This window comes from Crocodylus siamensis, chromosome 4, assembly GCF_052110815.1.
Source record: "Crocodylus siamensis isolate JL-2025a chromosome 4, ASM5211081v1, whole genome shotgun sequence".
NCBI lineage: Eukaryota > Metazoa > Chordata > Crocodylia > Crocodylidae > Crocodylus > Crocodylus siamensis.
The window spans coordinates 168,919,047-169,063,225 of NC_143398.1; the positions used below are offsets into that span (position 1 = coordinate 168,919,047).

Genomic DNA, 144,179 nt, shown 5'->3' on the forward strand with positions numbered 1-144,179 from the left:
CTAGACTCCATTTCTAGGCAGCCCCATGGCGGCAGCTCTTTCCAGAAGGTGCCACCATCAGCTCTAGTCCCATGCAGACTGGCATGGACCAGTGCACACAGCCCTAGCCCTGGGCTTGGCCCAGCCTGTCCTGTACTCACTGTGGACCAGGAGGACCCATGCACACCAGCCTGGGACCCCCCTAACTCCAGTCCCAGGCTGCCCATGAGCTGTGGTGGCAGCAGCCAGAGAAAAATTGCTGCTGGGCACATGGGAAAAGTGGGACAATATAAAACCTCCCCCTCACTCCTGTCAAGTCCTTCTTGTTGAAGCTATCAGATAGCTGATCAAGATAGTCAATCAAGATATGATCCAGCCTGGGTGGTGCCATGGGTGAATCTGGCCTGTGGGTGGGAAGCAGCATTGACAATTGGGGCTTTGCCTTCTCAGCTGGCTCCTTCCTGGGGGCCTGTGGGGGTGTGGTACCAGGATGAGCCTGGGGCTTCAGCTGCAAGAGTACTGGACACAAGTGGTGATATAACCTGTGTGCTAAAGAATGAAATGTATTTAATTGGAGCAAAAAATTAACTATATATATGCACCTCAGTAGGAGAACCAATGCGAGGCCAGAGGGGTCTTGAGGAGAAATACGTATGTGTATATGTGTATGTACATGTATACATTTTATTTTTTGTATTTGTATATACACTATATACACACACACACCCGCCGCCGCCGCCACCGATCCCACCGCAGCGCCTCTCTCCCGCGTAGGTCCCCCGACCGGGGCGATTGCTCGGCGTCTCGATTGCTGCTGCCTTTTCCCCACTGCTCAGTGGCATCGGCCGCCGATTGGGCGGGGCTGAGGCGGGGCTGCCCGCGGTTGCTAGGGGCGGGGGCGGCGGCGGCAGGAAGCGGCCGGGCCGCTGGGCGGTGAAAAGCGGCGCGGGGCGGGCCGGTATCTCCTTCCCATCCCCCTTCCTTCCCTCGCGTGCGCGGCGTTGCTGGCCTGTCCTGCAGCGGGGTACCGACGCGAGCGCCCGGACGAGGAGCTGGCGGCGGGGAGCAGGTGAGGGTCCGGTCCGGTCCAGTCCAGTCCTGCCCGCGGCCGGCTGCCCTTCCCCCCTCTCCCCCCCCCACGGGAGGTGTCACGCGCCGCTGAGTGTCCCTGTCCCCGCGGGCCGGAGCTCCTGCCGCCGGCGCGGGGGGCTTCGGGGCGCGGTCCTCGCCAGGGGGTGATATGTGATCTTTACGTGTACACGGGTGTGTCCACACACGCATGTGCACATACTTTGCGTGTGTATACGTAGATATGTATAGAAACACAGTGCGAGTGTACTCTGTGTGTGTGTGTGTGTGTGTGTGTGTGTGTGTGTGTGTGTGTACACACCCACATACCTGATGCATATATCCGTGTACGCACATGGGTATGTATATCTATATGTGTGTGTATATACACAAATTGTGTGTGTATGCATGTGAATGTGTGTGTATTTGTACACAGTGCATATATATATATGTATACACACACACACGTATATGGATATGCATGCACTGTACGCATGTGTGCACATGTGTGTGTATATGCATGCATGTAAACGCACAGGTATATGTACATACGCACAAACATACACACACCATGTGTATGTGTATATATACCTCTGTATGTATGTGTCTGTGCATGCATGCCATGTGCATTGAGAGCACCTCCATGGTTTGAGCTGCTGTATGAAACATTCCTGAGTACTCAAAATATGCGAGCAGGGTACACAGGGAAGGGAGGGCAAGCATCACTGCACTTTAACTGTGTATGTATGAGAGAGAAATAAAACAACATACACACATATATGAGAATAATTTTATATAGAAATAAATCAAACTTATATGTGCATGTGTGGACATACACATGTGTATGTGTATCTCTACATAGCTCTGTATGTGTTTTTAGCAGAGTTGTGTGATAGCATTCTGGCCAACAAAACAGGGCTTAAATACACAGGGCTTAAAATAAGAGGCCTGAGGAGGATCCTTAGTTGGTAGCCTCCCTTATGTATGCAACTTTAGCAAAGGCTTGTTCTAAATATTTGCAGACAGTTATTCTGTCACCTTAAGGTGGGAAGAAAGCAAACCGTCTTCCACTTTCTTTGGTTTCTTCTGTTAAATTGAGTTGGGGACTTCTTCCCTCCCTCCATCCCCAGGGCTAATTTTGATAATTCTAGAGAATAACTAGCAAAAAATAAACCAAGAACTTGTTTCACTTGCATATTGGATCTCTTGTGCATACATTGTAGTTTGTGGGCTTTTTCCCCCTTTTTCTTTAACTGCTTTAAAAACAAGGAAGTTGTGAAAGGTGCAGTTGATCTTAAGAACCACAGCTTGCACCATTTTAATTGGTCGCTTTGAGTACTTTTATATCCTCCTCATTTCCTTAAAGGCAGAATTTGGGTATTAAACTGTAATTTGACTGTCCCATTCTGTTTTCAGTTGTGGTTGCAATGGTCGGCTAAAGAAACACAACTCCTAAACTACCTATAAAGTAGTTGGAAAGATTGAGGAACACTTATTGATCCTTTTTACCTTGTTGCTGTCTGACCTGTGTAACTTGTGAAGCTGACTCTGTTAATTCTACTTCCTGTTAATAGGGGACAGTGAATTTTTGCAGTGAGAGGTAGAGGCAGTACTGCTGTCTGCATCTGTAGCCAAGATGCGATGTGAGAGTAGAGTAGCTCCCATTTTACCTCTTTGCATTTAACTTTATCAAGTCAGCTAAGGCACCTGATATTGGCTTTGCTTCATAATATTTATGGAAATACTTGTTTGTGATGCACAATTTTTCTTTTTCCAGGACACATGAGATGGCCACAGATGACAAACAGTCTCCAACACCGGACTCTGTTAGTGATCTTCCTCGTTCACCTAGTAGTCCCTCTCATCTTACTCACTTCAAACCCTTGACTCCTGATCAGGATGAACCTCCATTTAAATCTGCCTACAGCTCATTTGTAAATCTCTTTCGTTTTAGCAAAGGTAAGCACTTATTACAGAGCTATTGCTTTTACTTCCAGGTAAATGGGTATCTTGCTTGAGAATCTTTAGTTAGGAGCAGGGCTTCAGACTGGTGGCCAAACGGATGATTAAGGAAGCTTCTGTGAGAAGCTTTTTATACTGGATGTAACATGAGCTGGATTCAGTCTTGTGGTAAAGGTGATTAAGTCTGCTGGCAGTGCAAAGTGCGGAGTTGAAGCCTACTTGCAACCTTTGATCTAGCTTCATTGAAAATCTGCAGCTGCCAACAGTGGTTGAAGACAAGCCAGCAGGCAATCCTCTGAATGACCTTCATAGCAGAGCTTTTTGGAACCCAGAGGGGAAAGTAAAGGTCCTCTTCTCTGCCCCGCAAGCATTTCTGGGATGCTGTTTGCCTAGTGAATTCAACATCTCTGCTTGGTGTGAACTCTACTCTGGCCCTACTTTTCTTCACTCCTCATCACCTGTGAATTGGCACTATATCTTTGGGCTTCAAATTGTTATAATTCATGTATAGAAACTTAAAAACACCGTTCAAAAGGCATATTTTTTCACAGTTTCAGTCCTACAGAAAGCTGTGTAACATGACTGGGCAGTAATGTAAAAAGGAATAGGGGTGGTGGGAGGGCTGCTTTGCGCAGCTTCAGCAAGAAGGGCTTCACAGCAGCGAGGGGAGTGGTGGCCACTTTTCCCTTGTGCCCAGCAGCAGTTTTTCCCTGGCTGCCATCACCATAGCTCATCATGGGTAGCCTGGGACCTGGGGTGGGGGGATTCCAGGCTGGTGTGTGGGGGTCTTGGTTGGTCTAGAGTGGGCACAGGGCAGGCTGGGCCAGGGCCAGGGCCAGGGCTGTGTGCTCTGGTCCCTGTGAGTTTCCATGGGACCAGGGCTAGTGGTGGTAGCAGCCGGAAAGAGCTGCCACTACTGGGCTGCCTAGAAATGGAGTCCAGCCACACAGTTACGGCAGCCCCACTGCATGCTTGGGGCGGTGGGATGCACTAAAGGTTGGATAGCGCCTGGGCCAGGTGGGACCAAGGGACTGGCTGCAGGTTGGATCCAGCACACAGGGCATATTTTTACCAAACCTTGGTTTAAGAGTTTCTGGCATGGGTAAGAGAACTGTCTCTGATCTTAGAACCTGCTCCCTTGCTGTCAGTATTGCATGCCTTCCCCTCTCCTGCACTTCCTCCCTTGCAGTGTTTGTCCCAGGAGCCAACTCTGTTTGTTATGCTGTTATGATAGGGCTTTACTTGGCACCTGGGTTTTAAGCATTCTTCCCAGGAAAACTTCTGTTAAGCAGAAGAGCTTGGAAGGAATGGTGGAAATGTTTGGTTTTGTTCTGGTATTGGTGAAATTACACTGAGGTGAAGAAGAAAACAGTATAAACTAACAGAGGGAAAACGAGACTCTTTAATCACTGGAAAAAACAAAACAAAAAACTGCTTCCCTTGGGTAGTGGGGAAGATTTTTCATAAAATGGTTAGATGTCTTGGGTTATTAACTTAGGACATTCTGCTTTTCATTCTGTTCTAGATCTGTACTTGTTTTGTTTGGGGAAGGACACAAAACAAGCACACACCAGTCAATGGGTCCTGTTCAGTGAGTCTAGTCTAGTCAGTTTAATTAACTGAGTGTTGGATAAGCAAATTTTAAAATAATGTGCTTATCATTTTTATGATAAGCACAGGGCACCTTAACACTATTGGAATTTACTGGTGTGAAATTTGCTGGTGTTTGGTGGTGGGAATGAACAAGTGACCAGCTACCTACTGTAAGATATGCTGTTGCAAGTAGTTAGCTGGGGAGACTGATATAACTAGCTTGCGTTGAGAAAACAGGATAGAAGTGGATATCTGATGCTTATACTAGTGTAGCTTCATAGATTTCATAGACATTAGGGCTGGAAGGGACCTCGGGAGATCATCGAGTCCAGCCCCCTGCCCAAAGGGCAGGAAGTCAGCTGGGGTCATAGGATCCCAGCAAGATAAGCATCCAATTTACTCTTGAAGGTGTTCAATGTAGGTGCTTGAACCACCTCCGCTGGCAGACTGTTCCAGACCTTGGGGGCTCGGACAGTAAAGAAATTCTTCCTCATGTCCAGCCTGAAACGGTCTTGCAGGAGTTTGTGACCGTTTGACCTCGTCATCCCTTGGGGTGCTCTGGTGAACAGACGTTCCCCCAGATCCTGGTGGTCACCCCTGATAAACTTATAGGTGGCCATCAGATCACCCCTGAAATTAGTGTTCCTAGAATCATAGAAAATTAGGGTTGGAAGAGACCTCAGGAGGTCATCTAGTCCAACCCCTTACTCAAAAGCAGGACCATCTTCAACTATATTACCCCAGCCAAAGCTTTTGTATAGCCAGGCCTTAAAGACCTCCAAGGATGGAGATTTTGGATAGCCTGTGCTTTGCTACTCTCCTGGTGAGAGAGTTTTTCCTAATATGTAACCTGAATGTCCCTTGCTGCAACTTAAGACAATTGTTCTCTCTTCTGTCATATACTACTACTGGGCACAGTCTAGCTCTATCTTCTTTGTAACTGTCCTTCAGGTAGTTGAAGGCTGTTATTCAATCCCCTTAGTCTTCTATTTTGCAGACTAAATATGCCCATTTCCCTCAGCCTGTCTTTGGAAGTCAAGTGCCCCAGTCCCCTGTTTTTGTTGCCCTCGGCTGGACTGTCTCCAATATGTCTACATTCTTTTTATAGTGAGGGGCCCAAAACTGGATGCTGTATTCCAGATGTGACCTCACCAGTGCCAGATAGAGGGGAAGAATCACTTCCCTTGATCTGCTGACAAGGCTTCTACTGATGCAACTCGGTATGCCGTTAGCCTTCTTTGTAACAAGGGCACGCTGTTGGTTGATATTCAGTTTACTGTGCACTGTAACGTCCAGGTCCTTTTCTGCAGAGCTGCTGCTTAGGCAGTCAGTCCCCTGCCTGTAGTGGTGCATGGGATTGTTCTGCCCTAAGTGCAGGACTTCACACTTCTCCTTAGCAAATCTCCTGAGATTTCTTTTGTTCCAGTCTTCCAATTTGTTGAGATCTCTCTGAATCCTAGCCCTACCCTCCAGGACATCCCCCAGCTTGGTGTCATTTGCAAACTTGCTGAGGGTGCAGTTCATTCCATCTTTTAGGTCATTGATGAAGATATTGAACAAACCAGCCCCAGAACTGACCCCTGGGTCATGCCACTTAATACTGTCTGCCAGCCAGACATTAAGCCATTGATTCCTTTCAGCCTGATGATCCAGCCAGCTTTCCGTCCACCTTACAGACCATTCATCCAACCTGTACTTCCTTAGCTTGCTTGTAAGAAGGTTGTGGGAGACTGTATCAAAAGCCTTGCTAAAGTCAAGGTACATTACAGCCACTGCTCTTACACATCCACAGACCTGGTCTTCTCATCATAGAAGGCAATAAGGTTGGTAAGGCAAGACTTGCCCTTGGTGAATCCATGCTGACTGTTTCTAATCATTCTATTCTTCAAGCGCTTAGGAAAAAAAAAAGATTTCTTAAGCACTTGCTCCATGGTTTTTTCAGGAACATAGGTGAAGCTGACTAATCTGTATTTTCCTAGATCTTCCTTCTTCCCTTTCTTAAGTTAGGCACCATATTTGCCCTTTTTCACTTCTTGTAAGATTTTGTTCTGGTTTTATAGCTTCATAGTTGGTAGGATCGGAAGGGACCTGAGCAGATCATCAAGTCCGACTCCCTGCCATGGGCAGGAAAGAATGCTGGGGTCAAACGACTATGGGAAGGTGATTATCTAGCCTCCTTTTGAAGACCCCCAGGGTAGGAGCAAGCACCACTTTGCTTGGAAGTTGGTTCCAGATCCTAGCCCCCCGACTCTGCCTTTTTAATGTCCAACCTGAACCTACTCTCAATCAACTTATGGCTGTTATTCCTAGTTACTCATGGTAGTGCTCAGGGGAACAGGGTCTGTCCTGCTCCTTGATCCGGGTCGCTAGTTTCAGTTCTGTGTCTCCTTAGCCTTCCTAACAGCCCCCCTACAGCCTTGAGCAATTATGGTGTAATCCTTCTTGGTGATGGCCCCTCCCTTCCACTGGGTGTACACCTCCTTTTTAGTTTTCAGACGATCCTGAATGCCTTTGGTGAGCCATGGGGGCTTTTGAGCACTCTTGGCCCCTTTGACTTGCATCGGGATTATTGCCCTTTGGGCTCGGAGGATCATCTGCTTAAGGAACAACCACTCCTCTTGGACTCCCAGCTCCCCTCCCCTCCCCTCTGGGACCTCAGTCCCTCCCCGACTAATCTCCTTAATTCATTGAAATCGGCCCTCCTGAAGTCTGGGGTTCCTGCCTTGCTGCAAGCCTTTGACGCCCTGTGCTGGATGGTGAATTCCAGTAGATGATGATTGCTATTGCCTAGGTAGTCAAGAACCTGCAGCCCCCTCACCAGGTCATTGCCTGTGGCCAGGACTAGGTCCAGTAAGGCATTCCCCCTGGTGGGACTGTGCACCTCCTGGGTTAGCTGGAGGTTCTGTATCTCGGCTAGGAACCTACGTGAGCGGTCAGACCTAGGTGACTGCTCCTCCCAGCAGATGTCTGGGTAGTTTAGCTCACTGAAGAGTTCCTGGCTAAGCCAAAGTATTCTTCTGCCATACGTGTTAGGCTTCCTGTGCATTGGCTTGGTTTGTTTGTGTGCTGTCAGTAAGGTTTCTTTAAAGTTCAGCTATCTTTCTTGGACTCCTTTTTGCTTCAGACTGGCCTCCCATGGGATTCTGCCCATCAGTTCCCTGAGAGAGTTGAAGTCTGTTTTTCTGAAGTCCAGGGTCCTTACTCTGCTCTTCTCCTTCCTTCCTTTCCTCAAAATCCTGAACTCAGTCATCTCATGGTTGCTGCTGTCCAGGTTACCATCTACTTCTACGTTCCCCACTAATTCTTCCCTTTTTGTGGGTAGCAGGCCAAGAAAAGCACAACCTCTAGTTGGCCTCTCCAACTCTTGCACCAGGAAGTTGTTTCTAGCACTCTGTCCAAAAACTTTCTGGATTGCCTGTGCACTGCTGTATTGCCTTCCCAGCAGTGTTGCTATATCCCTGATTTATTTTTTTTTTCCTATCCTACCTCCTCTTCAACTAACTCCTGTTTTGTGTACCAGCTGGGCATACAGTTGGGGACACATCATATACATTGTGCATTGGGACACATATGCATTGTGCATTCACTCTTTCTTTACACTGGTGTAAGGATAGGGTACACTAGTGTAAATGCGTCGTATATGGGATTAGAGACTGTAGGAATATACTTGTTTAATGGAAATACTTCAGCCATTTCTGATCTGACAACATCAAAAGGTATGCCTAGCCAACCATAATTAAGGAAGGAGTACATTTCCTTGCATTAGATCAGTGGAGGCCAACTTTCCTGGCATGTGTACTACAGATTAGCTCTATACCTCTGCAAGTGCCATTCCAATCCCTTTCTCTTGCCCAATTTGCTGCTCTGCTTTCTGCTCCCTGCCCTATCTGCCACTGCTGTCTGTCCTGTCCCTGATCTGCTGTCTCATGCATGGAAATCTATCTATATCACTTGTGTTGCAGGTTGGCCACCCCTGCACTAAACAAATAAGGTTGCAAAATTGTATATTTTAAAGCAAGGCTGTCCAATGTTAAAGCTGCTGGGGGCCACATGCCTCGCGGACTGTACTGTTGGGGCCCCAAACCACAGAGGCAGCACTAGTGGGGAATTATGAGCCCTGTACACTGGTGTGCACACAAGTTGGTCTTTCCTCCCCCACTGCAACATGCACATGAGGCAGGATGCTACATGGGAAAGCATCTGTCCATCTGCCATGTCACAAACTAGGGGGAATGCCTTACTGGATCTGGTATTGGCAACAGGGGATGACATAGTAGGGGACCTACAGATTGGTAGCCATCTGGGGGACAGTGATCACCTAAAAATACAATTCGACATAAGGCGTCGAGTGGGTAAGGTAACTAGTAGGGTGAACGTGCTGGACTTTAGGAAAGCTGATTTCGGTGAACTCAGGCGATTTAGTGAAGGACGCACTACAGAGTAGTAGTTTTGAAATGATGGGAGCCCAAGAAGGGTGGCTGTGCCTTAAGGAAACTATCCTTCGAGCACAAAGCGAGACGATCCCCGTGAGAGGTAAAAGAGGGAAAGGGGTCAGGAGGCTTCCCTGGCTGACCAGAGAAATCCAGGGCAGACTAAGGGCCAAAAGGGGAGCACATAAAAAGTGGAAACAGGGAGAGATCACCAAAGAGGAATATACCTCTTCTGCTCGTGCTTGTAGGGAGGCAGTTAGACAGGCCAAAGCTACCATGGAGCTGAGGATGGCAACCCAAGTAAAAGACAATAAGAAATTGTTTTTTAGATATATAGGGAGTAAAAGGAAGGCCCAGGGAGGAATAGGACCTCTGCTAAATGGGCAGAAACAATTGGTGACGGACAGAGGGGACAAGGCTGAACTCCTCAACGAGTTCTTCGCCTCAGTGTTCCTAAGCGAGAGGCATGACAAGTCTCTCACTGGGAGTGTAGGGAGGCAGCAGCAAGGCACCAGACTTCCATGCATGGACCCTGAGGTGGCGCAGGGTCACTTGGAAGAACTGGATGCCTTTAAGTCGGCAGGCCTGGATGAGCTCCATCCGAGGGTACTGAAGGCACTGGCCGACATCATTGCAGAACCACTGGCGGGAATATTTGAACGCTCGTGGCGCACGGGTCAAGTCCCGGAGGACTGGAAAAGGGCCAATGTGGTTCCCATTTTCAAGAAGGGGAGGAAGGAGGACCCGGGCAACTATAGGCCAGTTAGTCTCACCTCCATCCTTGGCAAAGTCTTTGAAAAAGTTATCAAGGCTCACATTTGTGAGAGCCCGGCAGGGCAAGTTGTGCTGAGGGGAAACCAGCATGGGTTCGTGGCAGGCAGATCGTGCCTGACCAATCTAGTCTCTCTTTATGACCAGGTTACAAAACGCCTCGACATAGGAGGAGGGGTGGATGTCGTATACTTGGACTTCAGGAAGTCCCACCCCATACTGGTGAACAAGTTAAGGGGCTGTGACTTGGATGACTGCACAGTCCGGTGGGTGGAGAATTGGCTGGAGGGTCGCACCCAGAGAGTCGTGGTGGATGGGTCGGTTTCGACCTGGAGGGGTGTGGGCAGTGGGGTCCCGCAGGGCTCGGTCCTTGGACCGATACTCTTTAATGTCTTCATCAGCGACTTGGATGAGGGAGTGAAATGTACTCTGTCCAAGTTTGCAGATGACACTAAGCTATGGGGCAAAGTGGACATGCCAGAGGGCAGGGAGCAGCTGCAAGCAGACCTGGACAGGTTAGACAAGTGGGCAGAAAACAACAGAATGCAGTTCAACAAGGAGAAATGCAAAGTGCTGCATCTAGGGAGGAAAAATGTCCAGCACACCTACAGCCTAGGAAATGACCTGCTGGGTGGCACGGAAGTGGAAAGGAATCTTGGAGTCCTAGTGGACTCCAAGATGAACATGAGTCGGCAGTGTGACGAAACCATCAGAAAAGCCAATGGCACTTTACCGTGCATCAGCAGATGCATGACAAATAGGTCCAAGGAGGTGATACTTCCCCTCTATCGGGTGCTGGTCAGACCGCAGCTGGAGTACTGCGTGCAATTCTGGGCGCCGCACTTCACGAAGGATGCGGATAATCTGGAGAGGGTCCAGAGAAGGGCCACTCGTATGGTCAAGGGCCTGCAGGCCAAGCCCTACGAGGAGAGACTAGAGAAACTGGACCTTTTCACCCTCCGCAAGAGAAGGTTGAGAGGCGACCTGGTGGCTGCCTATAAGTTCATCAGGGGGGCACAGAAGTGACTTGGTGAGTATTTATTCACCAAGGCCCCCCCGGGGGTTACAAGAAATAATGGCCACAAGCTAGAAGAGAGCAGATTTAGATTGGATATTAGGAGGAACTTCTTCACAGTTCGAGTGGCCAAGGTCTGGAACGGGCTCCCAAGGGAGGTGGTGCTCTCCCCTACCCTGGGGGTCTTCAAGCGAAGGCTAGATGTGTATCTAGCTGGGGTAATGTAGGCCCAGCACTCTTTCCTGCTTATGCAGGGGGTCGGACTCGATGATCTATTGAGGTCCCTTCCGACCCTAGCATCTATGAATCTATGAAAACCTGCTCTGTTCTGGTGGAGGTCAAGGAGTGTTTGCATGTTTCCCTGAATTAGGTTTACTGATACAGTGTTTGGTGTCTATAAATACTAAAGATGAGCAATGTTTAATTTTGAAGTTTGCATAAGTTATAATTTTATGGGTGTAGTTTTATGCTCTTGTATGATAGCCAGTCAAAGAGCACTTCCGGAAGAACAAAAGCTGTTTACACCTGGAGGATTGAAGTCCAAGTAGTTGGGAAAAGAAAACTCTGAGAATTTACAGTTGCCTAGTTATGCATAATAGGTGCCAACGTAAGGTATCACAGCCTAACTCAGGCAGGGAATTAGTTTTTAAGGAAAATCTACCCAAATATTTGATTAGAACTGGAAGATTGGGTTTGTGATCTTTGTCTGAAAGGCTGTAGATATTCTTCCAGTCATAAATGGGTCAGTAAAGAAGCCTGAGTGGTAAAAGGATATATGTTATGGGGCAGGATGTTATATCCATAATAATTGGGAGCATCTCAGAGGTGTGCACCCAGCTGCATCCAGGGTCAGGGCATGTCACATGGAGCAGAAGCCAGGGGAGGGAGGGGGAGCATCGAGCTATTGGAACGTTAGGGCAGTGGCAATCTGGGTGGGAATCTGAGGGCTGCATGTGAACTTTGTCAGTGGGCCACCAGTTGGACAAGCCCTTTTTTAAAGAATGGGGCAGAAGGACTTTTGGAGTAAGGCACAGAATGAGCATCTTGTTGAAACAAGCAGGAATCTCTCTTGCCTGTGTTGAACCTGCTGTCTGAAAAGGTTGAATTTATTGAAAGATTGTATATATTGATGCAGCCAGAATACTTGAAAAACTGTTTTGTAAATCCGGAGTCTTCAAAAGACTGAGTCTGGTAATGGTGAGAACAATTCCTGCTTCGTTTATGTGCAGAAATTACATCTGTTCTAATTTGTGTTCATATCTCTTAATAGCGAGAATAGACTACAGAATGAGACCAGTTCCTGCCTTAACCTACAGGTTTTATACTATTTCTTCTCTTCCAGTCCTGCCCTGTGTTTGTGTAGTACCTAAGTCAGCGGGACCCTCAATCCAGATGGGCTTCTTGGACACTACTATATTTTAAACTAAGTATCAGCACAGTTTCTGTGGCTTCAGACTTGCATGTGATAATGAATTTCTGTCATGTGACCAGCTGGTTTCTTCTGCCTAGATGATGGTAGGCTCTCATCTGCTGCAGAGAGAGCAGAAACTGGATCGAGTGATTCACAAGCACTGAGTGGGACATGGGCCAGTCCTCAGCATCCCTCCCGAACACAGTCTCTGAGGTCGCCTGTTCCTTATAAAAAGCAGCTCACTGGTGAACTACAAAGAAGGTCTTCCACAACCTTAGGTAAGGCAGCACAAAGTATTAAAATAAGGTATATGTTAATTGTTTGGTAACTCTATGAAGGGAGGTACAATCTCCAGCTAACAAAAGCATGGCAAGGAGCTGACTTGAACAGTTTCAGTAGCTAGTCTAATGCCACGTAAACTGGTGCAAAAACTGAAAAGCAAGATTATCTGTTCAGGATCAAGGCACAAAATGCCCTTCTTCAGATCTGGAAAAGCAGCAGCAAGAGCCTAAGTACCTGGTTAAAAAAAATTGCTTTTGCTTTAGTTTTGGTATGTAAATGAAAATCTCCGTTTTAAAGGAGTAGAGGGCAGCAAACCTTTGAAGTTAAAGAGGAGCAGCTACAGACCAAGCAAAGGGTGGCTGATATGGATATATCTAATTACTTAAAACAGTGGTGCTTAACTTTTTTGGCTGATGGGCCAGATGGGCAGTGCTTGATCTGTCTGCAGGCTGGATCTAGTGGGGCCTCATCTGGCTGCGCAGGAGGCTGTGGTGGGGATTGGCCTGGCCCCAATTTAGCCATGTAGTGGAGGAGGGCTTGGCCCAGCCCTGTGGGAGGCAGGGGGATTGGCTTACCTCAGCATGGCTGGGTACAAGGAAGGGGAGTAGCCTGGCCCCCTTGGGGAGGAGAGAGCACAGCCCAGCCCAACCTCCTGGCCTAGAGGGAAGGGGGAATGACCTGGCTTTGATCTGGCCATGCAGGGGCAGCGTTGTGGCCCAGCTCAGACCCACCCCACCGGGCTTTGGATTCTGGTAGCAGGGAGGGGTAGCAGTAGTGTCACTGCTCCCCCACTGCCAAATTTCCTAATCTGCGTGGCGTCCAGAAAACTGGATTCTAACGCTCTGTGGCTGCATTTGGCTCAGTCTGGAGGCTGAGCACTGCTGGCCTAGAAGAATATCGGTTTCATAGTTGGTAGGGTCGGAAGGGACCTGAGCACATCATCAAGTCTCACCCCCTACCATGGGCAGGAAAGAATGCTGGGGTCAAATGACCCTGGCTAGGTGTCTATCTAGCATTCTTCTGAAGACCCCCCAGGGTAGGAGTGAGCACCATTTCCCTGGAAGTTCGTTCCAGCTCCTAGCCGCCCTGACAGTGAAGTAGCACCTTTTAATGTCCAGCTTGAACCTACTCTGTCAACTTATGGCTGTTATTCCTAGTTACTCCTGGTAGTGCTCAGGAGAACAGGGACTCTCCCATTGCCTGCTGGTCCCCCTTTGTCAGTTTGTAGATGGCCACCAGATCCCCTCTCAACCTTCTTTTGTGGAGGCTGAACAGGTTCAGGTCCCGTAGCCTCCCCTCGTAGGGCCTGCCCTGCTGCCCCTGATCATGTGAGTGGCCCTCCTCTGGACCCTGTTGATGTTGTCCTCATCCCTCCTGCAGTGCGGTGCCTGGAACTGGACGCAGTACTCCAACTGCGGCCTGGGCATATGTTGCATAGAGTGGGAGGATCACCTCCTTGGACCTGCTTGTGATGCATCTGTGGATGCATGACAAAGTGCGATTAGCCTTCCTGACTGTGTCCCCACATTGTCGGCCTGTATTCATCTCGGAGTTGATAATGACTCCAGGATCCTTTTCTGCCTCTGTGCTGACAAGAAGGGAGTTCCCCAGCCTGTAGGTATGCTGCTGGTTCTTCCTCCCCAGGTGCAGCACCCTGCATTTGTCAGTATGAAACCCATCCTGTTTTCATCCACCCACCCCTGTAACCTATCCAGATGTGTTTGCAGCCTGTCCCTCTCCTCTAGTGGGTCCACTTTTTCCCCACATCTTGTTGTCATATGTCTTTGTCCTCTTCCTTGCTCTCTAACATAGCTCATGCTGTCTACCTGCTGCTAGCTGTGGTTAGGTGAAGCAATTGCTGTTGCTGTCAGTTTCTGAAGATGTAAAGTACCACAGGTGTATGGGTACAGAATGACTAGATCAGTGGTTCTTAACTTTTTCTACCTGAGGACACCGTGGTAGACTTGATATCCTCTCCCCTCCATAACTCTTGTGAATTGAGCGGCATTCTATTTCAATAAGTAATTTATATATTACAGTCTTTACCTCTTTGAAGAGAAGCCAGGCAGTTGGGAGTGGGGAGAGCAGTCAGGCAGGGACAAGCTTAAGCCTGTATTTATTTGTTCACACCTACTAACACTCTTCACAAGCATCTGGGGATATTCTGGTTGAAAATCTTGGAGACAAATGCATTGTTGGGTATGAGGGAACTAAAGGTTGCCATAGTACAAAGTTTCTTGGTTTTACCTGGGTCTGATTTTGTTGCTGCATTATTTCAGTTCTGATTCAGGTGTCTGATCGAATTTCAGTGGAAGTCCAATAAAGTACTGTAAACCAGAACAAAGCTACAGTGAATTGGATTTGTATTCTCTAGAATAGTGTACAAACGCATCATTATGCAGGCAATCTGTGATTAGCTCCCTGATGCATTTTTAGAAATGCCCCATAAATCTGGTAAAACAAATCCAGTTACAAGCTGTGGAAAAATGAGCGGTGGAATTATCAGGAATTTACTTTTGGAGCCGTTTTTTTTTTTTTTGGAAAAAAAAGGGTCGTTTCTTCCCCAGGATATTCTAAAACCTTGTCTTGCAGGTTGACTTGGTCTTCTAGTTTTTTGGTCACTTTTTTTTTTTTGAAAAATACTGAACTAAGAGTGCTTCCCAGAACCTGAGACTCTATACTTTTAAAATGAAACAAAACAGGATGGAGGCCAACTTAGACTCTGAAAGATGCAGTCACTTTTTCACTGGTATTTGCAAAAGCTTTTATGGTCCGAAACAACTTTTGATGTTTGTGGGATCTAGTTTCACATTCTCTTGTAAATCTCACTAGGTGCCTAGCTGCCTATTTAGCCCTCTAACTATTGTACATCTAGCTCTTTTTGTGAAGATGGTTGTGTCTCTTGTGACTGTGTTAAAATTTTCATGGTTTAAATAAGCAGGTAAGCTGAAGCACAAAGAGACCAGATGACTTGTCTAGCTCTTAGGGAGACGGTGGTGGGAGGAAAAATAGAATGTGTGATTACCGACTCAAAATTCTGTCTGCGATTCAACTGTGCTCTCAGTGTACTTGCTAGATGCATAGCTTTACAAATTTCATGGACACCTTGTCCCTACATGTCCTTGTGATGCTGGCTGCTCAGTAGGTCATTGCTGGCTGCGCAGTAGCTTTGCATTATGGTTCATGCCATGCAATGTTACTGCACAGGTAAGGGTCTTGTGGATGCAACCACTAATGCTGTTAGTATTGGTTTTAACACAGGAGGAAGGTAGGGAGTGGCAAGGACATTTAATGGAAATAAAGTAAGATTGCTGGGGAGGAAAAAGACTGAAGAGGAAGTTCTTGTCAGGCAAAGGAGAGACTTGTGGTGGAGGAAGGGAGAGAGGTGACCAGACCTAAAACTTGGATAGCGTCTCCTAGTTTTAGCTGTAAATGTTCATGGGACACTGAGATAATCCTCTTAAATGTTATACTTAAAGCATAGAGATAGTTCAGTTCATAAAGACACATACATTAAAATTGCATTTCTGTGCTGCTGTCTTGCATATAATCTAGAATTTCTGATTTTTTTTTTTTCTTTTGTTTTGTTTTTTGAACCACTCCTTTTTTTTAAAGAGCATTCATGTGTAGGTAGCCAAGCACAGGTATGAGGGCCTGGCTTTTGGGGAAGTTTTGTTGCTTTATTTCAATTTTATCTCCTTTTAATCTGCAAATTGAGGCATTACAACCCTGAAAGCAGTTGCTGGATAACTGGAAGCTCCTGTTGGACACAGGGCTGAAGTCAATATTTGAAGTAATACTTCTGTTTTCTTGTGACCTGGAGGATTAATTAAACGTCATTAAAATGTTGGACCCAAATACTATAGACTACTGGTTCTTAACCTTTTTCTAGACTAAATGGCTTAGATTAAAAAAATGCCAACTCTTATTTTTCTGGAGTCAAAAAAGAGTGAAAGCCAAAAGGGCAATTCTTCTGTTGCAAAGAACTTGGAAAGACCATGGGAGGGAAGAATGGCTTTAACACTGTAAATTCATATTTGAAATTTTTGGGTTTATCTTGTGAATCATGTTTGCATACCTAACAGCACCCTTAGCACCCTTGGAAAAGATGTCATGGCATTCTGGGGTGCCATAGCATCCTGATTGATTACTGGAGTAAGCAATAGTCCAGATATGGCCCTGAGTTTAGCCATGTGATACTGTTAGGTGAATAAAATCTCTAAAATGTCAGGTGCTCATTTAAAAAAAAAAATAAAAAAATTCTAACTTCCCATTTCTGTTGCAAATCTCCAGGCTTTGGACAAAGCCCCCATTTCTTTTTTCTTTGGGGCTAATTGAACCTTTGGGAATAGGATTATCCAGAAGAGTTTTTTTAGTTAACTGTAGTGCTTTAGGAATCTAAAATGAAGTCCTCTTCATCCACTGCCCAAAACTGAAAGCCTGATTTGTACTGTACAGAAGCAGTTAACTGATGTAGTTTTGTTAGCATTGTGGGCAGGAACGCTGACATCAGCAAGATATAACGCAGTAAACAAAAAGCTGCCATGTCTGTTTCTGCTGCTGCTTGTACGAGGGAGGGAAAAAACATAAAATGCTAGCCAAATGGAGAATGACAGAACTGGTAAAGAACTTTGAACTGTCCTGAATAGCTAATTGTATAGGGAAAAATAGCTTTCAGTTTCCATTTTTAATATTCAGTAGAAAGAGATGTTACATGATGAAACGAATGATGTAAATAATTTGGAGAGAGATTTTGTATCCTAAATACCAAAGATGTTCAACTTTTTTATTAGCTTCAGCTTCTAGTAAATGAAACAAAGTGCAGCAAGTGGGAATTTCTGGGTAAAAATAGCTTTAAACTATATGAACCATATTTTTGCCTGTTTGATTTTAATTTATGAATGCACTTTATTTGTGTTCTAAGTGTATTGATTTTCATGAGTAGTTCTAGTTGGATACTACTAGACTAAATTAAAATTCCAGGCTGCAGTTGTCTTGTGATTTCACTATTCTGCATTTAAAAAGGAAACTTCAAATGTGTGTCCTGGAGGGGTGGGAAGGCACTGTTTGAACTTGCATTTAGTCTCTAAAAAACATTGGTATGACACTTACAATAATTTTGGAAGATAATGCAAATCATTAAGTTTTCACCTAGATTTCTAATACATTTTAAGTAGGTATTTTATCTGTATAACCACATCTTCATTTCTGGTTATTACAAACTCAATCTGGCATAAACAAGTCTTTTTTTAAAGTAATAATTCATCTGTTAACTTCCTAAACTGCGTGTTCTACTGAACTTACCTTTCAGTGGAGTTTTGCATTATGTGATGTAAGCGTTTCTGAGATTTGGATGAGCCTATCTGCCCTCCTTCCCCCATCTTTTCTCCATTCTCCAGACAATCAAAGGAAAGTGGAACCCTCTCTTGGAGGTCATGATCCTCGAACAGCAGTTCAACTAAGGAGTCTCAGCACAGTCTTAAAACGCCTCAAAGAAATCATGGAGGGGAAAAGTCAGGTACTGTATTAGGGCTTTTCAGAAATTAGGTCAATTAAAGCATGCAGAAATTTTAAATGTTACAGGGCTTTGTGTTACTTTTTTCCACTTGCAATTCAAGAAGCTGAAAAAAATCATGACACTTCCTTGGTGATTTTCATGTAATATTTGTTGGAACAGAATAAATAAGCACAGTGGTTGAGTAGGGGTGGGAGAAATAGAGAAACAGTTCAAGCTGAATTCTGTTTTTGACTTAATTAATCACAGAATTCAAGGAACTGCAGTTCCTCCCCATCCTGTAGTTTTACAATTCCATTATTCCAAATTCTAGCCAAGAGCAGATCAGGTATTGTAAAAATAGTTGTTATTTTACAGTTTTGGAAATCTGAGTTTCAGGATGCTTCTAGATTTAAGTACGCTCATCTGATGTTGTAACAAACTGACAACACTTGTATAAAAGACTGCTCTATTAGGTGTTGATCTGGCTGAGAGAAGGTTACATGGGTTCTGCTAACTTGCCCCCACTTCTGCCTTGAGGCTGGCAGTATAAAAATAAAGGTTGGGAAGAGAAATCCCTGTGAAGTCACATAGGTTGGAGGCATGATGTGTCATGTTTTATTCACAACATGATACAATGCTGAGGAGGCACAAATCAGGATTCTTAGCACATGAATTTATTGGAGCTGACTCTCTACCCCGTCACTTTTTTATCTATCTAATGATGAGTGAACTGGAAATCCAGACAACTGATTTGTAATATTTTTGTTGCCATCCTGGAAGAGAAATCTGATTAGTAAAAGTGCAAGCTATCTTGCCACTCCCACCATGTTCTGGTCTCAGGAGAGGCCTCAACCTCTCATTTCCTTTTTTGCTAGCTACAGTTTGGCAGGGTCTAGTCACTAGCATTTAGATGTGCACCGATACATTGGTCCCATATTGTATCAGCACTGATTTTAAAAGAAAGAAAATTGACATTATTGGCAGTTGGCCTTTTTGGCTGATGTGGCTGAAAATGTATCTGATAAATGCTGCATGCGTGTGCACAGCTGCAGCGCAGCATGCAGGTGGCCTAGGTGCACGCCCAGCAGTGTGGAGAGCAGTGTCTGGCTGGTAAGGCTGTTGTGGGGAAAGGGACATGGGCAGACCGAGGCCCCCACAGTGAGGGAATGGGGCTGGTGCTGCACAGCTGGGGCAGGATGGAGTTGTGGTTGCTCCCACCCCTGTGTATGGATTTGAGGGGCACATGCCCCCCATATCCTACTGGGGTACATGCAGTGACACTTCCCTTCCCCCCCCCCACCTCCCCATGGCCCCTCCCCCAATGAGCTGCAGCTCCATCCTGTGCCCTGTTCTTCCTCAGCTGTTCAGTGACTGCCCCTGCACCAGCCCCGCTCCCTCCTTCACTGCGGTGACCTCTGTCTGCTTTCCCCCCCATGTCCCTTCCCTTCCCCTACACCAGACTTACCAGCCAGACACTGCTGTCTGTTGCCAGGCTGCTGGATTGGTATCTCCTGATATGATTTGTTTAAAAACTGGCCATCGGTATTGGCCCCAAAAATCTCTATTGGTGCAATCCTACAAGCATTGGAATAGCTCTGTTAAGATTTTGAATTCAGGAGCTTGGGATCTATCTCTGGTGTGTAGCTGGGTCTGCTACTAAAAAGCTGCTTCCTGTTGTTCTTAACTTTAGGCAATCTTTATGGTTCCTGATTAGACTTCAGGGGAACTGAGGAAAGTAAATTAGCTGCCTTCTTTGGGTAGTTTAGCTTGCAAGGAATACATTTAACTTTGTTATGCATGCTATTGGTTCCTTCTACACTGGCCAGGAGAACTGAGCTTTATTTAAAAAGATCAGACAGGTCAGTGTGGGGAAAAAACGAAACAAAATGGAGTTCAGCTGTGGCACTGGCATGCTGCCTCCAATATAAGGAAGGAAAGCCTAAACCAGTCTCATTACAAATCGGAACTAAGGCAGGAATTTGTTGTACAGGGTTTTGACAAAAATGTGTGTCAGGTCCTTTGGAAGAAGACTTAAGGCATTTTCCAAGCTCTTGAGGGATAACCATGGCTGAACTCATTACTGTTAATGGCAATCAAGCTGTGATTGTTCAGTGCGATTTGCTATTAGAAGTAGTGAGCATGCTACACACGAGGCTCTGTCAGTGTGGCAGTGCCTGTATAAACTGCTTCACACTATTCCATCAAAATGTGTCAGTACTTGTGTTGTCTGGAATGACTAAAGCTTTCTTCCGCTCAGGAGCTGGTCAAGCTATACAACAACATCTTCATAAGGGGCACATGGCAGAAGGTTGTACTGCATGGTCTAGACTTGAGAGAGCCATTGAGGGACGCTTGGTTAATTCAAAGTAGAACCTGGCCTTGAATGCCCTCTAACATGCTGCATTGCTAACTTGGGAAAGGTACTTCCAGTTCAGCTGCTTCAAGCCCTGTAGAATCTAAAAGAAGGGTGGGCAGTTGGGCTTGTGTCCCCTGCCCCACCTCCCCAAACCTTCAGAAAAACTCCCGAAGTGGCTCTTGTCCATATTTGGCTGGGATGGGACTGGGGGTGGGTGGGGAGCAGCTTCCAGGAGTGGGAATGGCAGGCAGGGCTGGGATTGCCAGGTGGTGATGGCATGGGGCCAGGGCCTGGGGCAGAGCCATACTCCAGTGCCTATGCAGCTCTGTGATGGGCACCGGTTTTGTGGGCAAGAGCTGATTATGGCTTTGCCCCCAGCCCTGCTCTGTCACTGCCTGGTGATCCTGGGGTCTCCATGGAGACTGGCCAGGACCAATGTAGGTAGGCAGATGGGATGGGGCCATGGGTGGGTCGGGGGCTTTGTCCAGGGCCGGATCCAGGATCTTGAGGTAGTGACAGCATGGGGCCGAGACCCAGGGAAGAGCCATGATCTGCTCTCTGCCTGCGAAACCTGTGCCTGTCAAAGGGCCATGTGGGCAGCAGATCATGGTTTGGCCCCACCCACACACTCACCACTACATGATCCTGGCCTTGTTTGCCCATGGCCCCATCCCATTCACATGTCTGGCCCTGCAGTTCCCACCCTGGCAGTGGGTGCAGGGCAGACAGCCTGGGGTGCCCAGGCAGTGGGGCCAGGTCTGGCAATGGCAGCAGCCAGAAGGAGCCGCTGCTGCCAGGAAGCGAGTCTGGCCACTGTGCTGCCCCTGCCCCACTGCTCACCCGGGGGTGGTGGGACCAGTTGCAAGCACCAGGGCCCAGGCTACCCTTTAAACCAGGGCTGGGTGGGACTGAGGGACCTGCTGCAGGCCAGACAAAATCCCTCAGTGGGCCATCTGGATCTAGCTGTATTTTGCCCACCCCTGTTTTAAAACAATGTTTATTGCACAGGAAGTTGTTTTGTAATGTATGAGATACAAGAGCTCAAAGAACATTGGCTTTCAGGCTTCAAAATCTGTTGTCTTAAGAAAAAACCCTTCCAGTTTCTTCCAAGGCATATTTGGGGAGAGAGGTAGAAGAATGTTGTTATTCTTAGCTTCATGGTTTCCAAATATTTCAAGAATTCTGAAAACCTCCATGTATTGAAGAGTAAACACTTTAGAAAACACTTTTTTTTTTTTTTGGTTTCACTGACTGAAAACATTGTAGATCAGTCACTTTTTTTCTAGAGCTACTTTCTGGCTGCTTCCCCCAAGCGCGTGCCCTCCCCCCCCCCCCCGGGAAAAGCTTGTTCCTCTAAGTTCAGTTTGGCTGTATAGCCCACAGCTAGAACTGAACTGTTAACAAAAAGTATGCCATCATACCCAGTATAATCATGTGAAGCTCAGCAATCCCCTCCCCTCTCCTTGCCTCTTGATGTTCATGGGGGATGGATCCAGCCTCATAACAGTAATTTGTGTTGCCTATACCCAAGGAAGAAGTGCATTCTGCATTTCAGACCCTTTTAAAATGAGAATTAAACCTTGATATGTGTACCCATATGCATTTTATCCTGTTCAGTGTCAAAGTTGTCATAGCTTGCTGCATTTGAGTCTCCCTGTTGGTTTTTACTTAGCCACTGATTGGGGTTCTCCAACTCACAGCTATCCAGGACAAAACTAAAACAGGACAGATAAAATTTGATATCAAAGCCTTTTGTCAAAAATCTGGATGTCAGAATATTCCACCCCCCCCCTTTTTTAATTTCCTGTAAAGCCTATTCGAAGTGATGATGTAGAGCAGTGGGGGCCAACCTTTTTGGCAGGCATGCCACAAATTGGCCTTGTACCCTCTCTGAGTGCCTCCCTGATCCCATCCTTAGCCTGATCGCCTACTCTTCGTTTTGCTTCCTGCCTTGTGCTCCGTCTGATCTGGTGTTCCTGCTCTGTCTGGCACTCTGCTTCCTGTCCCTTCCCTGATTTGTCACATGCCACACACACACAGGCTGCCCATACCATTTGTGGCACTTATGCTGCAGGTTGGCCACTATGACCTGGCATTTAGAAGATGCCATGTTGATAGTTACAGTTTAATGTTCCTTGGTTAATTGTTTTCAGTAAGGTTTGTTTCCTTAATAGTTAGGGCCCTGTTACATGCTTAAGGTGAGGAGAGGAAGGAAAAATAATCAATGTTTTGCATAGTAGGTGACTCAAACCTTTTATTTACAGATCATGGGTTTTTGATTGCGTGGTCCATTAAATAGACCAACCAGACAGACTCTTATTAAAAGAGTTCAGTTGAGTTCTTTAATAAGCCATTTGACTTGGTACTTGTGACTCCTGCTTCTAGCTCCAAATAAATAAGCTTCCGTATGTCTATAAATGAGCCCATTTTGTGTTTGTGTTTTTTCTTCTTTTTTTTTATTTGCTACCTGTGTAGTAATTTTCACTTAATGTTATTTCTCTTTAACTTTACAGGATAGTGACTTGAAGCAATATTGGATGCCAGACAGCCAGTGCAAAGAATGTTATGACTGTAGTGAAAAATTTACCACCTTCCGGCGCAGACACCACTGTCGGCTGTGCGGGCAGATCTTCTGCAGCCGGTGTTGTAACCAGGAAATTCCTGGGAAATTTATGGGTTACACAGGTAGTTATTTTTTGAGTGCTAAAAACCTCCCTGGACTTCTTAGATTTCTGATGTTTGTATTTTGTAAGAGTGAGATGATCCCATTTAATGCTCATCTGCAGAGCAGCATTAGTAAAATAAATGGGTGTCTGTATGCACACATTTGCGTGGTGACCTTTGCTGTGTTAATTTTCTCAAGTGTCTTGATGAATTGGGGCCCAAACTTCTTTGATTTCCCAGCTTGGAAATGATTTTCCAGCTTGGAGGTGATGGGGGCCCAAACTGCTGATTTCCTGAAGTGCTTCAGAAAAATTTGCCAGTATCCGTGTTAGATTAGTCATTATTCAGTAGAGCATACTTTGATCAATTTTCACTTTTAAATAGTGTGTGTTTATTAAAAAAGCAGGAATTGCTGGTATCTAGTGACTGTGGATAAACTTTTTTTTTTTTTTTTTAATTTAACACCCCCCCCATCTGAAAATGGCTAAGAAAGCCATATGCAAGTTGCCAACTAATGTATAATCCTCCCCTTTCCTAACTATAAAACACCAGTTTTAGTAACATAAGATTTCTTTTGCAGTGAGGAGGTGGTAGGCAGACTGCTTGAAATCAGATATTTAAGAATTCCCTGCTTTCATGAATGTACAGGATATTGGCTCCAAATAAGCAATAAGCTTGTTTTGAGGTAGTGCAGAGGTTCTGAAATAAGGCAACTCCCATTGGGATGCGGCTTGAGATCCACCCAAGACAGCTTTGCATTATCTTTATGGGTTTATTTCTTGCTTCCTCTTTCCACAGGGGATCTCCGAGCATGCACATACTGCCGCAAAATAGCCCTAAGCTATGCACACTCCACAGACAGTAACTCTATTGGTGAAGACTTGAATGCCCTGTCTGATACTGCCTGCTCTGTGTCTGTGCTGGACCCGGGTGAGCCACGAACGCCAGTTGGAAGTAGAAAAACTAGCCGCAACATCTTTCTTGAGGAGGACCTCACTTGGCAAAGGTACTGAATGGCTTTATAGTCAGTCATAGAATTGGAACCAGTTTTCTGGTTTATCCTCTGCTTAGATAAAGGCTGTCAACTTGCATCCAACAAACTGGGGTTATGATCTGTGCTTTATTCTAATGTTGTCTTTCGTTGAAGTGGAGAAGCCATTGATTCCATGGGAAGTTGCCCCTTTTTAGTGAGGCGGTAAGAGTCTAAATTGCTAACCCATTTAAAATTGGGCTTGGGCTGGAGCTGGTGATATTAATAACATTCATTGTGACAATGGACTTGTGGCTTCATGGAGATGAAAAGAATTTGTTCTCTTTCTACCATGGATGAATCAAGGCACATGTCAGTGGAGTAAAAATGCCTGTTTGCCCATTGAACTAAATGTTAGTGCTTGCTGGATGAATGTTGGTAAATTGGTGTACAGTAACAGCAGAAGGACAAGGTTCTTTGGATGAATCTGATATCTTTAATTAGATCAACTTAAATAGTTGGGGGGGAAAAAAAATTCTGAGCAAGCTTGTGGGTTTAAAAGCTCTTCATCAGGCTGAGGAAGCCTCTGCAGTTGGTGTGTGCTCTTCCTGGATGGAATGAATAGTAAAGCAACCAGAGGCTGGGTTGGTATGCATGCAAGACAGGCAGTCAGTGAAGGTATAAACTGAGAAGTCAGTGGGTGAGAGGCAGGCTGGGTGGGGAAGGGTGGGGTGGGGAGGGGGAGAGAGAAGGATGAATGTAGCAAGTAAATAGTGGAGAGGTACCTGGGTAGTCAGATGTCAGGCAGGTTATAATGTGTCGTGAATCCAATGTTTATATTTAGTTCATGATTTTTTTTTTTTTTTGTATCCAGGGGGTTGATGAAGTAAAGTTCATAGGCTTGTCTGTAAAAACTGTTTTGTAAGTTCCGTTTGAGGATTTGAACTGAGAGTGGTTTTCTTGGGAGAAATGTGCCCCTACAGGTAATTGGATATTCCTGTCTTTGATAGATTATCAGTGTGCATTCATTCTGGTGTGCAGTTGTTGTCTGGTGTTTCCTACATAGTTTTCGTCAGGGCATTTGGTGCATTGGATGAGAGGTATTATTTCTGGAGGTTCCGCTGTAAGATCCAGGAATCCTGATGGCTCTGTTGTGAGGTGTAATTGTGGGGGTGGTGGAGATGTGTTGGCAGGTCTTACATTTCTTGTCATGGCATGGTCTGGATCCGATATGTTCTGGGCTGTAGGAAGTTTGCTTCTGTTGTTGATGAGGTTAGCGAGGTTTGATGCTTGTTTGAAGACTAGGATGGGTGGTTCTGGGAAGATCTCTTTAAGAATAGGATCTCCTTCTACTATGGGTTGCAATTGTTTGAGGATTTTCCATGTGGGTTTGAAGGGGGGGGGGTGATTTTTAGTGGAGTGTTTTTGCTGTACTGCAGCAGTTTTTCACATGGTATCCGGGTGGCTCTTTCAAACGTGCAATCTGTCTGTCTGGAGGAGTGTCCTTGTTGTGTGAAAGCCTTTTAAGATTAGTGAGGTGGCAATCCCAGATGTTCTTCTCAGTGTAGATTTGGTGGTATCTGAGGGCTTGGCTGTACATCACAGCTTTCTTGATGTGTTTAGGGCAATTGCTGGTTCTGTGCAGAAATGTATGTTGGTCTGTGGGTTTCTTATATAACGTGGTCTGTATTTTACTGTTCTGGATAGTGATCATCATGTCTAAAATGGAGACGCTGTTGCTGGAGTATTCAAGAGATAGTTGGATGGAGAAATGTTATTTGTTGAATTTCTGATGGAGCTCCATCAGAGATTGCAGGTTTTCAGTCCAAATGATGACGTCATCAACATATCTTTAAGTATAGCAAGGGTTTGATGGTGCAGTCCTTGAGAAATTCTTCTTTCAGTTGGTTTATAAAAAGGTTGGCATACTGTGGGACTATATTTTGGTGCCCATAGCCCTGCCCATGGTCTGGAGGAAGTATTAATTGTTAAAAGTGAAATTGTTGTGTGCGAGGATGAAGGGTATAAGGTCAGTAATGTCTTTGGGTGTCTACTCTTGAGTTGTTGTCTTGCTCTGGTAGGTATATAAGGCAGGCTTGGAAGCCATTCTTTTGTGGGTTGTTGTTATATGAACTGGTAACATCCATGGTGGCTAGGAGGGTGTTGCTGGGAAGGTGGTCTGTGTTTTTAAGTTTCCATAGAAAATCTGTAGTGTCTTGGACAAAACTTGCTCTTTGGGTGATGAGTGGTTTTAGGGCAGCGAAACCTGATATTTCCTGTGTTACCATATCCAACCATGGAACCCTAGGTCTGCCAGAGTTCCCTTGTTTGTGGATTATAGGGAGCATGTCAAAAGTCCCTGGGTTAAGTAGTGGGGGGGGATCAAGGTCTATAGTTCTGATGGAAATTATTCGATGGTATTTTTGAGTTTCATGGTGAAAAGGGGAGTAGGATCTTCTTGTAGTTCTTTGTAGTGGGTGGTGTCAGCTGTCTGTTAGCTTCCTTTTATGTAGTCTTCACGGTTTAGGATGGTTGGTTTTATTACTATTTGGTGGTCTTTCTCTCTGGTAGGGAGAGGTTATGGTGGTGTGTGTTGATTTATTTCATTGTTCATTCTTTCCCTGAAGCAGTCGATGTAGCGGTCAACATTAGAGTTTCATCCACCGTGAAGTGTCCAATCTGATGGGTTTTTTTGGGGTTGCTCTTTTCCTTAATGTTGTCAAAGGATGAGTTGTTAGAATTAGATTTATTTGGGTTGTGGAAACATTCCTTCAGGTGGGGGTGTCGGAAGAATTCTTCTAGTTCTCCGCATTGAAGTATTTTATTAGGGTATTTTTCTGGACAAAAATTTAGGCCTTTTAGAAAGGAAAGATTTTTTTTTTTTTTAATTTTTGGTAAGTGTGTGTGTGAAGAGATTTGATATTTGAGGGTTTGCTGCTGCTTTCACTTTCATCAAGTCTGAAGGTGGAATGTTGTAAGGGGTTGGTGTTGCATTTGACTTTTTTCTTTTTCATGTTGTACAGTTTCCGTTGCATTGTTGTACAGTTTCCATTGGTGAACACCAGTATCTAGGGGAATGTTTGTTCACCAGAGCGCCCCAAGGGATGACGAGGTTGAATGGTTATAAACTACTGCAAGACTGTTTCAGGCTGGACATAAGGAAGAACTTCTTTACTGTTAGAGCCCCCAAGTTCTGGAATAGCCTGCCATCAGAGGTGGTTCAGGCACCTACATTGAACACCTTCAAGGGAAAATTGGATGCTTATCTTGCTGGGATCCTATGACCCCAGCTGATTTCCTGCCCTTCGGGCAGGGGGCTGGACTCGGTGATCTTCCAAGGTCCCTTCTAGCCCTAATGTCTATGAAGGTCTAATAAAAGATATCAGATTCACCCAAAGAACCTTGTCTGCCTATGTCCTTGGACCAACATGGCTACAATCTACACCCATGTAACAGCAGAAAGTAAGTTTTCTACATAGCAGTCTGAAAAATCACTAGAACAATTATTTGATATCAAAATGGAAGTCTCTCTAGTTGTCTTGGTGGAAAAAAATTATTAAGAGTTTAGGCAAGGGAAGTGGTGTGTAGAACAGTTATTTAAGTCATAAATAATGGTGTTTTTATGCCTAAGGAGGAATAGATTGAAAGAACAACATTAATATACTGTTTACAGGGATTTTTCTAAATGCAGAAGTACAGGATTAGGGTGAAATAATGAAAGAGGAATCTAATAAATCTGTGTATCTAGAAGAGAACCATTAATAGTAGAAAAGTGTAATGTCTTCAGAGGCAAGAGGATTTCTTTTCCTAGTTGCAGGGGATGAATCTATACAAGATGCATTGTTATGCTCGAGATCACAATCAAGGAGCAGGGGTAGGGCGATGCTTATCTCAACCATGGGGCTGGTGCTGGGAGAAAAAGTTCTTCCAGTGCTAGCTAGCCCCATGACTGTGGAGCTGGTGCTGGGAGATGGGGATCTCCTAGCCCCTGCTTCCCAAATGCAGATTGGGATCTGGGAACTGTCCCAGTCAGGGGCAGATCCCAGCCCTGTGCCTTGATCAGGTGATCAAGGTACAGGACTTGGAAGGAGGGGCAGGTCCCAGCCCCCTACCTTTATCCACCAATGAGGCAGTAAGCAGCAAGCCCCTGCTAGTAGCTAGCACCTATCCCTCCCCTGAAGCTCTTTCCAAGTCCCCTGGGCTGACTGCGGAGCTGGGGCCAAGAGCACCCTGCTGCTAGGGCAGGGGGACGTTGTCCCTTCCTGGGCTCTGGTGGCAGAGCCTGCCCTGGTAGCAGACAGCCCCCCTGGGGGCAGGGAGCAATGTCCCAGTGTGGCAGGTTACTGTTGGTGCCTGCCACTCTACGGGCTGAGCCAAGCAGCCAGCAGGTATTTGATTGTAGCAGCCATTTTAGATCCCTGGCTGCCTATATAAACAGAGCAGTTTGGTGTTGGCAGGCCAGGCAGTAACATTGCCTTGCTACAAGGCTCTATGCAACATCGTGGAGGTAAGGGCATGACCTAAAACTGCACTCTGCCAGGAGTGGGTGGCCTGGGGGGTTTCTCAGTGGCTCAGGAGCCCCCAGGAAATGCCAAGCCAGTTCTTACCCCAGTGAAAGGTGGGTAGGGGTGCCTGGACCCCAACCCTCACCTTCAGATGGGTCATTTACCATCGGAGCAGGGTAGGCCATATAAGCTTCAGGAAGTGCCTGAGCCTGCTGGGGGAAGTGACCCCGCAGAGCCAGGCATGCTTCCAGAAGCACTTGAGCCAGGAATGGGGAACCCCAATCCTTAAGTGCGGGCAGGAGGCATAAACCCAACCCAGCATACTGGTCAATGCTGGGGCCAGGACCAGAAGGGTCAAAAGGGCCAGGGTTCCACTGCAAGGGATGCCCATGATGAGCAAAGACTATTGGGGTCCCGACAGGCTGGAGACGGGGCCAGAGCTTATATGGAAGGTGAAGGTCCCATGATTGGGGCCACAGCTAATGGGCGAAGGAAATGGTTGAGCCAACTGCCTGAGATGCCACCTGTAAGGCTTGGGCCATGGTGTTGGGGTGGAATGGAGCTGCATATGTAGATGCTTGCTAGGGAGCATTTACTTGAGAGTAAACTGCTCCTGGATTAAATGCATATGTAGACACCCACATGCATTAGATCTCTTTACTAGCAGTAGGGGTTAACTCCTAGAAAACATGGGTTACACAGCAGCAAAGGGAACTGCCTTTCTCTAATGTAATATATTTGAGACATTTGGATCAAATTCCTTGTTCTGTAGTTGTCAGTTTAATAAAACCTCATTTTAGGGAAGCTCAAACATTCCTTACACAGAAGCCAGAGTTCAGAGTTCTGTAAACTTAACATGTGAAAGTAAGAAAAGTCACAAAATTCAATGAAAACAAGATTCATGGAATAAAGCAGATCAGACTTCATCCCTTTGTCTCTGACATGGGAGTGTGCCAGTTGCTAGACAGATGACTGTTCTGAAAGTGTCTTTGCATCTTTTATTTTTTGGCAGTTGTACAATTGAAGTTGTATAATTGTTCTGCTTCTTGAAAGGCTAGGTTTGCAAGATGCAGTCTTGGCATGGCTCTTCAGACGCAGGCCAAGCAAGCCTAGATTTTTTTTTTTTTTTTTTTTCTCTTGCTCACTCACTTGCTCTCTCAAAGTTCACTAGCTTTTTCTGATTTGACTATTGGTTTAGTCCTGCAGGAGAGAAGTCTAAGTTGTAAGCTGCCTTCTCTAATTGTACAACAGTATGAAGTGAGCACTCTTAACTTCTGCTTCATTTACAGATCTGAGCATACCTAGAGTTTCCTAAGCAATAACATTCTCTATAGCAAGAGTTAGGTTGTCTAAACCAAATGCTCTGGAGTAGCTGGGGGAGTAAAAGAATAGCCGCTGCCTTGAACACCACCTAATCTAAGGCCAAGCTCACATCAGGAGTGCTGTACCAGTATGGAGATCCATACTGAATACCAGCAAAATGCTCCTAGCCTGGATACAGGTGTTCTGGATATGAGCATCTAGTAAGCCCCTATACTTCAGTGACCAAGTGAAATGAGTTCTGCTAGCAAGAACAGAGTCTATACTAGCTACAACTGTGCACTACAGGCTTCTGGCATACTGAAGTTGTTCTGCAGTTTGAGGTGCAATTTATGATTGACCAGCTGTGGCACAGAAATCTATAGTGCAGATATGACTTTGTCATAGGGCAATAAAGATAATGGTAGGATGAGAGCAAAGACTGATGACGTTATCCATATATGATAGTGATGACTATTGTTAAATAGCTATGGTAAGGAACCTTTTTGGGGTGGAAAGGGGACAGGTAGGGAGTAGCAGTGAGTGAGGGGTTGGGGGTGGGAAAAGAGATGAGTCAAATGGTGGCAGGTTAGTGGGAAAAGGAGTTTGTGGTGTGATAAAGGTAGAGTTGTAAAGGAGAGTATGAAACCAGTCCCTTATAAACATCAAGAGGCTGGAGTTGAAGAATCTTTCTTAAGTTGTTTCTGCTCTCATTTTGCATTATGAATTTTTGTGCAGCTGAAACTGTATCATTGCTGCTTTATGGTGGTGGTTATCTTGAAATGCTGATGTTTATCATGACATAACTCTCTTGGCAGTTTGATTCACCCAGACTCTTCGGCTTCCACATTGTCAGCGCGCCTTGCCTCTGTTCAGGAGGATTCAGGGAAGTCCCCTGCTAGAAACAGGTAAATGAACCAAATTTATATTGAAGATTTCTCTCTTAGATATGCAGTGCAATACATTATAAATATGAATTCAAGGTGATTCAGTTGAATCCTCTCAATTTTGAGCCCCTGATTTGATGTAACATTGGGGACCATTCTGTCATTAATGGCATAGTCCAGTTGTGCTCTGTCTCTTAGATGGGCAGGCTGGATGAGTGGCACAGTGCCAGTCTGCGGGCTGAATCCTGGGTACCCTGCAACCTTAGCCCAACCTGGAGCAGCCAGTCTAATGCACAGGGTGATGCTGTCTGGCCATCCTGTGCAGTGGGGCTCCCCATGTGTCTGGAAATTTTGGCAGCAGGGAGTGGCAATTAAGGCTGCCTGTTTTCCTGTTACCAAGTTGTTGGACCCTTGAAGAGCCTTATGAGCTGGATCTGGCCCATGGGTTGGGAGTTGTGCACCCCTGGTGTACTCTCGGTTGAAATGTGACCTGGGCTCATTGAACAGCCCACATGTAAATAATACTGAAAAAGACTACCCTGGGTGAGTATACTAATAGCCTTGCTGCTTTGAGGAGCTTCTAGTATAATTCTGTGTGGCTGACAGGAGTGGGAAGAGAAACTATATAATAGAGCATGGAAATGGGAATTCTAAGATCAAGGAAGGCAGCAGGGTAGAAGATGGTTGTAGGGGTGCTTTTTGGGGGAGCATTTAGAAGCAAGAGATGGTAGGAACCAGAAAGTTTGGAGAACAAGAGGGAGGTGGAAAAATAAGTAGCTTTCAGGAGGAAGCTGGAAAGCCAAGAGATAGCAAAAGTAGTAAAGGAGAACTGATAGAGTAATTGGAAAGAGGTAAAACTAATGACACTGGGCTGCTAAAATTAAGGGCACCAGGTTCTGGTGGCTTCTGTATAGGGTTCCCATATGTTCCAGATTGGCCAGGAGAGTACCAGGTTTCATGGGCTGTCTTGGGCAGTTGGTGTAAATTGAAGCAAAAGTCCCAGATTTGGCTGCTACAGGCAGAAGCAGAGGCTGTTGCTGCCTGCAGTGCTCAGCATGGTTTCTGCTGAACAGCAGCTGGAGGTGGGGAAGCGGGTTGGGCTGGGCAGCAGGGCCTGGACACCTGCTCAGGGTGAGACGGGCTGGGCAGCAGGGCCTGGACACCTGCTCAGGGTGAGACGGGATCTGCCAGCAGCCTTGTGCTTTGCTGCCCAGGCTGGAGCTGTGTGTAGTGACCTACTCACCACCAGAAACTGCCCAGGGGTGGGGTTGCTCCCAGCTGGGTCCAGCCTCTGCACACAGGGAATGGAGCCTGGCTGCAGGGTTCTGCGCTGTCTGGCCCTGCCTTGTCATCAGGGTCCTGGGAGCTGTGGGGTGAGGGGGTGCAGCATGTGGTGGCTTTTCCCCCACTCCGATCCCAGATTCCATTTACTATAATATAGTCTACTTATGTAGCCTCTGGCTGCATGCTTCCTTGCTCTTCACTCTCTTCTTGGAAAGCTTTTAGCCTGATCCTGGCTGAAGTCCAATTTAGGTTACTAAACTCTACAGTAAGGTCCCCTTTTGGTTGAACCGCAGCAGTCTTGCTCTTGATCTCAACAGTTATGTGACTCTTAAAATCCAGTAGGCAGTAACTGTACTTGCAGCTTTTTGGGGAATGTTTGGAATGAATGCCGGATGTGTATAGAATTTGTTGTCACAAATGTGCAAGCGTTTGGAGACTGATTATGTCGGAACTTTCTTCAATAGGTACTGCTGCTTGTAGAGAAATGTGTGCATGTGTCCTTTTTCTCCACTATTCCTGAACTGCTTCTGCAAGATCAGGAACTTCTGTAGGCTAAGCCAGTTATGCTGAGTGTTTCTGAAGCCCATCCTTAACATTTTTATCATAAAGCCCATTCAGGGAGAGACTGCCTATCAGCTTATGTGGGATCATTCTTGATAACGCAAGTTTACATAGTGTTGCATAACAATTGATTCTAGTCCACTTGATGTGTCAAATCCAGGGGACAAAGATGGAAGAATATGAGGGATAGAACAAAGATAATGTGAGTCTCTTTAATAATGAAGTTACTAAATGTACTGCCTTAATTTAGAATAGGGTTTGGAAAACCTATTTGGCTCTGAGAGTGGGTCTGGACTACAGGGCTTCCTCCAGGCTGAAATCTGACCATGGGCAATAGCAGCATTAATAGCATTAATATGTGCAGTTGCCGAACTTGCTGTGCGTTAGCATGGCTCCAGAACCCTGGGAATTGGCTTTGTTGCTGCATTGCTTCCTCCTTTTCCCCTCACAGATCTTAGTTGCCAGAGATAATTTAGAAACCATGATTTGGATGGTGGTGGAGAGAGGTGTTCACTACTAGGAGCAAGTGAATATAAGTAGTATCATCTCAGCACAGTGCTGCCTTGCTTCTGTTAGTGAAGCCGGGCAGCTCCTAACCATTCCTTGTATCTGCCCTTTTGATCCACCCTTGTGGCATCTCTGGGCCACCAGGTGAGAACCCCTATTATAGTGAATGGGGGTTAAGTGTGTTATGCATGGCTTGCAGACGCTCTCTGAATTTCTGTGTTTTTGGATACTCCTTGAGGATGCTGCCCTAAAATTCAGGACTGTCCAAAAAGGGTGTATAGTCACCTAACTGCACACCTCAGACTAGTGAGCCCATGGAAAATGAAAGTGCTTGCAGAGGGAAGCTGGTGGGTGGAGCAGAGGAGTTAAGTGATCAAACAGGTGAAAGGCTGGGGAGTTGGTGCATGCCTGTAGTCGGTGATTGGCAAACACTGAATGAAATCCAAAAAGTTCAATGCTGATTAACTCTAATGACGTGAAGACTTCAGCAGGTGCTCCCTGTTGGGAGAGATCCAACTTTCAAGAGTTGGTAAGAGGTTTCTTCAGCCTAGCTCCTGTGCAGTGTGAGCTGGGTCAAACTGCTGGCTCAGTTTAACCCAGGGGTGCTCAATGTCTGGCCTGCAGGCCTTGGAATCTGGTGCACAGGGCTCCCCACAAGTCACGAAATTTGGCATCAGGGGAGCAGTGGTAGCTAATACTGCCACCCCTCCCCACCACCAAAATCCCAAGCCCTATGGAGAGGAGAGCTGCCAGGCTGTACCTCCTTCCCTCCTTGTGGCTGGTTGGGGCTGGGCTGTGCCCCCTTCTTCCCTCAGCTGGGCCATGCCCCCTTGCCCTGTATATCTGGTTCCCCTATGGGGCTGGATCAGGGCTGGGCAGCTCCTACACTCCCCTCCGTGGAGCCAGATTATTGGTTCACCTATTGCATCCAGCCTGTGGAGGGACTAGATGTTGCCCATCTGGCCCACTAGACAAAAAGGTTGAGCACTACCAGTTTAACACTTAACTCTGAGTGGCTCTCTAGTCTGACTTTGATATTTGTTACAAAATATTTTGTATGGAACATGGAAACCAAATTTTTAAAGCCTAGCTCTATCAGCAATCCAGGATTTGGGGGCAATGTTGATTTGTAGCAACTATTCTCCCTTGGCATTTGTTCTGAATCATGTAACACAAACTGTGCACTGTATTTTAGCAGAGAATTCCAAGTCTCAAGTGCTGTGCAGTACTAGAAATATAGCATTCTTGTTCAGTGCTTTGAACATGCTCTCTTTTGTACTGTTTTAAAGGAGGAAGATAAAGACCTAGGCTGTAGGAGATACAGTTCAATAAAAGTAGTAATGGGCTGGGTCCTGAGGGAACTTGTTCTTCTGAGATGGGTATTATTTGGATATAGTGAAATCAATGACTTGAATCATGGTAGTTTTTAAATATTGTGAGGACAAGGTGTAGAGTTTGGTTCCCTGCCACTGCTTTCCCTGCTTTAGTGCTGGTGGATGAATTTAAGATGATCCCCCAATAATTATTTCTCTACCTGGGAAAATTGTCACAAATTTGTAAGTTTTCTATGTATAGAATTTAATTATTGGGGGGATGGTTTTAAAATTTGAAGCCATCTTGGATTTCTAGTGTAACCATCTATAGTGGCAAAGCCTTCTAGTGCTGGGGTTTTTAACCTTTTTGGCTCAATGTACACCTGGCAGCTGGACGTGGAGCAATGTACCCATGGAGGCTGGATGCAGGGGGGTGGCACGCAGTCGAATGTGGAGTGGCAGCAGCCACTGCATGCAAGCTTCCGTTGCCTCCCATGTCCAGCCAGGCGAGTGGTGCCTGTGCAGGATAGTGCATAGTGGCACTCTGTCTTCGCCTGTCTGCATGTACCCTCTTGGGCCTTCTCAGGTACCCCTGGTTGACAGCTCCTTTTCTAGTGGATCTTCACCTGCAAAGCCTGCGTAATGTGGACTTGCTGTTACTGAACTGTTGGGAGGAACACAACAGTTCAGTGCTTCCTCCCTGTAGCAATAGCTGACTCTCTTCCCCCTTGTTTCTTTTAGGTTAACATCAAAATGTGTTGAAGAAAGGCATATGAGGGTATTTAGTTTATGATCTTCTATGACCAGGTGACATCATAGGCAGCCAGCATTCCTTTTGCCTATCTCATTTTCCTCAATCACGGATGATGTCAAGGCTATCTGCAGGCTTTGAAACATTCTCAAAGAATCTGAAAAGGCAATTCCCCTCTTCCTCCCCCACCTTTTTTTTTTTTTTTTCATTACAGGTTAAATAGCCTTTCTTAACTGATCTATCTGGTAAATTGTTCTTGGACAGAGATGCAAATCTGTTAACGTGTACCACTGACAGGTGGTCTGTGTAACATTGGTGGTACCCATACCACAGAGATTGGGAACTGCTAGTCTAGGTCAGTGGTCTCCAAACTTTTTTGATTGCATACCCTTATCAGTAAAAAAAAAAAAAAAAAAAAAATTTTTGAGCATGCACCCCCAATATATGTATATGTATACAAATATAAATAGAAGTTCTAATATTTTCTTTCTGCACCCCAATGGATAGTCTTGCGCACCCCCTGGGGTACATGCACCCCACTTTGGACATCACTGGTGTAGGTCGCCAATAACAAGGACACGTCTTTTAACTGCTTAAGAGTTCAGTAGCCACTTAAGGTTATTCCCTTACAGTCCCTTTTATAGTAGAATGACGACAGTAATATAGTAACTTCCTCTATTGTGAGGGATTAAAGCTCGCTGCTAGGGCTGTGCGAAACAGCACTGTTCCGATTTGACTTGCGTTTTGACGATTCAGTGGAACAGTGTTTTGTTTCAGATTTCATTTCATTTTGAAAGCACCGTTCCGTTTCATTTAGTCAAAACAGTTTTGCTGTTTCGATGCTATTTCAATGTCTCACCCATAGATTATTATGGGGAAACATAATGTAGTAGGCAGGCAGATCAGAGGCTCACTGGCACCCCTGGGAGGGCTGCAGGGGCTGTGCTGGAGTCCTTCCAGATGTGCGAGCCCCTGATCTGCCTGCCAGATGAGAGAAGCCGGGTGCTGCTGCCTGGGACCAGTGTTGGGAAGATTGCTGCTGCTGGTTCCATGTGACAGCACCCAGCTCCTCTAATCCAGCAGGCAGATTGGGGTCCACCAGCACCCCTGGGGGGGCTGTGCCAGACTGCTCCCAGGGGTGCAGGCCCCTGATCTTCCTGCCTGGTGACAGGAGCTGGGTGCTGCCACCTGGGGCCAGTGGCAGCACCAGTCTTCCCAGCACTGGGTGTGGGCTGTGCCCAGTGCTCATCCAGCAGGCAGATGGAGGCCCACACCCCTGGGAGGACTCCGGCACAAGCCCCTGCAGCTCTCCTGGGGGTGCAGGTGAGCCCCCAATCTGCCTGCAGGTTGACAGGAAACGAGTGCTGCGGCAGGGACCAGTGCTGAAGCCAGTAAGCTTGGCTTCAAAACTTTTGAAACGTTTTGAGTTCCCTTGTTTCATTTCAAAGCTGTTTCAAAGGCTTTTGTTTCATCTCGATTTCACTGTTTCAGGCTCCAAATGCCTTGAAACAGCTTCAGAATGAAGCGCCAGGTGAAATTTTGCACAGCCCTACTACTTGCCTCTCTCCTCTTAATTTCTAGTATTTGCTTGTTCTTGGCAAGCCTTAACTGTTCCTTGAAACTTTAAGTCTAGTTAACAGCCACTTTTAACTTGTATGATGTATTCCTGAGTGTCATCTAACTATCATGAGCTATTCACCTTGATCTGGTATTATTGCAAGATGAATTGTCTCTTCATAGCTTCCAAGAATATTTCAAAGCCTGGTGTCATTCTTGTTTGCCTGAATGTGATACTTAGATATTTGATAGTCTTTAGTTTCTTTATTCAGAGTAAATGAAGGGCAGTAGATTGGCTGTGCGAGGGATGCTTATACAAAGGGGCCACTTCTGCTCCTTACCCAGAACTACTTCTATTAAAATGAACTGAGTTGTCCCATTTTTAAATATTTTCTAGCCCTTAGTAATTGGAGAGGATACACTCAGATCTTGAAAGATGGAGGCTGGGGGGTGGGGAAAATATGCAATTCCTGACTTTTTACAGTGCTGTATACACAAGGTTGGTTTAATTTTTTTTTTCCCTGTTTTACAGAATGGGGGGGAGGGAAACTGAGGTACAAAGGGGAATAATGTGTTCAAAGTAATATAGCAAGTAAGTTGCCAAACTGGTGGAGGAACTATATCCTGAGGTCCTGTTGGTGCTTTGGGCAGTAAGCTATCCTTCTGCCCGCAGCTTTATACACAGAATTGTGGCCACTTTTAAGATGCGAGTGAACAATGCAGCTGATGCTATAGAGGGTGGGTGTTCTGGGAATCTAGGTTAACTTAATATGTGTGGTGGAAGACTTTTATTTGAAATAGCCAGGAGGTATTTAGAATAAGTCTCTTATACGTACTGAGATTTAATAAGAGTTGGGGGTGGGGGGGGTATGGTGTGTGTGTGTGTGTGTGTGTGTGTGTGTGTGTGTGTGTGTGTGTGCGTTGGGGGTAGGGTGTGCACCTAATTACCTATTTAATAGAATTATTGCCAGAGGCAAGAACTCCTATACCCTGAGTCTGTTGGACACTAGTAACAAAATAAATGCTGTAGGGAGTGATAAATGACAAACAATGTAGTGCAACTTACTTTAGGTAGTCTTTGTAACTGAAGCTTAGCACAAGAAAATAATTCCAGAAAGTCTTAAGTTTGGGTGGAAACAGCTGGCATATACAAAGAAGCTTGTTTGTTTGTTTTGTTTTATTTGCTTGCAGTGCTCTTTGTAGCCCAGTCCAGGAGCATTCAAAAACTGATCATATTTAACTGGTGACAAGACTTCTATGAAATTTGTCTTATTTTTATTTTACGACACTAAATGAGCTAAACCCCCCCTGTGCTTTCCATAGCTAGGTGGTATAGTTCAGCTAGCTTCTCTAAAAATTGGGAGCAGTTCTTGGCTATTGCTCTTAAAAATACTTCCTTTGATGCTTGAAAGGTGTGCAATCGTCTCTTGAATTGAATTACTAGTTTTTGAAATCCCCTTTTTATCTGACTCCTTGGGAAGATCACATCTACAATAGCTGAAGGCCGTTGGCAAAGCCTTTGTGTTGTAGGTATGTTAAAGACCTATTGTCCAGAAAATGCTATGCAACTATCCTTTAAACATGGATTGTGGAAGGGCCGATGTAGCTTCTTTTGCTTCTGTCATTAATGGAATGCAGCTAATATTTACAGACCTGATTTATCATATAAATATGTATGTGTCATATATATGACATATTAAATAATTTTTAAAAATCCTAGCAACATATTGCTACTGATTTTTGATTCTCTGACAGCTTTTATAGGTAGTGTGTTCCTACATCTCTCGCTCCAGGTTATGGCTTTTGGAACAACTGTATGTGTTTGTTCACACCAAAAACTCTGAAGTCAGCTATAAGATGCTGATCTCTCAAGGAGGGCATTAGACAGACTTTCAAATGTTCTTCCAATAGTAACCCATTAAAATGACTTTCTAGTTCAGTAGTACTGAACCACTTTTGCCTGTGGGCCAGGTGGCAGTGCCTGGTCCCCCTGTGGGCTAGATCCAGTTGGTGTTCCCAGTTTAGTGTCTGGGTGGACACCATCAGGTGGTGGGGGGAGCTTGACCCGGCCTGTGGAGAAGGGAGGGAGTATCCCCTGGGTGGGGAGTGGCATGGCATGGCCAGGCCTCAACCTGACCTCACAGGGAGGGAAAGGTGTTTCCACCATACCTGTGAAGGTGGATGAGGTGTGACCAGGCCCTGATCTAGAACTTGTGGGATGTTGAGGGTATAGCTTGGCCTTGCAGGGACAGGGGTCACAGTCTGGCATGCCACAAGAGGCTTGGGGTTTGGGAATTTGGCAGGGGGGATGGTGACCATATTAATGGTCACTACTCCCCTGCTGCCAGATTTCCTGACCTATGATGAGTCTGTGGGCCACATATGATCTGTGGGCTGGAGGTTGAGCACCCTGTTCTAGTCTCTCTGGATTAGGAGTCTGTGGCAAGAATAAGCTACCTTTCTGGGGGAAGGAAAGGTGCCATAACACTGTATATAAATATAATTGCTGCTGCTACCTCACATTTCCAGCAGATGGCAATAAAAGGAAACAAATAATGCTCTTCTAAGAAGCTTGCTCAGATTGTGGGATTTTGGCTTGAAGGTGCTATATAGATGCAACAATCCTACAGTATAGTCTTTTTGTTTTTGTTTCGTTTTTTGTTACTCCTTAGTGTGGGATGTGGCCCCACAGGTTTCCAGACCATTAGGTAAAGGTTGGATAGTTCATATTCAAATAGGGAGAGAAACCTCATTGGAATTCTTCCCTTGACATTTGGGTCAAAAAGCTCTACCTTATTGCTTATAGCATGCAGTTTACCCCAGAGTTCCATTTAACCCAGCTGTATTGGCATAATAGTGTTGTTATTCCCTCTTTGTGTCTCCTGGCTTAGGGTTGTTTTTTGTGGGCAGGGGGTGGGCAGCAGAGGGATGGCAGAAGGGGGTACAGATTTCAAGCATTGGTGTAGATTAGAATATATATCTGCACATACTGCCAAAAAGCTAAGTGACAGATGGCATGGCTTAAAGATTTTTTTCAAGCATTACAGAACCAGGTTTGGGCTTGTAACAAACTTATCAAAACTAATAATATTTCTCCTTCGTTGTTGTTCTTAATTTTCAGATCTGCCAGCATTACTAACCTGTCTTTGGATCGATCTGGTTCACCCATGGTGCCCGCATACGAGACATCTGTCAGTCCCCAGGCTAATCGTACATATCTGAAAGTGGAAACCAGTGAAGATGAGCGCAAAATTCTTTTGGTACAAACAAGATTTTTATTTGGGCTATGGTGGCAATGCATGCTGTCTTCCTTGTACCATAGTGTGTACAAGGAACCTTGCTGCCTTCCCTTTTGAATAGAAACACCTGAAGACTTGGAGAACACTTGTCCCTATAGGTTATCAAATTCTACATGGGTATAGTTGTTTTAATGTGAAAAAAATTTCATCTGTTGAATGAATGGAAAGGACTACAGGTCACGTTGAGTCATGTTTTGACCTCACCCTGTTTACTTGCAGAGTCAATGTAACACTTTAGTGACGCATTTTTTTTTCCAAGGAAAAATCAATGTTAATAGTACAACACTCTGGAAATACCATGTTAAAAACTTCCTATATGTGAACTGGGGATGGGTGAAGAAGGCAGACCTGAAGTGTTAATGTTTAATAACTTTTAAAACTGACTTTCAAATATTAAGTGCTCTGTAGACATGAACATCATCCAAGAAAATGTAGTGCACTGGAAAGGCTGGTATATAATGCCTGGCACTGCAGTCCGGTTCTGGGTACTGTACAAGAGGCCAGGGGATAGGTGAACCTGGGAATACACTGTATGCCAGCCTGCTAAATTTGATTAATATAATAGGATGCCTCAAAAATCCAAAGAACTATTTTGCAAAATTTCCTGGCAAGTTTACTAATCCATTACAGAAGTGAGAGTAAAAGACTACTGATCAGAATTAATAAAATATTGTTAAATTTCCTCTTTAAAGAATAAAAAAACCGTTTCGGGACCTAAACAAATACTTCGGGAGTTTTGGGGGTGTACTTGGTAACCATGTTGGTCTGAGACAAAAAGACATGCAAAAAAACTAGAACTCTTGGTTTCTAAAACAAGAGTTCTAGTTTCCTGGATGTCAGGAGTTCTGGCTCTCTTTGTCTTAACTTGGAAATTACAGGAATAGTAAATCTGATATTGTTGCTACCAGCAATGTAACTGAACTATGCTGTAATAAAGCCCCTCATCGACCACATGGGTGTAGTTGTGTAGCTACTATTTACTTTGGAACCAAATTGTAGTGCACCTGACCCAGAAAGTATGACGTTTGTTAACATCTTATGTAAATAAGGGTATTATGGCCTGTCAGCAGAGTTATGAAGTCAGCAATGTACTCAAACCCCCTTGGAATGGGGCAAGACTGTAAATATTTAAAATAATTACCTTAAAATAAAATGCAGGTAAAGCCAAGAATGGCTGGAATACCAAACCTTTGTGGAGAAACCCTAAGTAATGATGTGCGTCTGAGAATTATTCTCATCGTGATTCTCTCTCAGTGAATGTAATTTAAAGGTGAAGAGAGATGCAAGTGAGGTCTCTTATCATGCTGGAGATAAGTTTATCTTTGTGAAAGTGAAGAAGCCTGATTAGTTTGGGAGAAGGAAGCGCCTTGTCTCTGTGGAAGAGAAAACCCTAATGATTTGAAAGGGCTATAGAAGACGATACCAAGTTCTGCTTGGGTGGAAAATTAACTAAAAAATTGAGTAGGCATAGGCAGGGAGGGATCCTTTTAAGAGGAACGTGATTGCTCTTGCATACTGTAGCTCAAGGGATCTAGAACGCTGTGGAAACAGTTGCAGGCCTTGTCACTGCAGAAGCTCATTGTAAAAATACTGCTGCAGGAACTTTTCCCTCTGCATTTGGGCATTGGGTAACTTTTTTTTTTGCTGTCTCATCCCCAGTTTATAGGGTCACTGCCTGTAAGGCAAAGGACTTTAAAGGTCTGTTCCGATCAGTCCATACTTGACTACAGCTGCACAGAACAGCTGAACTTTTATTTCTATTACTTTACTGATGTAAAGTCCGTTTGAGGGCTCCAAATGATGCTGTTTAGGCCTCTTATACCATTTATCATTCTTTTATAGGACTCGGTACAGTTAAAAGACTTGTGGAAAAAAATTTGCCATCATAACAGTGGAATGGAGTTTCAGGACCACCGTTACTGGTTGCGGACGCATCCAAACTGCATTGTGGGAAAGGAACTGGTCAACTGGCTTATCAGAAATGGGCACATTACCACAAGGTATTCCTGCTATTTTAACTAGTTGTAAACTTAGACCAAATCCATCTCCTGCAACTCTGTTGATGGAAGGAAGTACTTTCTGTGATGTATTCTTTCGTGTGTGTGGATCAGTGGCTAAATAAGAGATGTGGCTGATCTTCCTGATGTCTCCAAACCAAAGGTAGAAAATACCTGTAGCCAACATACATTTTTGCAGATATGCTAAAATGAAGTAGTAAGTAGTATCAGTAATTTAGGAGCCTTCATGGAGCTTCCTTTTTGTTTTTTTACTTTTGTGTCAGTTGCCCTAGCCTTGAATACAGTATTGGTGCTAGCTAGGCAGAGATGCAGATTGCTGAAGATCCTGGAATGCAAGTTCAAAATCTAGGGTTGGAAATTTTAAATTAAATTAAATTGAGTTCATCATGTAATAGGCAAACTCAGCACTTCTTGAAGCATAAAGAATTATTCACATTTTACAGGGTGGAAGGGCAGAAAATGAAATTGTTCTTTTGCATAGGAGAGGTCTGTTCCTTGATTACTGAGGACCTAACATTCTGAGAAGTCAGTAGGAGCTGGGGTAGTGTCAGGGAAAGGTGACCAGCACATCAAAAATTTAGCTGTACTGGATTTAGGATTCAAGTGTATGGAGTCTCTTTTTTTACTTCAAATCCTGCTGCTTGGTCTACTAATTCTGGTGCTTCTCCAGTGTATTTAAATAGATCCTGGCTAATCAAAAGAGTGTAAAATAAAACACAGTTGAATGATCTGTCTGACACCCTGTTTTTAGTATAAGCTCTTTATTTACTTTCAATTTTATTCTACATTCAGAGCTCAAGCCATAGCAATAGGACAAGCATTGGTAGATGGACGTTGGCTGGAGTGTGTCAGTCACCATGACCAGATCTTTAGAGATGAATATGCTCTGTACAGACCATTACAGGTACTTTTGTTGTTGTTAATTCCCTTTCTCCTCCACTTTAAGAAAAGAAACCATGGAATTCAGGTGGGAGTGGAGGGAAAGCTGAGAGAGACATTTCTGGTCATATTCTGCATGTTCTGTCTGCTGCTCTCATTTGAGAACTAGTTCACAAGTCTTGCAACATGTCCTCTGCAGACTTGGGGGGAGGGAGCTCTTGTTTTGGCAGGTGTGTGTGGGTATAAAGATGCACAAATCTGATTAAGCAACCAAAGTGACTTATTTTCATTAAATTACAGTGGATATTCCTTTACCAAGAAAACTTTGAAACTTCCTCTGGGGGGTGGGGGGGAGTAGCCACACAGAAATTTATTAAATCTTAAATGCTCCTCTTCAGTCTGTCATGAAGAGTAAGCATCTGCATAGTAAAGGATGCACTCTGGGAAGCTGTCCTGTTGTCTGTCATCCTATTACATATGTAGTCTGCTGTTCAGTATGGTGGGTACTGGTAAATGACTGCTGTCTCTGTGAATGATGAGCAGAGAGGAGATTAGTTTGAAGTTGGGCATAAGACAGGATAGAGATGCACCATATAGACTAACTAAATTGGAGATACAAAAGCTTTCATGAGCCTGAGCTCATCTCATCAAATGAAGTAAGCTCAGGCCCATAAAAGCTTTGTGCGTCTGTGATTTAGCTAGTGTATAAGGTGCACCTCTGCCCTGCCTTCTGTGAATGATGTCATCTTTATAAAAGACAAAAGGTCTAATAAAAGATATCAGATTCACCCAAAGAACCTTGTCTGCCTATGTCCTTAGACCAACACGGCTACAACCTACACACCTGTCATCTTTATTTTAAATTCTTTCTTTAAAGATAGTGTGGTGAGTGGAGTATACTCCTCTAGAGAAAATAGCTCAATTCAAGTTACAAAGGCACTTACAGGTGGTAACACACAGATAGGGGAATTTGATCTCTCTTCCTAACAAGCCAAGAGGCTTTTCGGTGGGAGGAGTCCTCTTTCCTATGAATGGGCCCACTCCTTATTGTTTGAACTCTAGTCTGGAGACTGGAAGAAAGGACCTGAGTAAGAGAATTCTGTTATGGAAGATACTGTGTAGTCTTTGGCACAAGCTAACTGATGCATGCTGAGAGGGTATGAACTGATGCTGATTTCCAGTTCAGTTTTAGACTAATCTGTGCAAAGACTCTCTGAAGCTTTCAAAACAAAGAAGCATCTGTTGCAAATTAGTTTTATTATGCAATTCATAATGAACTCCTGACTTAATTGGTCAGCCCTTGCATATTCTTTTATTGTATAAAGTCACTTCTAAATTGTGTACAGTCCCTTTGGCATGTAGTTACAGAGTTGATTTGCTTTCTTATTCCTGTGTGATCAGAGCTGACTCTGATCTTGTTTCTGAGCAAAAGTCTGAAACAATTTTGAAGTTGGGAGAACTAAACGGGTACTAGTGAATTCCAAACTCAGTTATACAATGCTAAAGCAAGTACTAGAGAGTAGCAGAATTTCTTCCACCAAAGGAGTTCCTCCTGACTAGAATTTGCAGAGTAGGTGCTCTTTAAGATTCACATCAGGGCCTTGTTTCACAACAGTATCTCTTGATGTAGAGAGCTGGACCTGTTTCACAAAGGAACCTCACACCACTGTTTGGTTAGCCCTAGAATTGTCTAAACCATACGTGCTCCTCCTCTGTGGGTTAAGCATGCTGACTTGGGAACAAGTTCAACACTCAAATCTGCCATGTTGTGAGAGTGGATGGAAAACGTACACTAAAACTAATCTCAGTCACTCAGATGATTCACTTGTGGGATCAGGGTGAGGTGCTTAGGAGGAAGATGGATGTGGGCAATATGAAGATGTATTCACTTCCTGTCCTAAACAGTTGCCCTTTTCACCCTGATGGTGGGGATGATGCTGGATTAGATACTAAGGTAGTTTTCATTTGTGGTGTTTTTTTTTTTTTTTAAGCCTAATATCAAACTACTGTGTAAGATGTTGTTTCAAACCAAGATACTTGGTACCTTTTTGAGATCCTAGGAGGGTTACATCAACTTACTGTCTCTTTTCTTGGTCTCTTAGAGCACAGAGTTTTCAGAAACTCCCTCTCCAGACAGCGATTCAGTGAATTCTGTAGAAGGGCACTCTGAGCCATCGTGGTTCAAAGACATCAAATTTGATGACAGTGACACAGAACAAATTGCTGATGAAGGGGAAGATAACTTGGCCAGTGAGTTTCAACTAACTTTTTTCCCCCCCACTCCTTCCCCTACTTCCGGGGCAAACTAGCATAACTCCTTAAGTGTGAACTCTGCTTAGCTTATAGTAGCTAGAAGGATCTAAATAAACTAAGACGTCACTAGTTCAATTGCTTGTAGCAGATACAGTATTTCATAATTAGTATGACACTTGGTGTTTCTAAATTTAGTATAAGCTTTATTACAGAAGTAAACGGTCTAGCTGTGACTTTTCTCATGGCAGGCTTCACTAATGTAATTTGGATTTTAGAGTGAGCATCTAAGGCATTTCTTTGCAACACTCCATTAAGTACAGATCAAAAATAAGATAAAACTATGAAAATACTGTATCCCTTTTAGTACTGCACACTGGGCTTCTATGTATTAAAGACCGTTTTTCTCCTGTCCAATCCCTTCATGATACCCATTTGAACCCCTCTCCTCCCTGTATCTTCCCCCTTACCCAACACTAAAAGACTCTGCCAGCCCTAGCAAGCGCACCTCAGTCAGCAGCTTCCAGTCCACAATGGACAGTGACTCAGCCGCCTCCATCAGCTTGAACGTGGAGCTGGACAACGTGAACTTCCATATCAAGAAGCACTCCAAGTACCCACATGTGCCCCCTCACCCTGCCGACCAAAAAGGTATGAGATTAGTTGACAGCTGGAGTTGCACATGATGGAGAGCCATGATAACTTATTACTATTTTTTGTTTGGTGGCCACTTTGTGCATATAGTGCATCTTTTTTGCTAATCACTGCCACCCAACCATTGATGCTATTCTCTCTGTAGAGAAGCTTAATGAGCCAGCTGTAGCCAGCTACTCAACAGTGTGTGCAACTTCTGTAGTAGTGTTTTCTCCATACATTTGGAGCAGGATATCCCTCCTTGTCCCCTTCCTAGTAGGGCAGTCCCAGGCATATTGTTTGGATAACTTTTAAGAAGAGACTGCTGATTTGGGACTTGGACACTAGAACAATACTTTTTTTTAAGGGCATAAAAACATTACTTTTTAAAGCCAGGATAAAAATTTCCCATGAGTTATCAGGAATTGGGAAGAAATTGATCTCTGGTATGCAGAACAGGGATTTGGTGCATTAAAAAGTGCTAAAATGAAGGAAGCCAGTCGGATAGTCCAATGCCACCATTTGTGTGGTTTGTGAGATTTGTATTTATTTTTAAAATCTTTTTTAAATGAATTGTCCTTTCACAGTCTAGGAAGTCTGTTTTGCTCTCCAGCCTGTAACTGATTCATACAATGGCTGGCTGACGAACAAGGGCTGGCCCATAATTTGGTGCTGGGACATTGCAGTGCTTTTAAATGCTGGCGCTCTCAACTTATCCTCTTCCTTTCCTTGCAGCTTTAGCAGGTCTGTTGATTCCTGTACTTAGCTGCTGCTCGTGAGCTGCTTTTCCACAGTTTCCATTATGGTGACTTTTTTTTTTTTTTTTTTTGTGCGGTGGTTCCCCCTTTCCCCCTCCCCCCCTCCATACTTGTAAGTTTTAATGACCCATGTAGAATATCCATAACATGCACTATTCCTAATGAGCACATATCTCCTTTCTATTTTAAATAGGACAGACTTTTCTGGTGGTATGATTCATGAAAGAAGGGCATATCTTTTATGCTTGTATGTGGGCATTTTTCTCTGAAACTGAACTGGAATAAGGGAAATGATTAGCAACTAATAAGTTTTGAGAACATGGGTGAAAGGAGTTAAATTGGAATTCAAGGCTAACTACACTAGTCCCTCTCAGCTGCGGTTAAAAATCTATCAAGAATGATATTTTATTTATTTTTTTAAAATCTTGAACCCAGAAGCATGCTTAATACTTCCCAGCTAAAGTGCTTTATAATGCATACTCTGTTTCTGCCAGTATGCTCTGTCCTACCTTCTCACTTGCATTAGGTGTGGAGAGTTGGCACTTTCCAGTGACACCTTTTTTTTCTTGACAGTTGTGTGTGCAGTACCTAGAAACCAGACTATGATTCTTGGGTTCTTTAACTTAAGGCACTTAAACTTTGAATAGTAATTATTTTCCACATATAATATACAATTATTGTCCACATATAAAAATACATGTGATATAGCATGTTTGTTTCCTGCTCATTTTTCAAATGAAAATAGAAACTAGTACCTCTGCAGGAGAGGATGTGGGTAAATAACCTTACCATGAAGGAGAGAGAGCATTCTCATTACCAGGAATCCTGGTTTTCTTAGTTTAAAAAATGCAAATTCACACTACTTGGAGGTTAAGCTAAGTGTAGATGCTGTCCTGCATCATTTGAAGGATCTGCACACCAGAGCTAAGTACAGATGGTCAAAAAGGCTGAGGCTGAATCTTCCATCTTCACAGGTTAGTTTAATCTAAATAGTTTGAACCAATAAGCGAGTGAACAGGCATTCACTTTTGATTTCAGAAATAGTCACATTCCTTCAGTGTCCCAGGCCAGAAGTCGGGGTGCGAGAACACACCTCCCTGCATGGGTGGAGCAGACAGCTTGGGCCAAGGCTAGTCTGCCCACCCTGTGAGGTGGGGGTTTGTGGGGCAGGTGCAAAGCATTCTGGGCTTCTGGGGAACTGCGTTAACTTGAATCTGGAGGGGATCTGGGACAGAAGTTCAAGGAACTGATTTAACCTAAATTGGTTAAGTCTGATACTACATCCATCCAGGTTTATTTTAAACCAATTTCACCCATTTTGAAAGTGGTTTATATGAACTGAACTTCTGCGTTACAGATTTGAACCAGTTTCCAATCACTTATACCGGTTTATGTGGAATTTCTGTCTAGGGCAAGAAACCACTTATTGTTCTGTTCTCTGTATAGATCAATGATTCTAAACCTTTTTAAACCCAAGAAATCTAATTTCAGAAACTAATTTACTACAGTGCTTAGCTTCTTGCAGAGGTTCCATGCAGTGGGGGTGGGGAGCAGCCAGGCAAAGAGTCTAAGCCTGCCTCATCACCAAGTTATCCTCACACCTGGAGCCTAAACCTGCCCTAATTTGCTTAATTCTTGCTTTAGATATCTCCTCACACTTCTGAGTTACCCTTCAAATCAGCTCTCAGTACCCTGGTTGAAAAATCTCTGGTCTAGATACTAATGGTCTTTTTGTACTACAGGATAAACCGCTGGAGGAGGGTGTTGCAAAGGTGATAAGTCTGAAGTGGGATTGCTTTGGGTGGGCTAATTGCTGAAAATACCAGTGTTAAACTCTTTCCTATGGTGTTGCTGTAACATGGCTTTACCACTTCATGTCGAGGAAGCAGCAGGTGTTCAGGGCATCATGGTGTGTTTGAGCATGCAGCTGCTGGGCACAGTCAGCTTGTAGTATGGACCTGCCTTGAACCCCCTTGACCAATCTGACTTTTTTTTTTTAATAGTTTAGGACAGGACCCTAAAATATATGGTGGTAGTCAAATGAATAATGATAAACTTGTCTGGTAAGTGTTTTTAGTCTTTTACATTTTAGCCTTTTACATGGGAACAAATGTGTGCTTTCACCATATAATGTAGCTTTTAGATGAACTTTAGTTTTGTGGCTGTTCTACAAAAAAAGCATTTTCCTAGAGCATAGATTTAAAGTAGTGAAGGTCTTACTCAAGCAGGACCCAGATGAGCAGAAAGTTTTTTAGTTCTATACAAAATGTAATGGGTTGGTGGGGTAGGTGGATGAGTGGAGTGCGGGTTTGGGGATAGGTGTCTTCTGGAATAAAGGTTAGTAGTTGTGAAGAATCTATTGCAACTTCTCCAGGGAAAAGGAAGTGAAGCCCAGATTTTGGCTTCCATTTTAGACATCTCGCAATAAGGAACTAAACTTGGTGATGACACACATTATTACTCAGAACAGTAAATCAGTAGTTTTCTGATGCAGAATAAGTCACAATCATGGGGGGGCAGGTCTCATGACGCAGGGCAGGGGGAAATATATAAATTGTAGATTGCAGAACAGATCATGTGTTTTCTTGAATTGAATTTATGCAGAATGCAGAGAACAGCTGTAAGGCAGCAGCCTAGAATATACTTCCCTTGTTTGGTTTTACAGATTTATTTGGTTAGTACAGTCCGTGTTACCTGATAAGACTCACTAATGTTAGACACATCCATAAAATTCCTTTGACACATCAGAGTTGAACTTGACTTCAGTTTATTTCTGATTGGTTCCGAAGTCAAAGAAACTGACAAAAGAAAATAGCATTAATTTTTTTTATACCTGTTATACTTTTTAATATTTTTTTTTATTGAATTACAAAAAATAAATACTCTATTCACTATTTTTAACTTTTGACTGTTGAGTGCTAAATCTGATATGTTTTGTGGGGTTTTTTAGTGTAGGCGGTTTAATTGTCACCTTTTAAAGGGCCAATGCATCAACTTTTGAGTTTTTTTTTTTTTTTTCTAAATGGCTTCATTAGAAGTATACTTTACACTGGAAACAGATGTATGCATGATGATGAGATTCTCATGGGGCAGAGAAAAGGAGGATGGTATCCCAGAATTTAAAACCAAACGAACAACACCCTTCCCCCCCCCCCCCCGGTAAGCCTAGTATTTTGAATCGTGAAGAATCCTCATCCTACACATTCATTCTACACACTCTGCCCTCTCCGCACGCACGTGCCTTGCTTGAGTGCCATACCATTGTCCCAGGTCAGGAGTTCTCTGGATAGAGAGCTTGTGTCCATAGATGGAAAAGACCACCAAGAATAAAGAGCACATTCATTCATCTTCCTAACTTGTCATCATCTTACCTGTTAGGGTAGTGTTTTATTTCTTTAAATTGCTCTTAATGATCCATAATTGATGGTAACAATGAGAAGCTTTAGCTCTTTCTTGTTATTACATGCCAGTTGCAGAAGTAGTGATGACCATTTCAAAAACGATGATTTTAACTCTTTCTTCCTTTCTGTCAGTGCTGGATTGAAGATGGAAAAAAATGGAACGTTGAATTGTAAATCATATAGAAGGCTCTAACTGCACTATCCTGGAACAGATTGTATTGTGTCCTAACCTCATACCTGTCATCTGGCCAATTTCATGTTTATATTGGACTTCTAATATGCTCCCAAATAACACTTCTGGTCTATAAATAATGACTTATTGCAAAGATGGTCTTACCAAAATTATTTGATGTGAGCAGGGTTACAATAGCTGTTACGACTGAGTAACGTTAGGCTGAGACCTCTGGTCAGCATACTTTGAAGTGCAACATGCTGGATTCCGTGGGAGACTTATGAGCCCCAGCTTCAGTGATGCATAACATTTGTTTCCAGCCCTTCTCTCTAATAGCACACTTCTAAAAATAACACCTTGACTTTTTATTAAAGACTTCAGGGGACTGCATCTAAAATGCACAGTATACTTGGCAGCCTCTGGGTCCTAAATTCTTGAAGACAAGGGTACAAAATTAAAACTTTTTTTAAAATGTAGATGGCTGATAATAGTAAGGACAAGCATATAGTCTCCATTTGTCATAATTTTATTTTGTTTAGCCACAGCTTGCTAAAGTTTCTTTCAACCTTTGAGGAACCTTGAGTTCCTGTCAGCTCTAGTTTGGTTTTGTTTTGTTTTTTCTTCCTCAAATCCTTTACCTGCCTATGAATCTGATACTGGAATCTATATGCAACTGTTTGTTTACAGAGTGTCTAGGATGGGGGGTTCTTCATGGTTCAAGATACTAGGCTTGCCTGGTTCCACTCCTTTCTCTGTGCCTGAATTTGCCTATTGCCTTGTTTCGCTTTCAGCTTTGTCAGTGGAAACAGGCTTTTCCCAGGCATGGATGGGAAGCTAGTTTCCATCAAATGTACTAAAACTTTGCAAAGCAGAAAGGATGAGAGAGCTCATCTGTTCAATGCAGAAAGCAAAATAAAAAATAAATATGGTCTAACTACTATCATTGGAATAATCATAAAGTTATGTAACTCTAGCCAAAAGAATTGAGCAGAAATATGTGACTTCTTGTTGACACCATTCCGTGTGTAGTCATTTATTTCTGAAGACATGATTTCATTCTCTCCTGCCATTCCTGCTGATTAGGAAATCTTATTTCAATTCTGTGTTTCTTTTGAGATGCCATGAATCTGCTATAAATATGTACTTGCCATTGCTTCATCTAGGAGCAAAGGACTCTTTTTAAATAGATTCTCCTGAAATTAATCTTGAATTTCAGTGGTAAGATTTTTTGAAAGAGGGTGGCGGTGCTATTGAAGGACTTAAGATTATCCCTGGTATCCCACCTTCACCTCCATGAAGCTATTTTTGCAGAAGCTAGATTTTATTTATGAACTTGCATGTGATGGTTACAGCTGATCAGATAAACTTTTGGAAAACATTTTTGCAAGTAAATTACTAAGTAATTGAAAAACACAGTGTTTTTCTAGTCTATGCCAGTGGTTCTCAACCTTCTTAGACTCAGCACACTTTTCACTAGACTCTGGGCACTTCTTGGAAAAATGCCAGCTCTTAGTTTTTGCTCTTCTTTTTTTTTTTTAACTACAGAGAAATAAGAGAACAGTTGTTCTGCTGCAAGGAACTCAAAGATCTCAAAGTCAGAATGCTTTTAAGACTATGGATTCCTATTTGAAATGTCCGGGTTTTATCTTGTAAATTGTTTGCACACTTAGTAGTGTTAACATTGCTTGGTGTCCTGCAGCACCTCTGAAAAATTCTTAAGGCACCCCAGGGTGCTGCAGCACCCTGTTGAATCACTTACCTGTGTGTAGTGTGTGTGCATATATGCACATAGCTAATTTGAAATTTGTCTGCCATATGTGACTCAACATACAACTTTACTCATTTTGTATATTACTGGGGGTGCACTTGTTGGCCTCAATGCCTCGATCCATTTTAAGTGGTGTTTAAGCCTTTTTCTTTCCCTCTCCTACTCTCATGCCCTCTTTAATTTCTATGTATTTCTGTTTTCTTGATTGGGTAAGAAGCTTGAAATTTGCGATTTGGATTACCAACTCTCTTGCCTCTGAAATAACAGGTTCACAAAAGGTTCAGTTTCAGAGAATAAAATAGGTTGATAAAGAGAACCCGTTTGCCATCATGAATAAGTAACTTGACCAGGTGCCTTCCAAGTAAAGTCTTTTTTTCCGCTCCGGATGTAGACCTAAGGAAAAACTAGGTGCATTTATCTTGGTATGGACAGAATCTCCCTTTCCAAGTTAGGAAGCTCTGAAAAGTCTTTTATGTTGGCTTGGTATCATTTTAACAATTAAGCAACATTTGTGCAGTCATTCTAGATCCTTAACAGAACAAGTATGAGAGGATATTAGTCTTGACCACTCACCAAGCTGTTACTATAGTGGTGACTAAATACTTAAATGAGTAACTCTTGTCTCTTGATGTGGGTGTGTACATATAATTATACTGGCATGCAAACATAACCTGTCATTTTTTTCTGTCTCTTCCCATCTGTCTGTTCTTCCCTTTCAGAGTACTTGAATCCTGACAACGGAGGGCAACAGATGATTTCAATAAGTGATGCTTTCATCAAAGGTGAGATGAATTGGAAATGTTGCTTCAGTGTTTAACAAATGTGAAGATGAATGAATGTTCTTCCTCATTTCCTCCTCCCCCTCTGGGGCTTCCAGGAAGAGGAAGAGCTGGGCTAAACATCCCAACTACTCTTTGTTTGTCAAAGGGACAGCTCCTGTCTGTGTAACAAATACTTAAGCTGTGGGTAACCTTACTCTTTTTAGGGACATGCTTCAGCCAACAGCTTGCTTGTAGGATTCTGTTTAAACAAGCTTGTGGAAAAAGCTTCCTTGATGCACAAGCTGGCAAGCTTTAGTGTTTTGTGGGTGAGGAGTTGTTAAACATGTATGTAATAGAATCTGAATAATTAATGTCTATTAAGCTTTTGTGCTAGTTTCTAAGTACATGCATGAGAACATGTATTGTATGCTTGAATTCTGTTCATCTTGAAAACTTAATCTAATCTTTCAAATCCTATCAGATCTGTTGTCACTTCTGGAATGGAAGCTCTCTAAATAGAGTAAACTTGAGCCAAGTCCCTTTTAGAGTTAATGAGGTATATTTTAGTATTCCAGCTGATACTAAAAATAATTTGGACTAATTATAAAATAAATAAGGGGGAGGGAGAATCCACCCAAGTACTTCTTTAACTGGTACCTGACTCTTCCCAGAATCTGCTAAATAAGGATTTTAAGTGAACTCCCTTGAAAAATTAGATTATGCATTTCTTGATTATATTAAAATATGTAAAACATTGACCGGTTTGCTGCCTAAATATTAAGTTTAGCCTCCAAAAGAGGAATATGACAATTATAAATTATCCCTTTTCTAGTATTTACTAATCCTATGGTGATGACTATATCTGGTGCCACAGGCAACCCTTTGACAACATAGAACTTTTGGAACATGACTTTATGCTGATGGTTTTATAAATAATTTGATAAATAATATTTTTACAAATAACGTATATGTATCTCTTAGGTCTGCATGAAGCTCCAATCTGATTTTGATTTGGCCCAATTCGGTGGCCGAACCTCCAGATCTGAATCTAATCAGGAGATCCTTTAATCTCTCCAAATCGAATTAGAACCCTCCAAATGGATTCGGAGAGATTCAATAATTCAGACATAGACACAGCTTTAAATGTTTTTCTCCATACCACAAGGTACCAGGCAGCTAGTGAATGCTGAGATGCTGGGCTGGATGAAGCATCCCACAGGAGTATTTGGGAGGGTGGGGGGATGCATACTTGGCTGTGGACCTGGAAGTGGACTAGAAGCACTTCTGGTCCACTTCCGTGTCCACCACAGAGTGTAAAAGGGACGCTCCCACTGGCTCGGCAACTGGTGCCTCCTTGGTCCGGGGAGGCACCCGAGGTCCCCTGTGGCTGATTTTGTGGAGCCATTGGGGTGTGACATGGCCCCCCGCCCCACCCCCCGTGTGCTAGGTGCCAGACCCAGAAATACTTCTGGTCCACTTCTGGGTCTGGTGCCAAGCACTTTGGGGGGCGGGGGTGGGGTGTGCTCCTGTGGGATGCTCCATCCACCCCACCATCTCAGTGTTCACAAGCCATGTCTGGTACCTCATGATACGTAGAAAAAACATTGAAAGCTGTGTCTGTGGCTGAATAGCTGATTCCCTGAATCGGCATCGAATCTTTAGATTTGGATTCGGCCAGATTGAATTGGGACACTGATCCGAATCAGTGCATTGTCACTGTCCCCCGATTCAACCCAAATCTGAATCAAATACAACCCGTTTTGCACACCCCTAGTATCTATATAGTACAACATAATATGACTTTATTCATGATTTCATTTGTATTATTGATATATACTATGACCAATATAGGGATAAGTGGTGTTGACAGAGGAGACTGTTAACATGAAAACACTAGCGTTAGGGCTGCGTGTAGCTTCGATAGCAGATTTGATTTGCAGGAAATTCAGCTTGATTTTTGGGGGTGGGGACTGAATCTGAATTGAATTGGGAGACTAATTAAAAGCTCTGAATCAATTCATGGCATCCAGATTGTTCCGGAAAAGATTCAGGTGTGTTGGATATTCTGCCAAAGACTGAACAGGCAGCTGATATGGGCATGGCAGTGCTGGGATCGGGGACTCTGCCCTGCTGCCACTTACCCAGATGGGGGTGGGATGCAGGCGTGACTCGCTCCAGGCAGAAGTAGGCAAGTGGCAGCAGGGCATAGCCCCTGTTCCCAGCACTGCTGTACCTGCATCCCATGCCCCACCCCATCCCTGCCAGGCGCAGCAATACTGGGAGCAGGAGCTATGCCCTGCTGCTGCCTGGAGCAAGCTGTGCCTGCATCATGGGGGGGGGGGGGGCCCACCCTGTGCTGACGGGGCAAGCAGCAGCAGGTCATAGCCCCTGTTTCAAGTGCTACCATGCCAGCCTCAGCGCTGGGAACCGGGACTCTGCTCTGCTGCCACTTCCCAGCTGGTCCAAGAGGGCATGGGATGTGGGAGCGGTAGTGCTCATAACAGGGGCTATGTCCTGCTGTCATTTGCCCAGCCAGTGCCGGGGCAGGGAGGATTGTGATGCAAGTGCAGCTTGCTCTGCCTGCATCAGTGCTGGGAGGGGGACTCTGCCCGGCTGCTGCTTGCCCTTCCCTCACACCAGCTAGCATGGGATGCGGTCACAGCAACACTTGGAGTGGGGGCTTTGCCCTGCTGCTGCTTGTCCCCTTCTGCCCAGAGCAAGCAACGTCCACATTTCCCTCTCCCACCCTCCCATCCCAGCTGGGCAAGTGGAAGCAGGGCACAGACCCTGCTTAGAGGGCTGCAGTGCCCACATCTTGCCCCCACTCCATCCCTCCTCACTGAGTAACATGTTCCTCTGCCCCAGCTGGGCAGTTTTATCTTAGCCTCAACCCCAACAGATTTACCAGCTGGAGGCAGCAGTCACCTGCCTGTTTAGTCTATGGCTGAATCTCCAAAGCGGTGCCAAATCTTTTGGATGTGATTCAGCCGAATCAAATTGGGACAGTGATTTAGAATCTCCAAATTGAATCGGTGCTTCTGAGTCAGCCGAATTCGAAGCGAATACTTGCCACTTCACATGGGCCTAGGAAGCATGTGCAAACTTACCTTCAAATGTTAAAAAGAAAAACCACCCCCCGACTTCCAAATTTAGATGGAGTTGCTCCTATTCATGGAAGGACTTTGCTTGCTTCACTGCATGAAATAATTGGATCTTTATTGGTGTTCTCTCTCTCTCTCTCTCTGGTTCTCTCTAACAAAGTTAAATTAATTTAGATGACTTTATTTTTTACTTAAAAGACTGTCCAATTCAGGCAGCAGCAGGATATAGTTACTACATTGCATGTGGTTGTGTTTTTAAGCTAAACAAAACATGAACTGGCTGAGGAGAAAAACCCCCCCAAACCATTTGGTATGTAGCTTGACAGCATATAAAATGCAAATGCTGGCATCATCAACTATGGCAGTGGAATATAGCGTGTTAAGTGCTTGCAATGTCAGTATAGATTCCAGACCAAGTTTAACTTTTAAAATATTTGCAAAGACTCTGGACTGCATAAGTCTCTTGAAGTCTTCTCTTTCACGTTTAAAAAAAATGGATCTTTAAAAGACAACATGCTCATGTATTATAACTGAAATATATGCTCTCTAACCTTTTACTCTTAGAATCATTGTTCAATCGGAGGGTGGAGGAGAAATCCAAAGACCTGCTTTTCACTCCCTTAGGCTGGCATCACAGCAATCTGGATCTGTTGAGGGAAGAGAATGGGGAGAAACAAGCCATGGAGAGGCTGCTGTAAGTTAAAATGCATCAAAGGGGCAGGCTTTGGGTAAAATCTTCAGAAGCCTTCCTGTTAGGCTAATTTTCACTGATCTTTTATTTTTAAGGGGGACTTGCATTTTATCTAAAACAGGATTTAAAAATCAAGTGCACTACTTTTAACTTACAGGGCTATGCTTAAAAATACTAGAAATGTTTAGCAAGAAGTAATCTACTAGTAATTTTAGAACCAGACAAAGAATTAATGTGGAATACTCCTGATGCTGGGAGAGGTAGAGGGGGTGTGCTGGAGGTAAGGTATTTTTCAAACTACTTGCTGCTTAGTATTTAAAAATGCAGAAATGTTCATATACTGCTTCATTAGTACTCCCACTTAATCACTTCAATTCTTTTCAGCTCTGCTAATCATAACCACATGATGGCACTGCTTCAGCAACTGCTCTACAATGAGTCACTGTCCCTCTCCTGGAGGGACATTATTGTGCCAGTGGTCTGCCAGGTGGTTCAGACCGTCAGACCTGATGTCAAGAACAGAGATGATGATATGGATATCCGCCAGTTTGTCCATATAAAAAAAGTAAGCTCAGTGCCTGGGAGCCTTCTGGGTGTTATACTGTAGGTAGTTTATTGCTCATGTTAACTCCTGCATAATTAGCAGGTATTCCTTTACACTAGGCACAGTGACTTCCCATGATGAGGAAACATCTTCAGGGGGCAGTATATCCAGTGTTAGAAGATATGCTGATGACTACAATACCTGAAACTGCTTTCAGTTGCACAGATGTGATTATGGGCCTTTAAAATAGGCACTTTAGAGTAATGGTTCTCAACCTTTTTCAGACCAGGACCTTTGGGTTGTGACCTACGCATTGAGAAATGCTGCTTTAGAGGGACACCATGAGACTGGGACATTGAATTACATAGAGCTGCTTTGATTTAAGGATGCCAAGCACAGACAGTTTCTTACTGGAAATCTTTCTTGGTAGACCCACCATCTATTTGGGTAACGATGTAGGACAGGGGTCAGCAGGCGCATGGTGAGCGTGACCATTTTGCTTGGCATGTCGTGGCCAGCCCTGGCTCCAGGAAGCTGCTGCCATTGACAGAGCCCGGGCTGCTCCGAGCAGGGCTTGCAGCATCCTAGCTGCCTGCTGGGAGCAGCCTGGGATCCCAGCTGGAAGCGGCTCCCCAGAGCTGGGGTAGCTGCAGCTGGGAGGCTCCAAACAGCTGTGCCAGGCTCTGGCACCAGGTCTGCACCGGCGCATGTAGGCGTGCCTCAGAGTGGGCGGTGGGAGCAGGGCCTGAGGCAGTGCAGCCCCCATCTCTTCCCCCGCTCCCAGCACAGAGGTGACGAGCCCAGCACAGCTGTTTGTAGCTGGCCCACTGCCGGTGTGGAACTGGTGCCAAAGCCTGGCACAGCTGTTTGGAGCCTCCTGGCAGCAGGTCTGGGGGCCAGGGGCTGTGGGTGGGGGGCAAGGGCACAAGCAGGGCATCCTGCCATGTACCCCTTGCCCTCACTCTGTTTTTCTGCCATGCTGGCACTCTGGCACCTTCCAAGGTAGGCGCTGTAGTGTTTTTTGGCACTCTGGCCAAAAAACGTTGCCTACCCTGATGTAGGATTTGGAGGTGATGTGTACAAACTTTTGCAGACAGTCCGATGCAGTCTTTTTTGGGTCACACACTTGTTGCACCCTCCTCTGCTGGCACTATTACGGGTTGATGAGCAGCTCTCCAGTCTATGGATGCAGCTTGCACCTCTGGATTTCCATAAGAGCATACTTGAAATGTGCCTGTAGGCAGATAAAATATTCTGAAGACTTGTTTAGCATCACTTGGTGTTCTTGCACTTTAATGTACAGGCAGCCCTTGACTTGCAACATTTTGAGCTGCAACATTTCACACTAGCAACGTTTATAAATTGACACCCTGTTTCAACTTTCTGATGTCAGCCACACCAGCGAACAAGTTTGCTGCATTGCCCATCTCCCTGGAGAACATCTGTCCAAACTTTTGTGCACGCTTTCTTTAAGAAAGCAGACAAGACTCCAGAAAAACCTGCAGCTAAGACTCCAGCCAAGAGCCCTTCAAAAAGTTCAGCAAAATCACCTCAAAGTCCTTCCAAATCAATATAATTGCTATTTACAATATAAATACATTAATGTAGCTACATTACTCATCTATAATTGATTGAATACAAAATTCTGGGTTATTTTTGGTGAAAATAGGGTATTGAGCCTTGGAAACCAATACCCCATTTATAACATTGTTTCCTATGGGGAAAATCAGTTCTGAGTTCCAGTATGTCATAAGTCTGAGGACTGCCTGTAGTAACTAGTATTTCGCTGACTTCCACAGAATTTAGGCCATTTAGAAACTGCCGTGTCAGGTCCTCTTTTTGCTAACTTTTTTCTACATGGTGGAGGTAATATATTGCTGATTACTTGTCTTTTTAAAAAAATATGTGCATACCTAATAGGGCCCAAAACCCTAAAACTGAAATCGATTTTTAGGATGACAGATACTGTCACTCATCCATCCGAACTTGGGAGAAATGTATATACTATAGAATAATGCCTGATGGTTCATTTCTGTTTCCTTTGCCAATTGACAGTTTACATACTGTAAAATAAGCTTTTTTTAGCAACTTTTTTGCATGTTATGCTAACCAAGAAAGTAAAGAGATCAAGTGAATATGTAACAGTTCTTAATTCTTTCTGTCTTAGATCCCAGGCGGAAAGAAGTTTGACTCTATGGTGGTAAATGGCTTTGTTTGTACCAAAAATGTTGCACACAAGAAGGTAATGGTGTTTCTTTTATAGTCTCTATTCTTGTCAGCAGATCTTAAGATATCATACACAAAAGGATAATTTTATCTCGGTAGCTGATGTATGCTGAGAGCAGGTGTACATGTTTCCTGATCTGAAAACCTTTCCCTGAAGGGGTTGTGGTGACTTGGCATTAAATATTGAATCATCCAGTGGAAAGTGCCTGTATATTTTACTTGCTTTCAAAGCTGTTCCCTTGTAGCTCAAGGGTTTTAATGAGAACACTGGCTGATGTACTTGAGGAAGAGTCAAAATACAACACTTTTTTTTTTTATATATAAAAAAAAAAACAAAAACTTTTTTAATGAGCTGTGTAGGAATTACTGGAGAGCACTTCTTTGTAGTCCCTTTCAGTGGCAGATGGTAAAATAAGCTTCTAAAACATGGCAAGAGGTCAGACTGGCGAGTGTCTGACCTCGCACACTGTAACTTGGGTAGTTGTGGAACACTTAAATTGCATTGGTCTCATAGGAAAGGTGTCTGCCAGGAACTGGTTTGTTGGCTTTCTCGTTGCAGAGCAGTAATTATTGTGTAGTACAAATGGAATTTCAAGGCTTCTCTGCTACTGTATAGCTTAGCAATGTAAAGTCTGGTTCCAGAGTTTCCAATATTCATGACTAATTGTGTGAAAAGTGGTTGCAAAACTTCAGCTTTGCTTGTTTGACACATCTGAGTAACTAAGGGGAGGAGTCTCAAAGATTTGTGGAAGGAATATTAAGAGGAGCTGAAATCTGATTTGTCTTGTTCTTTCTCCCCTGTCTGTCTTTATGTAATTAATTATCTAGATGAACTCCTGTATTAAAAATCCCAAAATTCTTCTACTGAAGTGTTCCATCGAATACCTTTACCGGGAGGAAACAAAGTTCACCTGTATAGACCCTATTGTTCTCCAGGTAAGAACATTTCCTTCTGTTTCTTTGTTTCATATTGTTTGGATTAGTCTAATGACCGTCTTAAAAAAACAAAAAACAAAATTAGTGGTCAGTATGCATGTAATTCAGTTCCAGTTCTTTGGAGGGTGGTTGGAAATAATTTGGTCACGGGGGAATAAAATAACTGAGCTGCTTCAGACAGTATTTCAGAAAAGTTAAAGCAAATGTATACTTGCCCCTCTAGCTTATATCTTTTCATTGATTGAGGGGGGAGGTCTTGCACGACAAATAACGGTGCTCCAAAAAAATGAGTATACAATATTTACATAATGTCAAAGAATTTCCTGTTTTTTAAAAAAAAAAAGTTGACAGGCCTGGTTTCTTTCCTGTCTCTTTCTTTCTTTTTTTGTTGGGGGGAAGTTGCTGGGGTGTCTGAAGAGCGGTAGAAAAATGGATGAACCTTAGGGCCAGAAAAAAGAACAGCAGTTGAAAATGAACAAACCTGTACGTGTCTGTCTACTAGGAATTGATAATACTTAATCTAATGCAGTTGAGAACAAAGGCTGCTTTGTGTCCATTCTTTTGCTATTATGAGAAGATTTTATGGTTTTAGTACTTAAATTAGTGTAGCTGCTGCTTTTTCCAAAGGTGAAGTATAGGAAGGGAAAAGCAAAAGTTTTGGTTTGTGGTGATGTTTTGAGCCTTTGCTTTTAATCAGTCTGTTGGTCAGGTGGCAGTGTGTAATATACTTGTTAATTGATATTTGTAAGGAGATGATGAAAGCATATTGCAAGTGGTGATTTTAATACCTGGTAGCACAAAAATGTAAATATTAACCGTAGAACTTCAAAATTTTGCATTGATGTGCAATAGCTTAAGTGGCAGGGGTGTATAGTGGCTTTTTGGGGTTGTGGGAGGGATCTATGCCTTGTGTTTAACAGAGAAGTACTGCAGTGAGGATCAAAAAGCTTTCTCAAGCAGTTGATGTTGAGAGTGGGTCTCAGCACATGCAATTGTCTCATGAAATCATAGGACCCCTCTATAACTGATCAGCATGTTTTGTCAGGAGAAGCAAACCATGGATCATCTCCTGAGATGCCCTGTAGCACCACAGTGCACGTCACAAAAGTTGGCAACACCAACACCAGAAGCACTGCCGTATGCACATATTGGTAGTATACAGTATAGAAAGGTTGGACTAGAAACATGATAAAGAAGACTGAGCTATCCTGAATAAAAATTCTTTTTCAGTTTTGCTTTCAGCAGTTCCTCCTCCCTCACTGCATATTTCTTTCCTATCCCCTATAAATATGGAAATAGCCCTAATTTCAAGGGGTGCTTTTTAAAAAAAAATAAAGGCTTTAAAAAACAAAACAAAACAAAACAAGAAAACTATATTGGCATGGGATAGATATATTAAAGTAACTGTTGAAATATGCATAAGACCCTCTTGTTTCCTGTCCCCTGTAAATATGGAGAGGGAGGAGGGACTGCTTAAAGCAAATTGAAATAGAATTTTATTAGAGGATAGCTTAAAATCAGCTGCTTGTGAAAGCTTTTTGATCCTTGCTGCAATACTAACAGCAGTGGCCGGAGGAGCTAGCAGAAGATATGGGAGAACCAGCATAAATTAAAGGGCAACAGTAACAGGTATTAAAAGACTGCACAATGCTCCCTAGTGGTAGATTCTGGCAAAAAGAAAATACTTAGTCAGATGACCAAAATCCAAAACAGTTAGTTACGGCACATTGAGTCTGTTTTGGGCTTGTCATCTGGCTTGCAATTTGTATGCCAATAGTAGTTAGTGGCAACCTAGGCTTTAGGTCTTTGGCAGGGCTGTAAATATGCCAGCTTCATTGTCAAGCATGCAACCTATTCCCATGCAATACCACCTCAACAGTGAACCTTTTGTTAATAACTTTGTTAAACACCGAAGTTTGGATAGTAAAGGTTAGAGCTGATGAAGGATGTGGGCATTGCAGTCTCCAATGTTTAATAGTCTAACAAATAACAATTCCCAAGTCAACTACTTGCGTTTTGTGCTTTTGAGGGGTATGCAAAGCAGCTGGTGCATTGATGAATTGCCTAGAGCCATAAATAATGTCAAGTAAATGTCAACACTTGTATATTTAAGAGCTCACCCTTGAAATGTGTCTGAGAATTGCCCTGCTAATGGGGATTTGACTTTGCCATCTTGATGACACAATTAACATTTGGCCAAGTGATGATGAGAGCTGTATGGCAACTGGAAATAGGTTTTAACATAGAGAAAATTCCATTCCATTCTGGAACAGAAGTGAGTGAATTCCTGTGAGTCAAAAATCTGAGACCTGACTTAAATCAGTAGGGTAGGCACGAGAAGATTTACTTCTCCCCCCTCCCCCCCCTCCTTCCATTTGGGCTCATTAGATAAAGGAATAGCTTTTATCTAGGAAGGGTGGAGATTTTTAAAAGCGGATTACCTACACCAGGGGTCAACATCATTTTTGGGCACATTGCTGAAAACACCCACAACTTTGACTTATAAAATATTGGCATACTAGGAGCAGATAGTGGGGAGTGGCGAGGGGCCTGATCCTTGTTGTGGCAGCATGACCCCAGCCCCTTCCCCATTGTCCCACCCACAAGGCACACAGGCACCCATAACGAACAATGAGTTGGGTTGGGGCTCTGCAGACTCTCTGGTGCAGTTGCTTGCAACCTCCTGGCTGCCTACCATTTTATAATTATAACCTTCTTGCATAAGGACTGAAAAGTTTCACTGTAATGCACTAATGGTGACAGGTGGCATTCTTTTACATGATGCCCTGTACTGGATTGTATTCTAATATGAGGCTGTTGACAGAAGATATTGCAGTCTCCCTTTGTGATTATGACATATCAATTATGACATATCAAAGTAACAACTAGGCTGCTCAAGGGACATGGTGAACATTAATGTTTTATGATGAAGTTAGAAAGGGGGACGGGGATAGCTGGTTCCTCTGTTCTGCACTGGGCTTTCAGATAATGGTAGTAAATTAATTTTATGAAGGAATTGTAAAAATCCAGGTATTACCTTTTTATTCAATGCCCTGCTAACTCAGAGGTCTAAGTATCAACTTGACAGGGGTTTTTTTTTTTTTTTTTCCTGACATTTTTTCTGTCTGTTCTCCTCCTTTCTGTCATAGGAAAGGGAGTTCTTGAAGAACTATGTGCAGCGGATAGTAGATGTCAGACCTAATTTGGTCCTAGTTGAAAAGACTGTATCTCGAATTGCCCAAGACATGCTGCTGGAACATGGCATCACTCTGGTTATCAATGTCAAGCCAGTAAGTGCTTCAGCACAAGCTCAACTAATACTATAATAAATTTAAAGTATCGTGATGTTGGTCGACTGACTGACTCTCTTTTTTCCAATAATGGGGTATGGAATTCTTGTATTAAACCAGATAAAATGCAGTGAAATCCAGGGTTCATGTACATATTGGCAGCATTACAGTAATGTAATAATAAGCTATTTGTTTCAACTGTGAAGTAAACCAGGAGCCTTCAAAGAAAGGGCTTGTCTGTATGTTCCTTAATTTGCTCTTGGAAAACACACGACTAACTTTAGTATAGGTGATCCAGTTTGGAGTACATTGTACTGTGTTTTCATAAGTTGATGGTGTTTAATGCCTTACTGTTTTGCATCCTCTCTTTCTCATTTATGTTCTTTTATTACTTTATCCACTTTTCCAGCAAGTATTAGACCGGGTGAGTCGGATGACCCAAGGAGACCTGGTGATGTCAATGGATCAATTGTTGACCAAACCACACTTGGGAACCTGTCACAAATTTTACATGCAAGTGTTCCAGCTACCTAATGGTAAGTACAACTCAGATGCCATAGCTAGTTTGCCTAAGGGTAATTGCTAGGACTGTGCGAAATAGCTGTGTTTTGGTTAGTTTTAAGATTTGGACAGTGATTAGTTTCAGATCACTGCCCTATTTCATTTCGGCTGAATTTTGTTTTGGAGATTTGGCTCTGAATCTCCTCCGAAATCTGTTTTGAATGGGCTGCAAGGGAAGCTTCACACAGCCCTACCTACCCAGCTGGCAAAGATTCGGGGCTGGGGCCTGCAGGGCCCCAGTGAGGAGCAGGATGGGGGCCATGGGTGGCTCATCCAGGGAAGGGGGAGGACTGCTGCCCTCCCATGCAGGTGAGCAGTCCTCTTTTTCTCCCCCCCCACCCCCCAATGGAACTCTGATCCCTGTCACACCAGGTTGCAAGGCAGGGAAGCTTCACAGAGCAACTTGGCTCTTCAGGGAGCAGACATCTGTGCTGGGGGTCTCCTCACCGCCACTGCCCACCCCATGCTGCCCCAGTGATGTGGGGCTGCCTGGGGTAGGTAGCAGCAGTGAGGAGACCGCGGTGCAGATCTTTGCACCCTGCAGAGCCAGGTTGCGCAGCAGGGACTCCTTAGCCCCCTGGGTAGATTTCCCCCAGCTCTTCCCAGGGGGTGCAGGCCCCTGGATCTGCATGTCAGGTTTCAGCAGGCTGCTGTTGCAGGTTGAGGCCAGTGGCAAGCACCACAGTCTTCCCGGCACTCAAACTCCGAAGTTCTCCAAAATGTTTTGTAGTCTTCCAGTTAGTTTCAGAGTTGTTTCAGAGCCCTCTATTTTGAGTCAGATTCAGTGTTTTGGGTGCAAAACAGCCCGAAACAGCTCAAAAACAAAAAGGCTGCCAACATTTTACACGGCTCTAATAGTTGCTACTTAAAGTACAATATCCAGCAGAGCAATTTTTAAATTGTTAAACAGGAAGAGAATGTAGCAAAGCTGGACTTCTTGTTACAATGAGAGAAATAACTAGTTGCACAACAGAGGCATTTTTTTCTGTACAACTTCAGATCGTGTCTGTTTACATTGGGTTCCCAGGCATGGAGAACATTCTAAGAGAAGTGAGAAACTATATTTGGGAGGAGAACCAGCAACACTGGCAGCTTTTTCCCCTACTTGGAGCTCATTACTACAAAAAGAGAGGCTGGTCAAGCAAGCAAAAACATTGTCTTATGTCAGCTTAGTTTTTAACATAGTCCAATTGGTTTTTAAACCCTGGTCCAGTTTTTCTTTCTTTTCATGGGTCACCTGTTGGGTGTAACAACTTGCATTTCATCCTTGGAGTGCTAATTTGGAACTTAAAGCAAATGCTTTCAGACTTTATAGTTTCATACCTTCTAGGGTTGGAAGGGACCTGAGCAGATCGAGTCTGACCCCCTGCCATGGCAGGAAAGAGTGCTGGGGTCAAATGACCCCAGCAAGGTGTACATCTAGCCTTCTTTTAAAGACCCTCCCCCCGGGTAGGAGCCAGCACCACTTCTCTCGGAAGTTGGTTCCAGATCCTAGCCGCCCTGAGAGAGAGGTAGCGCCTCCTGATATCTAGCCTAAATCTACCCTCTGCTGCCTTGTGACTGTTATTTCTAGTCACTCCTGGTAGTGCTTGGGGGGAACAGGGACTCCCACAATGCCTGCTGGTCCCCTCTGACTAGTTTGTAACAGGCCACTAGATCCCCCCCTCAGCCTTCTCTTCTGGAGGCTGAACAGGTTCAGGTCCCATAGCCTCTCCTTGTAGGGCCTGCCTTGCTGCCCCCTGATTAGGTGAGCGGCCCTCCTCTGGACCCTCTCCATGTTGTCCACATCCCTCTTGAAGTGCAGTGCCCAGAACTGGATGCAGTACTTCAGCTGCAGCCTGACCAGTGCTGCATGCATAGAGGGGGAGTATCACCTCCTTGGACCTGCTTGAGATGCATCTGTGGATGCAGGACAAGGTACGGTTGGCTTTCCTGACTGCCTCCACACACTGCTGGCCCATGTTCATCTTGGAGTCAATAATGACTCCAAGATCCTTTTTTGCCCCGTACTGACAAGAAGGGAGATCCCCAACCTGTAGGTATAGTGCCGGTTGTTCCTCCCCAGGTGCATCACTTTGCACTTGTTGGTGTTGAATCCTATCCTATTCTCATCTGCCCACCCCTGTAACCTGTCTAGGTCTGATTTGCAGCCTATTCTTCCCTTCTAGCATGCCCACATCCCCCCACATCTTAGTGTCATCAGCAAATTTGAACAGGGTTCTTATTACCCCCTTGTCCAAGTCACTGATGAAGATGTTGAACAGTGTGGGCCTGAGGAACCCCACTGCCCACATCCCTCCAGGTCAAAAATGACCCATCCACCACCACTCTGGGTGCGGCCCTCCAGCCAGTTGGCAACCCAGTTGACTCTCTGGGTGTCGACACCACAGTCCCCTAGTTTTTCTTAATGAGAACGGGGCGAGAGACAGTGTTGAAGGCCTTCCGAAGTCCAGGAAGACCATGTCCAAAGCTACCCTTGCGTCTAAGGATTTAGTGATCTGGTCATAGAGGGCCACCAGATTGGTCTGACAGGACCTGCTGCTAATGAACCCATGTTGGTTGCCCCAAGCATAATCTCCCCTGCTGGCCCCTCGTGGACATGTGCCAGAATAATTATCTCAAAAAGTTTGCCCAGGATCAAGGTAAGACTAACTGGCCTATAGTTTCCCGGGTATGCCTTCCTCCCCTTTTTGAAGATGGGAACCACATTGGCCCTCTTCCAGTCCTCTGGCACCACACCAGAGCACCACGAGCACTCGTAAAGCCTTGCCAGGGGTCCCGCAGTGACCTCAGCCAATTCCCTCAGTACTCGAGGGTGGAGATCATCTAGACCAGCTGATTTGAATACATCTAGTCCTTCCAGAAGTTCCCTAACTAGTTCCTCGCTAACCCTTGGCCTAGATACGCCTCCCCTGAGATATTGGTTGTCCCTGCTTAGGAAATGCCTGTTTCACCCTACTTGTGTATTCAGTCCTCATTTGACTTAAAATTTCATAGATTTCATAGACATTAGGGCTGGAAGGGACCTCGGGAGATCGAGTCCAGCCCCCTGCCCAAAGGGCAGGAAGTCAGCTGGGGTCATAGGATCCCAGCAAGATAAGCATCCAATTTACTCTTGAAGGTGTTCAATGTAGGCGCTTGAACCACCTCCGCTGGCAGACTGTTCCAGACCTTGGGGGCTCGGACAGTAAAGAAATTCTTCCTTATGTCCAGCCTGAAACGGTCTTGCAGGAGTTTGTGACCGTTCGACCTCGTCATCCCATGGGGCGCTCTGGTGAACAGATGTTCCCCCAGATCCTGGTGGTCACCCCTGATAAACTTGTAGGTGGCCATCAGATCACCCCTGAGCCTGTGCTTTTCCAGGCTAAAGAGTCCCATGGCTCTCAGCCTGTCATCATAAGATCTGTTTTCCTGACCTCTGATCATGCGCGTGGCTCTCCTCTGGACTCTCTCAAGCTTCTCCACATCCTTTTTGAATTGTGGAGCCCAAAACTGGACGCAGTACTCCAGCTGCGGCCTCACTAAGGCCGAGTACAAGGGGAGAATGACGTCCCGGGATTTGCTCGAGAAGCATCTATGGATGCACGCCAGCATTTTGGTCGCTTTACTAGCCGCAGCATCGCATTAGAGGCTCATGTTCGTCTTGTGATAAGGGTGCTGCAGGTTTTTCCTCCCAAGGTGGAGAACCTTGCATTTTTCGGTGTTAAACACCATGAGGTTCTCGTCTGCCCATTTGCTGAGCTTGTCCAGGTCAGCCTGGATCACCCACCTATCTTCTGGCGTGGATGCTTTGCCCCAAAGTTTGGTGTCATCGACGAGCTTGGCCAGTCCACTCCTGACTCCAATGTCCACATTGTTAATGAAGATGTTGAACAGGATGGGTCCCAGGACAGAGCCTTGAGGGACCCCACTGGTCACAGGGCACCACGATGAGTGACTGCCATCAATTACAACCCTCTGGGTCCGACCACGAAGCCAGTTTCCCAGCCAGCGGATAGTGGTGGAGCCAAAGCCACAACTGGCCAGTTTGGCCAAGAGGTGATCATGAGATACCAGATCAAAAGCTTTTTTTGAAGTCAAGATATATGACATCAATCTCTTCTCCCTTGTCCAGGTGATAGGTCACCTGGTCAGAAGGAAATGAGATTGGTCAAACAAGACCTACCCGCAACAAACCCGTGCTGGCTGTCCCTTAGGATGTTAGCCTGGGCCAGTCCCTCAAGGATGGCCTCCTTAATAAACTTTTCTAAGATCTTCCCCAGGATAGAAGTCAGGCTAATGGGCCTGTAGTTAGCCGGATCCACTCTCCTCCCTTTCTTGAAGATCGGCACCACATTGGCCTTCTTCCAGTCTTCAGGCACTACACCAGAGCACCAGGAGTTTTCAAAGATCTGTGCCAGGGGCTGGGCTATGACGCTCGCCAGCTCCTTGAGTACCCTGGGGTGCAGATTGTCAGGGCCAGCTGACTTGAAGGTATCCAGCTTCTCAAGGTGTTCCTTCACGAGGTCAGCATTGATGGAGGGTAGGGGATCCCCCTCACGCAGATTTCCCTGTCCCATTGCAGGCATGGGCATCCCGTGTGACTGATGAAAGACTGACGCAAAGTACGTATTTAATAGGTTGGCTTTTTCCTGGGCGTCAGTTGTCAGTTGCCCCATCTGGTTTAGCAGGGGTCCAACATTGCCCTTGCTTTTCCTCCGGCTCCCCACATATCTGAAAAAGGACTTTTTGTTGTCCTTGATGCTTGAAGCTAGTTGGAGTTCAGTTGCAGCCTTGGCTTTCCTGGTTTGCTCCCTGCAGGACCGGACCAGCACGGAGTAATCCTCCTTGGAGGTGAATCCCATCCTTTGTAGGCTTTCCTTTTTAGCCACAGTAGGTCCGCTAGGTCCCTGGAGAGCCAGGGGGGCTGCTGTGCCTTCTTGCTGCCTTTCCTCCGTGTTGGAATAGATTTAGCTTGTGCACTGAGGATCGCTTCCTTGAAAAGCAACCACTCTTCTTGAACTCCCAACTCCCTGGGGTCATGGTCCCTGAGGGCCTGACTGACTAGCCTCTTGAGCTAAAATATATAACAACTTACCTTGTAGGAAGAGGAATAGCTTAAGGTATCCTTCCTCCAAAAAAAAAAATCCTAAATTCATACAAGTCAAACCTGGCACCAGATATTGGGTTGGCCCCAGTTTGTCCAGCTAAGCTGTGCCACCAGCCCTGACTTGCATAACAGCTAGCAGTTTGCTACAAAAATAGAATGCAATTTTAATAGGTTGTTTTAACTGTGGAATGGTTTGACATTGGTCTCTTTCTTCTTTCCTTTTTTTGCTAGATCAGACAAAAACCTTAATGTTTTTTGAGGGGTGTCCACCACATTTGGGCTGCACAATCAAGCTACGTGGTGCTGCAGAGTATGAACTGGCCCGAGTGAAGGAGATCCTTATCTTCATGGTCTGTGTGGCTTATCATTCCCAGCTTGAAATCTCTTTCCTCATGGATGAGTTTGCTATGCCCCCCACACTAACTAAAAACAGCTCCTTTCACTCTCTGGTTGAAGAGCAAGAGGATGACATTGAGCAGCAGAACCTATTCAATGGTGAGGAGTGTAGCACATTGATCAGAGATGGTGAACTTTCCTCTGACAAACTACCTGTGATCTCTGAATCTGTCTCTTCTGATGAGGCTGGTTCATTAGAGCAAAGAACATTATTTGAAGATGATGTCCTGCTAGAGTCATCGTCTTTAAAGCAGCAGGAGCACCTTAACACGGAGCCTTCATTTTTAGCATCGAGTTCTTTTGTAGCTCCAATGCTAGAATCGCTGCTGCCCTTCCATGGTTTGGATGAACATCCGGGCACACTGGATGGTCAGCCACTGGAGACTCTGCAGCAGCAAGAGGACCTGCAGGATTCCAAAAGCCATATGAGAGTCTTTAGAGACCCTCTGCAAGATGACACTGGATTGTATGTTGCAGAGGAGGTAACATCCTCTGAGGACAGGCTCAAGGCTTATTCGGCAGCATTTAAACAAGAGCTGAAAGATCTTATTCTCTGCATTTCCCCTGTAATTGCATTCCGTGAACCATTTCTTTTAACTGAGCAGGGCATGAGGTGCCCTACCCGGGAATACTTCCCAGAGCAGGTCTATTGGTCACCACTGCTCAACAAAGAGCATAAGGAACTGGAGAGCAGGCGGAAGAAACAGCTACTGAGGGATCTGTCTGGCTTGCAGGGCATGAATGGAAGTGTCCAAGCCAAAGCGATCCAAATCTTGCCGTCCCATGACTTGGTTAACACTAGAATTGCAGAGCATGTGGGTGATAGCCAAAGTTTGGCCAGAATGCTGGCAGATTACCGGGCAAGAGGTGGAAGAATACAGCAGAAAAATATGGACCCTTTTGCTCAGTATAAGGATGTAGCTGCTGGAAAAGTTGGAGGTAGAAATGAAGATGATGAGAGGGGATTGCTTCAGAGTGAATCCGTATGGTCTCACAAGGTAAGATTTCTAGACTTACTACTTGTTGTCTTTTCCTATCACTAAACTTAAAACAGTCCAGTCCTAATAAAATTGTATTGGACTGAAACACTGTCAGCTTTTGTAACAGTCACATCCTCTAGCCGTCAGCTAGAAATGGGTTGGGGAATGGATTGTAGGTGACAAAACTAACAGAATGGGGAAGCTTGTAAGGCAGGTGTTCCCTGAATCATGTGAAGAGCAAAACTTGATACATCTCATCATTAGTTCACTTTACTTGTCTGATATATTTGGAATTAATTCTAAGGAAGAGATACCAATGGCTTGCCTGTTTCAAAAATATTACTCCATTCTTGTTTGAAAAATAGTCCTCAGAACAAGTGATTGTGAAGCCATAATATTAATTTGAGACTCAGGTTTTTGTACCTCGGGTCATGAAAGGTAACCAAAAATCATAGTGCTAAGAGGTTGTAATTAAGGCACATCAATGGTTAAAATGATTGCAAGGTATGTAATCAGCTGGAGAAGTGTAAAAACCCACTTCTTAAAGAGAGGAAAAAAAAAAAAGAAACATAATTATAGCCTCTCTCAGTTGCACACCAGGAGCTAGAGATGTGACATCTACTTGTATACATGCAAAAAGTTTGGGCAGGGTGGAATGCAAATACTTCATAATTTCATCCAGCTAAAAAAAGCTTTCTGGGTAGCAGTTTGTGGCAGACTGCCAAATCTGGGGAGCAAATTTCTCTAGAGGACCAGATTTGATCTTTGGACTTCTCTTGATACAAGCTGTGGCTAATGGCAAGTGGTAGCAAGCAGAACATCGTCATTCTGGGTTAACTAGTAAATGATTGTTGATCTGCCCTATGACCACAGAAAAAATCTCTTTACCACAGACTGTTTCTTCAGCAGATTTTTATATTTGTTTTTGTTCTGCTGCTTATGTTTGTCAGTTCACAAAGTGGTATATAGGATGGGCCTGGGGAGAGGGAATGGATGAGAATCTACTCTGTATGCTCTGAGATTAGGACATGTTAACCCAAATGTACATTTTAGTGGAGAGCTGCAAGTGTTAATGTATGGGCATACTGCTTATAAAGTATTATAGACTAAAAGCCCATTTCACACTTTTTTTAAAATGGCTTGAGTTTTCTCTCCCTTTAAAATTTCTGTTGCTATTCAGATGTACTAATATTCAATATTACTCATGCAAAAGGTCTAGAGAGGGCTTTAGGATAACTTTTTTTCATTTTCCTCAGAAGATTAACTTTTAGCAAGATGTTTGGTCTTACTTATTTGAAGTTTTTATTTTTATGTACTTCTTTGAAATGCACAGAAGGAAACCATATCCATGACTCATTAATGGGTTATCTCTTGTCAGGTGGACTGTCTGAGTCCAGTGAACCATCAGAGGCTCTGTGTTCTTTTCAGTAGCTCTTCTGCTCAGTCCAGCAATGCTCCAAGTGCCTGTGTTAGTCCATGGTATGAAAATAATTTGCTAATTTTGTGGAGGGAGGGCGATGGTGGAAGTGGGGAAGGAGTGAGGAGGGAGTATGTGTACGTTCCCCCACTCCTTTCTGATTGGTGCTAACGCCTCTGTCCCATTTACTAAGGACTCCTGGGAAGGCATATTTGCCTGTCACAACTTTTAAGTGTTTCATGACTTGGTCCCGTGCAATGACATCATGTTTTGTTTATGCATTGCAAAGGCTTAAACCAGAACAAAGTGACTTGAAAGTTGGTGGTCTAATCACTTCTTTTGAGTAAGTGTTCAGTCACCTCGTGTTTGAGGGAAATCCATGCAATCTTTTGGAAAGGTGGGAGCTTATAAAACTATTTTAGTAGTAGGGCTCGAGAACAAGGTTTAGAAAACCTACTGCAGTAATTATTAATAGCAGCTGTACTTGGGTAATGGGATAGTTTATTTCTTTAAACATGTAGCAGTTAATCTCTGGATCTCTGAGACTACAGTTCACTAATAGGGTTTGCCAAAGAATTGGTATTAGAAGTTTTAACATCTAATAACTAGTTAAATAGAATAAGGGATGGAAGTCGACACAAAGAATGGTATAAAGATTTTATGGGTTTAGTTTTTATTCAGTCATTACAGTACAAAACTAAGGAATACACTAGGGAAAACTGAACACGCATAGTTGATACTAGTTAAAACTTCCAGCTTGGGGTGCCTAAAATGAGTTTTTTTGTTTTTTTTTTTCCAAGCAGATATTTAACATCTGTCTATTTTGTGTCCCCAACAGTTGTGAAGGAACCAAAAGTTACTTTTAAAGTATCTTGGAAGAGATGTTGGATTCTTGGCCCTTTTTCCCCCCCCCCCCTTAAAGTCCCCTCAGGTATTAAGGGATTGGATGGCTGAAATTTTCAGCATCAGGCACCCAGGCATTGAAGTTCTTGTCCAGGGTCTCTAAGGAATATTTGAGGTGGTTGATCAGATAAATGTATAGACTTGTGACCATTCTACTTCACATTGGGCAGCTCGCAAACAATACATTATCCTGTTTTCTAAATTCTGGTCTCTTCTTTTAGGATTGTGACAATGGAGTTCTATGGAAAGAATGACCTCACTCTAGGAGTCTTTTTAGAACGGTATTGTTTCAGGTGAGATCTGTTCTTTTCACCCTCAAACAGCATGACTGCTTTTGACTATATGTTGATCTTTGAATGGCCAAATCACATTATGTGCATTTTTAGATGTTCAGGAAGCCATGTACAACCTGTGTCAAAAACGGTTTGCCTGAGGTTAGTCCCTTCCCCTTTTTAAGAGGGAGAATTTCTGTTTTGCTGGATTAATAAACAAGCTTCTTTGCAAGTATATTTCTGTAAAAGCAGTAAGAGTTCTTATGAGTAAAAAATCCTACAAGCCCATCTTCCTACCAACTTGTTCTGTCATTGCTGCATTTTTTTTTTCTTTTTAATTAACAAAGATTGTAATGGCCTCAGATGCCTAACAGTCCCTCTATTGGACTTTATTTTTATAGTGCTTGGCACAGTATGGCTAAGTTTGAGGTCTGTGGGTTTAAAAGCACTCAGTTGCGTTGCTCATGATCTTCTCAGGACACTATTGGTTGCTATGGAGAAGATGGGAATTTTGAGTTGGGAAATCACTCCTGATGTATATTCTTCAGAAATTCTGATCCTGTCTCATACAGTACTTGGAGGAAAAACCTACCAAGATGTTGGGAAGTTTCAGGAAGTAAATACCTTAATCTTTACCAATTTTGATATAAAATTCTGAAGTGTATTGACTTTAGACAGACATGGTGGTCTATTCAACTAATGTTTCAGCTGTATGAAAGAATTAGGTGCTAAACTGTTTTGGGAATATCTAGAATTACCCAAGATGTAAACTTATTTTATTAGCCTTTTTTGGGAAGGGTAGTGCATAAAGCTGAGTGACTTGCAATAAGGGACAAAAATAGTGCACTTTCCTTGGACCATACTGCCGGATAGAAGGTGTGCCTGAGTCCTTGTAGCCAAAACTTGTTCGGCTCCTCTTGGGGTTTATTTTGGCTATTGTTAGAATCCTACATTACATAAGGAACTGCTTTAAGCTATGGTTTTTAAATCTGCCTCACTAGCATGCTAAGAATGCAGCTTGCTTACCATCTACACTCTCTGCCTTAGAAGAATGCACCTGGCTATTTGAGAGGGGAATGGGTAACTTCTATCTTTTGGGGGGGAAAGCAACTGATGTAGGTAGTACATGAATCTGAGATAAAATGACAGGAGATTTAAATTTTGTTGAAGTTCATAAATTACCTTTTAGGTGTCTTTCTTTAGCAAAACCACTAGTTAGAGCATTAAAGATGAAAGTCTGTATCTGACAGATGTTTTGTGGCTTACAGGAGATGGGTCTTCATTGCACTTCTTTACAGGGGCTTGTAGCCCTCTAAAGCTACTGATTAGCTCTTGGTACTCATGCAGCCATAGCTTTGGTTGTACCTAGTCTGGAGACTTCAGTTTCTGCTGTTGCCACCATGATATGTTGCATGCTAAATTTGTTTCTACTTCTCAGGCTTTGAGCTTTGGGGAGATGAAGATTAAGCATATAAAGTGCTGCACTTGTTACACTCAAGTCAGTGGCTGGTACAGGGCATTGGTCATTTTGTAGTCAGCATTTTTACACTTGTGCACTGCTGCGGCTAGTTTTCTCATGTGAGTGCAGGTTATTAGGGCTGTGCAAACCTTTCGTCCCTGATTCAATTTGGCAGAGATTCAGCCCAATTTGGTGGCCAAATCTCCAAATCTGGATTGAATCAGGGGACCCTTTTAATCTCTCCAAATCAAATTGGAACCCTCCAAATCGATTCGGAAAGATTGAGTGGTTCAAACGTAGACACAGCTTTAAATGTTTTTTCTACATATCTCTAGGTAGCAGATGGCTTGTGAATGCTGCTATACTGGGGTGCATGGAACATCCCACAGGAATGCAGGTTACCCCCCACCGTGCTTGGCAGCAGACCCAGAAGTGGACCAGAAGTACTTCTGGTCCACTTTTGGATCTGCTGGGGAGTGTGCTGGGGGCCCCCTCCGCACCCCCTGGCTTGGTGACTGGTGCCCCCTGGGTCTGGGTGGGGGGCACCTGAGGTCTCCTCCAGCTGTCTATGTCCAAATTGCTGAGTCTCTGAATCAGTATCGAATCTTCAGATTCGGCCAAATCTAATCGGGGGCAGTGATCCGAATCAATGAATCGAATCACTGTCCCCGATTTCAGGGTGAATCTGAATTGAATAGGGCCTGCTTCGCATACCTCTAAGTTATCCCCTGGAAGGTTCTCCAACGCAGTCAAAAACTAAACTCGATTTCTGCAGTTAAGAGCTGGCCAAGATCTTTTTTTCAAAATGGGAAGTCAGCATATTCAAAAACAACTTTTTGAGGTTTCCTGATTTTTATAGGTTTTCTAAAAAGGAATCTATCACGAGTTACAAGGTTCACCAACTTGGTGTTTTAAAAACAGCCTTAAGACATGCATTGTAATGGCATCTACGGGTGTGCTGAATACCTGGGACCATAGACAAGTTCCCAGGAACATCAAATGTATGCTTTCTCACAACTGAGTGTACCCCTGCCCCTTCTTTTCATGAAGGCCTTCCTACCAGTGCCCCAGCATGTTTTGCGAAACGCCTATGGTACACCACATTCGTCGCTTCGTCCACGGGCAAGGCTGTGTTCAGATTGTACTGAAAGAGCTGGACTCCCCAGTCCCTGGATACCAGCACACAATCCTTACCTACTCCTGGTGCAGACTGTGTAAGCAGGTAAAAACATGAGAACGATTCTTTAACACTGTTGGCTGCTATTGCAGACAAATCCCTAGTGTATGAGGTCTTTGCATACCTAGCTGTATTTATGCACATATATGCACGAGTAGTGAACCCTAATAAAAATATTTTTTCTTTAATGTTCAGTTCCCCCCCTCTATTGCCACAGCTCAAATGGAATGAACAGCTTGATCAGTACAGCTCAAGGCTATATTTGGCTGCATCATTAGATAAATACTGTAGAATAATGTGCAATAGAAAAAGTGTTTGTTCGTGGTTTGAGGCGAAGGTAATCAAATTTCTCTTGAAAGCAGGGTGGGATGTAGGGTGGGGTGGGAGGAGAGTTTTAGATGCTTTTGATTGTACTGGACGAGTTTGGCACAAGAAGCTGAGATCTTTGACCCTGACTTCTATCTCTTTTTATTGATAGAAAAATGTGACCTTTCTGCTTCGATTAAAAATTTCAGATTAAATAAATCGGTGGTGGCTATCTGCAGCAGGTGCATCAAATGACATGAGCAACCTCTGCTGGTGCCATGCAGCAGATGGGAGGGGACAGGCAACATGAAGTAGATAGAGCAGGAGATCGGTTAGCGATCAGAAAGTAAAGCAGTAAATCAGGCAGGAGAATAGGATCAGAGTGGTACTTGGGGAGTGTGCAGGGCCAAAAAGGTTGGCTACACTGGTCTGAACAATTCTGGTGTGGTGTCTTACTTTTTTAGATGGCCATACTTTTGTTAACTTGGCCTACAACCACTTCCTTTGAGTAGATTCATAGATGTAGTAGTGTTGGAAGGGATGTTGTAGATCTAGTCCGACCCCCTGCCATGGGCGGGAGAGAGAACTGGGCTCAAATAACTCCAGCCAGGTAAACGCTGAGCCTCCTTTAAAGTCCCCCAGAGTAGGAGCCATCACCACTTCCCTGGGAAGTTGGTTCCAGATCCTAGCCGCCTTGACTGTGAAGTAGTGCCTTCTAATGTCTGCTCTAAACCTACTCTCTAGCAACTTATGGCTGTTATTCCTTGTTACTCTGGGAGGCGCTCAGGGGAACAAGGTCCCTCCCAAACCCTGCTGGTCTCTCCTAGTAAATGTATAAATTCATAGACATTAGGGCTGGAAGGGACCTCGGAAGATGGAGTCCAGCCCCCTGCCCAAGGGACAGGAAGTCAGCTGGGGTCATAGGATCTCAGCAAGATAAGCATCCAATTTGCTCTTGAAGGTGTTCAGTGTTGCTGCTTGAACCACCTCGGATGGCAGGCTGTTCCAGACCTTGGGGGCTCGGACAGTAAAGAAATTCTTCCTTATGTCCGGTCTGAAACAGTCTTGCAGGAGTTTTGACTGTTTGACCTCATCATCCCTTGGGGCTCTGTGGTGAACAAACATTCCCCCAGATCCTGGCAGTCACCCCTGATAAACTTATGGGTGGCCATCAGATCACCCCTCATAAGCTGCCTAATGAGAATGGGGTGGGAGACAGTGTTAAAGGCCTTCCTGAAGTCCAGAAAGACTACATCCACTGTGATGCCTGCATCCAGTGTGGGTTTTTTTGGGGGGTTTTTTGTGTTTTTTGTGGTGTTTTTTTTTTTTTTGTGACCTGATCGTAGAAGGCAATCAGGTTTATCTGACAGGACCTGCCCCTAATGAAGCCATGCTGGTTGCCCTTGAGCATCATCCCTGCTGCTGGCCCATCACAGATTATGCTCCTTGATAATCTTCTCAAAGAGCTTCCCCAGGATTGAAGTAAGACTAATGGGCCTGTAGTTGCCTGGGTCCTCCCTCTTCCCTTTTTTTAAAGATGGGAACCACATTGGCCCTCTTCCAGTTGTCTGGCACCTGGCCTGAGCACCACAAGTGCTTGTAAAGGTGTGCCAGGGGCCCTGCGATAACCCCTGCCAATTCCCTCAACACCCTGGGGTGGAGAGCATCTGGACCTGCTAATCTGAACATGTCCAGCCCCTCCAGAAGTTCTCTAACCCGATCCTTCCTCACCCTAGGCTTGGCAGAGTTTCTCCCAAGTCCATCCTGAATCTCGGTAAGGGAGCCCCGGTCCCTGCACAAGAAAATTAGAGGCAAAGAAATTGTTAAAGAGTACTATTCCTATAACTTGCTGTACACATGTAGTGCTGGATTTGATTCAGAAACACGCTAGAACTGTAGCTTCAAAACACAATTCACTTCATGTTAGATTTTTGTTCAGCACCAGAGTAGCAAATTAACTATGTTTTGTTGTAAAAGCCACATGCTTTCTTTGTTCTTCTAGCTAAGAAAATATGAGCTATATACCTGTTTGAGTCCAAAAGCCAAAATTCAGCAGACTCCTGCTATATAATAGAAGTATATTGGCAAAAAAGGTCTTCAGAAAGGCCCTTCATTTTGATTTTTGTGTAATAAAAGTGCAAAGACTCTTTATCTAAAAATATTCCTGTGTTGGTATGGAAAATCATCCCCTCAATCCAGCAGTGCAGCCTTTCCCAATTAATACTTCTAGATATTTATCTGCATCATTGGTTAATCACGCCAGTACACAACATGTTGGCATTATATTGCCCATTACCTGCCATAAATACAGCCAGTGTGCATGTACACTTCTGATTCTTGACCACACTTGTGAGTTGCTTTAAGTTCTGGTTCACTGCTTGGATTAGGCTTATCTTAGTTTATGTATTTATTCCTTGGATCACTTGCCTGAGATTTGTTTAAAACCTCTTGCTTCACATTTCAGGTGACACCAGTTGTCCCACTGTCTAATGATTCTTGGTCCATGTCATTTGCAAAATACCTTGAGTTAAGATTCTATGGGCACCAATATACCCGAAGGGCCAATGCAGAGCCTTGTGGTCACTCCATACACCATGACTATCACCAGTATTTTTCCTATAATCAGATGGTGGCATCTTTCAGGTAAGTTGTTTTTTTTCCCCCATTTCCAGGAAGATCCTACTTTAACTTTCTTGTTTGCCTTCTCTCCCCTGCTCCCCTCCCCCCCAAAAATACTTGGATCAGGCTGGAATTCCAAAGATCACTTAAGCAGGGTTGGGAATTTTTAAATAAATGGAGGCGGGGGAACAGCATTATTGTCATAGCTTGTACATCTGTTCTGGAAGTACAATGCAATCTCTAGAAACCGGCATGCTAGTCAAACTGTTCTGTGCAGAGCTACAAGTGAAGGGTGTGGTGGTGTCCCTGGAAATAATGGACCTGCTGCAATGGAGTGGCCTATCTACATTGTTTAAAAAAGAAAAGAAAAAAAGAGAGAGCTCTAACCTTGAACTGAAGTTGACCCAAGTGATTTTTGAGGTTTCTCCAGCCTATAAGTATGGCTTGTAGTTTTCATTTAGTAAATAAACTAACACAAAGCTACTTTAGGCATTGTCACTTGCCTTGAAGCCTCTTATCTGCTTTGCACCAACAAAAGGAGGGACTGCCAGTAGCAAAGAGGGTGTTTATTTTGGGACTGCTTCACACTTTAACATGGGCATCTTCTGTTGCTCCTAGCTATTCTCCTATCCGGCTGCTGGAGGTATGTGTCCCACTCCCCAGAATCTACATCAAACGACAAGCTCCATTAAAGGTTACCATTTTGCAGGACCTGAAGGATTTCTCTCAAAAGTAAGCAGTGTGTAGGTGTTGCCTGTCCCTTCCTACCTCTATTTTATTTTTTTGGCTTGATCTCCAATTACTAGATGACAGGAAGGCATTCTTGTTGGAGTTAAATAACACCAGCTATATATGTTTCACTTTTTAAAATTGAATGTAGAAGCTGTTTTTTTTAATAGCAATGAATTGATACACTGAAGGAACAAGGCTCATATTATGAGAACATTTAGATTAACAATTGTGTGTTTTGTTTTGTTTTCTGATCCCGTTAATGACAGAGTTTCACAGGTATATCTTGCTGTTGATGATCGCCTCACTTCTTTGAAAACAGATACTTTCAGCAAAACAAGGGAAGAGAAGATGGAAGACCTTTTTGCCCAAAAGGAGGTAATGTGCTGCTATTGCACCAGTGAAATGCAGATTAAAATTCACTGAGCATAATTCTGGCTGATGGCAGAACACAAACTTCTCTTTCACTTCTTTTGGTAGATGGAGGAGGTAGAGTTCAGGAACTGGATTGAAAAGATCCAAGCAAGGCTGCTTTCATCATCATTGGACACCCCTCAGCAGCTTCAGTCAATCTTTGAGTCTCTGATAGCCAAAAAACAGGGGCTCTGTGAGATGCTGCAAGCATGGAATAACAGGTAAGAGACTGGTAATGTTCGTATACTACATAAGAAATTGTCATGGCCTGTCTTCCTTTTCTGTCTCCTGTGTGTGATGTAACTGCTGTATGGTGGGGTTAGGAGTTGTAGCAGAAAACCATTAGTAAATGTCTAGATTTTAAATAGTCCACCTAGACTAATTGCAGCTTTTCATTTGCAAGTTGTGTGCTTGGGGAAGCAAAGCATAGCTTGAATAAAAGGGTCAACAAGAGCATAAAAACAGTTGATCACTCTGAAGTAATTTTGCAGCTGTGCAGGCATGGGAAAACACTTGCCATTAATTAACTCAACTTTCTGTTGTGTCCCTTGACTCACTGTTTTCAGTGTAAGCTTGAATTTGGAACGGTTTCTATTTTGGCACTTGTTGAAAAGGGCAGGCTCTTTTGATGATCTGAAACCTTATTTAGGGATAATATTGAAGACAACATATCCAAGATGAGTTGTCACTTCATGCTCTTCCCTCCCCCCTTCAGTGTGGGAGGCAGGGGGGCAGCCAGCTATCCTCTGACCTGCAACTGCTCCCCAATCCCTGGCCACCTCTGTCCATTCATTTTTTCATGTTAGAGTCTAATTATTGGGCAGTTGTCCTTAAATTTGAAGTAGTTTTAGATTTGGGTACTAAGGTAGCCTGTTCCTAGAATGAAAGCACCTTTTATGATGTCATGTTGATACCTTTATCCTATTTTATTTTTAGGTTACAGGATCTCTTCCAACAAGAGAAAGGTAGAAAACGTCCTTCAGTACCACCTAGCCCTGGAAGACTGAGGCAAGGGGAAGAAAAGGTAGTTTTATTCTGCCGCTGGTGTCTGCAGTGAAACAGCAGTTTTTCTTCAAGCCGTGTTTAAAATACATAGTTAAGTTGTATTGCTGAGCAAAAGTAATTTCATGGTGCCGTATAATTTGAGTTGGAAAGTATTAATTCTGCAGACTGTTAAGACAATGCACAATAGTGGCTTACACTAAAGAAAATGTTAACTCTCTGAATTACAAAAGCTGGTGACCTTTTAGAAACGCAACTATTTGCTTTAGTGCTTGTAAGCTCTCAGTACCGATGTATGTCTATTTAGTTGTGCACTGTTGATACTGAAGAGTATTTCTAAATGGGAAATAATCCTTTATGCGTTTGCTTTTAGGCTTAGTTGTGGTGAGAGAGCAAACATAAGCAAGAGTGACCATATTACTTGCTTGGAGTTGCTAGCAACTGAGAAGGGGGAGAAAAACTGGGACGATTTAATGTAAACAGAGTAAAAGTTGCAAGAAAAAAACTAAAATTCTCTGGGTCGCTTTTTTTTCCATTGGCAGGTATGGAAAATGATAATATCCCAAAGGACTCTGCATTTTTATCTAGCATGAAGTGTAATAAGGCAGGCATCAGCAACCTATGGCCCACAGAGCTGGGAGGCTTTGGGATGTGGAGGGCTTCTTTTTTGCATGTCAGGAAGAAGTGGTAGCAGCTTCTCAGGAGGAGCTGTGACTGCAGTTGCAGTGGCACTGGCATGGGCCAGGTTGGAAGCAGTCTGCTTGAAAGCTAAGTTCGGTTTAAAGCAGGCCCCCACTCCAAACATTGGCCACTCCTGTACTAAGATGCTCAAGAAGCCCAGCCTCAGATGAAGTAACTAAAAGGTTTCAGTATACTCAAGGTAGTAGGTAATAGGGGTGTGTGAAACGGGCTGTATTCAATTCACATTTGGCCCCCGGCGGACCCGGAAGTGGCCTGGAAGTGCTTCTGGTCCACTTCCAGGTCTGCTGCTGAGCGCGCTGGGGAGCTTCCCCATGCTTCTGTGGGATGCTCCATCCACCCCAGCATCGCAGCGTTCACGAGCCACCTGGTACCTTGAGGTATATAGAAAAAACACTTAAAGCTGTGTTTTGTCTGAATCACCAGATCTTTCTGAATCGATTCGGAGGGTTCAGATTCAATTCGGAGAGGGATGGATGGATAGATAGATAGATGTAGGGTCGGAAGGGACCTAAGTAGATCTTCAAGTCTGACCCCCTGCCCTGGGCAGGAGAGAATACTGGGCTCATATGACCCCAGCTAGGTAATTATTAAGCCTCCTCTTAAAGACCCCCAAGGTAGGAGCCAGCACCACTTCCCTTGGAAGTTAGTTCCAGATTCTAGCCACCCAAACTGTGAAGTAGTGCCTTCGAATGTCCAGCCTGAACCTACTCTCAAACCACTTATGGCCATTATTCCTTGTTACTCTGGGAGGTGCTTGTGGGAACAGGGTCTCTCCCATTCCCTGCTGGTGCCCCCTAGTAAGTTTGTAAATGGTCACCAGGTGCCCTCTCAGCCTTCTCTTGTGAAGGCTGAACAGGTTCAGGTCCCATAGCCTCTCCTTGTAGGGTCTGCCCTACTGTCCCCGGATCATGCGAGTGGCCCTTCTCTGGATCCTCTCAATGCTGGCCACATCTGTCCTAAAATGCAGCGCCCAGAACTGGATGCAGTACTCCAACTGCGGCCTGACCAGTGTTGCAGAGTGGGAGGATCATCTCCTTGGCCCTGCTGATGATGCATCTGTGGATGCATGACAAGGTGCTATTGGCGTTACTGACCTCATCCTCACATTGGCGGCCCATGTTCATTTTGGAATTGATAATGGCTTCAAGATCTCTTTCTGCCACTGTGCTTTCGAGAAGGGAGTTCCCCAGCTTATGGGTATGCTGCTGGTTATTACTGCCCAAGTGCAGTACCCTGCACTTGTCAGTACTAAATCCCTTCCTATTCTCATTTGCCCACCCCTGTAACCTTTCCAGGTCCTGCTGTATCCTTTCCCTCCCTTCTAGCCTGCCCATCTTGCCACAAATCTTGGTATCGTCAGCAAATTTGAACAGGGTGCTTTTCACCCCCTCATCCAAGCTGCTAATAAAGAAATTGAACAGTGCAGGCCTGAGGACCAAGCCCTCGGGGACTCCACTGCACGCATCCCTCCAGGTCAAAAATGACCTGTCCACCACCACTCTCTGGGTTTGCCCCCTCCAGCCAATTTGAGAGCCGTCTGACTGTAGGCATCAATACTATGGTTGCTCCCCATTCCCTGAGGTGGAGAGCATCTGGACCTGCTTATTAGAACATGTCCAGTCCCTCCCAGAGATTAAAGGGTCCTCTGATTTGATTCGGATTCAGAGATTCGGTCTCCAACTCAGGGTGAATCTCTGCCGAATTGAATCGGGGACCAAAGCTTTGTACAGCCCTACTAGATAGTAGCAAAAGGAGGGTGGGGGAGCAAGGGGAAAACTGCAGGATGATGCAGCTTAAAGGTAGAAAACAAAAATTCTGTGTGTTAAACCTGAAAAATGTGTGTGCTATAAATTTTTAAATGCAATGCTTTAAAGGAATAACCTGAGTGCTTTCAAATCTGGTAAGACTGCAGTGTCTTCAGCTTTCTGTATGCGTGTGTATCTTTTCAATTAATTGCTATTGAATTCCTAGTTTGCAGAGTAAAACAACATTTATTTTAAATCTTTACAGTCATAAGGTTCTGCAGTAAATAGACTGGACCCTTTAAAAGCATCAAACACATTGTGGTAGTTGGTGATAAAAATTAAAGAAAACTGCATTACACGAGTTAGAGCACCATGCTAAGCATGTAGGAGTTTATCTAATAGCATCCATTTAAATCTTGCTATTTCTGAGATTAGACTCCTACCTTGCACATGGTCATGGATTAGATGGATTTAGTGGTGCTGCTGAGGCTGAAAATGCTGGCCACAACTGCTGTTTGCAAACAAATTGGAAGCTAAATTGGCAAGTCAGTTGCTAGCTATTGGGAGTAGTCTCAAAAATTGGGGACTGTAGCTGAAAAGGATTGGGGCTGCTGGGTCCTACTGACAGACGATTGTTCTTTGCCCTTCACAGATCAGTGCAATGGATGCTTCTCCCCGCAATACTTCTCCAGCACTACAGAATGGAGAGAAAGGTCTGTTCAGCAAACACTGTTTTTAATGAGACCAACAGAACTGTTTACCTCAACTCCTCATTAGATAACTAGAGCAGCTGGTATTTTTGGTGTAGGTCCGTCTCCAGGCTTCGTGTCTGAGACCATTTTGTATCTGAGAACCTGCATTCTGGACCGGGACTCTTTCTACACAGAACATATTAAAAAGATGGTCCCTTACCCAAAGAGTAGAACATGCAGTATTCTTAAAGACCTTAATTTTTCCTAGAAAACTGGAGCAAGGCTCTTTATACAGTTGGGTCTTAAGCCTCTAATGCCCTATGATGCATTTCCTATCTTGGGTTACTGTGGCTAGTGGTTTTGGCACACTATGCTGTAGACATACAATGCTCTTTTAGTGCTGTACCTCACTTGTATGGTTAACAAATGTAAATTGAACATAGGTTGGTTAGTATTGTAGCAATGACAGAGCCCCATCATGCCTGAATTTACCTAGGTCCTTCTATGCTGGACTGGTATCTGGGGGAAAAAAACTAGATTTTGAATGTTGTTAAATATCATAAGTCTTTTTTTATGTAACCATTTAGTTTCATTAGGGGGTGTCTCTCTCTTTTAACATGAATACTTTAATATTTCCAGGTGTATTGGAACTACTCAAAGGAAAAATGTCAAGAGTACCCAAGTCCTATTTTTCAAAAATGACTTATTGTGGAAGTCCATGGGACTCCATCTCCTAATGAAAATTATTCAGTGTGCATGACCTTTTAAAAGTTTGTGTGCAAGTCTATCGGATGTACCGTATTTTTCAGACCATAAGACGCACCCCTCCTGGAGCCTCAGTCTCCGCGGCAGCGAGTCCCTCCTTCGGACTCCTGCCCCGTCTGTTCCGGCCGGCCATTTTTATTGCCGGCTCCTGGCCACCGGCACGGGCGCCGGCTTCCGGTCTAAACAAGCGGCGGATGTCCCGCTCGGGCTCTGCCGCCTCCGGGCAAGCTCCGCCCCGTCTCCCCGGGACACGGCATAAACAAGCGGCGGGTGTCCCGCTCGGGCTCCGCCGCCTCCGCGGGCAAGCTCCGCCCCGTCTCCCCAGGACACACCTTCGGACCATAAGACGCACCCTCGTTTTCCCCCCACTTTTGGGGGGAAAAAAGTGCGTCTTATGGTCCGAAAAATACGGTATGTGGATTGCATTTTCACCTCTTACTGTTCACTTGCTTGGTGCTGGTTCTCCTTGCATCATTCTTTCACTTTCCAGGGTAACAATCTTATTGCATATGAGGAATTGTTACACACATGAACATAGGGTTCAGGAGCAAAGCATATATTGCAGTTTCTGATGACAACCTGAAATGCTGTTCTGTGCACTTGTACTTTCAGAAGATCGTTTCATGACTACCTTGTCAAGTCAGAGCTCCACAGGCTCCACCCATCTCCAGCTGCCTACTCCTCCTGAGGTTATGTCAGAGCAACTAACAGGGGGGTCCTCTTTTGTCAGTACGGTTCCTGAACAAGAACCTACCAGCGCCTCAGAAGGTACAATCCAATGACAGTCTGTTGTATGGCATATCACTTAGCAGCAGGCATATAAGGTTCATTTAGTGCATGATAGTCTGACTTTCTCTTGAAGCAAGGCATATTAACCATTTGGCCCAATTTCTATGAACTATAGGTCTAGTTTGTTGGGCAAAGTGGTCACAGAAAATGGACCAAACATTTAAAATCATGTGAGCCTTGAATGACCTCAGATGGATACTTGTCTCCCCTCCTCCTCTTCCCTTTTTGCATTAAGCAAACTCTTTTGCGGCTGACAAGGAACCTATTGTGTTCTGTAAGAAGACCATCATAGCTAACCTATTGAAATCTGAAGTTACAGTTTGCATTTCTGCTGGTACTACAATGTACGTTACAGTATAAAAGGATACGTATATTCAACAGTGGCGGTAAGGGGATGGGCTATTTGAAATGGAAATAAGGTTAAAACAAGCTGGCAATAGAATCATGGATGTAACTTGAGACGGGTTGCTTGACCTCTGCTCTAATTTTCTGAAGTAAAATAGTAAAAAGATCTGTGAAGTTCTTTTGAGCTCCTCAAATAAAATTTGGTAAAATGAAGATCAATTGACTATACCCCAGACCTAGTTTTAAAGCTTTGGCTCTACTGGTGGATGTTTAATGACGCTGAATAACATCTTCTTTCCAGATGTGTTTGATGGACACTTGGTGGGGTCTACAGACAGCCAGGTGAAAGAGAAATCTACTATGAAAGCCATTTTAGCAAACTTGTTGCCTGGAAACAGCTACAATCCCATTCCATTCCCTTTGTAAGTAATACTGGGGCTACCACTGGGCACAAAAATGGTGCTGTCTTTGCTGAAGCAGGCCAGGTTGCATCTGATAAGCTGTGGCTTTGGAAAGATGTGAACATGCTCTCTGTCAAGTGGAGAAATTTATGCGACAGTTTGGAGCTCCCTGTGTGTAAATCTAGTCTTATCGTACATGCTTACTTGTTCACCCAAGGTTTCAGTGACAAACTTAACAGGGAATGAAGGTTCCTTGGATGTATTTGCTCATTTGAGACTTTGCTAAATTCTGTCTTCTCAAATTGCTGAAAACTGCTTGAAGCCTCTGAACTAGACTTCAGCTATCAGTGGCTCCTATTCGGTATCTAGCGTAGCACAGATTTGGCAACCCGAGGATAATGATGCCATTTCAACAGTATCTTCAGCTACCCAACATTAAACCTATAGATCATGCATCTTCTACCTAACTGCAGACAATTCCCATAGAAAAAGGCTGCTTGTGTTCCATTAGGCCATCTCCACTTATCTTCTCTCTTTTTTCTATGAACTTAAACCCCTCCCTCTTCAAAATCCTTTTTTGAAAATAATTCATATGTCTTGTGTGTGCTACTCTGTCTCTGTCTGTCAGAATTTTACCTGATGTAAAGATTACAGTAGCATGTCTATACTTTTTTCTCTTTTTTCCAGATGTCTATCAAGATTCATACCAATGTTGGCTAGATATAGGTCAGGTTCAGTAGCTGTTGCATATTCCCTGTGGCCTCTCAGCTAACCTGAAAATTAGGAGGCTTGAAAGTCTTTTGACTAATAAGTGTGCGTGTGTGTGGTGTGACCCATTTGGCTTGAGGCTAACACCCACAAGCCAATCTGTAGAACTTGGCTCTTTGAGTTCTGTTTTGCTTCCCCAGAGTAGTAATGGCATGTGTCAGCTGGGGGCTAATGTTGACCCTTTTTGGGCACAATTCAGAACCATGTCCTGAAGTCTAGGTATGAGCGGGAGAAAAAGAAAACCTTTGTAGACTCCCTCAAGCTTGATCAACATGTTAATTTGGGGACTGTATCACTCTCCCCTCTGTCATATGGGCCTAGATTTGGAATGCTAACCCTATCTAGCACATCTAATTTCAAGACCATCCAAGTAAAAGCACTTGGAAAATTTGCTTTCTAAACAGAAATTTATCTTGTAATTTAGAGCTGGTTCTTTGTAATAATACGCTTGCCTGAAGTGAACACAGCTTGCTCTAACATTTGTTCTTAATTTTATTAGATTCCTAACAGAGTGTTCTGTAGCGCATACTATGTTGCCTACAGATAATAGGGAGAAAAGAGAACACTTTGGTTCCAGGTCTGACTTTCAGTTCCAAGTGACTTGTTTCTGGTTTGTATTTGCTGAAATTCATTACTGAACAAAAATGTAACCTCTTCTGTCTGCTGTCTTCAGAGACTTGCTGCAGTATGTAAACAGTCTTTTCTTTCTTTCATGCAGTGACCCAGATAAACACTACCTAATGTATGAACATGAACGTGTACCAATTGCAGTCTGTGAAAAGGAGCCCAGCTCCATTATAGCTTTTGCTCTCAGGTATTGAACTTTATTCTTTGTCCATTTGTTTATTTTTTCAACTCAAATGCCTGTAAGGTCCTCAGTAACTATGGGAGGCAGAGGGCATACAAGAGACTGTCATTGAGCTCCTATATGAGAATTCCCTCCAAAGCTGACATGACTTTTTCATATTTGGAAAAATGAGATGCTTGTGTATGTAGTTTTTGATGGACAAAATGATTTCCAGACTTGCATCTAAATTGTACCACACAACAAGAATTGAAAGTGAAACTATGTATAAAGATATTTCTGCAGCATCAAAACACTATTTTTCTGGGGTGCCTGCAGAACCTAGTAAAGCCCCCTTCCTTTCCCCTTCCCCCTGCTCCCCCAGCTCTTTAGCAGTGTTGCACTGGACATCTCTAGTTGCTGGTGGAGAGGTCTAGTGTCATAACATGATCTCTCTTCATCCCCACAGTTTAGTTATAGTAACTCTGGCCAATGTAAGAGGGTTCTTACCAGTAACCAGCTTTCCTGTTCCTCTAGTGCTGCATTTCTCAAGTGGTTGACTTGGTGAATACAATTTAAGGGAGCAAACTCATCTTTAGTGTTCCTTGTGCATTATCAGGCAGCAGGATTCTTGAAAGAAAGTTTCAGCTCTCTGACAACTTCCTTAGGATTGTGAGACTGTTAGACTTCATTTTAAAATAAGTCTGTGCTTTTAAGTGATTATTTTACTTTGCTTTGTAACCTGGTGGGAGGTGGGGTGGGGAGGGCTTATGTGGAGGGTTAGCTGCAAGGTAGGTGGCCTTTCTCTACTAGGTGGTTTTTCTACTTTCTGTTGCCTCCTGAATTCAAGTGCAAAGACTAAGAGTTAGAATGTAAGCTATTGCTTCTTCCCTTTCAGTTGCAAGGAATATAGAAATGCCCTGGATGAGTTATCCAAAGCATCTCTGAAGAGCAGTACTGAAGAAGGACTTCAGTCAAACAGGTTACAGACTAATTCCTAAAAGGCATGGAAATGTTCTAGGCATAGCAAGATGGCCAGGGTAAAGTCTTCAAAATGTTTTCCCATATCCATATACCAAAGACTTTGTCTCCTGGCAATGTCTAGTGTCCCCATTTTCAATATGGCTATCTCTCTTGTCACTGCACCTTGAGGTAACAGAGGTACCTTGTGACTGGATGGCTTGTAGCATGCCCTCTTAACCAGCCTGTCTGCCTAATTGTGCTTGCCAAGGGACAGCAGTAAGATTGTTTAAAATCTTGGGCTAAAACAGATGACTGGTTTAATCAAGGGCTGATTAGTTTGAGGTTTTAACTTTTGTCAAAACAAGCTGGAACAGTTGCTTTTTATAGGATCCCAAGTGAAGTCTTGTCTGTTTTAGCCTTGGAGAAGTGCAGTAGTCAGGCCCAAGCTGTTGCTAGAGAAGCCCAAGGTCCTGTTTAGGTAGCATTGGGTGCTTGGCTCTAACTAGAAAAGTTGTTGCTCTGAAGCCACTTGCTCTCTTCTTTAACTAGGGGAAGGGAGTAAGTGATTTTTTGAAGGAAGGCTGGAAACCTAGAAGTGCATGAATATCTAGCTCTCCCCATGGCTTAATTCTTTCCTCCTCCTTTATTTACAGAACATAATAGTTTACCCTGACAAGCTTTATTCTTTTGTTTTTTCTGGATCACTTAAAGCTCTAGTTTGGCTATAAATAACTTTAAATCTGTTTTGTTTTGTTTCCCCCCCCCCCTCTTTTTTTTCAGTATGTCGGACAACAAGCCAAAGAACAGCAGTCCAGTCAGGTTACCAGAGATGAACGCAGGGCAGCCAAGCCGTGCAGCAGAAGCAGAGCAGCGTAAGACTAGCTATTGTTTCTCTAAAACCCTGCCTGGCCCAGCTCTAGATTTACTTTTAAAGAAAATTTTACTTTATTTTCACCAAGACCTAGAGCTAACTTACAAGAGATGTAACAAACTGGATTTCCATTTCCAAGATCTACATCTTGGTGTTATTGACCTTTAGAACTTGGAGTCAATTAGGTGTCCGTTTCCTGCACTCTTTTGAAGGTTTCTTTTGTTAGTGGTTTTCCTTGTACTCTTTTTTTTTCTCCTCTCTCCTGTCACCCCAAACACCACTCATCTTTTTTTTTTTTTTTTTAAGTAGCAGACTTAGATTCTGTACCCCATGACCAGTCTAGTCTTGTTTTGTTTTTACCTTAGCTCTTCTCAAACAGTAGTAGAGTCAGAGTAAATTAATATTTTTAAATATGGATAGCAGACTTACTAAAATGCCATGGACATTTCTACTTGGGAATATCTCCAGGGTGGTTCTTTGAATCAGGAATATGTGCATGGTTGTTTCTTGTAGTTTGTTTATGCATGTGTCTTAAACTGACTGAATTAAGATTTTTTTTTTTTTAACTTCTTGCACTGATACCATTGCAATGGGAATGATTTAAAGCAGAGGATTTCCATGGCATTAGATGTGCAGTTTCGCTAATAACTCCTGAAATATTTAAGGTGTAGTATCCTGAAACATTAGGCTAACTATAAAATAATAAGTTTAAATTGGTTCTGGCCTGATCCTAACATCCAATAGAATGATTTGATAGGTCTGTAATCATATTACTATTAATTATATTTCCAACAAGAGAAATAATTTGAGAATGTGTTTTGATTTCTGGTGTGCTTTATATGGCTGTAGAAAGAATGTTCTTAATTCTTTTTTTTTCTCTCTTCTACTTTTATCTATATTTTAGCCAAAAAGGCTTCTGGAGTTCTGTCCTTTTTCCGTGGTACAGGAGGGAAGAGCCCTGACCTGTCTTCTCAGAAGAAAGAGACCTTGCGTGGTGCAGACAGTGCCTATTACCAAGTTGGGCAAATGGGCAAAGAGGGACCAGAGAATCAAGGAGCAGAGCCTCAAGGTGCATATCTGTTCTCCTTCCTAGCTAAATCTGCTGCATTCCCAAGGGTGCATCCTACTCTAAGCCCAAGCTCATGCCAGCTGGGTTTTTCAAGAGTCTAAGGGCTAGGGATACCATTTCCATTGAACCTAAAAGGGATTTGGTTTTCTCTTGCAATGTTACGTCTCCTGTAAATAGTAGATGGGGATTTATATAGCTTCAGAGCTCTACCAGTACAGTATATTCTGAAGTTGTATTTTTTTTTTAATTCTTTAAATCAGGAAGAGTTAGTAATGAGCAAATGGGCTTTAGTCCAGTCTCTTGTCTTAACATCGTGGCATGCTGTGTTGCTTCAGTCCATGGATTACGAGGAAAGCAGAAAGGAGAAACATGTTTTATTTATAATATATAGAGCTGAGGCTGTGGGTTTTTGTTTTGGCTGGTGGAGCTACTCCTTTTAATAAAGTTGCTCATGCAGACCAATTGTGAATTCTGGTTTATAAAAGCTATTTTCTTAGACCAGCTATGCCATTGACTATTTCTGAGACACTAGTTTAACTAGTCTGTTTCATTTTCTTTTGGAGTTAAGAGTCTAACAAGATACACTAACAGTACATTTTCTTCAATACCTACAATATGTTGAGGATTTGGTACAGTGACCAGCTGTGGCTTTGTTTTCTGTAGTACACTGAAATGACAGCATGCAATTTATTTTTAAATATTGGAAACAAAGCTAATTCACTTCAACAAATGGCTTGGGAATTATTACTGTAACTTCATGTGATAACTGATCTTATTAGGGGAGTTTTTAGCTCTCCTGCTGCTAATATCTCATGTTTAATCAGAATTTAATGGACTTACTCATGAATTGCTCTTTTGGTTTTTGAAATGTATATGTTTGTCTGACATGCCCCTTTTCCTTGCAGATGAAGTGGATGGAGGCGATGCACAAAAGAAACAGCTAGTGAATCCCCATGTAGAACTTCGTAAGTAAAAAATCTTGAGGCTTTGAATTGGTTGCAGGCTGGCAATTGCTTCTTGACAAAGTGCAGAAGTAGCTTCCTGATAGAACTTAGAGTTGATGTCCTGCCATTTTCTAGCTTAAAATGAACACAACAGCATTCTTACCACAGGCCATGGGGAGAGGTTTATTACAGAAACACCCTACAAAGCCTAACTTATACTGGCACGTAAGAATGGTGCTTTAATGCAGTGGTCGTGTGAGTGCAGCCATGCCACACGTGGTGCTGCAGACCTATCTGTGGTGCCACATTGCACATTCAGGTGTTCCCTGTGCTGCGAGGTAGTGTGGGGGTGTTTTTTTGACCTTGGGAAATCCTGAGGTAAAAAATGCGCGTGAAGATAAAGCAGGGCGGTGCACATGGGGGCAGCATGTGTTGCCCAAAACGAGCCTGGGCAGCTGGAGTCGCACTCCAGCTGCCAGCCAGACTCCAAGCAGCAGGATCTCTGTGGCTACAGCTTCTCCAGCCCCCAGGATCCCAGGGATGGCTGCTGGGGCCAGCACGGCTGCTGGCCTCAGCCTCTCCTACCCCACTAGGGGTAATCTGCTGTATACCAGGGGGTGCATGGCACAGGCATTCCCCAGGGGCAAATAACAAGCAGCAGCACAAGGTGTGCCACTGCTTTGTGTCCCCAGGGAACCAAACTTCCATGCTTGTATGGACACGGCCACTGTGGGCTAACTTTTGGGGATTTTGTTGAAGACTTCCTTTCCTTTTTAAGCCCTACAAAGTATTGTGGTTGGTGGATGAGATGCTTTAGATTCAAATGTGGACACTTCTTGCCAGTGGTCAAGAGGGATGTTAAAACTCCTGAAAGTGCTACTGATCAAGTATCTGTCCTGGTAAATGAGCTTTGCATTCCTTAAATTTATCCTCTGTCTGCAGAATTTTCAGATGCTAATGCGAAGTTTTACTGTCGGATTTATTATGCTGGAGAGTTCCACAAGATGCGTGAAGTGATTCTTGGGAGCAGTGAGGAGGACTTTATCCGTTCCCTCTCTCACTCTGTGCCCTGGCAAGCTCGTGGAGGCAAGTCAGGAGCTGCATTCTATGTGACAGAAGGTGAGAGCAGATTTATTTCTTCCCTTTCCAGTGTTTAACTTTCTTGCTTTTTTTTTGTGCAAGCAGAAGGGAGTGTTTTTTATTCTCCTTCCCACCCCAGGCCCATGTACTTAATGTGGCACTTGAGTTGGTGGATAGCTTGAAAAATTCTAAGTGAAAAATGAGTAGTGGTTTCCATAACATGTGTTCTGACAATACACACAGTACGTGTTTTTGATCTACATTGAGCAGTTTTGTCACAGGAAGGTGATTGCTCATGTAGTTCTCATTTTCTGTGGGAGAGTAAGACTTCAGAGAGTGCTGATGCTGCCTCATAACCCAGAGAAAATTCTCATTACTTAAGTCACTTTTAAAATAATGCCTACAAATGAGCTATGATTTGCCTAATTAAAATTTTATGAATACCAGAAAATTCTGATGCCTAAAATAAAAACCTCTAAATGCAAGGATTAAGAGAAAATGAAAACTGGTGTGGTTTTTTGTTGTTGCATGTTAAGCTTGTGAAAGACTTATAGTTAATATTTTGTATTCTACTCATGTAATTTTTTTTTACCTTTCTTTAATCTTAACAGATGATAGATTCATTTTGAAACAGATGCCTCGTTTGGAGGTCCAGTCTTTCCTAGATTTTGCCCCACATTACTTCACCTACATCATTAATGCTGTTCAGCAGAAGGTAGGACTAGAAAATCTTACAAATTGTGTTCTCACGTTACCTTTTTTCATACTGGTAGCTTTCAAAATGAAGGGGATGAACAGATAAGATATAGTGAAGAGTAGTGCCCATAACTGATGGAAAGAATGAATTTTAAATTTCACCTGGACTACTTTTAATATATTTGATTTAAAAGAAAAGAAAACTGCACAGAAATAGTAACAATACCAAATTGCTAAACTCCTATCTGTATTTTCTTGAACAGAAGCCAACAGCACTGGCCAAAATCCTTGGAGTGTATAGGATTGGATATAAGAATTCTCAAAACAACACTGAGAAGAAACTGGATTTGCTTGTCATGGAAAACCTATTCTATGGCAGAAAAATGGCTCAGGTGAGGAATAAATATACAATGCGACTCTGCTCCTGCTGTGTAGTTTTTCTGAACTGTTGTCATGACCTGTTCTACTGTTGCTCACTGCTGAAATAACTTGACCCTGGCGCAAGTGGGGGGAGACTTAGTGATCCAGGGTAGAGCTCTTTAGCCATTATGGCTGTAGTGAAGACTGCCTTTTTAAATCAGAAATCTTATTATGTCCCCATTACTAGCAAACAGGTGGCTCTGCCTGAAGCACCAGGTTTATTCTGACAGCTCAGTTTTGGCCAGTTAGGAGATAGTTGGCCAAAACAACACTTCTTTCTTTCTTTTTGTCCAAGGAGTTCAAAGGCAGACACTATAGCTATACATACTTTCAGATGATCTAGGAGACTTCTTCCATAAATTTTCTCTCCTAGTCTAGAGATGCCAGAAAAAACATTTGAATGCTGAGCCCCTGAAGAACTGAGAGCTTGCAGTGCTGATGCTGCGCAGCCAGGAGGTCCCTCTGCACACACCTCAGCATGCCTTGCAGGCTCTCTGCCTGCCTGAAGATAGAATGGCAGCAGTGCATAGGGCAGCCCTGATTACCTGCCCCAGATTGTTCAGGGTCATCCTGTCTCCCTGCAGCATAATGTGGGAATTTATGAAGGGGCGTGCTGTCTACTACTGCTCCAAAGCAGGGAGCACTCCAGTGAGTGACAGGTTCCAGGGAGCAGAGGGTAAGCAAAGCATGCTGGGAGGAGGGACTGCTGTTCTTTCAGAAAAGAACATGTACAGTTCTCAGGAGAGACTCCCAGGAGTGATTTAACCCTGGTTGTTCCTAGGTTATTTTTCTCCTGGAGCAGCCTTTTTTTGCCCCAGGGGAAAAAAAATTATGATCACCTGTACATGTATGGTTTCTCCTAGGAAGAGTTGCTGTTTTCCAAGGAGAAACTGAATGTCTGTACATGGCCATTAATTTACTTGTATCAAATTGTAATTGTTGTCATGCACGTATGATCATCTTGTTCTAATGGAGCTTTTAAGCTGTGAAACTTGACCTAAAACTCTTACTAGATTAGGTAAGGGCTGTAATTTTCTAGAAGCTGAAGGGCAAAGGCTGTAGGCCTTTTAAACAGATTGTATTGCTTATCTTCTGTCTTTCTGCAAACATGGTAACAACTGGATGCAATTTTGCAGTTAATATTTTGCTCTGAAATGCTGCATAGGAACTGGCAAAACTAATTGCTAGTAATGATTACCCAAGAATATGAACCACTTTGGCAGATGGGTTTTCATCATTACCACTGTAATTACTCTTGATGACAAAAGAAACCCTTTTTGATCTTTTTAAGGTGTAGTAGAGGGATATTGAATTGGTTTGGTTTCGCTGACTGCCTTCTACTGAGTTAAAGAAACCTTGTTTTTTAAAATGGCTTTGTGGATTTATTACCCCAGTGCCAAAGTTTGGTTGTAGTGGAGAATTTTCAAGCTTTTCATAACAAGCTTGGAAGATGTTCAAACACTGACACCATGGTCTGCTTCCTTCTCCATTGTACAAAACACAGTAACAGCACTAGCTTTCTTCATATTCAGCAGTTTAAAGGTAACCTGAGTGCATTTTCCTTCTAAGAGTCAAAATGCACATCAAAATAGCTCACTTAAAAGCTACAAATGGATGAGTAGTAGACTCACGTGTATATATTTGGTCTGCTGGCTAGTTATTGGTCAGTGTTTTAGATGGGTATTTGTTCCATGTTCACAAGTCTTGGATATGCTGGAATCTTTAACATTGTGGAGGGATGTAAAACAGACTTAGTTCTCACGGAACACAGTGTTACTGTTCTCTGCTGCCAGGTGTTTGACCTGAAGGGCTCCCTCCGGAATAGAAATGTGAAAACCGACACTGGGAAGGAAAGCTGCGATGTTGTCCTTTTGGATGAAAACCTCCTGAAGATGGTACGGGACAACCCGCTGTACATCCGATCCCATTGCAAAGCTGTTCTGAGAGCTTCCATCCACAGTGATTCTCACTTTCTTTCCAGTCATCTTATTATTGACTATTCTTTGCTGGTGGGTCGTGATGACACCACCAATGAGCTGGTGGTTGGGATCATTGGTATGTAACCTTTTATTCTTGCTCACTTTTTTTAAAGTCTAAATTATTTTACTAATTTATGCATTTATACCACTGTTATTAGCCAGAGTTTGGGTGCGTCTTCTGCTGCTTTGAGCCAGGCTTTGGTGTATATGCTGTAACTTCACTGTGTTTTCCTGCATAGACAGACATGGTTGTGAGACTTCTGTCTCCTGGTTTGAGTCTGTGGGCCCCATTCATATGTTCACTGGACCTCGCTTCCCCCAAAAATCAGTAGGCTCGGTTTGTAGAGGCTTTCAGCACTGTCATAGGATCATAGATAAATAGGGCTGGAAGAAGATCTTGGAAGTCATTTAGTCCAACCACTGTAGTCTGATTCCCACATACTGTGGTGGTCAGAAATGGAGGGAAGCTTCTAGACTGCTTGTTGGCTCATGGGCTACTGTCCACTTGCTTAATGCAGTGTGGCAGTCCTTTATGCAGACACTCAGAGGAGAATGAAGAGGGGTCTTGTCTTGTAGTGTGGGTGGGAGTGTCCACAAGGCTTGGGAAACGCCTCTGTGTTTGGTCTGAGGGACAGGGAGCAGGAAGTTTGGGCGGGTTACAAGCAGCATCCCGCTGTTGGGGGGAAAAAGTTGTCGACTTGTGTTCTAGTCTGCTGCAAGCTGCAGAATTTTACCTAGGGATTTCTGCTTCAAATTCAGGAATGGAAAGGTAGAAGTCGAGACTAATTTTAGGGCAGCTGGTTTTGAATAAGACTTCAAGAAAATCTAAACTGTTTATTGTTAAATTACTTTGATTAGAAACCCCTGGGGGGGGAGTTGTTGTGTTTTAGATGGGGGGGACATTTAAGTAATAGAGATGCTTCTAGATACTCTACCAGGCCTGGAACTCCAAAGGATGTTTCTAGACTGTTATGCTGATTGTTACACTAATGGTGGGTGGGGAGCTGGATCAGTGAGACCATTCCAGTTGCAACTTGAAAGTTTTTACTGGAATATGCAAAGCAAAGACTTATTTGCATCAGTGAAGTCAATGCTTACATGGTCTTGGATTTAGGGAAGAAAGAGGTCTGCTAGCCAGGCTTTTCTGTTCCTGTGGGGACTTGAGCTGGTTCATTGAGCTTCGGTGAAGTCTGCATTTTTTTTTAGCCTCTGCCCAAAATAATATATAATTGGTGTTTTTCATATTCTAATAAATGGTCTCTGATTTGGTTTTTTATTTAATTTTTTTGTTTGTTTCACTAAGCCAGGTCTTTTGTGGGATTGGAAGGCTTGGGAAAGTAAAAGTGGGGGGGGGTGCTGCTTTTATCCCCTTTCCTCCCACAGTAGAATATTATTTAACACTGACCTGTTACTTTTTTGTACAATTGTGCTTAAGCTTGACTTTTTTTTTTTTTTCTCTGACAAAGCTGCTTTTTTTTCCTATAAATCACCTTTAGCCTTTTAATAAAAATACATCTCTTCAGCAAAATAGCATTTAATGCATTTGGTCGCACACTACTTCTAGTATTGTAGGAAAATCATAATATAATGTATTGCTGAATTATGTTTTGTTAGTCATGTCACTGATATTTGCTGGCTAAACTCATTGTGTTCTACATGAGCCATTTACTGCAGAGCTGCCTGATTTACCTCTGCAGTACACGTCTCACCTCTACATGTGCAGTGCTGTTAGGCAGGAGTAAACTAATCCACTCCATAGCAGGATAGTAAGTACTCTCCTGCTGTGGGGTTTTTATACTCTGCAGCCGGAGCCCCGTGCCAGCTGGGGCTGTTCTGACAGCTCAGTGTGCTGTGGTCCTGGGCACACATGGAAACAGCATACCTGGGAGCAATAAATTCTGATGCGATAAGCACCAGAGTGTATTGCTTTGCATTAATTGCAGGTGTAAATGTGCCCTTTGCTTCATAGGCTAAGCTGAGACATGGAGGCACAGCTTCAACTGGGGTTTCCCTTATTTAATTCCTAGCTCCATCTTAACTAGTGTTGTGACTTCCAGCTCTCATTTAAGTTCCAAGTTAAAACATCCCTAGGCAAAATCATCAGCCTAAAATTTCCAGTGTACTATAGCTGTAGTAGTGCTCGGGCTTTTAGAATTGGTTGTTCTGTGTTGTGTTGTGTTTTGTTTTGTTCAACATAGTTAACTAAGTCTCAGTTTAGTAGAGACTGGTGTCTTCCATGTTTGGATGATTAAGACCTGCCTAAGTATCTGATTTGCACGATATTAAAACATGTTTGAAAGAAATTAAAACTACAGGTCCCAAAAACTTGCAGATGAGCATTGTTTTACAAAACCGTGACTTTAATACTAAGCATGTTCCCTAGTGTTATCTACAATAGGTGGAGAGCCATAACTTACTTACTTTAGGCATTGAGCTGTATTTCAGTCACTGCTTCACACTTGTTCCCAATTTAATGTAGATGCTTGTTACAATAGGTAACTGCTGACAAGGCTTAATGGGTTACTAGTGAGTCTGAACACTCTCTGCTAATATGTACTGCACCAGTACTAAAAGGAAAAAATCCTGTCTACATCAAGTGGATGATGTTTCCTTTTAAATAATATCCTGATAATCTGTAAGGTATTCATAAAACAGCCTGGGAGCTAAAAACTTGGATGCATCAAAGGAATATTTGAATATGGGATGTCAAAGTTTCTGGATAGTTCAACCCTAAAATTTAAAGCACTAAACTGTTTTAAAAAATTAGAATTATGAAGGACCATGAAATGAACTCGTCAAGACCATGTGAGAGTTCACCTCTTCCTGAAGTATTCAGTTAGTGTATTGACCAAAAATGCTTGTTCTGTGACCAACCACTAAATATTTAAGGGATTCTTATTTCCAGTGAATATTGAGGTGCAAGGTAGACAATTTTGTAGTCAACAGATATGATTGAGAGTAACTTAATGCAAACAGCTGAGGTGTAGGCTGCATGCACTTGAAGGTACACATTTCTAGAATTTAAACTTTTGAATATAAAGCTATAATTACAATAAGTGTTAAGGTGGGGACTGATGGACGCACTAGTCCTAATGCCAATGTGAGGTATTGGGTAAAAGGACCATTTAAGAGCAATGGAATTAGTTAACTTATAACAACAAGATGTGGGGTGTCAAAGTGACACTGTTGGCTTTGCTCATATGCCAAATTGATTTGGGAATAAACCCATTGCTCTTCTGCATGGAATTCTCCCATTCCTCCTGTTCAGGGTTATCCCTGGTGTTCTCGACCCTTGTTTTCATGGAGTCCAATTGAAAGGTACCCCTAGATAAAGCAGCATTAGCTGCTGTTTAAAGATGAGGCATGTGCAGACACTTAAATAGTCCTATTAGAGGGGAATACTAGGTAAAAATCCCTGGATTTCTAGATCTGATGATACTACTAATCATTCATGACTTGCCCGTAGGAGCAAGGTGAGGTCCACAGCTAAGGTTGGGATTGGTTGGATGAAGGGCTACAACCAGGTTCTTAGAATGCCTTACTTTTTAAGTGACTCACAGTAGGAGCTCAGCAGTACTTTTTATAAGCATAAGAACAGTTGGTATGTTCTCACTGGGCTCACCTGCACTCTCCATGCAGTATGACAGCTTGAGAAGAACATGAAACTGTTAGCAGATGCTTGAACTGGTATCACTGCTATGCAACAACTGGAACTTATTTCTTTTTAGCCAGAACTGTTTAGAATAGAGTTCATGGGATATTTTTCTTTATCCTGTTTAACAGATTACATTCGTACCTTTACCTGGGACAAAAAGCTTGAAATGGTGGTGAAGTCAACAGGCATCTTAGGAGGACAAGGTGAGTCTGAGACACAGTGAAATACTTCCTTTTTTTTTTTTAGTTGCTGTTAAATCTACTCCTTGATAGCACAACTGTTAACAGATTTTTGGGCAAGACTGTTCCCCCTACCTCACAAAGGAGTACAGATTTATGTAACAGTCCTTTTTTTCCCCTCCCCTCATCCCCATTCTCAAGCTTGTGCAGAGCAAGCCCTACATTTTATAATCCAGAACTTTAGTCTCAGCCTGCGTATTGGGTTTCTCTCTCCTGTTATGCTGTCTTCCAAAGAGTTGGGGAGTTCTTTCTGCAGTTCTCCATTGAGGCACATGAGCTACCTTCATTCAGAGATTGCCTAAGTACTGTGTTTAGCTTGGCTGTATGTAGCTGTGTTTAGTGTGGTGTTTTACCTGGGCCAGTTGAAAAGGTAGGTCTAAGTAGTTCTGATAGCACTGTGCTGATGTGAGTAGACACTCTTCAGTACCTCTGGCAAGTTTGAATGTCTTTGCTGCACTGTGCCTCTAACATGTCCTTAATACCTCTGCGAAGCAATCCAATGCTATACAGGCATTTCTCAAAAATAGATTCATGTGCAGTTTGGAGGGGGGCAGGGAGAGAATGTGTTTTCTATGATTTTTTTTTTTCTGCCCAAAAGATCTGATACCTCAGCATAGTATCAAGTGCTTGTGACTATTTTCCCATAGCAAGGGAATTCTTTCCACGCTGAGGTTCTTAGTTGGCAAACTGTCAGGGGTTTTTCACAACCAAGTCCTTAAGCTTGTTTTTAAAAAAAAAAAACCAAAAAAACACCCTGGGGAACTATCCTAATGGACTGGCTGCTGTAGAACTCAAAGCACTGCTGACAGCGGAAGCAATAGGATGGTTTTTTATGGCTGGCTATTAAATAGCCAGTTCTGCCACAGACAGCCCATATGATTTTGGACAAGCCACTTCACCTCTCATCTCTGAAATAGAGCTAATATTTTCTTTGTGGACAGTGTTCCACATTCTGGAGCTCCAATCTCACTTGAAGTCGCTGAGCACAAATCTGTTGTAAACCAGAATATTTTCTTTTCCCTTTGATCAATGTCTAACTATTGGTTTTCAAACATTTAGGTAAAATGCCAACTGTGGTCTCTCCAGAATTGTACCGTACCCGGTTTTGTGAAGCAATGGACAAGTATTTCCTGATGGTTCCAGATCATTGGACAGCACTTGGTCTGAACTGCTGAGCTGAAGTGCACAAATTGGCTTGGGCTGGAGTGCATTTTCTTATGCAAGAGGACAAAGGTGCCGTGGACTCTACTTTCCTTTTCAGTCTACCCAGTAGTGGGCACTGGGATCTCAAACTAGCTGCACACATCCGAAGTATAAAATCTGTTTTATCTGCACTTTAAACTCTGACATGGGAGGATTAACAGATGAGGCCAGCAGGTGAAATTTGGTCTTATCAAGGTAGCTGAGCTGGAATGTGCTATTTGAGGGCATTGAGAATAAGATTTTTCTCAGCTATAGGAAAGATGGCATCTAATACGGTACTGTACCCTGTCCCTATAACAGAGCACTGAAACTAGATGCTGTCTTGTTTATGTTGGTATCATTTTGTATAGAAGTAGGTGAGCTCTGCAAGTCTTGCACTCCTTGTACAGTGGATAATATGAACTTTTTGCATTTCTAGAGTGGGTATATAAGTTTATCAGTGTCTTGTGTGATATTTCAGGGGATATAGCAGGCTTTGAAATAAGTACCCTATTCATGTTAGAGCTAAGTCAACCCATAGCAAAGTTCATAACCACTGCAGTGGCCTGAAGCTGCCTTTATAAGAGTTGAAGTGGATTATTTGTTCTGTTATGTCCTTTACAGGCTTAGTTAACAGGTATCTGTAAACAATGTGTTTTAATTGGGTATGCGTAACACATTCAGTTAGATCATTGCATCTTTGTTTTTATACAATTAAGTGCATTTTTCTGCAGTTAAACTTATCCTCAAGGTCTTAATTTAGGCCTTTGGCAAACTTCCATTAAAATGGAGTGCTGTATGTTTCAGAACAGTGCAGCCCTCCTCCCCCCCCCCCCCCCCCCCCCCCCCCACCCCCCCCACCCCCCCCGAAAACTTGCACAGTGACAGAAGCCAGGAACTTTTTAAAGGCCTGTGAGCAGATTAACGTAACTACAAATCTATTTCTTCAAGTTGCGACTCTGTGGGTACAAGATTGATTGATTAGGTTTTTCTTAGAACAAGAGGCACTAGGCTGTCTGTCCAGCATAAATTCATATGCCTTAAACTGATCGCTTCCTCTGCAATTGAAATGAATCTTCTGGGGGTGCTGATACCAATCAGTTGATTTCATTCTACAGAATTTGAATACGGCGTCCCCTTGCTGGTAGAGTGTTGCCAGCAAAAGAGTGCTCTTATGTTCAAAACATGACGGAAACAGACATTTGACTGCACCAATATATAATACAAACAGTCTTGGTAAAACAAAAACAAACAAACACTTTTCAACAGTATTGGATCATCTTTTGCTCTAAGTAAGAAAAATAGATTTTTTTTGTGCAAGATGTGTAGGTATCTGACACTCCAACTCCTCCCCCTACCCATTTTTATTACTTTTTTAATATTTGTAGATGTGTTGAATTTACTTATTTTAGCTTGAGTGTAATAAAGGCCAGTAAAAAAAATAAGGATTTTATATCTAGCTAAGATGACTAAAACATCACTGTCCTCATATCTCTAATTTATGGGACAAAAGCAGTAGCTAAAATTTGAGCATGGCATCTGGAGCAAAAGTATTCAGGACCATTACATTACCTACTATAAGCTTTTGCCAGGAAAGTTGGCTTACCTGTGGTATCTGCTTATGTTATACGTCTTGTTTTTCTATGACCAACACTTTCATCCACAGTTAATAGTGGTTACTAATGCTAAGTATGGTGCTTAGAAGGTGGGGAAAGGAACGAAACCCCCCACCCCAAAAAAACAAAAACTTCAGAGGAGTGACTTGATCCAGGATGTTTTAAAATAACAAATGTAGCTTAACGCTGAGCTTTTCATGAAGCAGCTACAGCAGAGTTTGTCCTATGAAATGCATTACAATCTAATTTGAAGTCTTGTAGGAAGGAGCAGGGTCTCTAAACTAGAATTTGCCAGCTTAATGGGTTTTTTTTTGCACAGCATGATATTCTCTGGGTCAGCTAATCTTGGCATTAGACTGCAGTTGCAGTATGCTCCAAGGGCAGCCAAACTGCCCACTTCCTTATAACAACCCCAAAGGTTGTCAGTCAAGCACCTTGTCTTATCTCTACTGCTTTAAGTAATCCCCAGGAAAACCTGAATCTACACTGGATTTACAAGGGGGGAGGAGGGGTGATCTTTTGTGCTTGATTCTACAGTTTTTAAGTGTACTGTGCAAAAAATCAAATGACTTGCCAGTATCCTGGAATGGATGCTTGTAGCTAAGATTCCAGCCAGCTTGCAGCTCGAACATATTTTCATGCTATGTATTCTGTCTCTAACCTTCAGCCTGGGATCCTTGTTGAGCCTTGTTCCCAGCAGAAAAATCCTACATGGCTGCTGCTTCCTGTGTGCCCAGACCTATCGTGGAAGCTTACAAAGATAACTGCCTTTCATTTCATTCTTCACTTTCCTGTGCAAAGTGAACGTACATACTTTAGCCCACTAACAACTAAGCTGACCGCAAGTGACTTTCTCTGTCATATTTTTAAGTAAATAACAGATAGCACTTTACCAGGTTCAAGTTTTAAGCTTCTGTGCTTGGCTATAGTACCTAGACTCCCCAGGCTCTTTTATTAAATTCAAAGAATAGTTGTTCAGTATACAGTTGGGAGGGGAGGAGGAATCTTCTCCCGAGTTCCCATTTTGGAGCTATAGATAGCTATTACAGTGTGGCAGCACATTAGGAGTTGGTCATATCCAGCGTAGGGTCCATAGATGGTCCTTTGGAACCGCAGAAAAAGATGCGAATATAGAACTGTTCTTTTTTTTTTTTTAAGTCTGCTTGGTCTAGCTGACAGTAATACTTCTCAATTTTGGAGCCCAGTTCTCGTGGGTACCTGATTGGAGTCAGTGAAGTTGATGCCACTTTTCACTGGATTAAGCTGCTACCCTTCCCTTCCCCTCCCTCCTCTCCAAACTAGTGATGGCACACAGGTAGGAAATTATTTCTTTTGTCCTGGTGTGAGTGTGATAGTGTTGGCCTTGGAGAATAAAGCAGTTAAATATGAACTATGATAGCTAAGTGCTTGACGTTGCACTATATGTATGTATAATTTTCAGTTGTGTGGTCTTTCATTAGGGGTTCTCTCAAACTCTGCATCAGTAAATTGTGTTCAAATCATGGCAATTGAATTGGCAGCTCGTGCTCCCACTAGAATAAGAGCTGTCCTCACATTTTGCCTGCTACACAGTTCACTTTCTTCAAAGGAAAGCAACAAGTAGTATTTCTTGTGTATACAGAAGATCATGTGCTTACAACCTGAAAACTCTAACATGACCGAAACTGGGTCTGCAGAAGGATGTTCAACTGCAGCTGAACTAGGGCAGTATTCTTGAAATGTTAACCTAGAAAATTAGAACTCCTACAGTATTCAGACTATTCAGTGCAATGGTTTATTTTCGTTAACACGGGTTTAATGTATGTACGTATGTATGTAGAATAAACAATCTGAACTGCGTTCTTTAGGCAGCACTTCCTCAGTGCTGTTTTATCTGTTTTTGTACGAAGTGAAGGAGTTCTGACAAATATTTTAATGTTGTCTAAGTCAGTGCCGACTCATTCTCTTGTGGTATTGATACCATAGCACAACTTTTTGCTTGGGGCTGGATTCTGTTACCCCTTCATGCAGAGAATCTTACTGTGCAAGTGACTCCACTGGTCATGTATGGAAACTACTTGCACTTTAAGGTTCTCTTGAATGAGGATGGGGGAAAAACAGAATTAATCCCTTAGCTGCAGGAGACCAGACTAACCACATTCAAAGTACTTAATGTATCATAATGTACATATTTCTAATATTCTTTTGGTTCAGTTGTATTTTATATGATTGACATGCTAAACTATTTAAGAGTAACTGCTCTGAGTACTTTGAACACTGAATTGTATTGTATATAGACAGCAATCCCAATAAAGTAATTAAACTAGCTGGTATTCATTTCTTTCTTTAATGCCTTGGGGTGACTGCATGCTGGTGGTAATTGAGTTACAGCTGACTAAGTGAAATTTTGCTTTACTTTGGTAACAGACCAACCATGTCGTTGTGCTTTGTACTGTTTGGGCAGAATGGCCCACAAGCCATCTCTTTGCATGCCCATAGATAAATTGATACCTAATCTGAGAGTGGCAAGATAATATTCAAGTAGTCTAACTTTGAGGGAGCACAGTGGATCCCCCTCTAAATTTTAAAGCAAGACTGAGGTAAGTAGTGATACAAAGGTGAGCAGTAAGACCAAGTAATTCTTATGGAATAAATGGACTTGACAGTGCAGTTCCTAATGTGGTACTATATCAAGCAACTGGGACTAGGAATAAACTAGAAACCTTCTTAATTTTGGATGAGTATCTGTCTACATCAGCAACGCAGAACATCCAGTCTCCAAAGGTATTCTCAGGGGTGGAAGTTGCAGGGCTTAATGGATTTGACTACTTTGTTTTTTTTTTTTTTTTTATTACCTTCTATGCAGAAGCTCATGGTAGTTTTGAAGTAGTGGGGGTAGGCAGGATTTTGGTAGAAGGGGGAAAATGTAGAATGATAACTTTAAAAAAAAAAAAAAAAAAAAAACCTCCCCCAAAACCAAAAACTATTGGTCTTTGCATAGCAGTTTTATCTTCTGCAACAAAAAATTAGCAGCTCACTTTTCTAAAATGCTTGGTTGGGAATGATTTTAAACTCATTCTTAAATTTTGTTCAACTGGGGCTAGTAAATCTAGATTACATCTCTTTACATAGCTCAATGTCTGCTTTAAATATCTAAGCCTGAAGATGTTGATTGATCTATCATATTTTGAAGTGAACACATTGTGTACCTAGTTGCCTGTATTTTTATACAAATTTCTCATCCCTTTTTAAGACTGTTCTTGTGGTAGGAGCTGCTATGTTGATGTCTCCATCTGCCCTCTTCCCCCTCTGCCCCAAATCCAATATGGATTTGAGGCCCCTCACCAAATGGATGATTCCAATGATTTTTTTTTGATCTTGGGAAATTATACTTGACAGGGGTACTTTGGATTTGATCAAGGTTAAATCTAGGGGGAATGACATACTTCTCTCTCTTATGTAAAGGCACACTTTTCCTCCTCTCACATTTTTAGTGCACATTTAAGGTGACCAACATGCTATATTTACAGCTTCCTGTGTTCCAACCTGAGTGATATTTGGAGTGTAGTACACACAAGACAGATAATCCCTCTTTCTTAACACCCTTTTGAATTGAAACTTGTGCGACTGGGATTTCCTAAAAGCCCAATAGCAGAAATGCCATAGTCCTGAATAAGCATCCTCTACTTACCCAAGAGAAGAAAAGATTCCCTTTTTACAGCATGACTGAAGAAAAAGGGGAATTACTCTGAAGTGCTAGAGAGGTCCTTTCATCTCTTATTACCACATTTTCTTAAACATAAGGCAACCCTGAATATGAGATTCTCTCTCCTCCCCCCCCTCCCCCCCAAAAAAAAACAACTGGATTGTACATGGAAAACTTTTATAAATTACTGTCAGATCCTACTCTCCATGAGCATGTGGAAGTCGGTAGCAAATTTTAAAACACTGACATTGAAATAAACGTAGTGTATATACATAGATTTCTATGGGCATCCATAGGCTTAGTCCATCCAGAATTGATGCATGTTCCCTTTTTTGGAATTTTTGCAAGCTTTAGCACAGGTACTCCATAAACACTCACTGAGAACACTTCACTTCAAAGCAGCACTTTTGTATCTACTTAGATATCCTACAAACTATTCATGATATTAGTCCAAAGCAAAAAGGCTTGTTATTTACCATGTAGTTCATTGGGCTGGGCCCTAGCAGAGTTGACAGCATTTCAAGCCATGGTGACACTGCAGCTCACCACTGTTCAGTAGGTGCATACTCCAGATATTCCCTTCTCTCCCTGCTCCCCCACCCCGATCCATATGGTAATTAGCCCCCCATTCATGACTGGAACCAGGTGTTCTTGTCAAGTCCTGGGATCCTCCAAAAATTTATATGGAGATGAGGCACAGGGGAACTTTGGTCTGGCTTTACCTCATGGATGGGAGGGCCACAATATCATGCGACAGGACGAGAGGGGGGTGACGGGGATTCTGGGTGTACTGTTGGGCCAGGTTTGGTGATTGCCAGACACTTAAGGCTGGTAAAAGAGCAGGAGGAATCTCTTTGACAACAGGATGGAAAGGTGAAGCTCCGCTGTGGGAGTGAAGAGCAAGTTGAAATGTGTTCAATGTAGTAGCTCACCAGAGTTTGAAAAAAAAAATTGGCTTGAGTGGGACTGCATGCAATGGACATTACCACCTAGGTTATTTAGATGGGCTGCCCTAGCCTATTTTTGGGGTGGTAGGTTCCCATCACTGACAGCTTGTTGGCCACCTTTGGCTAAGGTCAGATGTAGCAGCTGGGCAGAGGCCTGGTATACTGGCTGGGTTGATGCCAGAAGTGATGGGGAGATGGTGATGGAGCACTGGGATGGAGGAGGAGTTCTCAGAACCAGAACAGTATCGGCAGTGGTCTTGGAGATGAATGGACAGTTATGAAAGGGAAAGCGGACCAAGAGAAGAAAAGTGAATTGGAGAGCAGAAGCTAAGGTCCAGTCTGATGGAGGACGGTAGGGAAGAAGGAATGAAAGAAGGTAAGGAAGAAAGGTGTTGTGGGATCAGAAGTTTTGGAGGAGACTTTATTGAAGAAACTGATGGAACAGTCCAGTTGACAGGAAGAACAGGAGGAGAGGAGGTTAGGAGGAATGAAACAGTGAAGAGAAAAGAAGATGGGTGAAAGCAAGAGACAGAGCAGCAGGTAATATACACCTGAGAATAAGAGCAATAGTAACAGCGGGAGGAGAAAAGAGAAGCTGGACAATGAATAGATATGAATTTATAGAAAAAATGTTTGAAGTTTTGGATGCAAAAGTAGAACATCTGAATTCCGTACTGTAACAGGATTTTTGGAAGACCTGTGTGGGCAGACGAGAGAAACCGAAGAGGGTAAGCTTTATTGTGGGAGAAAAGGCAAAAAAAAAAAGGACACTAATTATTCAAATGTACACAGACATGCTTGAGACCGGGGGGAGGGAGAGTTCTCCAACCATTTCTCTATATACAAAAAGTTTGTATTTTGAGAAGATGCATGATAAATACAGTATATGGATAGGACTGTGGAGAGCTCTGGTGATAACGAGGGTGGATGGGATAATGCACTTACCACAACTGATCCAAGTCAGACCACTAGTGGTTTTGGGTTTACATTTTAGATGGCCAAAAGTATAGCAAGTGTGGGTAGGAAGGACACTTGGCCACATACTGCTGGTATACCATGTGCTACAGACATGAAGGGAAAAGGTATAGGGCAGTGGAGTGCCAAGAAATACTGAAGTGTGTTGTTTGGAGGGAAGAAGAATACTTACAGTGCTGATGCTTGTGGTCCTTCTCAAATAAAGATCTACAGAAGAGCAGCAGAGACTGGAAAGGGAAAGTGGGGAAGAAGAAAATGTTGAGTCAGAATGCATGACAGTGGAGGAAGAGATTTGAAATTTCAGTAGGGGAAGTGTCACAGCTGGCAACAGTGGGAAAAGAAGGAAAGATAAGCAGAACAAATGACTTTGAGACTGAGGAGAGAGAACAGAGAATGCCACAGAAAGGAGGAGGAAAGAAGAGAGCAAAATTGGGGAAGGAAAGAAATCATGCACTATGAAGTTCAGCATGAATGCTGCATGCCCCCAGAGGCTGGGGGGGAGCATGGCCAGCTCCCGCAAGCAGTGGCGCCGCTGTCAGTGGTGGGAACATGGCAGCGGCAAGCGGGTAGCTCCTGCAGGCAGCGGCAGCATTGTTGGCAGTGGGGGTGGCAAGCACTGAATGGTGGTCAGTTACCACCTGCAGATGCCGCCAACAGCGTCAGCAGTGGCCAGCGGTGATCACAGACTGCCTGCAGATGGTGGCAATGGGGAGGGGGGAAGTTGGTTCCAGATCCTAGCCACCCTGACTGTGAAGTAGTTCTTGCAGATGTCTAATCTAAACCGACTCTCCAACAACTTGTGGCGATTTTATTCCTTGTTATGCTAGGGGAAACAAGGTCTCTCCCAAACCCCTTTGGTCCCCCCCTAGTGAGTTTATAGATGGTCACCAGGTCCTCCCTCAGCCTTCTCTTGTGAAGGCTGAACAGGTTCAGGTCCTGCAGTCTCATTGTAGGGTCTGCCCTGTTGTCCCCGGATCATGTGGGTGGTCCTCCTCTGGACCCTCTCAATGTTGTCCACATCCCGCCTGAAGTGGGTCACACAGAACTGGACGCAGTACTCCAGCTGTGGCCTGACCAGCGTCGCATAGAGGGGGAAGATCACCTCCTTGTCCCTGCTAGAGATGCACCTGTGGATGCACAACAAGGTCCGGTTAGCCCTGCCAACTGTGACCTCGCATTGTCGGCCCATGTTCATCTCGCAGTCAATAATGACTCCAAGATCCCTTTCTGCCTCTGTGCTCTCAAGAAGGGAGTTTCCCATCTTATAAGTGTGCTGCTGGTTACTACTGCCCAAGTGCAGCACCCTGCACTTGTCAGTATTGAAGCGCATCCTGTTTTTGCTAGCCCACCCCTGTAACCTATCCAGGTCTTGTTGCAGTCTTTCCCTCCCTACTAGCGTGCTCACCTCACCCCACATTTTGGTATCATCAGCAAATTTAAACAGGGTGCTCTTCACCCAGTAGTCCAAATCACTGATAAAGAAATTGAAAGCGCGGGCCCAAGGACCGAGCCCTGGGGGACTCCGCTGCCCACTTCTCCCCATGTCGAATATGACCCATCCAGCACCACCCTCTGAGTGTGACCCTTCAGCCAATCTGCAATCCATCTGACTGTGTAGGCATCAATGCCACAGTAGCCACATTTTTTAAGGAGGATGGGGTGAGAGACGGTGTCAAAGGCCTTGCTGAAGTCTAGAAAGACTACATCCACCTGTATCTAAGGCTTTTGTGACCTGATCATAAAAGGCAATTGGGTTGGTCTGACATGACCTGCCCCTAATGAGACCGTGCTGGTTGCCCTTGAGCATCATCCCTGAGGCCAGCCATGATGATCTTCTCAAAGAGTTTTCCCTAGGATTCAGGTAAGACTGACGGGCCTATAGTTGCCCGGGTCCCCCCTCCCTTTTTTAAAGATGGGGACCACGTTGGCCACCTTCCAATCATCTGGGCACCTGGCCTGAGCACCATGAGCACTCATAAAGCCTGCAATAACCCCTGCTATCTCCCTCAACACCCTGGGGTGGAGCACATCTGGACCTGCTGATTTGAACATGTCCAGCCCCTCCAGAAGTTTTCTAACCCGCTTCTCCCCAACCTGAGGTCTGGAGGCATTCCCCTCGAGTCCGTCTTGCATCACAGTGGGGAAGTCCCGGTCCCTGCCCAAGAAAACGGAGGTGAAGAATTGGTTAAAGAGGTCTGCTTTCTCCTCTGGCGCAACCACCAGCTTGCCCAGACAATCTTGCAGGGGCCCTACATTTCCTGGTGCTTTCTTCATCCTCCCTATATATTTGAAAAAGGACTCTCTGTTACCTTTGATTTTGGATGCAAGTCCTAGCTCTATGTCCGCCTTAGGGGAGCTGTCAGGAAAGCTATGGGCCCAAGCAGAGGAGGTATACTTCTCTTTGTAGATAGCACCCCCTTTCCACTGGGTGTACACCGCCTTTTTTGGTAATCAGGCATTCCCGGATGCCCTTGGCCTATATAAAGCCAGGGAATTAAGAAGTTGAGGAATGCCAGATCTGGAAAGCTTTTGTATACTTACTTTATAAATATGTTTTGTAAAGAGATAACAGAGGGGGAGGGGAAGACTGCATGTTTCTGCTGTTACCCGGCAGGAAGAACACTAAGCTGGGGCATGTATGAGGGGAAATGGAAAAAGCCGTGGGTGTGGCAGCCACCAGCAACTATGCGAAGATGGAGAGCTTTGTAAGGGGAAATAAACTTGAGGGAGTGGGACTAGAGTGTTTGAAAGATCACAATAAGGCGATTTAATATGATAAGAAAGAAAGATTACAATAACAAGAGTTGGGAATCTGATGGAAAGGCAGATGCATGGAAAGAAGTGACTGATAATAGAGTGAAAAGAGAACAGACAGACAAAGAATGGATAGGGACTTACCGAATTTGGAGTGGCTGCCCCTGATTTTGCAGTCTGAGTGCAGCGCCAGGCACCATGTTTGCAGCAGAATGCAGTGGGGTCCCCCCCCCACATGCCTCCTGATTGGCTGAGGGGCCCTGGAAGTCCTGCCCCTCTGTGGAGGTTGACAGATGTCTGTATTGCTGTGCATTTACCAAACATTTTTCTTAAAAAGGTGCGGGTAGATGGGGGGGGGGGGGGTGTACTTGCAACCTTTTACCCCATTTGGATTCAAATGCATGCCTTCAAAATGTATATCCTACTGAGATTTAAAGCTGCTGAATGGCTGAACTTAAACTAGTCGGGGGTCTAGGCTCCCCATGCTACTGTACACTGAAATGAAAATAACAGTACTTCTGGGCTGCCAAAATAAAAATTAATTAATACTGTTAATAGTGTAATACTGTGTGTGGGGGCGGGGGAGGGGCAGTGGGCTGAATCTACCTTTTTGAGTCACCCCCAAAATATGGTGCCTCGGGTGAAACAAGAAAAAGAACTGGTGTTTTTGGGTTTTTTTTGTTTGAACTGATCTGAAATAGTGTAGTCTATTTTGGGGGCAAGTCTCTAACTTTGAAGTTCCAAGTGGTGGAAGTCTGGAAATCTACATGCATAGGAACTGATTTTACTAAATTTTAGTAATTTTGTTTGTTTTGTTTTTAAGGAAATGCTGAGTGCCTACCACAAACATCTGTTAGCATTGTCTATTGAATAACAAGTGGAAGGTTGGAAGCCTTTCCAATGGTATCTTTTAGCTTTTTCTAACTTCATTTAGAAATGTCTTACTGAGGGATCTATTCAGGTTCTAGTGACTTGGGGGGTTTTTTTTGTGCTACCAGACAATTTTTTCTGGAACTACTTCTTCATCATCGTGTCTCCAGACCAACCTTTCTATAGTCTGTTCCCAACATTGTGCACAGGGCACTGCTTCTGGTGTTGGTGTTGCCCGATCTTATGGGGAACATTGTGGTTCTACAGGGTGTCTAAGGAGATGATCCATGGTTTGCTTCTCTTGACAAACACTTCGGATGGTTCATAGAGGCCCCGTGATTTCATGAGAGAGTTGCATCTTCCGAGACCTACTGTCAGTTTGTTCAGACTCTACCATGAGTGCCATTTGTAGTTGGAGCCGAATGCGAACTCCTCACTGGGGGTAATTCCTTGTTGGCTCCATTCAACAGTTTGTTGCCTAGTTTCTCCCATTCTTTTCACCAGAGGGTAGTTCTGGCTGATTCCAGTGATGTGGTCAATGGTGTGGTAGAAGACAAAAAGCTATTTCTTGATGAGAGATGACAGTGTACTGGTTTGATGTCCATGTAGTGGGTGGCAGTCATCTGATTTGTACCTGCCAGTCAGTCGCCTGCTACTTTGCTCCTGATGCAAGGGGGCACTATACCAGATAGTGCGTATAGGAAGGGAACAGGGGTGGGGTTTAGGCAGCCTGTTATAATTGTACCTGTATCATTTAGGGAGGTGTCAATATGACCTGAGCATCCCAGGTGGTGCAGGCATATTCAGCCGCAGAGAAACAAAGTGTTAAGGCAGTAGTGTGTAGGGTGGATGAATGTACTCCTCCCTTGGAATATGTGAGCTTACGCAGAATGTTGTTTTGTGTGTTGACCTTGCCTTTGGTATTTAATACATGCTTTTTGTAACAAAGTTTACGGTCCAGTATTACCCCTAAGCGGACTGAGTGTTTCTGATTTTTCAGACCCTGTTCACCCCAGCTAATATTCAGGTGTCATTCCGCATCCTGGTTTCTCAGATGGAGAGCGCAGATTTGGGTTTTGCTAGGGCTAGGTATGAGATCATTATTGGGTGGTAATTTTTTTGGGAATGAGAGTCCTACATAAAATACAAACAGCTGCTTCAACTGTAAACTGTGATCCTACACATTCAGAATCTCATGGACAGCCTGCAGAACAGGGGCCTTGATCAGGGCCTGGTTGTATCCGTATATAATACTGATGTTGACTGAGAGTTTCTGCCTTGCCTTTTGGGGTATTTGGAAGGATGAAGACCTACACAGTCTTTCTGTTTTAATTTATTTCCTGCTATTTTGGACAATACAGTAAACCATAGTGGTAAGTCTGCTGGTTTTCAGGCTGTACATAATGATGACAATGCTTAATATTTTATTGCTGAATTTTTTTTTCACTTTGTGGTCTACACAGAGGAGGTGATGCTTGGTGCTGACAGCAGAGTAGCAGTTTAGCTTTCATGGAACTGCTGCACCCAGTGGATTCGATTTGTAGTCCCCCTAGCATGAAGAATACATGCAACACTGACCTCAGTCTGCAGAAATAGTTATTCTTACTGCTCTGTGCTCAGCTCTGACGAGGGTTCTTCCCATACTTGCGAGACAGGTGTGCAATGTCATGCTTTTGTATAATGCAGTTTGTGTCTAAATGGAACAATAAATCTGGGTATCTTTTCAGGCCACTGCTGTATGTCCTGCAAATAACCTTTCATTTGCTCTTTCCATTTGATTCTGTGCCACTATTCTATTTTTCAGTGTTTAAATTTTGAAAATTAGTTTTCATCCCAGCAGATGGCACTGTTATCCTGCATTCATTATCTCGCAAAGTAGTATGTTGGTTGGCTAAAGAAAAATCTCAAGGGATTTTCTTGGTTTCCATTAATTAGATTTATAAACAAACCATCAGCTTTAAAAAAAAAAAAATGGATGCCTGTTGATTGCTTCTAATTAACCTTGTACATCATAATGCCGTTTTTCCTCTTCCTTAGGCCAAGCAACACAAATATGACTGAAGTGATTAGCTCCTAGCATTTGGTAAAGTAAAATATCTGCTTTTAACCAGTTCTTGAATTTTTCTTGTCCCTGCTCTGGGAAATTGTTCACACACATGTCTGAAGTTTAAAAGGAGAGGGGATCCAAAGAGCCATGCCTATGACTGGGTTTTCTTTGATTCAGGAGTACAGCATGCTTTATATGAGGAATACTTCATTCGATCAGCCATCTACCTTGTTAGCCCATCTCCCAGGGAACTGCCTGAGTGTGGGGATAATGAAAAGCATGACTGCTGCATAATTAGAACAACATTTGTATAATTCCTCCTAATGAGGGCACATGCACATGGATAATGACAAATGATTGTGCTGTTAAACAGGAGGAAATTCTAAAGACTCCTTTTGATCAATACAGAAGTATTCAAGATTAGAAGATGACATAAAAATGGTCAAACAAATGTGTTTCTTTTCAAGTTCTAATTAGTTCTACTGAATTACGTAAAGTAGCCACATATCAAATCTGTAAAACATGATGGAAAAAAAGTCTCCCACAGTTCAGATGGTCGAAGAGGAGCTCAAGCTTTATAGCAGGGGATGACAATGTTTTTGAGCAGAGTGCCAAAAAGACTCACAACTTCAACTTGTAAGATGTTGGCGTGCCAGGGGCGGATGGTCGGAGAGCCATGAAGGGACTGACCCTTGTTGTGGCCTTGTAGCCCTGGCCCCTTCCCCACCATCCACCCAGAGGCATGTGTGCCAAGCAAAAGTCTTTGAGTGCCACACTCTAGCAACTGTGCTGGGGGTTGCCTACCCCTGCTTTATAGTGTAATAGTATTTGCCAGGTTCTTTGGACCAACATGGCTACAACCTACACCCCTAATAGTATTTGCCAGGTCTTTGTGATTAATTTTTCCAGGAAAAACTTTCCAGAATAACTGGGATAAGCCGAGTCCTGGCCACCTCCCCTGTTAAATACCCAGTCACTGCCCCCTCCCAACCAAAAAAAAGATGGTTAAAGATACAGTAAAGCAGGAGACAATTCTTCTCCATAAATTCTTCAAGAAGATATGAAGAGTGCTTCTCCATCCCCTGCAGGGAAAATTTTTTGGCAGATAATGTGCAAGTAGTGCATGGTACAAAGCTGTCACAATACAGCCCTTTGGGATAGATGCATGGGCCATGTCCAGATGAGTGCGGCCATGTGGTATGTGGCATCGCAAACACATCTGTGGTGCCACGAACCACGCATTTAAATGTTCTCCACACTGCAAGGGAGCACTACCCAGCAGTGTGCTGCTCCACTTTTTTTTTTTTTTTTTCCCATGGGTTTTTTTTGACCCCTGGACATCCATTGGGTTTTTTAATCACAGAAAAATCAGAGCTGCTTCTGCCCCCTTCACTCACCAGGATGCTGAGCACCGCTGATACTGATATGCTGGTGCCCTGCCCCTCACTCTCAACCCAAAGCCCCTGCCTGCCCTTGCTAGCTCTCTCCTGGCCACAGCTCTGTCCCAGCATGAGGATGTGAGTCCAGCCACAGCTGTCTCACTTGCTGCTTTGTGGCTCTGAGCAGTGCCAGCCCTTGCTGTTCTTCTGCCTGTGCCTAGGCACCAGCAATCCCCATCCTATTCCTGGGAAGCCCCGAACTGGGGCTCAGGGACTGAGCTGGACAAGCCCCTTGTCTTCCAGGCCAGCCTCCCCCTGCACAAGCTGCTCTAGGAGGGCAGAGGGGCTCAAAACCTGGCTTTGGCCTCTCCTACCCAGTGTGCTCCCCCAACCCCCAAATCTCTCTCTCACACACACTGCTGCTGCCATTTCCACCCCTTCCCCCAGCCCATCACACAACCAAGTGGTTCCTGGGATCAGGAGCCCTCCCCCAGGCTAGGGCTATATGTCCCAGCACCAGTGTGGGCATGGGGCAGGGCTACGGTGTGGCAGTTGCACCTGCAGACACTGATCTTCAAGTCTGACCCCCTGCCAGGACAGGAGAAAAACCGGGCTCAAATGACTCCACCCAGGTAGGCATCAAGTCTGCTCTTAAAGATCCCCAGGGTAGGAGCCAGCACCACTTCCCTTGGAAGTTGGTTCCAGATCCTAGCCGCCCTGACTGTGAAGCAGTTCTTGTGGATGTCTAATCTAAACCTACTCTCCAACAACTTGTGGCCATTATTCCTTGTTATGCCAGGGGGTGCTAGGGGAAACAGGGTCTCTCCCAAACCCTTCTGGTCCCCCCCACGGTGAGTTTATAGGCGGTCACCAGGTCCCCCCTCAGCCTTTGCTTGTGAAGGCTGAACAGGTCCCGCAATCTCTCATTGTAGAGTCTACCCTGTTGTCCCAGGATCATGCGGGTAGTCCTCCTCTGGACCCTCTCAATGTTGTCCACATCCCGCCTGAAGTGGGACACACAGAACTGGACACAGTACTCCAGCTGTGGCCTGACCAGTGTTGCATAAAGGGGGAGGATCACCTCCTTGCCCCAACCTGAGATGCATCTGTGGATGCACGACAAGGTCTGGTTAGCCCTGCCAACCGTGACCTCGCATTGTCGGCCCATGTTCATCTTGGAGTCGATAATGACTCTGAGATCCCTTTCTGCCTCCGTGCTCTCAAGAAGGGAGTTTCCCATCTTATAAGTGTGCTGCTGGTTACTACTGCCCAAGTGCTTTTCACCCTGTAGTCCAAATTGCTGATAAAGAGATTGAACGGCTTGGGCCCAAGGACCACGCTTTTGCAGACTAGTCCAGAAAGGGACCTTTTTTAAAAGTTGAAACCAGAGTCCAACTGTGAGACCTGTCACTGCTCCTGGCTAGTCCTCTAAAAACCCTCTAGCAAGGTGCATCTCATGCTTTTGTTCACTTCAGAGCTGCTGCTCTAATTTTAATAGCAGGTTCTAAACAACCACTTAGTGTTCATTCTGCTATTACCTGTAATTCCACTGGAGAGAAGTGGCTATTAGTTTAGTTTTGCTTTATAGATATTAAAATCTCCTTGCTCATAAAAGCTACAGAACTCATTTGTGGTACACCTCTGTATAATAGGCAGATGTCTCATCTGTGAAGTTTCAGCCAAGTTGTTATTTATCAACATGAGTTGCAGGCCCATTTATAGAACTCCTGTATCCATGAAACGGAGGGTTTGTGATACAGCTGTGCTTGCCTGGGCCAAACAGGTAAGTGATTGCCTTTTGTTTTTTTCACTTACAACCCAGTGAAAACACGGTTTCATCTCAAGGTTCTTTTCCAAAGTCATATCCTCTCTCTCTCAGAAATGAAATGGGAAGTTTGGGAATAAAAACAATGGAGAATTTAATGTACAGTTCTCTCGTGCAACTTAACGCCACTGGCAATTTGTACTTTTCAGAAGCTTGGGGCTAGAGTATCAGGCAGGTTGTTGATCAGGATAGCTATATATCAGAAGATCTGTGTGCCTTTAAGCAGCCCACTTAGTCTTTCACTTCTATGACACTTTATAATCTAGCCTGGGACAAATGCACTGCATAGCCGGGCTGCCCCAGGAAGTGGGTAGAAACCAGATGGTGATATCGCCAAATCTCAGTTGCTCTGTCCTTTCTCCAATGCCTACAGATAGGGTTATAATAGCAGCCTTCAACTTTCTCAGTCTTTTCTCCTCCAGACTAAATAAGCCCAGTCCCCTCAGCCTCTCCTCAGAAGTCACGTGTCCCAGCCCCCTCACCATTTTCGTTGCCCACTGCTGGCCTCCCTGCAACTTATGCACATCTTTTCTGTAGTGGGGGGGGGGGGGGTCCAAAACTGGACACAATACTCACGATGTGGCCTCACTAGTGCCTTCCCTCGATCTTCAGGCAATGCTCTTACTAATTCAGCCCAGTATACCATTAGCCTACTTCACAACAGGGCACGCTGGTGGCTCATATTCAGCTTATTGTCCACTGTAATCCCCAGGTCCCTTTCTGCAGAGCTGCTGCCCAGTCAGTCAGTCCCTAGCTTGTACTGGTGCATAGGATTGTTTCATCCTAAGTGCAGGATTTTGCGTTTGTCCTTACTGAATCTTCTGAAATTTCTTTTGGTCCAATCCTCCAATTTGTTGAGGTCTCTCTGAATCCTAGCCCTACCCTCCAGCATATCTACTACCCCCTCCAGCTTGGGGTAATCTGCAGACTTGCTGAGGGTGCACTCTATGCCATCTTCCAGGTTTTTGATAATGATATTGAACAAAACTGGCCCTAGGACCGAATCTTGGAGCACTCTACTTGATACCTGCTGTCAACTAGACATCAAGCCATTGATTACTATCCTTTGAGCCTGATGATCCAGCCAGTTTTCTATCCACCTTACATCATTCAACCAGTCCATACTTCCTTAGCTTGCTTGTAAAAATGTTGTGGGAGACTATATCAAAAGCCTTGCTAAAGTCAAGTGTTATGTGTCTGCCTTGGAGAATGCATGATACTAGCAGTCTCCCTGTGCCTGATGCAGGGTGTTTGTGCCCAAAAGCTTCCAAAGAACACTTTTTCAACTTTTTAGTTGGTCTAATAAAAGATATCACATCTACCCAAAGCACCTTGCCTTGCTAAAGTCAAGGCATATCCTGTCAACTGCACTCCTTGCATCCACAGAGCCAGTAAACTCATAGAAGGCAATCAAGTTGCTCAAGCATGACTTAATTTCCTTATGTTATTATGAGGTGTGGACTTTTCTTTTTCCTCCTAACACTGTTGCACATCCTAAATGATGTGGTTTTAAGGCCAAAATGATCATTGTTTTGTCTCATGTACAAGGTAAGCCAGAGTTTCACCCAAGTAGTTTTGCATTATAATGGGTCTTCCTCTTTTATATATGTGACAAGAGACCAATGGCAATGAAATGTCACTCCTATGCCTGTACAATGACAGAGTCTTCAGATTACATCTGTGACCCAGGTACAGTTACGCACACACACACCTGCACACGTGTATGTGCCTGCACATGCACACTAAAGGTCACTATTATTATTTGGCAAAAGAATTAGTAGGTCTCATTTCTGTTGAACTTACAAGACTTGATGGCAGGCAGCCTGAGCAAGGTAAAGTGGAGCGGAGTTCAGTGTTTAGGAGCGGGTATTGCTTGGCTGCCAACCAGTAGGATGATCTTGGGCAAATCATTTCCCTGTTCTTTGCCTTAGTTTTTCCTCCTTCCTGTACTGTGTATATACGTGTGTGTGTTTGGGGGCTGTAGTATTTATGCTTACATAGATCCAGTTCATATCATTTATAAGTGTGTGGTATTTTTTGACTGCAAAATGAATCTCCTAGAATGAACAAAACGAGCATACATTAACTGCTATAACTGGATTCTTTCTTTTGTAAATATGCTTGATGATGTTCCTTTTCACATCCAACAAAGCAGGTTTTGTTGAATATCTTTCTGTAAAACCTTGCAGGTTAATTTGAATAGTTAGACCAGGTGGTGTTTGTTATTCATTACTAATATAAACTCCACTTAGCTGTTCTGCTTATCAAACTAGTTTATGTTCAACATAAAATGACAGATGGTTTTAGAGCCAAAGCTTTTCAGAAGTGTATGCATCATCCCAACCATTTACTCGGCTCCTGAAGGGAAAAAGACTATGTCCCTGCTTTGGGGCAGGCCTCAAGCTCTTCTAATAAAGAGTAGATCAGAGATCATCGATCATGCCACCGACTATGAAGGGGATGGGGGGAGGGGTGTTATAGAGCTTGAACTAGGGATGTGAAAGGTTAAATGATTAATCATTTAATTGATAAGCCCAGTGATAACTGGTTAGCATACCAGCTATTGTTTAGTGTGGAAGGACACACAGTCTGGCAGAGAATGGGAGAAGGGAAGCCACGCAGTGCCCCAGCAGGAACAGGGTGGGAAGGGGCAAGGAGCACTGGTACCCATAGCCTATGAGGTTAAAGAGGAAAACAGGCGGCAGCCTAATGACTTATTAATTAAGCAATTAGTTGCTTGTTCAAAGGTGCTCCCTCCGAGCACCGGGCTTCACAAGTGGGCAGTATTGTCTGGCTCTGCTTGCTATCTTCTCCTCCCCCTTCTTCTCCCCACCTCGTCAAAGGCGACCACCCCTGCAGTGGCTTCCAGCAGCAGCTGCATCTGAGCTGCTGTGCTATCAGTTAACCATTTAATTGATATAATTAGAGACAGTTAAACGGATTTTTTTAAACAATATTTACATGCCTAGCTTGAATTTCCTCCAGGAGTGCAGGAGGTTTGTCTCCAGAAAATGTCAGTCTGTCCAGAACTGTTTGGTGTGCACAAGAAATGAACAATCTATATGCATTAAGGTGATCTGTGATCTTCTGGCCTTGCCTCCTCACCATTACAGAGTGAGAGCGGGTCTAAGGTTTAGTTGCCATTGTCATCTAGAGATGAGTGAGAAGCAATTTTCCCATCATGTGAAAATATGTTACTTGGATCAAATCAGGGGAAAAGTCAAAATCGTAAGTTCTGCAACCAAAAATTTCAGCTTAGGTCAACCAAAATGTTTTCTATATTGCCCCTAAACTCTCAGTTTTGTATTACACTCAGAAATTCCTTCAGGCTACTGTATGTCTCTTCCTGCATGGAATTATAAATGTGAAGCTTTCAGAAGTGTGTTTTAAAATGTTTTCATCATATTTGATTAGTTAGAAAAAGATTTCAACATGAAGGACATTTTTCAGAAAAACACAAGAGCACTGCCTTTTTCACTCTTCGGCTCAGAGACATAGATATATTGCCTGCTGAGAGGAAAAAAGTGAATTCAAAAGAAGAGATAAAACTAAACTAAATAAAATGCAGGAAGTCATGGACTGACTCTTAATTCGCCCAGCAATTATTATAAATTGGATATACTGTAGTAAACACATGGCAATAACTCTAATATCACTGGACCCAAAGTGGAATTATGATTTCACTGCTACCAAATTGCATTTGCAATTGACTGAGAGGAAGTCTAAAATCCTGCAGGTGTTCGACATTTCTGGAGAGGATATGATGTAGAGATTTTGATTGGCAAGGACGATGGGGATGTGATTATAATTACTTATAGAACATGAATAATTGTGTGGATTTATAGGAGTTCCTCTGAGCCTAGAGACTGGCTTTTGGGCTCTGTCCCATTATGTTTACAGTCTAATATTAGGATTATTGCCAAATTTTTTCACTTCCAGTTTTTCTGGCTATGGTTCAAAATAATTTCTATATCAAGACATTTTTCTTTCACCACATTATAAGATTTCCCAATTTATTTTTTAATAAAGGAGAGACTCAATGAGACCTGCTAGCTTTGGTATGGATCTGTTGCTTATGAATCATTTGATTTCCGTTCAGATCAGTAGTTTAAATTCACATGCATCATAGGTTTGTGATTTGGCTCCATGATTCAAGTCAGAATTAGCTGTGTCTTAAAAAGCCAAGCAACCTACAGCCGTGTGTTTTTTGCCTGGTTTTGTGCTGAAACAGCCTTGTTTGCTGGAACTGCCTAAATACAGGTGAGATTCGTAGGCCTTTCTGTGAATATGGCCCAGGCATAATTTTTATGGCAAAATCTGAAGCAAGAAAAGAGGGTGCTTTTTCTGATTTGCGCCTCTGCTGTTCTAATACAGTTTATTTTGTTATCCATTCACTTTTGCAGTTAAGAAACTTTTGCTTGCCTAAGAGCCCTGTTACACCTTACACTGTGAGCCTCACAAATATTAACTGGTGCTAGCGCTAGCTGGAGTTTGGAGTAGTCACACATTCAGGCCAACAGGAGCCTCAAGGACTGAAAAGTAAGAATCTGTCCCCCTTCCCAGTCTGGGCTTTCCTTCTGCCCTCCCCCCCTCCCCGCTTGCTTGTGGTTGGCTGTGCTGTCTGTCCCAGGGGAGAGACAGGCAAGGGTTAACCTGCCTGTTGGCCAGGCTGACAGGTTAACCCTTCTCTGCCTCCTCCCCTGGGGTAGAAGGCATGGGCAGCTACAAGTATGGGTGGGTGGGGGAGGTAGGGTGTAAGAGGACTGAATATGGAACTGGGGCATGGGCGGCTGGTGCCTCCTAATACTGGGGGGTGGGGGGGCACCAGCAGCTAAGTGCTGACTGAGGGAAGCTTCCCCAGTGGCTGATCACTGGCTGGCAAACCTGGAAGTGCCGCTGGCACTTCTCGGGGGCATGGCCAATCTCATGGGGTGCATGTGCACCTGCATACACCCCCTACATATGGTCAATGATCTTGGGTGCTGAGGGGAGGTGGGGGGGAGACAGTGGGGCGTTTACACTAACGTGTAGCTTAGACTGGTCACACCTAAGTGTAACATGAGCTGGATAGCAGGAATCAAAGATAATTCTGCCCTGGAGTGGCATAACGAGCGCTAAAAACTAGTTTCAGGTATTAAGGTATTGGATGGTCCAGATGTTAAGAGCTCCAGGAGTCGCTCAAAATTACCGTGTAACAAGGTTGTATCATAAAAGTGGAAGTGTCAGTAGAAAAGTGAGAACCAGACCTTGGAGGACGGTATCAGAAGTGCAGAAAACACACAGGAAAGAGACATCGTGCATTTTAAGGGATCTCTCTCATTTGGTGTCTAACGTTCCACAGCTTCTAGTGAGGAGCTTGTAGGAGATAGCTGATCAGATTTAAAAGTTTGATTTTAAGCAGTAAGGCTCAGTTTTGGAACATAAGATAAATTCGAATTAGGATGGGGTGTCTCAATACATTTTAAGAATTACAAACAGTTGGATGGAAATTTTTCCATTGAAGTGATTCTTATAGAAAATGTAGTTTCCACAAAATTGACATTTTCCATTGGCACAGTAGAATTACCAGTAGGCATTCTGAAGTTTCAGGCAGACACAGGCTACAGTCAGACTAATCTGAAATGGGAAATATTAAAATTTGGGTTGGCAAGATGTAATGTTTTGATTCAGACCTGAAGAAGAATTTCTTTTCCTTCTTTTCCACCAAAAATAAAATAAAATAAAATGCAGTGATGGCCCTGGTAAAACCAATTGTTTTGTAGAAGATACATTTATAAAATTCTGTCCCTAAATTTGGGTAGATCTTTCTGCATTTTCCCAGGAATTATTTCTTGTGAGCTTGGATGCTCAGCTGTCTACAACATTAAACTTTTTTCTCTCAGTAAGTTGTAATTTTTATCTCCTCAGAAAGACTGGAGTTAACTGCGTCACCTCCATAAGAGAACTGGATTTCTCTTTTTAAGGTGTCCAAACACTATAGAGTTTTGGATGGACTGATTCTTCCATAGGTCTTTTTGCCCCGTTCAGCACTATGTTAGATTCACTGTTATGGATTGCTTCATCTTGAGAAACCCTAATATTGCAGTCACACTAAATCTTCCTTGGCACTTCTGTGCTCTGGGTCATGAGTTGGCCCCACATTAATGCTCCTTGTTCCATGTAGGAGTAGCCTGTCTGTCCTCCTCAGCCAGTCCTACACTACTGGGCTTTCTCTCATTTAGCTTCAATGCTCAGGACGGATGTATTGTATGAAGAGAAGAACCAACAGACTAGGTACTTGCTAGTCACAGAGGAAAAAAACAAAATAAATATCCATTGCTTTATGTACAGAAGCCTACCTTTTTCATTATTTACAAGATAAGAAATTTGGGAGGAAAAAGCTAATTCCACATTTCTTCATTTGTGCTTTATGCTGGTTCTGGCAAATGCCCTTCTTAAAAGAGATCTCATTAGCAGGATAAAATGACTGAGACAGACTGAAGATGTGAGGCACCTGCTGTACAACCATCCTTCAGCACTCAAATGTCTGAAGTCATGTAGGAATGTCCTCATCAGCACCCAACCTCTTGATGCCATGCCTAAGGAAAGATGACTACAGATGTGGAATAAGAGGCTGAAGAAAATACCCGAGTGAAAAAATGGACATTCCAGCAGCCATATACTTACCATCATGGGCTGAACCATAGTAAAGGTGGCGATGTCTCAACTACCTACATGCCCAAGTTGGATGCTCCAAGGAACTAATGTAGAAGTGGACCCATATAATTGGTTCAACCACTTGTGACTGTGGTTCAGAGCCTCAGACTATGCAACACCTACTGCAATGCCCACTGCTTGAAGGTAAATGTACAATGAAAGATCTTGCAAAGTACAATAAATGAGTACAGGCAGCTATAACAAAATGGGCAATTGTGGCATAGAGACACAAGAAGAAGAAGAAGAACAGATGTAATGTTTTATGCACATTCAACACCCTTGTTTTTGGGGGGAAGAGTTCCTTTAAACTCAGTGAATTCAGTGGTTCTCTGTCAGACTCCTGGCCCTGAGTCATCTCTGACCAATAAACAGTGCAAGGCAGTTCTCAGAACCTGAAACTAGTACTTCTACAAGGAGAGATTATTTTGTTAGATCAGGGGTGGGCAATTATTTCAGGTGGAGGGCTGTTTATTGAGATTTGGCAAGTTGTCAAGGGCTGCATAGGTAGCCATGCCCCTTGATAGGTGCTCTGCCCCCTGGTCACCACCTTGGGACCAGAAATCTTGCCCCTAAACTCTGACCTTTGCCACTGGCAGTCCCTCTCTTTACCCCTGGAAGTACTTCTTTGGGGAAGAGGGTTTGCCATCTTAGGGGGGAAAAAAAAAAACAAATATTGTCCTGATTTGTGTGCATTTGTGCTGTATATGTAGAAGTGATTGCATAATAGCTCAAAACACAGTCTTACTTCTGTATATTGTGTGGGGTGTGCAGAGATGTTGGGGAGGGGTATGGGTGAGTGGGCATGGGGTTTGTGGGGATGTGTGTGTGGAGGTATGATATTGTTTGTATGGATGTGGGTATGGGAGCCATGTCAGAGCGGCTGGCCTAGCACTGACACACAGTACTTATCAACTTATAGGAAGGCAGAGTAAAACAATAAATGCCTCTCTGCAGCTCATATTCCTACTTGTGCTCTGTAGTAATGACTTATCTTTATCCCCTTCAGTAGTGTAACTAAGGGGGAATCAGTGGAAAGCCAACCCCAGGTGCCAATTTAAAAGGGGTACAGGATTGGTGGTGGCAGCCATCCCTAATCCAGCCACCGCTGCTGTCAGCCACCATAGAAACTGCTTGTTACACATCTGGATCTCTTGGGTTTAAAGCAGGTGAAATGCAGGATTACAATCTATCTTCTACTAAGTAAATTGTAACTAAGTCCTTGTCTACCCTAGGATTCCAGGTATCAGTGTAGCTGTGTTACTAGACTGATAGTGTATACCTGTTTTGTAGCAGTGGGGCTATATAAAGGGGTAGAGTGGTGCAAATGATGTTGCACTAATGTAAGTTATGACTGAGCAAGGGTGACAGGTGGGCAGGCAGGGAAGTGGGGAAAGCAGGGGTGGGGGCGGAGGGAAGTGGAAGCAAGCAGGTGTGTGGGAGTGCTGGACCTGCGCCAATGTCCCAGGCCCAGCACTGGTGGGGCCCAGATCGGGGTGGTAGGAGCATTGGGCTTGGGCTGGCAGGGGTCTATGGACCTGGGCTGGACTGTACCAGCAGGGAGAGGGGGGAGCTGGCCCAGCTCCATAAAGTCTCTGCAAGCCAGGACCCCACGCTCCTGCCACCCTGCTCTGGGCCCTCCCCGCCCCCCTGCCTGATTTGCCTCTGGCCCCCGCATGCCTGGTCACTCCCAGTCCCCCTGCCCCAGCCCCAGCCCCACAGTATAGACAGGGACAAGCATGCAGCCCCAACCCTGCATGCCCCATGCTTGCCCGTCTGGGCTGACCAGCAGCAGCAGGGAACAAATTGCTGCTCAGTGCAGGAGGGGGAGACCACATGTTGAGCAGCAATTTGTTCCCTGCCACCCCTGCTCAGCTTGGGCCCCATGCTGGCTCTGGGCTTGCCTGTTGGGGCTGAGCAGCAGTGCCAGAAGCAGCTGGGCAGAAACTGCTGCTCAGTGCAGAGGAAAGTGCCCCCTCCCTCCCCCCACAGTGGGCAGTGGGGGGAGGGCAGTGTTTGCTGTTGTGGCTGCCTGTCTAGGGCCCATGCCACGCTAGGCGGCAGTGCAGCTGCTTCACTAGTGCCTCTGTGCGTCCCAGCGCAGCAGCAATGGCCATGTGGAGCAGCCACAGGGCAGCTCACAAGAGGTGGTGAAGCAGCCACACCAGTGTCTAGCGCAGTGTGGGCTCTGGGCAAGCAGCTGCAGCAAACACTGCCCACTAGTGGCCGGGGGGGTGGTGCTTTTCTCCACACTGAGCAGCGGTTTCTGCCCAGCTTTTGCTGCTGCTGAGCCCCGATGTGCGAGCCCAGAGCCAGCGCGGGGCCCAGGCTGAGCAGCAGTAGCAAAGAACAAAGTGCAGCTCAGCGTGGGCAAGAAGCATCCCCTCCTGCTGCTGGAGCTCCCTGCTGCAGCTGCTCAGAGCTTGCGTGGGGCTGCCTGTGCCGGCTCTCCATTGATGCAGTGGAGACACAGGCAGGCCCAGGTGGGCTGTGAGCAGCTGCACCAGCCACAGGGAGGGGCTGCTTTTCTTCTGCTCTGAGCAACATTTTGTTCCCAGCACTGCTACTCAGCCCAGATGGCGGGGTGTGGGGTTGGGGCTGAACACACATCCCCGCCTGTACTGTGGGGCTGGGATGGGGAGACTGGGAGTGAGCAGGAGCACAGGAGGCAGCAACAGCTGGACAGGAGCACGGCTACTGCGCCAGTGTCCCAGGGCCAGCACATGGCTCCTGGCTGCATGGCTGGGTGGACCATGGGGCTCAGCACTAGCTGGCTGGATCCCAAGGACTAGGGTGATCCCTGAGGTCCTCCCTTGCCTCCCCCCTGCTACCCTCATTTCTTACCTGAATTTCCTGCTCCAGTGGAGGGAGGCACGAACACCCACATGGTCCCAGGCCAAAAGCCCCTGCTAGGGGCTTCTGGCTGGGGGGAGGGGGGCAGAACTGGCCAGGAGCCTGCCATACCTTCCTCTGGGTCCTACTGCCCTTGGCTCCTGTCATCTTTGACAGGAGCCGGGGCAGGTAAATATTAATTTTCTAAATTTTTAAGGGGCCTGGTGGGCTGGATAGAATGGCCTGGCAGGCTGCATTTGACCTACGGGCCACATTTTTCCCACCCCTGTGTTAGATGGTCAACATGGATGCCTGAGCCTGCCATACTAAATTAAAGGCATGGCCATATTAATGAATAGCTATAGCTCATGACCTTCCTCTTGCAATCTTGTTGAAATACCTGGTACTAAGCTTACCGTACCAGCAGTGTCATGATGGCACTATTTGTACCTGTGGTCCATCCTCATATTTAGACACAATGATATATCTATAATAACTGGCATGATTACTTCAAGTGATGTCCAAGCCACTATGTACAATACAATGAACTCCTTGAAAACATCCATGTCATTATCCACATACCATAAACTAAGGACTATTTGCTCTTATATAAAGAAGTCTGTTTGATAATTACTGTATTTACTCAAATTCAAGACAAGGTTTTCTCTCCTGTCAGCCTGGGGAAAAAAGTCTCTTGTCTTATTATCACATATGAGGAAACCTCATTAAATACACTGTCTATCATTAAACTGTTCTCAAAAGCACCATGTGTTTAGTAATGGAAACCAGCTATGAAGTTGATTAAATTCAGTCAACTCTGAGCATGACTAAAACATATTGCCCCTATTGGACAAACATACTGATGGGTACCACAAGGATAGGTTAGTGCAATCCATCTGAATGACATAAATGGTAGTGCCCATTGCACCTAGTCACCCTCAGTGCTCACTCTTTCAAGTCATAGTGAGCCACTGTGCTGAATACATTTTGACTTCCTCCTCATTCTCACAGTGGAGCTATGCTTTTCTTTCCCCTTTCCAGTGATTCCTGTTCCTTCATCAGCCTTAAAAGTCTATGCCAAGTGTCATCAAACTGCATCCTCCGATGGGGGAGAGCGGGGCCAGTAGCTGTGGTTGAGCCTGGGTTGCCTGCGGGAGCTGGCAAATGAGCAGGCTCTGCTGGGGCTGCAAGAGGTGCGAACCTGTTGCTAAGCTCTGGCGAGGGAGGGGCCTTGGTGCGGCGGGCCTTAAGGCCCTTGACCACCTTGGTCCATGCCCCTGACTGGGCAGAGCGGGAGGTCCCAGAGTCCTCCTTAGTCCTGGAGGGAGACGGTGCTCTACCCTGTGGCTCCTGGGGGGAGAAGGGCCTGGCAGTAGGAGTCTATCTCCTGCTCACAGTCCCTGATGGCACGCAGTCTCTGGACTGTGGCCTGGAGCTCCTCCAGCTGGCACGCCAGACACCCCAGTTGGGAGCAGACCCCACAAGGGGAGGTGGCCATGCTCCCGGGCCCCAGAGCCTGAAAAAGGGACAGGCAGCCCCCACAGCCAAGAGCCAGGGGCTCCGTCTGCGTGGAGCCCGGAACCATGGGCTCCGTCTGGGTGGCCGTCTCTGAGGTGCCCGATGGGGGGGGGGGGGGGGCCGCAGAGCCTGAGGGGACCCTCGGGGTGTGGCGTGTGCCCATCCGTGTCATGCCTCTGGTAGACTGGCTACGGCTGGGGGTGACTACTCTGGGGGGGGTCGCAGGCAGGGTCTTGTGTCCTCCCACGCCCTCTCCTGCGTGAACTCCGTGCTAACTCGAGCGCCTGTTTACGCAGCCTGTTTGCACGGCTCCGGTCGCGTGGCTCCCTGGGGGGCTGGGCCAAATAGGGTCCTGGGCGGGGGCTTGACCCAGCCTGGCACCAGGCAGCGGCCTCCTCCCAGGGAGCAAGGAGTTAACCCCTTCCCACCACGAGCCCACTTACCTCCGGCTGTGCTGGGGGTTGGCAGGGGGCTCTGTGGCTGCTGAGGGAGTGTCTGGGGGGCTTCGGGGGAGCGGGGGCCCAGCGGGCTTCACCCATGTGTCTCTCACTGCTCCGGAGCCTAACAGCTTTTTTTGTTTCCCCCCCCCCCCCCGTTTGGCAGGCCCTTTTAAACTGCGCGCATGCGCAGTGGGCCTGCCATGGGGGAACGCTGGTTTCTCAGGCTAGGGGGGCCCTGCCTGGGATTTGGGGGGCCCTGCCCTACAGGACGGGGACTAGTGAGTACCCCACTCTTTCTCTTGTCACTCCCTGGGGGGGCTGGGCCAAGTAGGGGCCTGGGCGGGGGCTTGACCCGGCCTGGCACCAGGCAGCGGCCTCCTCCCAGGGAGCAAGGAGTTAACCCCTTCCCACCACGAACCTGCTTACCTCTGGCTCTGCTGGGGGTCGGCAGGGGGCTCTGTGGCTGCTGAGGGGGTGTCTGGGGGGCTTTGGGGGGAGCAGAGGCACAGCGGGCTTCACCTGTGCATCTCCCACCGCTCCAGAGCCTAACTGAGCTTTTGTTTGCAATCTGCCGCCCCGACCCCTTAGCCCGGGAAGTCTGCTGCTTCCCGGGGGCCTGCATCTGAGAAATTGCGGAGAGGATCCCACAGCTCCTCTGGCCCACAGACCACTACCCCATGCTCCTTATTCACGTGGGCACCAATGACACGGTTTGGAGCACCCCCAGCCAGGTCATGAGGCGCTACAGGGAGTTGGGAGCGGGGCTTAGGGGTCTGGGAGCTCAGGTGGTGTTTTCGTCGATCCTCTCAGTCTCGGGCTATGGGCTGAGGAGGGAGAGGAGGATCCACACAGTGAACCAAAGACTGTGGAGCTGGTGTCATCGGGAAGGCTTTGGCTTCCACAACCACAGCCTGCTCTTTGGTGAGAGAGGCAGCGAGCTGCTGGGAAGAGATGGCCTCTACCTCTCTCCCCTGGGGAAGAGGCTCTTCTCAGCCAGGCTGGCTGACCTGCTCCACCGGGCTTTAAACTAAGCCCGCTGGGGGATGGGGGGACTAGTGCCACTGCTGGCCCGCTGAGCGACCCTTGCAAAGCCAGCAGACCAAGGCACTTAAGGGAGCCCACCCCTGGCCCAGCCCTGGCACAATCTGTGGGCAAATCAAGACCCCCTAAGGGCACACTTGCCTGCCTGTACACTAATGCCAGGAGCCTGGGTAACAAGCAGGAGGAGCTTGTCCTCCTGCTCAGTGCAAAGAATTATGATGTCATTGGGATAACGGAGACCTGGTGGGACTCCACCCATGACTGGACCACGGGTATAGAGGGCTATACCCTGTACAGGAGGGATCGTGTTGACAAAAAGGGTGGGGGTGTAGCTCTCTATGTGAAGGAAAGCTACATGTCCCTGCAAGCTGATGTTGGCGACCAGCATGGACAGCTAGAGACCCTCTGGGTAAAAATTCGTGGGGAATACGGCACAGGAGACACAATGGTGGGAGTCTACTACAGACCTCCCACACAAAGTCCTGAGCTTGACCAGGAGTTTGCCCGGGAACTGACTGAGGCCGCTTGCTCCAGGACCTTGGTTGTCATGGGTGACTTCAATTACCCAGACATCTCGTGGGAAGATCACTCAGCAAAATCCGAACGGTCGGAAAGCTTTCTCTCATGTGTGGATGACCTCTACCTGACTCAAGAAGTCTATGGGACAATGAGAGGCAAAGCGTGACTCGACCTGGTACTGGCTACAGGGGACGACCTAATTGGCAACCTAGTGATCGATGGGAAGCTGGGTGACAGCGACCATGAGCTGATCACCTTCACCATCCACCGTAAAGCTGGCAAGTCAGTCGGCAACACAGAAGTCCTTGACTTCAGAAAAGCTGACTTTGACAAGCTCAAGAGGCTTGTCGGTCAGGCCCTCAGGGACCATGACCCCAGGGAGATGGGAGTTCAAGAAGAGTGGTTGCTTCTCAAGGAAGCGATCCTCAATGCACAAGCTAAATCTATTCCAACACAGAGGAAAGGCAGCAAGAAGGCACAGCAGCCCTCCTGGCTCTCCAGGGACCTAGCAGACCTCCTGCGGCTAAAAAGGAAAGCCTACAAAGGATGGAGGATGGGATTCACCTCCAAGGAGAATTATTCTGCACTGGTCCGGTCCTGCAGGGAGCAAACCAGGAAAGCCAAGGCTGCGACTGAACTCCAACTAGCTTCAAGCATCTAGGACAACAAAAAGTCCTTTCAGATATGTGGGGAGCAGGAGGAAAAGCAAGGGCAACGTTGGACCCCTGCTAAACCAGATGGGGCAACTGACAACTGACGCCCAGGAAAAAGCCAACCTATTAAATAGGTACTTTGCATCAGTCTTTCATCAGTCCCATGGGATGCCCATGCCTGCTGTGGGACAGGGAGATCCGGGTGATGGGGATCCCCTACCCTCCATAAATGCTGACCTCGTGAAGGAACACCTTGAGAAGCTGGATACCTTCAAGTCAGCCGGCCTTGACAATCTGCACCCCAGGGTATTCAAGGAGCTGGCGAGCGTCATAGCCCAGCCCCTGGCACGGATCTTTGAAAACTCCTGGCGCTCTGGTGTAGTGCCCGAAGACTGGAAGAAGGCCAATGTGGTGCCGATCTTCAAGAGAGGGAGGAGAGTGGATCCGGCTAACTACAGGCCCATTAGCCTGACTTGTATCCTGGGGAAGATCTTAGAAAAGTTTATTAAGGAGGCCATCCTTGATGGACTGGCCCAGGCTAACATTCTAAGGGATAGCCAGCACAGGTTTGTTGCGGGTAGGTCTTGTTTGACCAATCTCATTTCCTTCTATGACCAGGTGTCCTATCACCTGGAGGAGGGAGAAGAGATTGATGTCATATATCTTGACTTCAAAAAAGACTTTGATCTGGTATCCCACGATCACCTCTTGGCCAAACTGGCCAGTTGTGGCCTTGGCTCCACCACGATCCGCTGGCTGGGAAACTGGCTCCGTGGTCTGACCCAGAGGGTTGTAATTGATGGCAGTCACTCATCGTGGTGCCCTGTGACCAGTGGGGTCCCTCAAGGCTCTGTCCTGGGACCCATACTGTTCAACATCTTCATTAATGATGTGGACATTGGGGTCAGGAGTGGACTGGCCAAGTTCGCCGATGACACCAAACTTTGGGGCAAAGCATCCACACCAGAAGATGGGCGGGTGATCCAGGCTGACCTGGACAAGCTCAGCAAATGGGCGGACAAGGCCCTGATGGTGTTTAACACCGAAAAATGCAAGGTTCTCCACTTTGGGAGGAAAAACCTGCACCTTCCTTATAGGCTCGGCAGTGCTACGTTGGATAGCACTACAGAAGAAAGAGACTTGGGGGTCATCATTGACCACAAGATGAACATCAGCCTGCAGTGCGATGCTGCGGCTAGTAAAGCGACCAAAATGCTGGCGTGCATCCATAGATGCTTCTCGGGCAAATCCCGGGACGTCATTCTCCCCTTGTACTCGGCCTTGGTGAGGCCACAGCTGGAGTACTGCGTCCAGTTTTGGGCTCCGCAATTCAAAAAGGATGTGGAGAAGCTTGAGAGACTCCAGAGGAGAGCCACGCGCATGATCAGAGGTTAGGAAAACAGATCTTACGATGACAGGCTGAGAGCCATGGGACTCTTTAGCCTGGAAAAGCGCAGGCTCAGGGGTGATCTGATGGCCACCTATAAGTTTATCAGGGGTGACCACCAGGATCTGGGGGAACATTTGTTCACCAGAGCGCCCCAAGGGATGACGAGGTCGAATGGTCACAAACTCCTGCAAGACCGTTTCAGGCTGGACATAAGGAAGAATTTCTTTACTGTCCGAGCCCCCAAGGTCTGGAGCAGTCTGCCAGCGGAGGTGTTTCAAGCACCTACATTGAACACCTTCAAGAGTAAATTGGATGCTTATCTTGCTGGGATCCTATGACCCCAGCTGACTTCCTGCCCTTTGGGCAGGGGGCTGGACTCGATGATCTCCCAAGGTCCCTTTCAGCCCTGATGTCTATGAAATCCCAAACAGTTCACCCAGAATCTTTCTGTTGCCCCCTCTCTCCACCTGTTGCATGTGATTAGTGTGGCCCTGCCATTCATGAAGTGGAGCCAGATCAGGTTGCCCTGCATATAAATTTTTGGAGGATCCCAGGACTTGTGACAAGAAACCTAATTCTAGCCATGAGTGGGGGACTAATTAGTACATGGATCTTTTTGGGGAGGAGGGAATATCTGGAGTACACACATGCACTGAGCAGTGCTGAGCTGTGGAGTCACCATGGCTTGAAACCCTGTTGACTCTACTGGGGCCCAGTCCAATGAACTACATGGTAAATCAAAAGCCTTTTGACTTTGGACTAATATTGTGCATAGTTTGTATTATATATAAATAGAAACAAAAGTACTGCTTAAGAGTATGTTTCTGGTGTACTTGTACTAAAACTTACAGTAGTTTCAAAAGTAAAATGCATCAATTCTGAATGGACTAAGTCTATAGGTGCATGTAGTATTGGGGCTGAGGGGGCTACCTGACCCCCTATATTTGTTTTCCCTGTTGTAGCAGTCGGGGGGTGGGGGCAAAAATCAAGGTAAATCTCCAATAATTTGATTCTATACCTAGAAAATTATAACAAATGTATACATTTTTCATATATAGAAACTAATTTTGGGGGATTATCTTATATTCAGGATCACCTTATATTTGTGTAAATACAGTATATACCACTTAGCAGAACCTTTCTTGGATATATGTACAGAACTGTGATTCTAAGAGCCATAATTTCAGTTATCTCATTTGGAATAACTGGACTTGTGAATACATCCTGGCTTCCCCCCTTTTTGGATACTTTTAAAGTACCAAGACCATATCCTGCCTCCACATGTTAGTTGACTAGAGATGCATTTAACTACTTTAGGATATATTCTTAGAACTAAGGCCTTGTTGCGTGTGTCCTCCTTATCAAGAAATGAAGTATGCCACATAATATTTTCATATGGGCCTGCCTGGCTTCTTTGGAAAATGCTGCAAACTTGGCATGTTAACACCATTCTTGGTGAGCTGTCATTCTGATCTCTCATGGAAGTGAGTGTGAGTTATCACTATTGATCCAGTTTCTGAGAGTTCATTGCCTGTGTCAAAGATCAAAGTCTTTGATTTCAGATGCCGATGGCAAAAGGTCAGATGGCAAAAGGTCAGAAGCTAACACAACAAACTCTGTAATTGTAATTTATCCCTCTGTATTAACAGTACTGCATATACACACCCCTGTCTGTGCCTCATTTCAAATTACTTGAGTTCCCATACAAGAGAGAGACACTAACCTTGAACAAATTGCAGCTTGGTACCGTGACGTCAAAAAAAGATATCCCATGGTGACCAGATAAAAATGAAACTACTTTAGTGAAGTTGTAAAATTAAATAATATACTATGCGCACCATCCTGTGACCAAACAGGACCAGTACCACCCAAGTAAAAATAACCCCCCTTTTTCTGAAACCTGAGCAAACAAAGAAAGCACAAGTGCCAACTCATTAATTATTCATGCCTAGCGTATAGTAATTGGTCACCTTTGGCAAATATAACTTTGAAAGAACTTCTGCCCAAAGCACAGAACTGCGTATACACTCAAGAAGAACAGATCGTGCACGAATGTTATCTCTCCGCCTACGTATCTTTTTGGCATATCCCCATCTATCTCTGTTGTAATCTTTCTTATCAAGAGCTCTCGGTAATCTGCAGACTGCAATGGCTTGTGTGAATGGCTCGGACTCTGTAACAAGCAACTCTTTTACCCACCCTGTAAATGTTGGGTAACATGATATCTGCATGTTGTAACTGAATAAATCAACTCCTCTGCCTATGCTGCAGCACATTGGTAGCATAAGTAAAATAAACCTTTTGTATAACCATACGCTGTGTTTAAACCCTCTGACTCCTGCTCACCGTTATCACCCACCTGTCCGGTTATAAATCCCCCTCCTCGCGCCAAGCCGGTCGTGCCAACCCAGGCTCGCAGGTCAAGGGTGCACTGGCATTAGGGGTACGACAGCCTGAACTTACAGCTTCATCTTTGTGGTAGTCAGTTCCAGGGGAAGGAGTTTTGAATAATGGGACCAAAGCCTTCAAGTTGCTTTTTTTTCATCTGACAGCCAGCACCAAGAGCAATATTTCTGGGTGATTGTACTACTCACAGTGATCAACATTGACATAATTGTTCTTGGGTCATATGGACTGGAATCGAACATGGAGGTCACAAAAGCATGGATCACCCTAAACAAGCCTGAGTCTGAGGAGTGACAACAATCTTCTGGCCCACCCATAACTGGAACACATGCCATTTGCACAGTGGAGGTTAAGGTGCACTTGGTATGATGGAGGAATCCAGAAAGGTTGAGATAAGGCCTGCTGATTTAAGGATGAGGGGAAAGATGTCTTTGATAGACTCTGAAAAATGAAAATACGTCAAGTTCCTTCTGTTCTAGCAGCTTCAGCTTGCAGGATTACCACTTCAGTGAATTACTTATCATGCGTGGATGGCACTTGGTCACGCAGAGTACGTTGTTTTTTGTTCTTGACGTAAAGAAATCACCTGCTTCATGCTGGTGCTGAAGCCTCTCTTGTCTCAGAATCTTGTTCAGTACAGGAGGGCTGTGGGCTGAGACTGACACAAGAGGAACAGTTGTCCACTGTGGTCTTCTGAGTGTGGCCAAAAAAGGGGGAGCTTGAGCATTGGCTGGACATTTCCAGTCAAATGTGAAGCCTTTGGAATGGCATATCAAGCATCTTTAGTGGACTCATGGATCCAATACTGAGAGAACATCAGGAGAATGATTCTGTGATCTCATTCATGAGCAGGATGAGGCTATTCATCAAGTGCTACCTCTGTGCCAGGCTTTGAGAGGGCTCCAGGATATCAGCAGCTGACTGTACAGCATTATTAGGTTTTTGTTCCTCTTAGTGCTGTGCAAATAAAGTAAATCACAGAAAAGACATTTCATTGTTCCTCCTTCATATCCTCCTTTAATACTCTCCCCTGCCATTATGCCTACAAATAGTGGACTGTGGGCAGGTAGGTAGTTTGCAGTACAGTCCTTGTTTGGCTAATGGCTAAGGGTTCACTCTGTGCAATGGACAACCTTTTGTTCCTTATACAGCTTGTTTTAGTAACACAATTGACAAGATTGTCAATCACCTATCAAATGTTAGCAGTTAGTGAAATTGAAGAGCGTTTCCATTGCATACTGCTGACAATGATATAAATAGTTTAAGTACAGCAGCTTCTAAGTGAGGTGCAAACATCTGATGGATTTGCCGCTTAGGTCTGTGGCATGGTAAGTATCACACCACTTGCTCTGTAATGAGTATACATCTTCTGCACAAAACAGTTGGAGTGCTTGATGCACCATAAGCAAGACCTTTGTCACTGAAATCTGTGGAGATTGCTTTGCTTTTAACTGCTGCCAATCATGCTAACTGATACATTACTTGTGCTTTGCTTGCCTTTCTCCCAGTCTGTCATATCCACTTGCTGTCCATTGTGTTATACTTAGTCTACTTAGGATCTATCTTTCTGTGGATTTGTAACATGCTTGGCATGGGGAAGCCATGATCCAAGACTGAGGCACCTGGGCACCGTGCAAATACAAAACTAAATCATCATCATCATTTGGGAATGGGGGAAAAATGCCACTATGATGGGAAAGCACTTCACTTAAACACTATCCCAGTGACTGCACAGCATGTGCAGTAGATAGTAGATTCTTTGATATGATGTCACTTCCTCTAATTTTTATCTTCTTTTAATCAGCTTTGTGGGCAGAGCCCCAAGCAATAGGCCAGCCAATCTCTAGTTGAGACCAAACTTAGCATTAGAGTACTGAGGCTTATCTAGTTGGATTTTTTTTGCCCCTCTCTCTGCTTTTTCTTATTTTCAGCTCTGGTAAGGTCTTTCAGGCTTTTGCCTCTTAAAAGTAACCAATTTCAATCTATGATTTAGTTCTTGTTGTTCTCACTTCTCATTAATACAGTATGCAGAAGGTTTTAGGTTGCTGAATTCTGCTTCATAGGGGATTGCTCTGTGCTTTGATTAAGCTCCCTCAGCCATTCCCAAATTTGGCAATAAAGCTTCCTATGATTGGTAGGAGTTTGGTCTCATAAATACCAGCCTTGAACAAAAACCACATGCTGCATGCGAACCTGCATGTAGAGACTTTATATGTTAATGTCTTATTCTTTCACCTGTAGTCCTTCAGGGAGGTTGGGTGAGGGTGGGAAGAGAGAGAATTTAAAAGCTTTATTAAGAAAGTGTTTGAAATTAAAACTTGTTGCTCTCATAACTTGATTATAAATGTACAACAGGACCCCATGCATGGTAACTACCGTGATACATAACTGTGGGATGATAAAGCAGTCTTAAGCATTATTAAGTGTATGTTCTACATTTTCCTGGGATGAAGTCTGTAGAACTTGACATGTTTATTAGAATCTATAGCATAAGGCTGGGGCTAAGGGAGGATGTGTCTTTCAGTCTGTTCCCCAATTCTTGCTTCCAGCAGGTGCTCTTGCTTGGCTCTTTTCAAACTGATGATGGCTGGTGATTGTGCTCAACATAGATGTCCTGTTGACCATCTGATGGTGTCCTGTACCATGAGGCAGTTTATCAGTTTGGAGTAGTGCCAGGGTACTCTTCAAGATGCTCTCATTACTTGGTTCCACACACTGAAAGCACCAGTAGTTGCATCATACTCCTTCTCTTTCAGGGTATCAGCCAGTGGATTGTACTCAGTCAAATTCTACTTCCAGGCTTTGGGGAAAGCTTGTTCTCAAAGAAAATGGTGACAGCAATGATCAGGGTCTTTTCGTTGTCTTCATTAGTTACAACAATGTCCAAGTGTCCAATGTCCGAGCTACAGCTTGCTATGCTGTGGTTTATGGCCACCTACAGATGCCAAGGTGGGCTTCATCAGCCAGTCTTGTCTGGCATTGTGGTAAAGCTGCTATGCTTTTGCATGGAATTTGCAGTACACAGGATGTGGGGGAGGATCTCCATTCTTGTAGCCACAACTCCAGGATGTTTTTCTCCTGGATGAATCTCTTGTCCTCTTCCTGTGGTGGATGGACCTGCTGAGCAGGAGGCAGTTGGGGTATAACTGGTGGATGAATCGCCATTCTGCCAACAGGGTGAAGTTGCTGCAAGGCAGGAAGCAGTTACAGGAATCCTACTTCAAGCTGACATTGAAGACTTTGCCTTAATTAGGTTTCTTCTTCAGGTCACTTGTGTACTTCACCCATACAGCCCCTTTCAGTGATCCTTCCAGTCAGGTCCTCACTCGGGGAGGAGGTGTAGGGGGGAGGTTATGATAACCTAGTTAGTAGCTGGAGCTGGGAATGAGCTCCTCAGGTCCCAATGCTCTTCACATCAAGTCCAACAGCAAGTGATGCACTTTCCAAGGCATTGCATGGTGTTGCAGGTGTGGGTACCTAGTGAAGAAAAGTCCCTGCGGTCTCTCCCAAACCTTTCTTCTAGTGAGGTCTGATCAGGAAAGTGGCCAAATCCTTGCTGGATGATGATTCTCTTTGTGATATCTTCTCTGAAGGAACTTTTATAACAACATGGTTCACTAGTTCATCAGAGCAAATACAGGAGGTGGAAGACATGGGTCACTACTGCAGTGTTACAGAGGTCTTCCACATGAGGGATGTTTGGCGGCCCCATGTTAGTAGGGGATGTGTAGGAGCTCACTGCAGGCCCAAAGTAGCAGGTTTATCCTGTTTTTGAGAAGCCATGTAATATTGCTGTCTGCTTTTATGAGAGGTATCTAGGGACTGCTGCACCTCTCAAGAAAGGCTCAGAACCTATACAGGCACAAGGCTGTCAATGCCAGTCTGCACTACTGTTAAGGAAGGATTTTTGCCAGGGATGGGGAGAGGGGTAGCCAGAAGGGCTTTGCGAAGCTTCAGGTGCAGATTCAATTCAAAGGAGATTTGGCCCAATTCAGTGGTCAAATCTCCGAATCCAAATCAAATCGGGGAACCATTTATAAGGTCCAAATTGATTTGAAGCTCTTTGAATCAATTCAGAAAAGATTCGGAGAGCTTTGGTGATTTTCAGGCAGCTCCCGCTCGCTGCAGCAGGGAGCTGGACCTGGACTCCATGCTGGTAAGTAGGGGGAGGGGACTATGGGGGGGGACCCGTGCCAGGCCCCCTGTCTACTCCCCCCAGCCCCCCCCCCCCCCAAGGCTGCCCCTCCAGGCCCCAGCTCCTGGTTGTTTAAAAAAAAGCCCCCACTCACCAGCTGCTGCCCGGCAGGAGTGGTGATCCCTACTGCCCCCCATTGCTCCACACCATGTGGGGGACTGTGCCACAAGTCCTCCAACCCCTGCCTGCTCTCCCAGCCCACCCCCGCCCCCATGGCTGCCCTGCCCACCCCAGCTCCTGGCCCTTTAAAAAAAAACAAACAAAACCCCAGACTCACTGGCTGCTGCAACAGTCTCAGGGCTTCAGGGGGCTCATGCAGAGCCCCTCACGCAGTGTGGGGCAGCAGGGATCCCCCCCCCGGCAGGAGCCAGTGAGTGCAGGGGTTTTTATTTGTTTTATTTTTAAAGGGCCGGGAGTGGGGCAGTCGGTACAGCCATCGGGGAGCTGGGAGAGCAATGTTGTTTCCCCAAATGATCCAACATGCACGCATCAACCTTGTGCCACTTCAACTATTCTATTTAATTTATTAGCTACTTTGTTTGCTATATAATGATATAAACTTATGGGCCTAAGCCCAGATCTCTCAAGTTGCAGTCCCTTGCATGAATCACGTGATTAATTCCTCCTCTCTAAACCTGGTAAAAAAGGAGTGCACAATGAATAATAGTGCAAGGCTGAGGCTGAGAGAAGAGGCCTATATAGGTTAAATATCAAGAAAAGGCTCCATGCAGTCTTCAACTACCTGAAGGGTGGTTCCAAAGAGGATGGAGCTGAACTGTTTTCAGTGGTGGCAGATGACAGAACAAAGAGCAATGGTCTCAAGTTGCAGCAAGGGAAGTTTAGGTTAGCTATTAGGAAAAACTTCTCAATAGGAGGGTAGTAAAACACTGGAACAGGTTACCCAGAGGGGTTGTGGCATTTCATTCTTGGAGGTTTTTAAAAGACCCAGCTAGACAAAGGCTTGGCTGGGATGATCTAGTTGGAGATGGTCCTGCTTTGAGCAGGGGGTTGGACTAGATGTGACCCCCGAGGTCCCTTCAAACCCTAATGTTCTATGATTCTAACTCTTTTAGGTTGTTCAGTAATTTCCTGTGAAAGAAAAACAAGATCCTCTGAAAAAAAAGAATGAGCCTACTTCTACCATATTTTCCCAGAAAAAAGAAGGAACATAATATGATTTTTCTTCATTGTCCCTTAGACCACCAGTATTCAACCCCCAGCCCTCAGGGTTCCCCAGCGGTCTGGAAATTTGGCAACAGGGTAGTGATGGCAGTGCTAATTGCTGCTCCCCTGCTGCCAAATTACCTGACCTGTGGGGAGCCCCATGGGTGAGGTAATGTGGCCCTGCAAACCAGATTGTGTAGGTGCATGGCTACCTCTTGTGGGCAGGCAGCACATAGCCAGACTGGAGAAGTGTGTAGCTACATCAGGGTGGCTCATGGCTGGATCATTTTAGGCAGGTGGTATGCAGTTGGATGGGGGTGGCACAAGTTCAGGCCCAAGGACTGACCCCACATATGATCCAGTCCACAGGCCAACTGTGTGCCACTTATCTAGCCCACAGATGCAGAACGTTGGGTGCCACTGCATTAGACAAAGTGAGCATGGTCTCCTGAAAAAAGGATGTATGCAACTGGCTTACATGTAGGTACCCAAATGCTTGTAAGAGCAAGGGAGAGTGGCGGCATCTGGATGAGTGCTTACCTCTAGAGTTTTAGTGGCATTCATATACTTTTGAGGAGGATTGAACCATGTTGTATTAATATTTGAATCACTGGGTGCATGAGCACTGTCTGCAAAAGATCCAACTCTGAATGGGTCAAGGATCTCTTCCTAATGCTGCTGCTCTGTTTGATTCTATCCATTTACTACGCTACAAATGCATACCTCGAAGGACATGCCATTCCAGAACTGCCATGCAGACATGCACAGATTCAGTGCATCTGTTATTAAAGCCCTGCTGCATATGGCATATATTATGCAATTAAATATGCATAACTGTGGTGAATTGTGCAATAAATTTAAACCGGCCATTTTTAAACTGGTTTATGTGCACTGAACTCCTATTCTGTTACAGGTTTAAAACAGTTTCTGATCACTTAAACCAGTTTGTGTAACTGCTGTCCCTAGCCTTGATGATTTAAAAAAACCCCCCCAAAGCTAGTCTATTTCTATGGAAACTATAACAGGGGCAGGTGTTTTTTGGCAATGGCTCTTAAAGCACGCACAAGCTGTGGACAAACATAATTTTCAGTGCTTTATAGGGGGAGATGGCACCAGCTGTTATAATGTAATTGTTATGTCTGCATGCTCTTGTAGCAGTGATGTAGATGCTATAGTCTAGGAAAGACCACAAGATGAACATGAGCCTGCAATGCAATGCTGCGGCTAGTAAAGCGACCAAAACACTGGCTTGCATCCATAGATGCTTCTCGAGCAAATCCCGGGATGTCATTCTCCCCTTGTACTCGGCCTTGGTGAGGCTGCAGCTGGAGTACTGCGTCCAGTTTTGGGCTCCACAATTCAAAAAGGATGTGGAGAAGCTTGAGAGAGTCCAGAGGAGAGCCACACGCATGATCAGAGGTCAGGAAAGCAGACCTTACGACAACAGGCTGAGAGCCATGGGGCTCTTTAGCCTGGAAAAGCACAGGCTCAGGGGTGATCTGATGGCCACCTATAAGTTTATCGGGGTGACCACCAGTATCTGGGGGAAGGCTTGTTCACCAGAGCGCCCCAAGGGATGACGAGGTCGAACGGTCACAAACTCCTGCAAGACCGTTTCAGGCTGGACATAAGGAAGAATTTCTTTACTGTCTGAGCCCCCAAGGTCTGGAACAGTCTGCCAGCGGAGGTGATTCAAGCACCTACATTGAACACCTTCAAGAGTAAATTGGATGCTTATCTTGCTGGGATCCTATGACCCCAGCTGACTTCCTGCTTTGGGCAGGGGGCTGGACTCGATGATCTCCCGAGGTCCCTTCCAGCCCTGATGTCTATGAAATCTGTGAGAAGCAAGATTTGCTTCGCTATATTTTTTATTCGACCAACTAAATAATTGGGAGATGTGTTAGACAAGTGTTTGAGCACCAAATGTCTATCCTCAGGGAAGGGAAAGAAACAAACATTTTAACCTAAATGCCAAATACATTACTTTGGTTTTAGACTCATTATTCAAATGAAAGTGCTCACGTAAAAGGGAAGTGGGCAGTAAACCTGTAAAGCAAACAGAAGAAAAAAGTAGTCACAGGCCAATTCAAGAACAGTTGAAACAGATAAACCTAGATAACTGAAGATCGTTCAGAAGGGAAAAGGGTCATTATAACTTGTGGACTATACAGAAGTTAGCAGAGGAAGAAGGTAAGTTGTAATGAACCATAAAATCATTGTCTACATTAATTCTACGGTATTTGGTGTCCAGTGGTTTTATGAATTTTTGTTCCCAGTTCTGTCTTCTGAAGGTATTTGATAGGTTTCCCTTGAGAATGAGGTCACAGGTAAAGTCATTGTTCTATAAAGTATTTCTCCTCTGGCAGAACGTTTCTGTCCCTTATTTTTCTAGAGCACAGTGGTGATTTAATTTCACTTGCATAACTTCTCAAAAAGGATTGGGGCCACTGGATGAGGTGCATCATGTTTTTGCTCTAGGTATGTGTAGGTTTTATGGCTTCTGATAGTTTTGTTGCAGAGTGATGATGGTGTTATCCTAGCAGATGTTCCATTTGTTATTTAGGCAGGGTCCTGTTCTGTTCGGTGTTTGTTGATCAGCAGAAAGTTTGCTTCTGCTGATGAGGCTAGGAGATTGTTTGCAAGTCAGGAAGGGGGTGGGAGGTGCTGGTTGCATGTCTCTGCAAGTGAGAATCCCTTCAAGTATAGGTTGAATGCAGGACAGAGTAGCACCTTAAACACTCATTCATGAAGACAGAAGTTTTTGTAGGGGACAGGCTACTTCATCGGATGCTGTGAATGGACAAGTACAGGTTATGTTTGTTTAATGAACTTCTTGTCGGTTCCAGTATGGGATGTCATATGATAACCAGGACTACGTAGTTGGTGGAAATTTTCTTCAAAGAAAACCCTCAGTCTTTCCCAGAAGGGCATTTTGTATTCATGTCTGTCCATGCCGAGTTTCTCCAGGGAGAGGTCACAGGAACCTTCAAAAGCAAAGTCCAAACCATTTAATTATTTCTTTTCCTATTCTATGGCAGGTCTTCAAAAGTTGGCAAGTGTTGAGGAAAGTCCATGCGTAACATATCATCCATAATAATGGGGGGAATAATACTTCCCCCAGCAGCTTAGTTTCTTGATCTTTCTTCACTTTTCCCATGTGGATGGGGAAAGGATAGATTGCGTAACTCAAGATAGCAGCCTAAGCAAGAAGGCACAATGATACCCAACAGTCTAGAAACATGCCCATGCAGTTCAGTGATATTTGTTCTTTTGTTAAGACTGATGGATTTGGTCAGAATTGTTGAGTAATTGTCTCTATTATCGTCCAAATAATGAACAGAAGAGGAACCAAACTAAGTGTCTGTTTATTCTATAACTTCAACTCCTTAGCTCCAGGAATGAATTGACATATAGTCTGCATTTCCTTTATTTTTCTCAAGGGAATTTCTGATTGGATTTGTTTCACTTCTCTCTGAGGCCTACTTACCAGAAATGTTACTGACTCCTATCCTTAAGCAAAATAAAGGCCTTTGTTGCAGATGACTAGTTATTTTCCTTGTTTTTCACTCTCCTTCCCTAGGCTGTCTTGGAGCTGTTGAGCTTAATAGATCTATTTGTGTAAAGTTACAATAAAGCAGCTGATGAAGGTGTCTCTTTGTCAGGGTCATGCTGGCCTCTGAGCTTACTTTATAGTATTTCATAGACATTAGGGCTTGGAAGGGACCTCGGAAGATCATTGAGGCCAACCCCCCCCACCCCCCTGCCCAAAAGGCTGGAAGTCAGCTGGGGTCATGGATCCCAGCAACATAAGCATCCAATTTGATCTTGAAGGTGTTCAGTGTAGGTGCTTGAACAACCTCCGATGGCAGGCTGTTCGAGACCCTGGGGGCTCGGACAGTAAAGAAATTCTTCCTTATGTCCAGCCTGAAACAGTCCTGTAGTAGTTTATGACCATTCGACCTCGTCATCCTTTGGGGCGCTCTGGTGAACAAATGTTCCCCCAGATACTGGTGGTCACCCCGATAAATTTATAGGTGGCCATCAGATCACCCCTGAGCCTGCACTTTTCCAGGCTAAAGAGCCCCATGGCTCTCAACCTGGCGTCGTAAAGTCTGCTTTCCTGACCTCTGATCATGCACGTGGCTCTTCTCTGGACTCGCTCAAGCTTCTCCACATCCTTTTTGAATTGTGGAACCCAAAACTGGACGTAGTACTCCACCTGGGGCCTCACCAAGGCTGAGTACAGGGGGAGAATGACATCCCAGGATTTGCTTGAGAAGCATCTATGGATGCAAGCCAGCGTTTTGGTCGCTTTACTAGCTGCAGCATCGCATTGCAGGCTCATGTTCATCTTGTGGTCGATGATGACCCCCAAGTCTCTTTCTTCCATAGTGCTAGCCAGCGTAGCACTGCCGAGCCTATAAG

The 144,179-nt window shown here is 44.4% G+C and overlaps 1 protein-coding gene across 4 annotated transcripts; it reads left to right on the plus strand.

Moving 5' to 3' along the window:
* Positions 1–883: 883 nt before the first annotated feature.
* Positions 884–101,627, plus strand: PIKFYVE (phosphoinositide kinase, FYVE-type zinc finger containing). Of its 4 annotated transcripts, XM_090044860.1 has the most exons (43): positions 884–1,048; positions 2,825–3,006; positions 12,328–12,507; positions 17,911–18,029; positions 22,878–23,049; positions 23,827–24,034; positions 30,621–30,710; positions 39,784–39,922; positions 41,804–41,961; positions 42,772–42,883; positions 44,961–45,108; positions 45,592–45,759; positions 52,560–52,622; positions 56,267–56,396; positions 56,778–56,958; positions 59,105–59,179; positions 59,992–60,099; positions 63,249–63,389; positions 63,799–63,925; positions 69,271–70,433; positions 71,794–71,894; positions 72,957–73,028; positions 75,517–75,688; positions 78,414–78,592; positions 79,187–79,300; positions 79,567–79,675; positions 79,778–79,932; positions 80,648–80,735; positions 83,813–83,873; positions 85,230–85,385; positions 86,053–86,173; positions 86,840–86,878; positions 87,639–87,734; positions 88,603–88,686; positions 89,448–89,539; positions 90,443–90,607; positions 91,513–91,572; positions 92,494–92,670; positions 93,243–93,346; positions 93,591–93,719; positions 95,541–95,802; positions 99,510–99,584; positions 100,680–101,627. In XM_090044860.1, exons 2-43 carry the CDS (start codon positions 2,835–2,837, stop codon positions 100,793–100,795), a joined length of 6,381 nt encoding a protein of 2,126 aa, XP_089900986.1. In that variant the 5' UTR covers positions 884–1,048; positions 2,825–2,834; the 3' UTR covers positions 100,796–101,627. The 4 variants fall into 4 exon arrangements, with proteins under 4 accessions (XP_089900986.1, XP_089900987.1, XP_089900988.1 ...); XM_090044861.1 differs by lacking the exon at positions 86,840–86,878; XM_090044862.1 differs by lacking the exon at positions 45,592–45,759.
* Positions 101,628–144,179: the final 42,552 nt, after the last annotated feature.

Coding starts and splice junctions, on each gene's coding strand:
- PIKFYVE (XM_090044860.1), top strand. CDS start 2,835: ATGGCCACAGATGACAAACAGTCTCCAACACCGGACTCTGTTAGTGAT. Junction 23,050..23,826: donor GAAATTTATGGGTTACACAG/GTAGTTATTTTT, acceptor CTCTTTCCACAG/GGGATCTCCGAGCATGCACA. Junction 85,386..86,052: donor ACCTACCAGCGCCTCAGAAG/GTACAATCCAAT, acceptor TCTTCTTTCCAG/ATGTGTTTGATGGACACTTG.